Here is a 144,179-nt window from a genome sequence, read left to right as displayed (position 1 = left end):
GGGGTATTCAAAGTACAGTCGACTCTACATTTAGCTTAATTAAATATTTATTTGTTGTGTTAGAAATAATAGTTGAAATTAAATGACCACATTATTAATTAATTGAACTTTCAAATTTGACGGCCTCTTTGGGGTTGCACGGCACAAATATTTGTATTTATGAGTATAATTCGGTCCATCTTAGCCGACTGACATTATTACCTATAAGTTTGTAATTTGTGTATCTATTTATATAATAATGTAATAAAAATCTATGCCACTGAAATAATGTATAATGTATCTTGCAAATAGTGAAAGAATTTCGCAAATCGGTGCAGTGGTTGCGGAGTTTACTCATAATAAAATTCCCTCTCCATCTCTCTTTCTCTCTTTTTAATATCAGTATAGATAAAAATATTGTAAATATATTATTGTAACATTCAAAACTAAAAAACTACGTCACATTATTTCAATGAAAATTCATTGAGAACTATATTTAGTTTGTTATAAATTTCTATAGTTTGTTATTTGAAAATACGAGTTTATATACTTCGTGAAACTACATAAGTAAACCAAACTGTGCATATTACAGTTAGTATAATTAATTCTAATAGTTGATATTAATGTGTCTGACTGTACAACCAAAACTTTGGGGTAGCGGCGAATAAATTTCTATTAGATGTTTCTTGCGCTATTTCCGAATAGGTAAGTAACACCTTTGTTTACGGTTTTCTGCTTTGGGTTATAATAAAAAAGGATCGATTAGGTCCCGAGGAACTACGGGTTCGAGTGTACTTTCCATCAAATTTATGGAGGCAAAAGGACTAACATCTAACGCTGGGAGCTTTCAAAAAAAAGAAATGGCTGTTGTGTACACACATATCGGATTTAGTGGGCAGTTGTATTTGCTGATTTCGTTTGGCACGGAACATATCGAGTTCCAATACAAATGGATTTGGATATGTACCTACATACTTTTTGAACCCCAACAATAAAAGAGGGGTAGTATAAGTTTAACGTATCTAACAGTTTATGTTTGTATCATAATTGTCAAAAATGAGAGTAGAGAGATACTTGGATGATGTTGGTTATAGCAAAGAGGTGTGACAGATGTGGTTATAAAACAATATCTAATAATAAAATATTGTATATTATTATTAAATATTGATAATTGTTTTAGAGTAGTAGACAATGTGAATGGAATTTACTTATAATTCGTATAAACTCCCTAAAATTAAAAATCTTGAAATTCAAACAAACATCTTGTGTTTAAGATATTCATCACAGCTTGATTAATGGCTTAAACACTATGACTGGAGTAACACCGAACGTCAATGTAGATAGGTGCCGGCAATTTGTTCAACTTCGCTAGTGAAACTTAGTCGAAACGAGAAGTAAATACCTTTATTTGCCATAAAATTATTCGTGTCAAAACCCGCTTAACTATATTATTACTAGCTGTACCCGCGGCTTCGCTCGCATGTTTTTTTAATTAATAAAAAGTATCCTAATTTTATCTAATATCTCTAAGAACATGTGTACAAAATTTCTTGATGATCGGTTCAGTAGTTTTCGCATGAAAACGTAACAAACATCCCTACTTTCACATTAATAATATGAGTAAGAATATGTACTAAACGCGAAAGTTTAAAAATAAGTATAGGTACCTAATTCAATTGTGATTTACATTATTTTTCTGTTTATCGACATGTTTTATCCGGTCGATTAACTTACTCTTGGCTACCGTACTTACATAATATTTTATCGTCTGTACAGCCAACCCTCCAAATTGGTTGCCAGCCAAGTTTCAACCATATAATCCCAATATTTCACATAGAGATGTGTGTTATACAGTTTTCTATAACTATTTCTTTAAAAAAATTATAGGATTCAAAAGGTAACGACTTAAAAATGTACTTAATAAAATATTGTACCCATCGATTAAAGATTTTGCAGTCATCAAAGGCAAGACTACTAATTCGATGTGCTAAATCACTATAATAATAATGACTGGACAAATCACACAGCGCCATCTAGTTCTAAGCGAAGCAGAGCTTGTGTTATGGGTACTAGACAAATTATAGTACATATGGTCTAAATTATTTGGAGGATGTCACTTAAACTACTATTTATTATTTACAATTTCTAAAGGAAGTTGAAAATAAAGCTATTATTTCGGTAAAGTAATTTGTTTAATTTATTGGTAACATTTGTTTTGTAAATAATACCAATACAGACAATCATACTCATGAAAACAAATATTGGCACCGTGCGAAGAATGCAAACTCGCGTCCAACAAAAGTAAATCGCTGTGCTAAACTACTAAACCATCAAGGTCTACCGATATGTCAGCCTGTATATAAAATGTAATAAAATATTTATTTTATTATCATGAAAGCAGTCCATCGATCATAGTTATTAGCCCCGTCTCGATTCTAGCCACTCATTCATCTCAAACATCCAGATACACACCGTTGGATGCTGCAGCGATAAATTTCCAATTGGACAGTTTCACTGGCCGCCATATCTCCCCGAGACGATTGTACAATGTTTTCTGAAATAAAAATGTTAGCGAATTCACAAGGAGGTAGCATATTACTGTAGCCCTTTTATTCTTTAAAAATATCTGCGAAATCAAGAATATAAGTACAACCATAATGTAAAAATAAATAAATAACCCTGGACAATTAACACAGCGCCATCTAGTCCCACAGTAAGTAGAGCTTGTGTTATGGCTATTAGACAATGTATGTATCTGCAAAATATTTATGTATTTATATGATATAAATATATATCTATATATATGTACATAGAAAATACTCAGACCGATACAAAGAATCCTACTCATGAATACAAATATTAGCATCGTGCAAGAATCAAACCTGCGACCATTATCATCAAAATTAAACTGATTAGTATTTACTATTATAATACTGTTGACGGAGAAACTAGTTGTACTGCTAACTAAAATAGTTCGGCCATTATCCAAAATTTTGTATATATAATCAAAACAATGTTTATTACTTACCAAGTTCAGTTATTCGTAGAGTAAGTCAACTTGATCATTATTTTCAGTGTATAAGTGACGGTTCTTAATTTACAGTATCCAAGGTCTCTATCAATGATAGCACAGCATTTTTAATTATTTATACAAAGTTTGAATATCTATTCATATAGTAATACATATTTATTTTTAATTTATCAGCTAAACAAACAAACAGCCTAAGAAAATAAGTTTCAAGCAACTAGCTTTAAAAATGACAATACTTCTATACAACCTGTAGTGTCCGGGCCGTCCGTGACACCTTGTGAATAAAATACAATTTCAAAATCAAATAGCCTTTTATATTTCTAAAAAAAACACACCATTTTAACCGTTTTACAAAACTCGCCATTTACTGGTTCTTCCATAGATATCTTTTATTTTTACCATAGACAAATTACTTGTCTATTATAAAATAGACAAGTATACAATATTTTTAATATATATCAATACTCCCCCCTTATAAATTTAATCGCTGGGGTTGTTTAACCACTCTGTGTGACCTTCTGACTGTAACCCCATTACCTGTATTAACAAGAGGACTACTAAATATCAGACTGAAGAGCCTCAATCACAGTCTCATCAGTTTGAGGAAATTTAAGCTCTACCTGTCTGCGAATTGTTTCATGATCATAATAATTATCACTGCAACTAATTATATCATTACCACTTACAGTATTTTTAATTAAACTATCATCTTGATCCTGGGAAGAACAACTTATAATTTGATCTATATGTCTCCTCCAAACTAAATTTTCATTAATTACTTTGCAAAGATATGTTCTTCTTCCAAGGACTTCCTCAATTACAGCTTTTACAAATATTTTCTTATTTGGATGTCTATAATCTCGACAATAAACTCTGTCTCCCTCTTTAAACGTTATTTCTCTTTTTCCTCCACCATTTATATTACTAACTTTCCCTTTACAATTTTTATTACTTAACAAATCAAATCTGGTTCTTAATTTCCTTTGAAACATTAATGTTGCTGGAGCACTGCCTGTAGTACTATGTATAGAGTTTCTATAGTGAAATAAATATCGATTCATTAATTTTTCAAAAGTTACATTATTTTTTTCTTTCAGTGTCTTTAGCAATCCTGACTTAAAACTTCTTACAGCGTTTTCGGCAAGACCATTTGTAGCAGGATGAAATGGAGGTGATGTTTGGTGTCTTACTCCATTTTTATATAAGAATTCTGAAAATTCCTTACTACAAAAGGTTGCTGCGTTATCAGTTACAACCATTTTTGGCAAACCATACCTACTAAAACATTCTCTGAATTTTTCCACTGTTAATCTAGCTTCTAAATTTTTCATTATAAATGTTTCTGGCCATTTTGTATAAGAATCAATAATAATTAATATTATTTTGCCATCAATAGGCCCAAGAAAATCTGCATGAACTCTTTCATAGGGATAGCTACAACTTGGCCATGAAATGACATTTGACTTTGGTGGTTCTGGTCGAGCTGACAAACAAATATCACATGTTTTAACACATTTTCAATACAACTATCTAGTCCCGGCCACCAAAAGTAAGATCTGGCATTGGTTTTCATTTTAACTATTCCTTCATGAGTTGAATGTAACTCCTTAAGTAAACTTGATCTTAATTTATCAGGGACAACTACCCTATAACCCCACATAATTATATTTTGATCTAGGTATAATTCATCCTTTCTTTGGAAATATGGTTTAATATATTCATTTATTACTTTCTTTGGGAATCCGTATCTTATCATATTAAAAACAGAACTTAATATTGGATCTTTTCTGGTCTCTGCTCTAACCATATTTAAGTCAATAACATTTTGTTGTTCTACAAAATTAATGTAATCACACTCTTTTAAATTTATTTCATTTTCACTAAAAGAACTAACAGGCAATCTGGACATACAATCAGCCATTACATTTTCAGAGCCTTTAATATGTTTAAAAATATAATCAAAATTAGCTAAGTATAGAGACCATCGTTGTAGTCTGCCAAGCCATTTGAGGCAAACTTTTGTTTTCCCCAAACAGTGCTAACAAAGGTTTGTGATCTGATTGTAGTTCAAATTGTGTACCTACCAGATATTGATAAAATGTTTTTACTGCCCAATAAATGGCTAAAGCCTCCTTGTGAATCATTGAATAATTATTTTCTGCTGGCTTATAAACCCTAGAAATGAAACTTATTGGCCTATTAGAACCATCTGGCATGACATGGCTAAGCACCGCTCCTATGCCATTTTGTGAAGCATCACAAGACAATTTCAAAGGTAATTTTCTATTAAAATGAACTAAAATATTTTCTGAAACAATTTCCTTTTTAATTAATTTAAAACTGTCATCACAATCTTTATGACCATATAAATTTGGCATCTTTTTGCAAAAGCTTATACAGTGGTTTCAATTTAACTGACAAATGCGGAATAAATTTTGAATAATAATTGACCATACCAATCCAAGCACGTACTTCTGTGACAGTACTTGGTGGTGGTGCATAAATTATGCCATTTAATTTAGAATTATCCTTCCTTAAACCCTCTTTTGAAATTATGTTGCCAAATACTTCACCATATTTCTCAAAAAATAGGCATTTTGATTTGTTTAATCGAATACCACTTTTTCGTCTTAAAACTTCTTCTAAATTTTGCAAATGTTCCTCATCATTTGCCCCTGTAAATAGTATCATCAATAAAATTTATAACTCCTTTTGCGCCTAACAAAACTTTTTCCAATTTTGCCTGAAAAATCGCACTGGCAGGCTTGGTACCATATGGTAGCCTATTCAATCTGTAAATAATAATGGGTGTAGACCATGCCAGACAGGTTTCCATCTCATTATCACATATCAAATGATTGAATGCATTGTGTAAATCTAACTTAGAGAAATTATCACCCCCCTGTAAAGCTGCAAAAATGTCCTCAATTATTTAGAGGATGGTTAACATCTTTTAAATATTTATTTATTGTTATTTTATAATTTCTACAAAGTCTTAATTGACCATTTTCTTTCATAAAGTAATTTGTTTAATTTATCTGGAATTTTCAATTTTTGTAATAACATACTTTTCTAATTTCAATAATCCTCATCTATTTTGTCCTTGTAAACATATGGAATGGGCCTAGGTTTGTGAAATACTGGTTTAACCTTTTCATCTAATAATTCTAATTTAATTATTTCTCCTTCAATTTTACCTAAGCCTAAAACCTCATAATATTTTTGCAATACATAATCTGTTACTCAACTTTATATTTTCAACAATATTTAATGGAATACAATTTTTAATATTTAATTTAAATTTTTCAATTAAATCCCTTCCAAATAAACATTTACTACCATTTTTAACAACTAGTAATTCACAATTCAATGTTTTGTTATTATATTTTAATGGCACAAAAATCTTACCTATAGGTTTAACCACTTCACCATTATATGTCTTCAACTCACAGTTGACAGCTTGACATTGAAAGTTTGTAAAGCACCTGTTGTAAACACTATCCGGAATACAAGATGACAGCCGCACCGGTGTCCAGTTCCATCTTAACTGCTTTTGAGCCGATTATACACTCAATGCTGTATGGAGAATATAATTTAATTGTGGCACCATGTCCATCTCCATATAAAAATGCTAACCGAACCATTAACACAGCGCCTTTATCTTGCATTTCCACTGTGTGCAGCAGCTTGTGAGTAGTCTTGCTTTTACATATTGCTGCTAAATGCCCTATCTTCCCACAAATTTACATTTATAGGTCTTATATTTGCATCTTGCAAATATATATTTATATATAGTGAATGCATTTTAAAATAGTTTCCTTAGATGAGTCCTTAGCTTTATCTGGATCATATTTTGAAATTTTAGAATATTGAGGTTTCTTGACTACTTGAACCTTGTTTACAAAACTCTTTTCCTCTCTTGTAACACTGACTCTTTGGCTAAAGCAATTAAACTTCTAATAATTCTGACACATTCCGTGTCGATTCGGACATAATCTTTCAAAAATTGGACCAAATCTAATACCTGTAACAAATTTGTCCTTGACTCTGTCTTCAAATGTTTTGTATATATAATCAGCTGCCATTTCTCTTACCCTTGTGTACCACGTCGAAATGTTTTCGTTGTCGTTTTTTGATATTTTGTCGAATAGTGTTCTAGTTCTATAGTAAGAAACTCTTTGTCTAAAGCGTTTTGAGAGCTATCGCATAGCTCTTTATAGGCTTTTTCTTTTGGTAGCGTAGGGTGAAATATACTTTTTAACGTTTTGTATGTCTTTTCATCCAAAGACATGAGCAATATTGAAACTTTTCGTTTGTTCCACTGCATATGCCACCATGTATTGGTCCATACGTTCTAAAAAATAAGTCAATATCATCTCCTTCTTCAAAATACTTGATTTGCGAGGTATTTGTTCTCGTCGCCATTTTTGTAGTGTCCGGGCCGTCCGTGACACCTTGCGAATAAAATACAATTTCAAAATCAAATAGCTTTTTATATTTCTAAAAAAAAACACACCATTTTAACCGTTTTACAAAATTCCTATTTACTTTCTTCCATAAATATCTTTTATTTTTACCATAAAAATTACTTGTCTATTATAAAATAGACAAGTATACAATATTTTTAATATATATCACAACCTCTCTTTCAGCCCCATACAAGCCTATTTTTCTATTAAAAAGTAGCATTATGAATTGTTTTTTATTACACTAGGGTAAGCCAACCTTTATGTATCAACGTGCCAATTTTTCCAAAAAATGTTTAAGGGGGTCATTGACGTGCCATCAAATAATTTTGACTTTCATTAAAAACTATTTAAAACATCTCCGAAAATAATGACTCGCAGGTATAGGTAGGTTAAAATATTGTTAAAATAGCATGAGCTAGCTTCTTCAAACAGTTTAATGATCGACGACGTGCCCGAAATATTGTGTCGCGTGCCGTCAATGGTACCGTGCCATTGGTTCGCCTACCCTGGTCTAGATCATCTGTGTACCAAATTTTATTTAAATCGGTTCAGTAGTTTTGGTGTGAAAGTGCGACAGACTGACAGAGTTACTTCCACATTATAATATTAGTAGATAGATCTAAATAATAAATCTAAAGAACTAATCTTAATATCACATATGAATATCCCATTTATATAATGTATACAATTATAAACAGCCCTGAAAAAAAGTTTAAAACAGTGTTCAAATAATTCTGTTTTCAACTAAAATGCTCTAACTGCGTAGGTACTTTCACTCTGTTTCCTATATTTTAAACCAGCAACTAAACTTTAGTTGCTTAACTGTAGATTGTGTGGGTGGATTCTAATTATCTCTAAATAGTACAAAACAAAGCCGTTCTCCCTGTCTTTTTGCTTTTCCATCTATTTCTGAACTACGCAGCTGATTTTGATATCGCTTTCATTGAAACATTCTCGATGGTCTAGCGGTTAACACACCTCCTTACCTCCGGTGGTCGCGGGTTTAATTCGGTACGGTACAAACATTTATATTCAAGATGTCAAGTATGTGTTTTCATATTTTTTCTGAGTGTTTTCTATGTATATTATGAATGCATTTAGAGATAAAAATATATTTAAGTATTAGTATCAGTTGTCTAACACCCATAACACAAGCTTTAGCTAGCTTAACTTGGGTCTAGATGGCGCTGTGTTAATTGTCCTGAGATTATTATTATTATTAATAATACAAAATTAAAAGTAATATAAATTCAGAATAAGTGTGATACTTGTATCAGTTCGGACTTAATTTTCTTTTGTTTAATTTAACATTTTATAGCCGCCATTTTGTTTTTTTATATTGCGTAATAGACTATAGAACTATAGAGTAGTTGCTCAATGGTTCAAATTCTACCATAATTAATTCAACACTCAGTAATATCTACTATAGACAAATAATATTAAAGACAAACGAAATTGTTATATCTTCAATATGACCACAGATTTTAACAAAAAACAAAAGAGTATAAGGTTTGCGTTTTTGTCAAATACATGTAGTAAATGGAATATTTTTTTATTGATTTAATGTATTTTTTATATATTATTAAAATCAAAAGTTATCATTTTGGACTCCTCTATATAAACTATAATTTCACATTCCTCCATCCGCGCAAATTTTCGTAAAAAGGGGTACAAAGTTTTTGCTTGATATTAATATATAGATATATAGCCACTTTAAAAACAAAGGTATTACATAGGGAGAGAGAGGGATGCTGAAATTTTGTATCTACAAGTGAAATATATCCACGAATTTCACGTAAAAGGACTTTTCTCTCGGGTTTTGTGCCTTTTTGTTGAAACAACGTTAAAATTATCCATTCAGGCTCTGAATACACAGCGGCGGATTTAAGACAATCTTGTAAGGTAAAGAATAGGCTTAGTGTACATGTAAAATTACGATGAACGTGTGACAGGATATTTTTTTATTTTTGGATAAGTTTTTCAGTGTGTTGAAAATATTGAAGTACATTTTTTATGTTAGTATTTAAAAATATTTTTTACTAGCTGTACTCGCGATTACGTCTGTGTAAAATATATATATAAGAGTCTGTAATAGAGCTACATGAATAAAGATATTTTGAATTTGAATTTATAAGAAAATAACCCAAAAAAAGCCCAAGAAATGAGTTCTAGCTTCATAAATGACGAATTTCCATAAAAACTTTCATCCCATATTTTATTTCACCCCATTAAGAATAAAAATTTTACAAACTGTATATGTCATAATAATTTGTATTTAATCAACAGCTTAAAAAAATAGTTTTAAGCTTCTAGCATTAAAATTGACGATTTTTCCATACAACCTTGCATTTCCCTTTTCAACCCCTTACAATCCTATTTCGCATTAAAAAGTAGCCTATGTCCTTTCTCTTGACTATCTGTGTACCAAGTTTCATTTCAATCGGTTCAGTAGTTTCGTGAAAGCGAGACAGACAGAGAGTCACTTTTGCATTTATAATATTTAGTAAGAACTAGTCAGGATAAGGATATGTTCTATTTTCTATATTTCCAGTCATAATCATATATTGATGTCCAGTTCGGCTAGTTTCAGTTGGGAAGACTATGGTATATCTTTTTAGTTACTATTTTTTGTCAGTTTCAATCTTAAAGATTACATACCATTTAAGTAGTGTACATGTCTAACATATTAAAATATAAACTCCCTTGTTTGAATAACTAACGCCATACAAGGTCGTCTCCCAAATATTGGTTTACAGAGTAATAAAACTTTATTGAAAAAGTATTTCTCAAAAAACTCTTAGACGGGGGAAGGTCTTTCAAAGATATCCACACATTAAAAAAATGTCCTCTGAAATAGAAATTCAGGAGTGATTTTCGTTGCGTTTTTCATGTTGCCACTTACCGTACTGAAACTTAAAGAAATTAATAAAAAATATTTTAATTTAATTCTAAATTCAAATCGTGTATCTGATGTGTTGATTTTTATAGTTATAGGCTGTTTGATAGCTAGTTCGTTGTTACATTTTATAACTTCTGTTTAAAAAGAACAATGGCCGACTTTCGACGCCATTCTTCTCGGTTGAATCTGTTTCCCGAATATAACTGAATGGAGATGCTTAAATTATTTGCTTAAGTAGAAGTAATCATTATTAATTATAATGATTACTTCTACTTCTATTAGATGTAAAGGGAGAGTGATAATAACGCCAAATGAATTTTCGCCAAATGTTCCTTGTTGGATGTACTAATTGCGCGCCATTTTCTATTTACTGTTGTGGTCTGGCGGCAAAGCAATGACAGCAAGCACTGATTGGCTATAAATTCACTCGGGTCGCGTTGATTGGTCAACGGAATGTATTCCTTTGTTGTGTTCGTGGTTTTTTTATGTAACTAGAATAGGAAACAAGATGATGGTAAATGTGACATACATGTAGCAGATCTACATGTATATAAATACCTCTACGGCAGTCTTGTACTACATTTGCGTTATATCACAGATAAGATAATATTACATGTTAGATACTTTTCTAAATTTGATGCGGTCATTATTAATACGTAATATTAGGAAACATTGCGATATCTCACCACGTTTAGTAGGAATAGGAGATAAATATTTAATTATATGTAATTTTACTGCCAAATCTAACTGTTGCCTACAGACTGAAATAGGCGAGACAGAGGAATCCACACAGATGACTTTATAAAAGTCTATATCATACGTAAGTATGTGTGCCGCAGTTACATAAACTGGCCTTACCTTTATAGGCGTGCCATCTATAGATACGGCATTTATAACCTGTACTTTAGCATAGATCAGAGGATCAACAATGGTCCCCGTTGTGCATACAAGCCCAAACTGACTCCTCCCAAGTAAATTTTCCATAATGAATAGTCGATGACTCGGCGATTTCAATTTAACACTGCCTCAAATTTACTCGCGTAGAAAATCCTATTTAGGCCATGTCAAACCCAAAGCTCTGCCGAACTATTTAAGTGTAGCCTGTCCATTTCGTGTTTCGAATTATGTTGTTGAGCAATCTGTTATTCATGAGCAGGATTGTTCGGTGTAGCAATGTAATTATCGGTTTTCTGACAATCCGTGTGGTCGTATGTAGTTTGGGGGTCTACCATGAAATAACAGGTTCGTAGTTTCAAGCTAAAGTTTCGACGTTTTCAATTATGACATTAGGCGCCAAGGTGTTTTTATACGTTACAAACTAATTAGCTTAATATTTATGTTTAAGAAACTTGAACAATGAAGTAAGTTTGTAATATTTCGAAATGTTTACATAAAAATTATCTTTGTGGAGAACTAAACGTCAATTGTAAAACACATATATAGCTGATAAATCTACTTCTAAGAATTTTCAAGTACAACGAAATTCTGTGTTTTAATGTCTTTTAGTTCACAACAGAAGTAATTTGTATGTAATCCATTCCTAATATATTTTATGTCCACAAAATCACAAACTAGAGCGCAGTAATATAAATTTAGTTATGTGTATCATTTATAAAGTTTTGTTTCAACTAATCCACAATTTCTTCCAGTCTTAAAAGTTAACAGGTAAACATTGGGTGTTTGAAATAAAATTGCCATTCTACACGTTTTTTTGCATAACATGGGCACTGGTCTGTTCGGATTGCGACCACTGATTACACTATTTGCTTTTGACAACATTGCAATAGCATATACTGGTTGTTGAGGTTCTGTGATAAATTCTTTTTTCTATGTCATTTTTTGAAAATAGAGAATCTCATTTTGTAGTCATATATTTAGTAAATGTTTAATGTTTTTGCTTCTTGCTGTCTTCAGCGAATATAACATATTCGTTTTTATTTTCTTTAAACAAGGCGTTCACACTGATGAACACTTTATTCTACAAACTTTGAATTTAAAAATAAATATGTATTATTGTAAACAATATTTGAAAAGAATACGAGCTGAGTAACTTGTCAGTTCTTCTCATCTCGAAATCACTCCAACCTGACGTTAAATTTGACATATCATAAGAGTCTGTAATAGATTTACATGAATAAAGATGTTTTAATTTGATTTGATAAATTTATAAACAAAGTCTGTAACAGAAAACGTACAAACTATGTTCTAAAATTCAGATATGTCATTTTATAGTAGACGTAGGTCTACTATAAAATGACATATCTGAATGCTGATTTGGTTCGCATGTGATTTAAATATAGCGTGAGTCCGGCCAATGGGTTAATAATTATGGATTTATGTTGAGTGAATTAAAGTTGGTTTAACGATGCCTTTCATTGCTCGTTATTGATAGGAGTTTTGAATGAAGCCGACGAAAGTTAGCCAAGTTAATAATGAATTCTCAGGAATTACTAGATTAAAAATAGATACTGATAAAACTATATGGGTTCTAGAAATTGTTTTTAACTTTATTACTGATCTTCCAAGTTTTTTTTAATAGATGACAATGAAATGGGCCTACGACATTAAAACATAGATATTATTTTACATATATACATAATATGCATAGAACACCGAAACATAGTACTCATGAACACAAATGTTTGTACTGTGTGAGGCGTGGAATCCGCGATTATCCGAAGTAAACCGGCTTGCTAAACCACTAAACCAGCAAAGTCGTCAATAAAAAATACACACTGACATCAAACTTGTACGATCTTGGTTCCCGGAAACCTTAGATGCAGAAATATCACAATAGACTGGCGTTCTTGAATTCTTTACAAGACAAGGTTTTTCGTAACGTACTACAGAATTGATGTTTGTTAGTCTCTCACGCAAAAACTACTTACTACATTTTAGTGAAATTACAATAATATAGCTTATACATCAAAATAACACTATAAATTTCATGCGGATGAAACCGCGGGCCCATCTAGTTCTACCTACTCTACTACCCTTCTTACTATGTTCTACTTGTATAGATAATATCTGACTAGTGTGGAACGTTAACATTAGTTGCCTGTACCTGTTGATAAAATTACATTAAGTTTAATTAGTTACGACAGAATTTTTATAGTAACACGTTATGTATGAAGAGAGGTTTGAGATATGCAACCTTAATACAACTTGGCCATAGAGTCGGGCGCGCTTTTAGTTCTAGACGAGGTATTCATATTGAAAGTTACTTGGGTTATTTACATAGTAATATTTACTGTCTGTGTACTGACACGAGTTATTTTAAAGTTTTAATGAAACATGGATACTTTGAGAGCGTCTTGGCCTAGTGATGTGCTACCCTACTTAGTTGCAATGCTAAATTCAAATCTGGTAATGTTCTTTCAATTGGTTTTTCTAACTGGGTAAGGAGATTGTTAGAAATGTGCACTAATAACACCATAGCAATGTACCATGTCAGGTTGACCTCCAAGTTTCCCCTGGAAACTATCTTATTAAATTCCTGATGAATTTGCCACGATGGGCTACATAATCTCTTGGTCATCTCATCATCCTCCGCTGGTGTTGCGTTAGCGGATACGGGTGCACCGTTCCATCATCATACTAACTAACTCTAAAAAACTAACTAACTCTCGGTAATGGAAACACGGATAACAAACGAAATTAATACAGTTTATAATCCATTTGACAACTCGACCATATCCGGAATAATATTTGTGAAGGATTATTATTGCATTTTGATATTAAAAATTCTTTCAATTAATGTGATTTTACATTATTAACGAGTCATATGCACGCGATGATGTGAAGTACAACTATTTAGAGCTTTTTGTGAGCTTAAATAGATTTTAATTTTTACAAAAATGGGGTTGAAAAACTTACAATAATTAAAATAAATAATGGCTACTATGAAATTTTTCTACAATAACCAATTAAATTCGATGATATTTTGTTATCTGTCTGTCAATCGTCATGTCATATAGGCATCTAATCAACCTTTCATAATAGACAGACAGACTTTAAACAAATATGTTTTAGAATTACGCGTAACTGAAAAACTCGGAATTATCGATGTCGAATAATTTCCATACAGATTCTAGAAGTTTCGGCTTCATAAGAATTCATATAAAAGTATATACAGCACATGTAACAAAAATTCTGTCGGTCTGTTTGATCTTACTAATCTCTAAAATCTTTGGACCGATTTTGACAGGGCTGTCACTCGCATGTAGCGAATGTTATAAGGAGTAATTTAGGCTAATTTTATTTAAAAACATGTTACTTATTTTTATAAAAAAAGTTAAATCCACGCGGATATCTGGGTAATAGCTAGCTATAATTATGTGTGTTTGTTTAGCTGAAGCAACGACGGCGACGGCTTGAAGGATTTCATTTGATGAATGAGGATTATGTAATACGCGTTCTATCTTGGTCCTCTATAGTCTATTACGCAATATAAAAAACAAAATGGCGGCTACAAAATGTTAAATTAAACAAAAGAAAATTAAGTCCGAACTGATTCAAGTATCACACTTATTCTTAATTTATATTACTTCTAATTTTATATTAATAATAATAATAATCTCAGGACAATTCACACAGTGCCATCTAGACCCAAGTTAAGCTAGCTAAAGCTTGTGTTATGGGTACTATACAACTGATACAAATACATAGATATTTTTTGTTTGTTTTGTAAATACATACATACCTATTATACATAGAAAACACACAGACCGACACAAACAATCATACTCACGAAATCCAAATATTTGTGCCGTGCGAGGAATCGAACCCGCGACCATCGGACGTAAAGCGGTGTGCAAGACCGCTAGACCACTAAGGTCGCCAATATTAATACCGGCTATTAGTCATCAAATTGGCCGTATGCTTGTTTGGTACCTACGTGGTATAAACTAAGGCAGACCTTATACGATATCGTCTGCGTGAGCACCTCAGTTGCCGCCAAGACTTGTTTTGTAAAATTTGTTTTATTTTAGATGTAAACTTTTGTACGCTACTTTATTTTAAGGCCTACTACTAAAGTAAACAATGTCCAATCAAATATTTTTTATATCTATACAATAACATAAAAAACACGAATAAGGCTGTCTGAATATATATAGACATTTACGGACGTGTGGACTTCAGAATACAAAACAGTCTACTATTAGGTAAACTTCTCTCATTTTATTCCTCTGGTCCGTAATTCAAATATAAAGTCCCATAATAACTAAGTATCTTCAATTTACATGCAAATCAAATTGCATACAAACAGTATTCAACAATAACTTCGTTCACAATGATGTCTTGTTGCAACGAGATAAGGTCCATTTTAAACTATCATGTGGCACAGTGCATAACAGGATATTAACCGTCAGTTCGTGACGTCATATCCGGGCGTCTGACTACTTCCGGGAGCCGACAGATGGAAGCGACCCGGTGGAAATGATTTATAGCTTTTTCAGGAGTATTGTATGGGGACTGTCGTTATTAAAGTGACATAGGTGAAGTTCGCACCATTGTGTCAACTTTATTTTATTGATATCTATCAAGTGGACGCTTCAAAAAACAAATCAGTTCTTTTTAAAGCTTCTATGTTGACTCAAAAATAAATCTGCCAGTCATACGTAGATACCCAAATAGTAAATCTATAAATAAGTGTTTGTTTTTATTTTATGTAGAATTAGAAATATAAAAATATTTTAAAATAAAATTAACTTTCTATCAGCACTTTTAATAGTCATATTTTTTTATTTTACCACTCATTCGGAATACAGATTCACCACCAGAAGAATGAGCAAGAAACTTACGTGTGGGTCTTTTATATAATGTTGTTCAGCATTACATTTTTATGATTTTATGTGAATATAAACTGCACACACACAACACATAGCAAAATTGGCATAAGTAAATAAATAGTTGATAACAAAATAAATCACTCATAATTATTAGAGCAGACCAGACCCTACAATAATAGATCTCTCATCTGATAGGATCAAGTTGTCCACGATATCACGTCGTTACGTGACGTCCATGTTGCCCTTTATGCGTTACCATTTCGGAGTACTAAGGTATCATCCTTCTGTACCTTGTAATTTCAATGCCTTTCTTTCTTAAACCTAAAAACCTGTGTCGGCCAGATTTGAGTCGTAGACCATTAGGCCACAATGCTTTTAGTTTCAGTCGGAATTCGAGAGTAAATTCATGTAATACAAACAGAAAGGAATATAAATGTATTTATAATAAAATACTGTAGCCATCAGTAGCCGACGCCATATGTTACCATCAAAAATACCCATCGATTTGGCAAGCGTACCGCACCAAGCGGTAGATATGGAAGCCGCAAAATGGTTAAATAACGTTGGCATTCGGTCAACGTTATTACAACCATATTTTGGTAATTTAATATTAATAATATTATAATTCATCTCCGTATTAATAAAACTTCCCAAACGTTTATTGATATATGAACATAATGGAGTTGCTAGTATGCCACCTTTTTTTAAATGAAAAAAATAACAAAAGAGTTAAATCTTTAAAAATATTTGACGTTTCTATGGATAAGTGTTTGTGTTATAAGAAAAACCTAGCTGGCTATAGGGAGCTGTTATATTTTATGGGCAATGACAAGCAACACGGTTTCATGTTCTATGGTGCGTTGTAAGAAGCTGCAATGAGTAAAAAAGAAAGCTGAAAGGGAGCACGAAATCTCCCTTTGCTGATCTGACCCCCATCGGAGACGAGGCGGGGAAGGACGGGTTTGAGTTAAGATGGAATCTCGCCCCAGGGGCAGGAGATGTTGTAACGGGGGTGGTTCCAGCCTCGTTGAGGTACACGGGAAGTTCACGCGTGTTCCGACGTCCCTCTCATTGCAGCAATACATACAATGCAAAATTAAGAGGGGTCTGCATAGGCAGACCGTCGTGGTTACAGAAGACTGTAAAGAAGCTTTTGGATTTCTGTAACCTTGGCAAAAGGTGTAGAGAAAGATCACCTTGGTATTCTTAGTAAAAATCCGGCAGTACCCGTCTACCAACCCCGGGGCAGATTACTTGGAGAAAATCCTCATGGAGGGTCTTCTCCAATTAATAAAATGGTAGCTATTAGACAACAGGTAACCTAAGTCCGTCTTTGTGACACATTCTATCTTCACGTCAATACGTATGAGTATTAATAATAAAATTGTTTATTTCCAGGTCAGAGCAAAACCCTACGGAATATTGTTGGTAAGTTTAGAGGCTTAGAGCATGTTAATTTGTTTGCGATCATTGTTACATCACATTGATCCAGGTACAGTTTGACTTTGTTTACTGGTAAAGAATGTAACATGATAGGTACATCATATAAAGTAGAGGAAAAGAATAACTAAAGGAAAACTTAAGAACCTATGTGCAGGTAGAGCAAAAAATATACTTTCAGATTCACAAAAACTCTGTATTATTTTATGCTGTATTATTTTTTGTTCAGACAAACCTCGACAGGAGTTTTGAAACACTGAGATTGTAAATATTGTATGAATTGGGAAAATAGAAGCCTTTTATCTATCTACGAGTATCTATCTAACATGTAATTTTGAGTGCGCGAGGTCTATAATATTTCTTTCTCTTACTATATACACTTTTTTAATGGATGATTATGGAATAATGTACTATGTTTATGCTAGCGGGGCAGTGGAGGATGACAAGATGAGCATGAAATCAAGTTAGTTAGCCCATCGTGATAAATTAACCAGGATTTTATAACGATGGTTTCCAGAGGGAACCGCGTGGACGTCAAATTGACATGGTACATTGCAATAGGGTTATCAGTCCACATTACAACAGGTCAACAATCCCCTTCCCCCTGCTATACTAGGTTAGGTATCAAATAAACACGCAAACCACTAGATTTATTTGCGTGAATTTAGGTATGAAATTATTATACCTACAGGTGTGACGCGAACTCTAAATGCCAAGCCCGCATCGCTACCCTTGAAATAAACATTTGTAGCAATATTATTCTTTGTGATGAATAATTTAAACCCTCAACCCTTAGTAGTGAGACGGTTATACCATGAATAATTTTAGTGTAATAGTTACTACAATTGCTCAGATGAGACGAGATAATGCTACGTCTCTTTTGACACTTGGTACATACATTATGAAGTTGTTTCATTATTATAATTGCGTGTAACCGACTTTAGTAGAAGAAGCTGTCTCAATATACTTTTAGATATACTTATTTCTTTATTTATTTAGTAGTATGTATATCTATATGTATGAATTAGTAATTTAGTATTTATTCGTAGGTATCTTTTTATATTACAGTCTCTGTGTTATTCTGATATGTTACTGTAAAGTTTCGTAAAAATCCGTTCAGTAGTTTTTGCGTGAAAGAGTCAGAAACATTCATACTCATAAACTTTCACGTTTTTAATATTAGTAAAAATAAGATAGACTACATGGACTTTTTTTTTCGTTATGGACGATAATGAAATTATCATTTATATTATTAACGATTTACGGTGGCGGGGCACCAGTGGAGGATGATAAGATGAGCTGAGGTCAGGTCAGTTAGTCTTTCCTGGTAAAATTACAATGAATTTAACGTGATGGTATCCAGAACAACCTGACATCGTACATTGCTAGCTATGTGGTTTATTACCCCCCACATCATCACTGGGCGATGATAGGATGCATGAGGTCACGTCAGTTAGCCCATCGCGGGAAATTCACCAGGAATTTATCATGATGGTTTCCAGAGCCAGGTGTAGGTCAACCAGACTAGCAATGTGGTTATTAGTCCCCATTACTAACAATCCCCCTCCCCCCATCGACATAATTTTGTTTGTAGGTACTCAGCATATAGACGTTTGCATATCGGTGCGTTCACCTCGGGCTCGTGTTACAACCCCATTCACAGGGCTGACGATTTATTGATTTCTTTGCAATTCCTCTTTACTTGGTTATTCACTTTTGAGAGTGTCGTTACGTTGTGAATAACCCCGCCTTAAACCAAAAAGGTCGTAAGATCAATTCTGGATACAAGACTGACGCTCGACTGAAGGAAATATCCATAACAATTTAAAATCAAATCTGAGAAATGGCGTTAAACTCGCCTCTTGCCAAATTAGTTTCAAATATACCTTACAGTACCTGTACCCGAGACTTTGTCCGCTTCTAAACTAACTTTTTATATATAAAAACAAAATGTTAGGGTGGATCATACGAAAAGAAATTTCTAAAATAGAAGTAACGCCTAAGTTTAACTTCTTATGGCAATAACTATCTGCGATTGAAGGTCCAGCCAGATAGTTTAGTTCTATTTTATAAAATTGTATAAAATAAAACTAAACTTCGTCAAATTTTACCTTTTAAAGTACAATATCTATACATATAAATAAAATTGGAGTGTCTGTTTGTAATATAGAAATAACCGTTTTTTACTACATGCATATGAATACACCAAAATAACATTTTTACAATTTTTGTCTGTTCGTTATGGCTAATCTCTGAAATGGGTGGACCGAGACCTGCCAATTTTGACGGGACTTTTATTACATCAGCTAACTTAGGCTACTTTTATTTTAGAAAAATAAAGTTAAATTCCACGCGGACGAAGTCGCGTGTCGTGTACAGCTACAGCAGTATATAATAATATTTGTCGAATAATATTTTTTTAAATTTTTATCGTAGTTGTACCTACCATTTAGGTGTACCTACTCATACATCACAGCCCTGCAATCGTTAGAGTTCTAGTACGAGCTCGGCGCCGAAGTGGCGCGTTGTGATATATTGTTTTACTGGCTGCCCCGTGCAACTTTGTCTGCATCGCACTTACTTAACATTTATCATTATATTTCGCCCAATTTACATAATATCTTTTTAAATTATAGCCTATGTGTTATTCTGAAGTGTAACCTATATTACTGAAAAATTTCATTAAAATCCGATCAGTAGTTTTTGCGTGAAAGAGTAACAAATATCCATCCAAACTCACAAACTTTCGCGTTTATAATAATACTAGCTACTCGCCCCGGCTCCGCACGGGTGTACATGTATTATACATATAAACCTTCCTCTAGAATCACTCTATCTATAAAAAAAACCGCTTCAAAATCCGTTGCGTAGTTTTAAGGATTTAAGCATACATAGGGACGGACAGAGGACTTTGTTTTATAATATGTAATGATTAAGACTAGCAACTCGCCCCGACATCACGCGAGTGCCATTATTACACAGATTTCCTTTTTGTTCTGGTCAATCGTGGCTGCAATATCTGTAATATTACAGCGTACGTTATTCTTTTGTAGTTTGTTAGGAATAATACCGAAATTAATCGAAAAATCTAGAACATTGTAGCGTGGTGGTTATCACCTCACCACTGTAGCGTTATATATGATGTGTTGAGGTGGCACTACATAATTTATTTGTTTATTGTAGTACGTAGGTAGTGAGTATACAGGTGGAATGATTGTACTGTTAATTATACATTAGTAAGGTTATTTGGTAGTGTGTACATGGCTTATTAGTGACGCGTACATTCGACGCGGAGTCGTAATGTGGACTGACTTTACAGTGAACTTAAATCTTTGTTATCTAGAGAGATAATGGAAGGGTCTCCAGTGTTGATAGAAATATTACAAGTGTGGCCACAACATAACAGAATGGTGCATTTCTATTTGAACTTTTTTAAAATATTTTCTATTACTTAGAACAAATTTTCTAATGTTCTAACTAAATTTTTTAATTACACTAGTGTATATGTTTGTAATATTGAAATAACCGTTTTTTACTACATGCATATGAACATAAATCCGGTACACACACCAAAATAACATTTTTTACAATTTTTGTCTGTCTGTCTGTTTGTTCCGGCTAATCTCTGAAATGGCTGGACCGATTTTGACGATACTTTTTTTGGTAGGTTGCTGATGTAATAAGGAGTAACTTAGGCTACTTTTATTTTAGAAAAATACAGTTAAATAACCACGCGGACGAAGTCGCGGGAACAGCTAGTTTGCAATATAATAAAGTGCAATAATAAAGATTTTTTAGTAATATATGATTAACTAATACTTCATTCGAACATAGTTTATTAAAAAATCTTTGTGACAATAAAAAGCAAATCAAATCAAAACAAAGAGGCGTGTCAGGGACATAAACAAACATTTGCTTAACCATAAAAAATACAGTTAAAACATCTACATTCTCTACGAAATAGGTCGAAGACAAATAAACCGTCACATCTATACCAATTGATATAACTAACAACAAGAATAGATGAGTATATTCCAACATTATCCCAATCAAATAGAGATTAGATCAAACAGCACACTCAAACTCATAACACTCGTTTGCATAATCGGGCAAACAAGCCAGGATTATCCCGAAACTTCCAATGACAAAGCAACACATGTCCCGCTTGCTTCAAACCCCGGCTTTGCTCAGGACGTGCTCGAAATGGAAATGCATTTGAAGGTCTTTAAGATTATATGGGTATCCTAGTGGGATTACTACTTTCTTGTGGTTTTCTTTCCGTCCTGGATAGTTGGGGCTTAGTCTTGTTTCTGAAGAATAGTTGTCAGTTGTTGACCACAATTGTACTCTTACAATTGCGGACAACAACTGACTAATGCGTCTCTACGCGTTCCCTAAAAAAGGATTTATTTAAATATTCTAAATATATATTGTAATAATTATTGAAATTTCAATATTGTGAGATTGGTATTTTTTGAACAATTTTGAGTATATTTTGTGTTTGCGATCGCAAATAGCCAAATAATACATTTAAAAATAAAATTATAAAATTCAATTATGGAACGTCACGCATAGAATATTGATATTGTTTTGTTTTCCTTTTATACGTACTTACATTTTTCACTTCTGGAACATTCCGCGGCATCACTATTAAATTCAGTATACAATTAATTCTACCCAATTTTATTTCAGTATTATAATAATATAAACATATAAATATTCCACCAGCAAACATTTTGAGTTGAATAATAATTTCGTAGGTCATTGACATTCGATATTTGAATTTGGCGCGCATTCGCCGTTGTCTCAAACGGCAGAATAACATACATCATTTATTATGAAAGTTTCTTGGAAAATAAGGTTACAGATTTACTAAAATACAACTTATTTAAAATTGCTTTTAATTTCAGAAATAATATCGCAAAAGAATAGAATAGAAAATCATTTATTCAAATAACTTAATTAAAGTACATTTTAATAGTCATAGTTATCATTCTTTTAATGTACCGCTCATTTGGAAAGCTACGAGAAGACTAAGAAAGAACGAGCAAAAAACTTGCGTGTTGCCCTTTTAAATAATCATTGTAACTTTACATTTCTAATTGGAAATGTGCGAATACAAACCACCAACTTGCACTGATTTATTAGGGTCAGATATTAAATACACAATTGTATTAAAACAGTCGTAGTGATTAGAGCAGACCAGTCCCTACAAGCAGCACTCGTTCACGAGTATGACGTATGACCAGCCATCACTGCGCTGGACCATATTTTGGGGAGCCCAATGACCCGGCCCATCACGCCGCCTTATGTTTGGACATTTTAGTGAGCATGACTACTTAATCCACTCGACTACGTCATAACTACTAAAAGTTACCATATGGTAGTTATAGTATTCGCACTTCAAAAATGTTACTATACCATATAACGACCTTGGTGGTTTAGCGGTTTATCACATTGCCTTACTTTCGATGGTCACGGATTCGATTCCTCGCTCGGGACATGGTTCTATGTATATATTTACAAAAGATAATATCTAAGTATTTATATCAGTTATCTAGTAACCATAACATAAGCTCGGCTTAACTTGTAACTAGATGGCGCTGTGTGAATTGTCTTTAGATTTTATTATTATGTAATATATTATTTCACACGACAAAGTGTTTGTAAAATCAAATAACACAATATATATATGAATTAATTAAAACTACTTACGTCGTCTGACTCCATCCAATGTCAGTCTTTAGTTTTCTCTAACTTGTGCAAACTCGCTCCAGTAAGATTTGCTCTGTCAATTAACAAATTGTTTGCATTTGAAATTCAGCTTTTGCAAAAGTATATTGACTTTGAAAGTACTGAGTGAATTGAGATCTTCATGAGAACTGTGTAATACACGTGTAGTTTTAATCATAGTCTCATAGGTATACACAATTTAAACATTGCTTTAAAGAATTGTATTACAATTGTAAAGTGGCAACTCAACTGGTACACAGTTGAGTTGCCACTTTACTATTGAAGATCGTTTAGCAATTTATCACACCGCCTTTCTTACAATGTTCGCGGGTTCGACTCCTCAGACGATATAAATATTTATTCATGAAAATTGTTGCTTGTATTTGTCTGGGTGTTTACTATGTATGTTATGTATGTATTTACAAAAACAATACATATTTAGGTTCTATCTATAAAACAAACTCCTTAGCTTGGGACTAGACGGCACTGTGTGATTATCTAAATTAAAATTCTTATACAGTGCACTATAGAGTCTAATTTAGAGTAAAAAAATGTCAAGAAAAGTTCTAATACTTATATCTATGTAAGAGGTGATAACTTATACCTAAACTAGTAAATTAGACACTACAGTCTAATTTAGAGTTTAAAATTGACAAGCAAAGTTTTTATAACTGTGTCGTATATGTACTAGTACATAAATTGGGATAACTTATGCCTACTGTAGTAAATTAGGACCTACAGTGTCTAATTTAAAGTAAAAAATTAACTAGCAAAGTGCTTGTAGTAGTGTCGTCTACGTACTAAGTATATAAACGAGAAGGTATACTAAGTTATACGTTCTTGCTCGCTTGTACCCAAGTTACGTTCTACTGTCGCGTCGTAATACTGTAGTTACTAGTTGTTTTCGAATCAAATTCGACAAATCTCACTGGAGCGAGTTTGCATAAGTTAGTGAGGCACCTATTATACCAAGTTACTAAGCTAGCGTCTACTAAGTTATACGTAGTTTGTAATACGTTTGACTGTCGAGTTTTAATGCAACTATTGCTTTTCGAATCATATTCGATACATAATAATAGAGCAACTACTTCATATGTATACATATATGTTTTTATTGACAATTCACACAGCGTTATCTAGACCCAAGTAATGCTAGCTAAAGCTTGTGTTACGTGTACTACATAACTGATACAAATACATACATATATATATATATTTCGTAAATATTTACATAATATACATAGAAAACACCCAGATCCATACAAACAATCATACTTATGAATACAAACGGTGCAAACAGCATCGTGCGAGGAATCAAACCCGCGACCATCGGAAGTATGGCGGTGTGCTAAACCGCTAAACCACCGAGGCCGTCAAATATGTACTGTATTAAAGACAGTCGCCGTGGCCGAAATCCGCCGGGATTACATCATCATCATCATCATCACTATATTTATGGAAATATTTACAGGACTTTACTTAAAAAATTATTAAATTGCTTGAAGTTGATTGTTTTTTCTTAAAGTAGTTAATAGAATATCAGGCACTACGTAGTTTTATGTCGGCTTTTTATTCACCGGTGCGACACAAAATAACACCCCATTTCAGTTATTTGTATATTTTTTATATATTGCTATGCTTTTATTTGGTAATATTTTTGTTGTATACAAATATTAATTAGTGTATAAAGAATTTCTATATTCATCTATCTGCCAACTTTTATTATATACTAGATACCCGCCCCGGCATTGCACGGGTGTACATGTACTATACAAGTCTTACTCTTGAATTACTCTACATTCTTTTTCTTAATGTACCTATATATAAACTTTAGCACGTAAGATCTAGTGGGGAGACCTGGTGACTCGTGACACAGGTTCTTCGTACAGGCACCAGTTCTTCACAAATCTATATTTTTGTATGGAATTTTACATGCCTCAAAGACTCTACACCACTTTATATTATGTATGTCTTTGTGGAGAAATAAATATTTATTTATTTATTTACGTCACACTAAGCGAGCTTTACAGTTTCCTAATATGCGCACTTAGGAAAAATATATATATATAAACATATTATTATTATTATTATTCTATTGCTTAAACTGCATTAAAATTCGTTACGTAGTTTAAAAGATCTAAGCGAACAGCGGAAGTGACTTTATTTTATATGTAAAAAATATTTTACTGTGTTTAACTAGAACCCATATTTTTGTCATCTGATCGTCTATTTAATTAGTTAACCTAATTATCGTGTGTAATCATTTGGTAGTGGACTTTGTGTTCTTGACAAGTTGCCAACTTAAGTCCACTGCTAAGGACAATTCATTTACCACCCTTTTATCGAGATTAATAGTGTCAATTGAATTGATCAAATGTAAAACTCAATTATTGTATATTTTACTAGCTACTCGCCTCAGCTTCGCCAGGGTGTACATGTATTGTACATATAAACCTTCCTCTAGAATCACTCTATCTATTTAAAAAAATCGCTTCAAAATCTGTTGCGTAGTTTTAAAGATTTAAGCATACATAGGGACAGACAGACAGCGACTTTATTTTATACTATGTAATGATGATGAATAAGATAATTGAATTTTACATTTTGTATCGGTCTGTGTATATTATGTATGTATTTATAAAATATATATCTAAATATCAGTTGTCTAGTATCCATAACATAAGCTCTGCTTACCGTGGGACTAGATGGCGCTGTTTAATTTGTCCAGGGTTATTTATTTATTTATCCTTACCTTACATTAGGTATGTATTGCTATTGTTATTAGTAAGATAATTACTTTAATTTCGAACTCCACTAAGGTCTAAGGGCCGCTGGAATATAATTTTACAAACACGCTTGTACAGTAGACTCGTCTGAATGTAGGATAAGTGTTACCCTTCTCACACTGTCAGCGGTTCTCACCTAATGGCAAACGGAGCTAAAAGGCTCTGGGTGTCCTTTATTTATTATCGACTACGTGTGCCCGCGGTTTCACCCGAATGAAATTTATAGCCTATGTATTATTCTGATGTATAAACTATATCATTGTAAAGTTTCATCAAAATCTGTTCAGTAGTTTTTGCGTGAAAGAGTAACAAATTATCGCGTTTATTATATATAGTATGATTAGTTAAAAATAGAAGATTATCTCTACTACTTTATTAACATGTTTCTCATTTCAAACTCGAATGAAATAGTGCATTCGTTTAATTATTTTTAAATGTTTCAAATTTGAAATGGCAAAGGAAAGAACTAATTATTTTCATTGCGAACAATACATTCATAGGGGCTGTGGCCTACTTTTAATATGTTTCTTTTTCATATTCATTTGAAAGTTGAATAAATTAGTGCTTCCTTTTAGTTATTTTTAAATGTTTCAAATTTGGAATGGCAAAGGAAAGAACTAATTATTTTCATTGCGAACAATACATTCATAGGGGCTGTGGCCTAATTTTAATATGTTTCTTTTTCATATTCATTTGAAAGTTGAATGAAATAGTGCTTCCTTTTAGTTATTTTTAAACGTTTCAAATTTGGAATAGCAAAGGAAGGAACTCATTATGTTCATTGCGAACAATACATCATAGCGGCTGTGGCCTACAATTTCCGTGCATTTAAACATAATCCCGGTTTGTTTAATTACAAGCTATAATCGCTAACATCAACCGAACGATAATGGGCTGCATTAATCTTGGTAACAGGATAGTAAATCAACTTCTTACACTGGTCCGGTATTTGGCTATTGTGAAAGAATTTCTATAGTTGTACCTACTTTAGATTCAATACAAAGGTTTTCTTTGAATTAATATTGCTGTAGAATACGTATAATAATAATAATCTCAGGACAATTCGCACAGCGCCATCTAGACCTAAGTTAAGCTAGCTAAAGATAGTGTTATGGGTAGTAGTTAACTGATACAAATACATAGATATACTTTTTTCGTAAATACATACATATTGTACATAGAAAACACCCAGACCGATACAAAAAAACACACTCGTGAATGCAAATCTTTATACCGTGCGAGGAATCGAACCCCCAACCATCGGAAGTAACGCAGTATTCTAAACCGCTAGTCCACCGAGGCTGTCAATAATACTTCTTATACATACATATATATATATAATATTTTTGTATGGTATTTTTTTCTCTACTTTTACGTATCCATACCTTCTGAATATTTTTCATTACGTTTCCTGCTATTTTATTGATAAAACAATAGATGATGTACACAGAAAATATCCAGACTATTACAAAGGCTTTTAATTTTATTTTACATACTAGAAAACAAGGTCGCCGCCACTGTCTGTCCGCTTATATCTTTTAAATTACGCAACAGATTTTAATGCAGTTTTCAGCAATAGATAGAGTGATTCGAGAGGAAGGTATATATGTTTGTTAAAAGATTTGTAAACCACCCTTGGGAAGCCGGGGCGGGTCGCTAGTTTAGGTATTATAATTAGAACAATCTGGCATTCAAATCTACGCCTTGTTTGATTGTAAACCAGTGTTTACCAACGCGGGGCCCATGTAGTTTGGTTGTTAAGGGAGGCAATTCGAAAATTAAAATTTACTTTAACAACTTTATATTCAACAACTCAAACAATATTCTAGTGATTTCTTCCTGAAACCAATTTCATTTTTTTAAGTTCCTTCAGTGAATTTCATTTTGCCAAAGAATTTTAGAAAGGCTAAGGTAACATTTGGCACTTAAAAGGTTGGGAAACACTGTCGTAAACGGTTATCTTGACACCATAGTATTGTAGGTGCCTGTGAACTATAAACAATAAGAAATAGAGATGAATATTCCTTGAAAGATTTAAGATGGACGTTTCAATATTTATTGAATCGTACATAAAATCGATAGCATCTGTTCCCGGAAGGGCGGGTCAGTTAGCGAAATTCACAGTCGAAGACTTCCAGCGTGGAATCACTCATCCGTATGACTGTAAAATAACGAGATAAGATGATCATCACTTGTTTATTGTTGTGAAACAATTTGGCTGTGAAAACTTCGATCCGACTTCTGAATAGGAAATGTTGATAACAAAATGGCGAAAACCTATTATAAAATTAATACTTTATTTACTACTGGCTGTACAATGTTGTTTTGCCATTAAATTTATATCGCATTAGAAAATAGCGGTTGATGTTAGAAGTTAATTAGAAGAAATGAGGAGTGTACGTATTTATTTATTACAATTAAATAAATATATATGTACTACTGACTGTACAACGTTGATTTGCCATTAAATTTATATAGCTATTAGAAAATAGCGGTTGAGGTATGTATTTAATTATTTATCGCGATCTTGATGCCGTATGGCATTACTAGTAGCCATCTCCTTATTTACTCTCTTTCTTACCATATCATCTTTGACACAGTCCATTCATATATTTTTCGGCCTTCCTCTACCCTTATAACCATCCACATTGATATGTAACACCTTCCTTAAAATATTATCATTCCTACGCATTACAAGCCCATACTACGACAGACGATTACTCATCAACCTCTCCGACACCGGCGCCACTTTCATACTTCCTCTAATGTACACTTCAATACTAATGTATTATACACTTTTTATGATTAAATTTTATATTTAAGTATTAAATCTATTATATATTTTAATATATATATATATTTTAATATTGAGGAAAGTATGTATAATATAATATATATCCCTACAGGGAATTAAAGACTTCGCAGCGGGAGCCTAAGATTTAAAATGTCAAAATATATATATTTTGATTCATTTTAAAAAAAAAAAAAAAACGAATCACTGTTGACACCATTGTACCATGGCACGTTGACCTCCACGCGGTTCCCCTTGGAAGCCGTCATGATAAATTCTTGGTGAATTTGTCACGATAGGCTAACTGACCTAAGCTCATAGTCACATGCCGTGCCCCGCCACCATATACCTTTAAATAAATCCTATAAAAAAAATCTTTATCTTATCCATTCTGATTGTTATTTGAGCAGTCCGACAATATTATTTGTCTATAGTCTTACTGAATGTTACATTAATTATGGCCGAATTTCGTTTCGTATTACATATATTGCTATGATTAAACCCTAATCAGAACAGGTATGCGAGTACATCGTAGTACTTGTTAATATTCAAGTTTCCGCCTGCATTTGACTGGTGAGGGCCCTCCAACGTCGGTCTTTGCGTTAGATGCCACTTCACATGTTCGTGCGTAGGGTTGTCGATATTTTTTAATTTTGCAAACAATAGAGGTGGATATAGTCGTATGTGGCGTGCGGAGTTTTTGATCGATTTTGAAATTGATGTTTCCTATTGCGTTGTTTCTAGATACATAGAATAGGCTTTATTTGCATTGTAGCGCGATGGTTATCACCTCACCACTGTACTGTTGTGTATGATGTAACGACATGTTGCTACTTAATATATTTGTTTATAAGATTAACAAAGTTGATAAGGACTAATCCTTACTAGTTCTTATTAATATTATAAATGCGAAAGTAACTCGGTCGGTATGTCTGTCTCGCTTTCACGCCAAAATTACTGAACCGATTTAAATGAAATTTGGTACACATATACTCAAAACCCTGAGAAATGACAGGCTACTTTTTAACGCGAAAAAAGGATTGTAAGAGATTGAAAGGGGAAATGAAAGTTTGTAAGGAAGTATTGTAATTTTTAAAACTAGAAACTTGATACTTATTTTTTATGCTATTAATGGAATATAAATAAAGAAAAAGGGATGTAAGGGGAGATAAAGGGTCGTATGGAAATACCGACATTTTAAACTTTTTTTTCAGGTTGTTGATTAAATATAAATAAATATGTCATTCAAAGTTTGTGAAAATGTTATCCTTAAGCAGTAAAAAAATAGGGGATGAAAGTTTTTATGGAAATTCGTCATGTTTGATGCTAGAACAATGAAACTTTTTTCATTGACTTTTTTAGCTTAGATTATTGATAATTATTTCTTTATTTGGTCGAGGTCACTATAACACGCAGAAAAAGTTGTGGGCACAGGTAGTTGTAGTATGTAGGTAGTGAGTATACAGGTGTAATAATTTAACTACATCAGTAAGTTTCTTTGATAGTGTGCTACATGACTTATTAGGAACGCGTATTTGTAACGCTGACTGACTTTACGCTGAACTTAAAATGTGAGTGGGGACGTAAACTAATGGAAGGGTGTTGAGTGTTGACAGAAATATTACAAGTGTAGGCACATCATTATAGAATGATAAAAGATACAGATAAGTAGTAAACTAAAAATATGTGTATAAATACAAGAAAGTTTTTGTGAATTGAATTTAATATTTTTTTAACAGAACTATTTATTTAAACGTTATTGAATTGTACAATAGGCGGGCTTGATGCTATTAGCATTCTCTGCCTAAAGATTGACTATCTTAGGGATTACAGATATGCCTGTTCAGGCATACAAGGCAGGCAAACGTCGCTGGGGTCACAGTTGATTGCGAACTCGATTTCGAGACCCCGGCACTATGGCAGCGAGGAGGAATATCGTGGGGTTTTTGGTCAGTAGGAGTCTCACAGTACCAACTCCTGAGACCAGAGGGTCTCCATGAGGAATTTTCCCCACGTAAAAGAAAGGGATTGCAGATATACTCTAAGCTGGTTTAGTTTTAACGAAATATAGTTCTAAAATAGCAAATAATGTATCATTAATCTAACATTTCATATATGGCTGCTTAAAAAATATTTACCTATAAATTGTTATGTTTATACCATTCTTATCGTCGCCTAATCAAACCCGTGACCTTCAGAAATAAGGCGATGTTGTAAACCACTAGACCGAACCCGTTATATACACTGTTTCCTTTTAGTTGAATATCATATTCATCATTTTTAGAAAACTAATAATTACGTACATAATTTAATTTCTTGACATTACCTATTAATGCGCAAAATTCTTTGGTTTGTGATTTCCTATATATTTATTGTGTATTATTTAAATTTAGCTTTGCGTTGAAAGCTTTAAAGCCTGTGAAGCTTCAATATAAGGCGTAAGGTTATTGTGGATTGAAGATTTATGATGTCGTTACCGACCTACCCTATACTATCCATCCTTTCGATCCGATCGACCTTTCCACCAATTTTCATGAAGTATAGTGGTGCTATAGGATATATGGTATGTATTCTTTATGTTCTATTTGTTTCGTACTTTTTTGTATTTATTAATGCGTGTGTTTGGATTTATAGATTCTTAAACTACTACAGTGATTTAATACAGCGGTAGTTTTTATTAGAATCTGGCCATACATGTTATATTATTAATATACCTAGTTAAACGGGTTGTAACGTGAATAATATTATAATACACTAGCTGTGCCCTCGATGTCACCCACGTGATATTTATAGCCTATGTGTTATTCTGATGTATAAACAATATTACTGTAAAGTTTTATTATTTATTATTTTCCGTTTAGTAGTTTTTGCGTGAAATAGTAACAAACATCCATCCATATTTACAAACTTTCGTGTTTATAATAGTAAGACAAATAGCGAGCTGTTTTAAAGCGGATGATATGCTCTCATTTCACTACATAGACTCTACATTCGCTCTTGATTTTTTTTGAGGTTATGGTCATTAACCATGACCGTTCTATCAAGAGCGAATTGAATAATAATAAGAAAGGTATCCACTGTTCTTGACGTTCCAAGTTAGGTAAAAATAATACATATTATAGTTATATACATTATTAATAAAATCCCGAAATAAAATAATTAAACAAACTTAATATAACAAAACAACAACTACACGAATATCACTTCATAACGCCTTTGGTAACCGTCATTTGTTCTCATTCTGGAAGTCTTAAATGAGCCCTCTAATATCACCGAGAAATAGTTTTTTAGAAATGGTGCCCGTACATTTTAAATAGTATATTCCATTTTGCAGTCATAACTTGAAATCTATGTTTTGCTCCTTGATTGATTCTGCACACTGAGCTATGGGCCATTTTGTATTGCTGTGGCACACATGCAGGTTTACCCATACTAAATTATATTGTAATAAATATTCGGTGATGTATCTTATATATAAAATTCTCGTGTCACAATGTTAGTTATCATACTCCTCCGAAACGGCTTGACCGATTTTTATGCAATTTTATATGCATATTTAGTAGGTCTAAGAATCCGCTACTATATATTTTTCAAACCCTTAAGTGATAAGGGATGTCCACCCCTAACATTTTATTTTAATTTTTTTGGACAACTTTTTTATATTGTGGCATTAAAAATACATACAACCCCAAATTTTTCACCTTACCATCAACTTCTATTTTTTAATAGCGATTCTAATATATAAACCAACGTCTACGGGGTTAGCTCGTACAGCTTGAATGTAGGTATATGTGTGCTAAGATACAAATAAAAAAAAAATATCTATCGCTGTCTTCTATGTTAGGTGTATTCCATAATACTAATAATAAGATAAAACCTGTAATTGTTTTTAAAGTAATAAAAATCAGTTCCCGACTTTAACATGGTGAAAAATTACCTTATTTTGGTGGTTTATTTTACGGCTGTGACAACCCTACGCTCACGTCTCGTTAGTAGCGTTTGTGTCTGCTTCAATCCGATATTTGAATGTACAGACTTCTGAACTTTTGTTCTTTGACAGGACTAGATAATCTACCATATACTATAGACGAGTTTTATACAAAATTGTTTGCATCTGCCGCCATGCTGCTCGCTTGCATGCATGGCTCGAATTCATAACTATTCTAACTTATGTATACTATGTATATACTACTGTATCTATATTATATATTACTATATCTATACAACATAGTTTATATATAGTAACTTTTTAAAATTGACTAAAAAATTTAAAATAACAATGAAATTTTGATATGTAATTTGTGAGAGGGACTAGTTTATGTTGTGTTTTAATTTAAATTGATTTGAGTATCTGAATTAAGATATGTGCATTTAAGTGCAAATTGTTGCAACTCTCCTCGATCTCCCCTGTAATCTATATTGCTTAATACCGACTACAGCTCAAACGAAAAGTAATATTAATTAATAAAGTAGTGTTTATTGTATAAATTTGTAGGTATTTATAATTTAAGAGCCACGCTCTTGTTGGTGGAGCTCTTGCTACTTTCCACGATCTTCCATCATGCTCTTTAAATCTTGACACGACATTGCTCCAAATTTGTCTTTAATTTGCTTGATGTAGCTGTACCGTGGTATTCCTCTCTTCCTCTTTCCTTCTATTTTACCCTCAATAGAATAAGACATACATAATTACTATCACAAATTCATCGTGCCCAATCAAGTGTTTTAACATTTTCCTCGTCTATTTTCTATAGTATTCAATTTCTGCCTTTTATCTTTTACCCTGTGCAGTATAAATTAGTAATGTAACATTGATTAGTGTTGTTCTTATAACTTTAACATCATTTATTAGAGGTAGTTCATCAAGCAAACATAATTAAGATTTTACAAACTCTTCTTAACTGCATATCAGATTCAAACCTAGTCTGGGAGTCAATTAGCTTTTGCAAATTGGAGTATTCAAGGCGCGTTCCGTGCGCCTCTATTTAATTATAAACAAACCCTTAAGTTGTCCTCCATTTAAGATTTAATGAAAGAACTTGGTTTTAATAGAACAAGTCGACGTGACAAGTCATTAAATTTTGCTGTAAAATTTATGAAGTATAACATCTGGTAACCTCGGGATCTCACGATTCCCACCTACACTCAGGCTGCCTGCACGATAATATGTAATGTTGTAGTGTACTCTGTAGGACCACTGTTGTATTTATGATCTTAATTAGTCTGTGCTAGAGTAAGTGTGAGAGGTAGCATTGTAATGTGCATACATATTATACATATAAAACACCCAGACCAATACAATCAAAGATTTTTATGGATGGAGAATCGAACCTGTGGCCAACGGAAGAAACACGGTATGAAAACCTGATAAACCATCTAGGCCGTCTAAACAATCAAATCAAGACAAAACTGTTAACAATATTTTATTTAATTTAACTATTACACAATAGTTGGTCCAGAATAAGCACCAGCCAAAACACAACCATTGGTTTCCGATTCCAATATCATAAAAGCGAATGGTTTATTTGCAATGAATTCTCTCCCCACCACGGATACCGCGTCAGAGACGACATCAGTAGCTAAATTAAATAATCCACCAGTGAGTGATCTTGAGGTTTGTTCTATTGGTGCCTCTAATCCTTCATTCCCGACCTTCAGGTAGACGCGTTGATAATAACTGCCTGGTAACGCTGGTGGTCTTGAAATGTAGCTGCGAATTGTTTTTGTTTTAATAATAAAGAATAAATGGCAGTCCAAAAAAAATACAAGAAATTTCAATGTATTAAAGTTGATTTCAGTCCTTTTAAGTTTAGAACCCATATAAAATAAAGGATTTTTTTAAGGTTACATTTTTTTGAAATTTTTTTTCACCATTAAATTCTCTATTGATATTAATTATCCATAAAACAAATCTGAAATGACAAATAATGTTTCGTGTATGGAATATTATTATTGGTTTTTCATTTCGTAAAACTACAGATAAAACAAACTTCGATAGATACCTACTAAAGAAGGACACAATAATAAACTTACCTGGTAACAGCTGGATTATTCCACAATTCCCTAATGCCCATAGCTTCGAGAACACGCCGTGCATCGTATTCGTATTCTAGATCAAAACGAGGTATAGCAACATCTAATGGAATTGCGCTTTCCGTCAGAACTCCCAAGATATCGGACAGGTATTTACCAATATTGGCAAACAAAGTTCCAAGAAGACCTAAGCTGTTATTCATTACAATTATCATTTTGTAACGTCCGTTGTGTCCGATTGGCAATTCTACAACTTTAGCGTTCAAAAGCGGCATATTCGCCAATCTTACACGCCTCCTCATTTTCATCATATCCACTCTGCCAATCTCTTTGCCTGCGTCATTGTAAAACGGCGCGTTCCTCTGAATCTTGCTATCCGCGAATGCATACGTCCAGAGGAATTGAAAGTCAATAGAATTGAACAGACCGGAGTTTCCATACAAAGCTGGACTGGAACGGAATTTTAGAAGGTTTCGTAATTGCTCAGATGCGAAGTTAGGATTATCCTTGATAGGAACGAATGCCAGCTCAAGGAACCCGTCATTTGCAAATTTCGCCCAATTAGGCTCTACTTTTGTATATTCATCGAGCACAAATAGATTCTTGCTTGCAATGCTAACATCATTTTGTCTCTCCGTTAAATGCTTCAAACTCATCGCATAATATTGTTCGCGTAGGCATTTTTCTTCAGGTAGATTTAAAATAGAGAAGAGTTCTTTTTGATAGATCGGTTCACAACCTTCAGCGATTGTCATGATCGATAACCAGATAAACAACGGCGAAAATACGTAGTGGCCTTTACTATTTTCAGATATTAAAGAGTTAAGTTTCGTATAGAACTCGTATAGCGACTTTTGGAAGCCCTTGTAAGCGTCTTGGCTGCAAACATTACCTAATTTATCTTTATATGTTGCCAGCAACGAAGGCTCTGCATTTAAGACACGGTCAGGTGCATCTCCGAGGAGAACTTTTTGTGCTGAATCAACAGCTGTACCTGTTAATTGGTTTGCTAAGTTACCCAACAGTCCGAGTCCACTCCCGTTGACCAGCGTCGTGGCAACCACTAAACAAAGCACTGACACTTTCATTGTACCTGACGGACACTACAATTAGTATAATGACCGTAGGTGTGCGCTATTTATACTCGCATTTGTTTGTGGTAAGCGATATGTGTAGAACATTAATTTGGATTGCAATTAACTTAATCGTTTCAAAAGTTATGCTAGTAGACAGGTAAAATGGTACATAGATATTTAATTTAACTAGAATAGCAAACTAATCCACCAGGTTTATCTTATGGCAAGCGGTAAATGCCTATGTATGTACATAAAAATAACCCTAGACAATTGACATAACACCATCTAGTTCCAAACTAACATAAATAGGAAACACCTATATAAATGCAAAAATCATACTCATGAATACAAATATTTTTGGTATGCGAGGAATCGAACCCGCGATCATCGCAAGTACAGCAGTGTGCTACACCGCTATTTTCTTATGACGGAGTATCGATCGTATCCGAGATAAAAAAAAAGCTATATATGATAAGCAAATAAGGTATTGCAAATTAGACTAAATAGAGTATATCTTGATTTAAAAAAACCTCGCGTCCACTCATCAACATCAGAAATAACATATAACAAAATTTATTCATAATTATTTATTTAATTTAACAAATGCATTTATTATCAATTAATATCACAATTATACAGACTGGAGCAATTATTAATTCATTAATATTTATATATCTAACAGTTAAACAATAACCGTCGTGGTTAAATCACTTTATTTTGTGGGAAGGGGATTCTTGGTCAGGAATACTTATGACACGATTGCTAGCAATGTACCATGTCAGGTTGACCATGCGGTTCCCCTTGGAAACCTAGTGAATCTGCCATGATGTGCTAACTGATCTGACCACATGTTCATCCTGTTTTCTTCCACTGGTGTCCCGCCAGCGTAAACCGTTAGTGTGCACTATACCAATATTATCCACTAGGGGGATAGGGGATTGTTAATAATGTGGTCTAACAACCCCATTGCAAGCAATGTACCGTGTTAGGTTGGTTGGGGACCATAGGGATAAATTTCTAGTGAATTTGCCATGATGGGCTACCTACTACTACTGACCTGACTTCATGGTCATCCCATCATCCTCCACTGGTGTCCCGTCAAACCATTGCCATGCGTAAAACATGCTTAGATATAGATATATCTAAAACTATAACGGGAACAGTGTATATAAAATCACATCTGAAACAAACAAAACGTATTGATAAGTAGAGACGATAAGAAAAATAGTGGTCTCGGTGGTAGTGTTGCTAACTCGACTAATATAAAATATGCTAAACTTCTGTTAAAATTATGCTAAATGTTATAAAAAATAAGCTAACATTTTTCAATGTCAAATAAAACGTTGTTTAATTTTAAATCTTTAAAAATAAACAAAAATAAATTTATTTTCTGTTATAATCAATTATGTTACCGAAAAAAAATAATATCTTCGTCCTTAGCCGATCATTCATATAGTGTGGCTAAGGCAATTCGAGTTGGTGAGGTAATGAAATAATGAATTTTAGGGTATAATGGGACAAGCATGTACTTTTAGATTGTACAAAAGTCTCTCAATTAAAACAAAATCTTGGTCTTCATCCACAATTGATGCTGATCGACAAATTGCCAACATGACAAGTAATCTATAAGTGTTCGGAAATAGGGTAAAAATTACTCTGACAAGAGTCTGTTCCTTTCATACCAGCTTGCAAGTGTGATAAAGACAAACTTTTTTTAGTGGAATTATGTCATGCTTAAATTTTTATAAAATAAAATATGCTATATTCTAAACAACAAATAAATACGCAAAAATCTGCCAAATCTAGCATCTAATTTATGCATTATAATTTAAATTATGCCAAATTGGCAACACTGCTCGGTGGTCTAAAAATTACGGCATGAAAAGAGTATGTCTTAAGTTATTTTAATTCGTTAAAGGTTTTATTAATAATTATTTTATTGACATACCGTAAAGTCTGGTCGGGTCGGTAGTAAAATATACTGTATTTACAAGAAAATAAAAACTTCATTGATGTCAATAACCTTTGAAAATCGCGTGTGCCGCGGTACTGTGTACTCTAGACTTGTAAAGAAGATACATGCGAATATAAAGCTAATATAAATACAGCTGTTTCTTGTAGGGTTGCCACTACGTTGGTATAAATTTTCCCAAAATAAAGTTGGGTCTAAAAAAACTTATTAATATATATTTTAATGTTATCTAATTTGGATTTCTATTTATTTTAATGTAATTGGGTTATAATCATAATATAATAATCTAGGACAATACGCACAGTGCCATCTAGTCCCACGATAAGTAAAGCTTGTAAGCTTGTATTATGCACATAATATAAGCTCTGATTGATGTACTTAACGTACAATTATATTATTTTTGGAAACTATTGTAATAAATTCATTGTGAATTTAAACTAACTGACCTGACCTCATTATCTCATCAAGTTCATACCCCCCACTGGTTCCCCGCCAGCATACACCGTTAGCGCAGGCGGGTGCACCATTACATTATCATTTGTAACGATACTTCTCCGAAACAGCTTGACCGATCGAGACCATTATTTCATCGAAGGTGACTTTGGGCCTTCACCGTTTACCACTCCAAAAAAATTCAATAAACACGCTACGCTCAACATGAGACCTGGTGTGTAAACGCCACACCGATAATAAACCTAGATCTACATATGCTTCTAAACCTTGTAATTTTACTTCATATGTCACACTACAAGGCCAGCTGCTTGACGGCTGAAATCCGTGACAGATGTGAATCCACACAGACTATACAAAGTCTAACTTGGTAGAATATGGCAACCCTGAGTGCTAGCAAGTTATGCCTTTGAAATATAATAAAGTCGAGTACAAATACCCACTGTTTCATTACAATAGACTATTACCATATTAATATTATACCATTTAAATGAGAGAGTTATTGATTTATTTGACTTTCATAGTTCAATAGCGCGTCCTGTAATCCTTTCACAGACAGTCTCGGTTGTTTAGCAGCACACAGCTTTATTTCCGATGGTCGCGGGTTTGATTCCTCGCACAGTATAAACATTTGTACTCATAAGTAAGACTGTATGTATTGGTCTGGGTGTTTTTTTTTTTTTTTTATTTACAAAAAAAAATCTATGTATTTCTATTAGTTGACTAGTACCCATAGCATAAAATCTGCTCAGCTTGGGACTAGATGGCGCTGAGTGAATTGTCCTGAGCTATTATTATATTATTTATTGTACAGAGCAATATATACTAAGGTTATAATATAATAACTTCAATAATGTTCAAACTTTATTAATTTGAACTTAATTTATTTAAATTGATTATGGTCGTAATATTATGGTAATTCTGGTATTAGGGTCGCCAACGCGCACGTGACATCTCTAGTGTTTGACGCTATGGTAAACTTTTATCTAAGATGAGTCATACGCTTGTTTGCCACCTACGTGGTATAAAAAAATGGTCGAATTTCGACCAGTAGGCAATCACTAGTTTATATAAATAGATAAAAAATCATATATAGTGCTCCTATTTTAGTATAATTTTGTTGGTCTGTCTATATTTACCTTCAGGTGGTACATCGACATCTATGGTATCATTCAAAGTGATATTCCTTAAGTAATCTTCCGTGAACACGTCCTAAAAAATAACAGATTAAAATTAAAATTATACTTGTACTTAAATTAATATTATACTATAAAAAACGACATAAAAAAATTATATGACGCATAAAATCTTAAGTATTTTTTTACGTTATTGGAATGGCAAGCTGACGGTCCTGATGGTAAATGATCAACGTCGCCTATATACTTGAGCAGCAGCACCAACACAATAGTCGTACAGTGCAAAAATTGTTCTTGAGTCTCTTAATAGTTCTTGAAGAGAGCGCGTGACTTGCCCCCCACCATGGCAGACCCAAAGATTCTCTCGGACAGAAGACCTTGCCGTATAGATCCCCGTCACATCGGAACACACCCCAAACGTCAAAACTTCCCATAACGAGCCCCCCAACTCGAAAACCCCCTTGAAATCCACCATAGCGAAGAACCGCGCTGTGCCCGGTAAATATCACTCTTTTTCTTCTTTTTTTTTCTTTCTATTTATTCTTTAACGAAAAGGCAAAGGAAACTCCGCCCATACAGCCATTTTTCTTCTGTAACACGTAGGTCGCATTGAAAAATCTTTTTTCTCACATAGGGACCGGCATTTTTTATTGTTAATTACGTATATTATTTTTTAAATATGTTTTTAGTGTACAATAATTTGAGGTAGACATTATTTAACCCCTAGATTTATTTCAATTAAAGTGCCCACAGGTGATCACTCGGTCCCAAAGCGTTTTACTTTCGTTGCGGAGTGACCCACCGGTGGACATGCCGTCTTTAACGTGTTAATATTGTATTGACAGAAATTACAGACGTTGCGAGACCTCGAGACGCAACGTTGCCGCTCTAGTCATGAGCATTCTTAATTTGAACGGAACTCACCATAATCGTGTAACCGTCTGTCGAGTTGAGTCCATACAATCTCGGCGCGAAAGAGACGGCGCGAGCCTGATTGTGAACGTTGACGAGAGCGAAAGAGAAGGTATGATACGCGTCACCCTTCATCGGCAGATGGTGCTTCACCCATAAAGTTACGGAGTCCGCCAACTGTGAAATAAATTTGCGGTGTTTTTTACAACTGTTTTTACAAGGATGGATACTATAAATTTATATCACGACAATTCTCCCTGAAAAGGTAGACAGAATAATTATCAAGTGGTGTAATTGTCAATGCAATGCTAGGTATATTAGAATCCAACGTAATGCATTGGGCAAGTCTTCCACTATCACTCGATAAATTTTGTTATGGGTGTTTACATCACTTTCAAAATTTATCCTAGTGACTTTCAAAATGTATCCTAGTGACGCTAGGATAAATTTTATGTTATCGGTGTTTATATCAGCGGAGAGATAGTCAGAGATATAAATTAACACATTTTTTTATATCAGTTAAATTTGAACTCACGACCTTTTATTCTAAGGCGGGGTAAGTAATAGGTCATGATGCTCTCTAAAACTAAACTTTCTAACTCTATTCTCTAAGCTAATTCTGTTAAATGGAAGTGTCAAATTACCTTATATGGCTTGGCCATCGCCCCTAAAGGGTCTTTAGCAATTGCCATTAACTCCAAATTCTGCAGTAATTGCCTTTCGTACGGTCTAATTCTAGCCATATTGCAGCTCAGTAATAGAGGTACAGACCACATCGCGTACACAGCTAAGTGCACTCTGCTTTGGCTATCTGACAGTGTACCAGTGCCGAATATCAACTGCAAATAAAAAAAAATACTGAACTCCATTGAAATAAAAAAAAATCGGATACTAGCAGCTCGCCCCGGTTTCCTCATTATTTCTAATCCGAATTGTAACGAAATTTGAACGCCTGTAACTTTTTAACGCCTTATTTTTTTATAAGCATGGCGTCGTAGACATCGTTGTTTATTTTTTATCTATGTTTTTTTTATAAATTTATTTATTATCTAGCAACAAGCCCAATATTTGAGGCTCTTATTAAAACTAAGATATCTCCAAAAGTGTTCGCTGAACTCAAATGTTGTAAAAGACAATTTTGCTCAAAATGAAATACTTATAATAAATAAAATAAAATATTTTTTTGGATAAGGATTAATATTGAATTAATAAAAACACTTTTGTAAATAATACATTTTTTAGATGAAATTTGATTATCATTAAAAGGTTCTAGTGAGTTAACCTTAAAAGATAGATGTAAATAACGTATCTACATAAGTTATTTTATTAGAATAGAAAATTTGTGACACATGTCAATAGATATTTCACATATATAAAAATTACTACGAACGAACTAGCGACTAGTGGCCAGTATATTACAATAGACATATGTTGTCGCTGGGTTTTTTTTAGAACTTTTAAAGCATAACAATTCCGTGAAAATGAAATTTCATGTACATTTTTCATTGCTGCTCCGCTCCTTGGTCGTAGCGTGATGTTATATATGACAGACAATATTTTGAGATTATTCTCTATTTTAACGTTAAACTATATTTATAAATATTTGTTAATTAATATTGTAAATATAAAATTGCTGAATGGACTTGTAGGCAAAGTTCCATTCAGCAATTTTATATTTATTTAGTTATTGTTTAATTATTCATAAAGGCGCTTATAAATAAAGGGTAGACAAATTATTACTTTGAAATTGAAGAGCAATGTCACTCAAACACTTTCTACTAGACAGCCATTACATTCACATCCATCCATACAGTTATGCGAATTTTTATATTACATTCTTTAAGTTAACTAAATTGTACATAAATCTATAAATCTTGTATTCAACAAAAAAAAAAGAGATTCTCTATATAACCATGAGAAGCTCCAGATGTCATCCTAGACAAATATAAAACATCCAAGCAGACGACTTATATAGTCTTTTCGTTCAATATTATAAGATCGGTCTCTATTTTAACATTAAAATACATTTAGAAATATTTGTTTGTTTTATTAATCAAGTAAGTTAAATTACTTTTCTGTCAGTTAACCCCTAACCGCTAAATTTCGGTTTGTCTGTGATTTTGTATCCCCTGGCATTACTTTCATTTTCGTGTTTGTAATAATATTAATTTCCTTGGCAGCAAACTTGTTTAGGCCACTTTTTGTCCTAAGGGAACGTGTAAGCTGAAACACGTGTTACCTTTTCAACCTACTATAAAAAGAGGCTTTCAATTCGGTTATTTATATACTAATACTATAAAGAGGTAAAGTTTGTATGTCTGTTTTTCGGGGTAACATCCGGATCTGGTGATCCGTTTTTAAATTTTCACTGTTAGGAACGATTTTTTTAACCCTGGACAATTAACACAGCTCCATCTAGTCCCACGGTAAGCAGCGCTTATGTTATGGGTACTAGACAACTCATATAAATTCTTAGATTTTTTTGTAAATACACGTACACACGTAATATACATAGATTACACCCAGACCGATACAAACAATCATATTCATGACACAAATGTTTGCACCGTGCGAGGAATCGAAATTGCGACCATCTGAAAGACGGTGTACTAAACCGCATGACCACCGCGAGGCCGTTAATAGTTATCCATACCATATCAAGGTCATTCCAGTATATATGTCCGTGATATCAGTCCACATATATTATACTGCCTTTCATAATACACGTAAAAAACAGATCAATAAAAATCATACTGATAAAATCTTTGTACCATGCAAGGAATCGAACTTGCGACTCGGAAAGTAAGACAATATGCTTAACCGCTAGACCACCGGAGTTATAGTGATACATACCATATCAGGATCATTCCAATGTCCAGGTCCGTGATACCGCTCCAATATATAATATTCTCTTTCATAATGATCCATTATGGCTTTGATGGCGGACCATGATAGTACCACGTCGTGATAGTTCCGCCACAAATTGCAATATGTTGCAATCGATGAATAGTCTGCCTGCAAAATATATATATATTATTTACTAGCTGCACCCGCGAAGAGTAAGCTCAGATATGACGGCTGATAGGGATCCGTGGAAGAAGAGCAAAGATAAAAGCAAGGCGATAGATATAACATAAGTACAACATGAATAAATTATAAAAACGTTTGTTTTAATGAAATAATTAATGTACAAACAGAATTCATTTATGATTTTATTATGTGTGGTTTTTATTGAGTTTGGAGTAACAGTTTCATGCGTAGGCTTCATGAAAAATGAATTACACACAGTATATTTTATGAATGGTTGTAAAAACCACTTTATGCGTACAATATTACGATTCATTTCGTATAGACATTCAACATAGTGTAATAGGTATTTAGAAAGGTATATTCAACGTTCAAATACAGTTACATCGATATATTTTATATGACGAGAATAATTTTATGATCCTACCAATACCTCTCTATAAAAATTTGTACCTGATAATAATAATAAAATATTTTCAAGACTTGTTTTGATGACTGTACATTGCACCTGTGCTAACAGTTTACGCTGGCGGGGCACCAGTGGAGAATAAGATGAAGATGAAGCCACGTCAGTTAGGCCATCTCGGCAACTTTACGAGGAATTAACCATAATCGTTGGTAGAAAGGAGATTAGGAGTAGTAAGTGATATGGACTAATAGCCCCATTTCTAGCAATGAATCATGTCAGGTTTATCTTCCCCTTGGAAAGCATCGTGGTAAATTGCCATTTGCCAAGATCTACTTACTGACCTGACTTTATGCTCATTTTATCATCCACCACTGGTACGCCACCAGCGTAAGCCGTTAGCGCATGGGAGTGTATCATTTCATTACCACCAATAAAAAAACATAATTAAAACAGCAATTGTTTCCAGGATCTCGTGAGGTTGACCTGAGAATTATTAACAATCTTAGCTTCCTTCACTACTAGATTGTAGCCTAGATCCTAGATACAAGTAGTCAGAGGAAATCATTTAAAAACAACGTGACCGAGATGAGCCTACCAACGTTTATCGCATTCATTTGCTAACGGTGTTTCCATCACATTTTTTGTCAACTACATTTTAAATTACAATCGTCATATGATAACGTGATGATCTAGTGATAGTCAGGACTATAGGCGATAGCTACCATTTATCATCAGATGAGGCTTAAGCTTGTTTGCCATATCGATTCATAATAGAATAGACGAAAAAGGTTTTTGACACTGAATTAAGCTTTAAATAATTTTAATTTGCATACTTAATGAGGCAAAACATTATGAGACATTATAATTATATTTTACAATCACTCAACTAACAAATTTTATTTGATCTAGATAAAACAACGAGCTTTCAGTCTAAGTCATAGTAAATCATAAGCTGTCCGGAAAGTCTCAAAAAATAAAGCATATTTCTTTATAAAAATTGTATCCATTAAAAATATTATATTACCTTCTGTTTATGTATGTACTCTATGTAGTACGGCCAACTGCAGGAATACACCATCGGTCTTCCAGTTTCGTTCAAATAATGACCCAATTTTATGTATGCTGTAATTAGAAATAAAAATAAAAAAATAAAGTAAAAAGCCTTTATGGCTATACTTATATTTTTACATATGGTTAATATTATTATCGATAAATGGTACAGCTTGTCTTCCGACATAGGCCTCCTCTAAAGATTTCCATTCTGTCCTGTCATCTTCCAATTCTTCTTTCTTATTTTCTTCTTTCTGCATTTCTTTTACCGTCTCGTGGATACCATTCTGTTATTATTCTTGTCCATTCCTCTTCCTTTTCACTTATCATGTGACCTGTCCATCTTCACTTTAGCCGTTTATAAGTTTTATATGCATTTTTGAAATTTGTTTTATGTTTAATTGTTTTTAGTTTTACGCGGTCTTTTCTTTTTAATTATACATTTACAGAATTAGACTGTGTACGAAGTTGCCTGAAAGAGCATTTCTGCCTGATCTATTTAAAAAGAAAGAGCCTGTTTTCTAAGATATATATCGGATAAAGGGTCAAATTATAGGGTAGGCATGACACTTTAGTCCTCTAGAATGATATACATATGGGCGTTTAATAATAAAATACAGTGCTGCCTGCAAATATCACTGTGGCTTTAAAGTCTGTGTATATATCTGTCTGTAATGCAAATAAATGACATACTTATCATCATAAATTAACACTAGAGAAGTTACAGGAAAATGGGCTGTAACATAGACGACCTCCGTGGTCTAGCGGTTTAGCACACCGCTTTAATTCCGATGGTCGCGGGTGCGATTCCTCGCACGATTTAAACATTTGTATAAGTATGATTGTTTGGATCGGTCTGGATATTTTCTTTATATTATGTATTTACAAAAAAATCTATGTATTTATATCAGTTGTCTATTACCCAATATACGAGATCTGCTTAGCTTTAGACGGCGCTATATCAATTGTCCTTAGATTTAAAAAGAGCTATAACAGTGTCTGTCTTACCTGTATTAAGATAGGCCTCTTCAACAAAACATCCATCAACTTTAATATAGTCGACGCCCCACTCCGCAAATGTCTTGGCATCAGTGCTGAAGTGGCCCCTCGAGCCTGGGTACCTCATACAGGTAGTGGTAGCTATATTGGTGTACATACCAAACTTTAAACCTCGTGCATTGATCTGTATGAACAATAATAGTCATTGGGGTAAGGGGATTGTTAGTAATGGGGACTTGGACCCCATTGCTAGTAATGTACCATGTCAGGTCGACCATCAGGCGCTTCCTCCTGTAAATCATTGTACAAAATTGCCATTTGCTAACTGACCTAACTACATGGTCATTCTATCATCCTCCACTGATGTCCCGCTAGCGTAAACCGTTAGCTCTGGTGGGTGCATCATTCCATTATCATCCATAATAAAAAAAATCTGGACTAAAACAACCATTACTAGTAAGGTATCAGTTTGAGCTCCACATGGATCCCGCTAGAAATCGTTGTGATAAATTCCTAATGAATTTACCACGATGGGCTAACTAACCTGGCCTCAGGCTTATCTTATCATCCCTTACTGGTGCCCCGCCCTCGTAAATCTATAATGGTGGACAGGTGCACCATTCCATTCATAAAAAAAATAGTCCTTATATTATTCAAGGTAAAATTTGTACAAAGTAGACTATGTGAGTACCTCTGTCACATTTACAAAATAAAATTAATGAATGGTATAAAATTGATATCCTCATCTGTCATCCTTAACTATAAGCAGGTGAAACTAATTTTGATGACAATAATCTACAACATAGAAATGGAAAAAATATAAATAAAATACTAAAGAATTAATATTGTCTAATGTAGACAGATGACTAATACTGACTAAACTGTATTAATAAATATTGTCACAACAAACAGATGCTCTATCAAAGGATTGCTAATGTAAAAATTAAAGTTAAAACCTTATGGTTTCTTTCCCATAATTTGTAATATTTGTAGTGTTGTTTCAGTGTAGTTTATTGTTATGTCCACACTATGTAAAGAATATAGAATTAAATAATTAATATTGAAACAACATGATAGAGGAAGAAATTGAGAAAACCACAATTAATTTTCTCTAGAAATGTACTGTTGATTAATGTATTGGATTGTAAGCTGTTGTTTTTTTAACAAATAAATAAAAATATAAAAAAGAACTAACATAATCTGCTAAGTATTTCATGCCCCTTGGAAATCTCTTCGTGTCTGGAAACAGTCTTCCGTACTCGTCACGTTTCTTTTCTGACCAGCAATCATCAATGATGATGTATTCAAACCCTGCTTCTTGATATCCTTCCTCATAAAATGTGTCAGCCACCGACATTATAAGCTGCTCACTAGAAATACAATTACATTTTTATCTTAATTTCTCATATAATTTGTTCATTGCATCTCTGTACATTTTGTACAACATGTATTATGGCAAGTGTTCTGAGGAATTGTTCGGATTAATACTAGCTGCATTTCACCATTGGACTGCCTAACAGAAAATATATTATGATCCTGATTATCTGGATGAATCAGTCCCCACTTAATATGTTATTGTTTTTCCAGAAACTTTTTTACACAAACATATTGTTTAATCAAAAAAACCCATTCCAATAATTATGTATAAAGTCTATCATTGTAAAAAAATTAACTTTTTTTTAACAATGACAGACTTTAATATTTTAAAAATCATATGTTCATATATAACATTTTTAGACCTCCTAGTACTAGTGATGTGGTCCTTATATATATTTATAAGACGAAAATTGCATAATGTTCATTATGCCATGAAGGTGTAAAAGCTTAAAAAAATTATTTACTATTATATTTATAATATTAAGTATGTGGCATATGCCATGGTGCTTCCCAAGTGAATATTAGAAAACAGCATTGTATTAGGCAACCTAGGACTTGTTATAGCTGTGTATTAATTAATCATTTGAATCCATCAACTAAGTTTTTGTTTTATGCAATAAACAACATATCATTATAGAATTGTCTATTGTTTATAAATACTTTTTTAGTATTAGTTGATGCTTTTGCTTATTGCAAATATAAAAAAACATTATTTAATAGATGATTTAATAGATTTTTAATTTTCTTTTATTTATTACTCTTTATTGCACCTTAAAAAAATACAAAATAAAGTAGAATATACATAGTATGCAGGTACAAAAGGCGGTCTTATCGCTTAAGCTTCTGATTCGCTAGACAAAATATTATTGTAATAGTTCAATTTTAATTGATTTTATGATTAAATAAAAATTATTTTATTGATTTTGAAATGAATAACATTTATTTCAGTATGATTATGAGTGTATTTATCATGGCAAAAAAAATAATTACATCACCCACCAGGTACATCAAGTAACTACAACATAAATGTTATGTTTGTAAACAAAAATATGTGAGGTTATAAACATACTCCAGACATTTCTCCGGATTGTCGTCACATTTATCGCCGCACATGTAGTAACCCCACGACATCCACCCCATGGGAGGTGTTCGAGCTAAACCATTGTCTAGTAACCGCACATACTCGGGGAAAAATGGGAAAAACAACGCTATGAAACGGACACGTAACCCGAACATGTTCACAATGAAACTCCATTAAAGTTTTAACAACAAATCACGAACATAATAATATTTAATACGGTACATGTAATTCAAATCTATAATGCAGTGTAATTTTAATTAAATATTTCTCCTTTAATTAAATATGAAACACAATATTTACAAATTTGATATTGTCTTTTTTGACATTGACATTTACAAAAACACGACAAATAACTTTTCTTTTTTATATTACAGCAACGATATCATACCCACGCAGCCATATCAATTTCCAATACTTACTATTAACTTACTAATTTCTAAAAATAGTTCTCCATTAAAGTCTGTGTCTTAATGAGATCCGTTTTTATAAAATAAATCATTATTAATTTATAATCAACCAATTAATAATTATATTGTTCTAAATAGATCACTATGTAATCATAAAATTAATTGAACATCATGTAGGGATAATCGAATAGTATCATATAAATCAAAAACATCTATCGATCAAGATATTGCAATATCTCCGAATATTTTTCTGAATTTTCCAAATAAAATCCTCGTGTAAAAATCATTTAGGAAGCAATGTCACATCAAACGCAAGACGTCACGTAGGGACGGGCAATCGGTGAGCGAAATAAAAAGTAACTGTACCTACCCGATCCAGACGATTTAAGTAAAGGGTCAGAGGAGCCCTGCGTGTTATAGCTTCCATGGCTACATTTTTGTTAGAGATTCAACTGAAAAGGTTGAAGACATAAAAATGTAGGGTGACATGAAATAGCCTCACTTGTAATGTATTTATAGCATAGGCTTTCTAAAAACTTTATACAAATACTCGTTTTAATAGCGAGGTAGGCAAGGTAGTCTCTGGAAGACGTCTTTTAATTAACAATTAATGAATGTTTGTTTCTTATGAATGTATACCGATAAATGCAACGTTGTCAACTTTTAAAACGTGAGACAAATTTCGTCCTCTTTGAAAAAAAAATTCTAAATGGTAAATAATAAAATCCTCATTAAAATTCGTATCATATAAGAAAAATAAGATGAAGAATAGACAAAGGTAAAGCTACTTAATACTATTTTATAACTTACTTTAGACATAAAAAATACAACTATACTCATTCCAATAGAACCTACATAAAAGGTAAACATTTTATGGTAAATATCACAGAAGCACTCAGTAAATGGAAATAGTAAAACATTTATCCGACTCTTAAGGATTTTAATTGTATACTTAGTACCTATATAGTTTTATCGAGGCACACTTAGCACAAAGTCATTTATGTGGGTATCTCTATCTCAACTGTGATAACTGCTAAGCAATTTTTTTAATGGATGACAATGGAATAGTGAACAACTTTTGCTCTCTGGGGCTCTCAATATCGGAAATAAAAATAAATAGAATTTCTATAAAAAAAAGTAGCCTAAGTTACATCTTATAATATTAGCTGTTTGAATGTGAAAATCTAGTCAAAATCGGTTTAGCATTCCAGAGATTAGCAGGTACAAACAGACAGACAAATTTATTTTTAATGAAACGTTTAATGTAATGTTCATATGCATTTAGTGAAAAGCTGTCAATATGAAATTACAAACAAACACTAAATATTTATTTTTCGATATATTTATTAATTGCATACATGGCGGATTTAATGCCTTATGGCATTCTCCATCAGTCAACCATCGCGTTGATCAAAGATAATAAGGCGCTGCTATTAAATAAATAGTATTGAAATAAAAATGTTGTAGGTGTATTGTTTGTCTGCCTAATTATAGGTTCTCAGACACCTTGTTCTCATTCACCGTTCACAGCGTAATGCCCGCAAGACGCCAGCAGTGTGCGCTAGAGACGACACAATACTTCCATCTCTTTCCCACATACACTACATACAGTGGTATTAATTGTTTCTTTTTGTTTGACAGAACCAGCGTGTGCCACCTCGAGTATGGCCGGAGATGGCATGTCGTAGTGTTGAGATGGGTGCGCCGCGAGTCGCGCCGCTCGCCGCGCTGCTCGCCGCGCTGCTCGCTGCCGCCACCTCACACCCGCCCACGCAGGAACCGGTCAAATTTGAAGCCGCGTTTCAAGGTAATTATTTTTTTTTATATTACGACGTTAGCAAACAAGCATATGGCCATCTATGGTACAGCTATCTGATGATAAAGGGTTATTTTTATTGATTTATAGCAATTGACAATACACACATGGACTCTGCTTAAAGAGTTTAGCAATTTCGTAAATGACTCATTCTAGTTGGCGACGTTTAAAAAACCCTTTTGGAAAACTCTTGTTAAGTCTCTCGAGAAAACTTCGGCAGCCAGTTCATTCTACAATTTAAGTGTACACGGGAGCAAGCTCCTCTGAAACCGCACTGTCCGAGACCACTTAGGTTCCAGCGTGTGGGGATGAATACCCTGTCGATGCCGAGCGGTGCGCTGGTAAAAGGTAACCGTAGAGCACAGTTCGTTGTGTATCAGGTAGAACACACAAAGCGATGCGATGTCACGCCTAAAACTAAGTGGTTCTTCTGCTCTCTTTCTCATTCTTAATCTTATTACAAGTAGGTACTGATTACGTGTATAATGTTAAAGGGTCCTTAATAGCGTCACAAAATAACAATATTTAATTGTATACACATGAATTACTTAACTTATTACTAACTGTTTGGTTAATCAGAAATAATTTATAATAACTTTGGACAATTTACACAATGCCATCTAGTCCTAAGCGAAGCAGAGCTTGTGTTACTACACAATTAATACAAATACATAGATATTTTTATTTAAATACATGGAAAACACAGATGCAAGCAATCATACTTATGAATACAAATGTGTACCATGTGAAGAATCGAATTCAAACCATTGGTAATAAAACAGTGTGCTAAACTGCTAGACCACCGAGGTCCTCGAACTCTCATACATGTAATATAATGAGTTTAATCTGCCTCAGTTGGTCGATTTAATCTACATATAATTACGTTCCAAGTCCTCAAGCGCGGGATGCTTAAACAAAAAGTTAGAGAACAAACATTGAACATTTTTAATCAGCCGCCAATCCGGAGAGCTATTCTCAAATCACGATACCTTTTTCTTCTACGGGTATTATTATATTAGCTGTGCCTAGCGGTTTCATTAGTTACTGCTGCGGCCAGTTAGCTATATTACTTGGTTTGAAATACTCAATCCATTTTTGTAGAGTTGTTTTATTCTTAAAATACGCAATTAAATGTTTTTGAATAGCTGTTTCATTCATGATTTAAAAGCGACGCTCTTATCGGTGTAGCTCATGCCACTTTCCACGATCTTCCATCAGGCTCTTTAAACGTTGATACGTTATAATAATACTGTTACAATAAAAAAAGACTGTACAGATCTTCATAAATTGTAACTCGATCCACAATCTCGATCAGGTGAACTTACGAAGAAACATATCACACCATAATTCGTTTGCCTTGGGAGAAGCCTATGTCCAGCAGTGGACTGCAGTGGGCTGATTATGATGAATTCGTTTAGCAGCTACGAGCTTGCTACGAATTTCTACGATTCTACAGACAAACGCAAACATCCCTCCTTTTGCATTGAGGGTTAAATAATATCAAATTTAGAAAATCGACCTTATACTAAAAGGTTAAAGTAAATTTTGCAATAATTATAATATTCGTGTTAATGCTGTTTTTGATTAAGCGTCGGACATGTCTTACTCGCAATTTTAAAGTAACTAAAGCGCTCCGATTTTGCAGACAAATAGAATTTTTGATTAGAATCAACTGAAAAAGGTTTTTAATTGCTTTCATGAAATTGCCTGCGAGACAGATTTCTTTGTAGTTTTAAATATTCGTTAATAATTTATTAAGCTTAACGTTGCTACGCGAAAAGTTTTGACGTAAAGTTTGATGGTTTTGGCAGATTTAGTAGCAGAATATTTGTAGAGTGTTTAAAAAATACTTGCTTTTTATTTCTTAACTTGGGCTATTATCGATATTGTACAATATAATAATAATATACATTTACAAGACCACAAATAATTTTAATTTTATTGCTTTCTTGATTTATTTAATTGAGCATAATGAAAGCGTGGTGGTTTTTCTATTGATTGCCGCATGCATTCTTATCTAAAACGTAGATACTAAGTAGCGCATGGTCGTGTGGCGTGGCGTGGTCGTGAGTCTTGCTCACTAAAATGTCTAAATTTGTGGCGGCACCTTATGTATGTCTCTGATTGTTTGGTTTATTACCGTTGTTTTTATCACCAGATGTTTAGTCATAAAAATAAATTGTCACAATGATTTTTTCCGTTAAATACATATCCAAACTTGTAACCTTTGGGAATTAAATCGTATAATAAACTAGTAGGTCATGACCCTCTCAAAACATATAAATATCTACAAATTAGATTACACTTTTGTCGTATACCTACTAGCCACAAGTCTGTAGTTAAAATATTATATATGAATTATCTATTGACATGTGCCACAAGTTTTCCATTCTTTTAATATAAATTATATACCTAGATATATTTTCAAGTGAAATAACTTTAACAACATATATATACATATAATCTTCTAAGTTCTCAAAGTTACTGTTCCAAATAATGTGAATATATAGTGTCACGGGTGTGTTTTACCACCGAAGTTAAATAAAATACTTTATTATCGAAACATTGCATTATAAATCCGATCAATTTTAACGCCGCAATGAAAACTCCATAATCGATTCTTTCTAGAAATTACGCGTCATTCGAGGAGGCGCGGAACGGAATAAACCCGGTGTTTCCTTAGCCTCATTGCCAATAAAAGTAAGATATGATGGGCGGGACGTCGCTAAACATTTATGAGCCACCGACGAGTGTTGTTATCTTGAAAATGAATTCTTTTCCAACGAATTATGACCCACGAAAGGTCATTAGGGAGTATATTTGTGATTATTTTTGATGTATCCCTAGATAATATTTTTCTTGAGAGATGTTTCCACAATTCTGTAATAGTATATAATATTATGTTAACTGTGGTAATAGTAATTGTTTATGTCCATTTCTATTACAGCTTTGATTGTCTATTCCTAATGAATACATCATTATTGTTTTGAAAGCACATATAGATATTATACTTAGTATGTCTATTATAATTATGTATTTAATATTTGTGACTAATTCTCCGCTGATGGAAATACCGGCAACAAACGAATTTTTCCAAAAGGCGGCAGGCGGTCGGAGCGCTCGGCAAGGGTCTACAATGTTTAATGAATTTACATACCTAAATAAATTTGATACACAAATAGTTTATTAATTTATATTTCCAATGAAAAGACTTGAAAATAAATGTAAGTTGTATAAATGTATGTCCTTTTTACAAATAATTGTAACAAAATCAAATATGTTTTATATAATAAAAATACCGTAATAAATAGCTTCTATCAACGTTGCCCCTTGCCCAAAATGACCCAAATCTGTAAATCCGGCCAAGTAATGTGGCGACATTTTTACGTGTAATTTGGCGGGAAAAAATATTTTTCCTACATTAACCGTGAAACAAGTGGTCAAGGAAACATCTGGGAATGCCAAAATATTAAGCTTTCGTCCGATAAATAGGACGGCAGTCGAGTATGGATAGAGTCGAGTGCCTTTCACGCTCGACTTACGTTTGTAAATCGAGTGCGTGCAGTTTATCGATTACGATCCAATTGAGTCGAATAAATTTATAAGGAAGTGGATTTTACGGATGTATTGGATTGTAAGCTTTACTATTATATTATGCAAGTACATATTCATATATCTGTCATATATTTATGCAATTTGACAGAATGTACGAAGGGATTGTAAGTAACAAAGACCATGTCAGGTCGACCTCAACACGATTACGTCTATATTTTTTATGTTGTTAGTATATTTTTTTTAAAGAACCGTATTTAGTATCCCATTAGGATTGTGAGATTTAGTTGTATAAAATTATACCATAAATGTTCTGATATATATTTTTAGACGGGAACCCTAAAAACAAAGAATCCAGTACTGACCAACTTTAGCCTGTTAAGTCAAAGTTATTAATTAAGTTAATTTAAAAAGTTTGATATAATTTGTCGCTGTAAACAAAACAGGGAACGGGAAAAATACGAAAACAGTTATTTCCCTTCATTATGTACTTAGGTAAGTACTTATTAATTTAACTCTGAAAGCGAACAGAAAAATGCCAAAGTAAACACTGTTATTACAAAATGTTATAAAAAGCGGCCGCAATAAAGAATGTTTTATAGGACGAACCGGTCGTTGGTTTTATGTTTAACCAAAATTTTTATTGGATGATAATAGAATGGTTCACCCGCCTGCGCTAACAGTTTTAGCTGGCGGGGCACCAGAGGACGATGATAATGTTGTTTACATTAGGGTCAGGTCAGGTCAGTTAGCCCATGGCAAATTCTACAGGGTTTATCATCCACGAAGAACCGCTTGAAGGTCAACCTGATATAGTCTATAGCACGGAAATCATATATCCGAGACTTTTGCACCACTTATGCGTTGTCACTCTAGAGGATTAAGATGTTAGGCATCATGCTTTATCCTGTACTTTCTATAGAGATTGTGCAAAAGTGCCAAAATGTTACCTACTTTTTTTTATTGGGGATTTTGGGCTATTGTCTGGTACCTGCAGCACTGCAACCTACGTAGATCTATTGTACTCACCCTTTTTGGAAGTCCGCTACCTAGATCCGTTTGGGACCAGAACTGTAGGATATTCTTAGGAGTGATGGTTTTTAACTCCTTAGGATAGAGTGTATACTTTTCAAAGGATACATTTCGTTTATGCATGAGTGGGTTACAACCACATTGGATGTGTAGTGGCATTTCCTCTTCAGCTTGGTAAAATCTGCGGATACAAAGTTATCTAGACGAATAATAGTAATAGACCACTAAGGCCGTAAATTATTATGATTGCTTTTAACTTTAACAAGGGTTATACTATTACTGTAACAAAACTGGTAAAATTGGAATGTAGAGATGCATTTTTGATAGCATCTATGTAAGTGGGGACTACCATTACCTCGATCTATAATTCTATAAATGTTTCACACTGCAAGTTCTAGTCTAGCCTTTATCGTGTACAGTCACTAGAAAAGACCGTTTAATTTTAATAATTAAAGTGCTAGACAAACTGCCTTCAGATTTTGTATTGTTTTCAGGGACGATCGTGGATAGGTCAAGCTACTTGGTAGGTTACTAGCGTGGGCTCACTCATCCTCTAGCAGCCCTAATATAATTGTTTAAGACTAGGTCAGAAATTCCCATAGACCACATTCAGCGACCGTGAGGTTTTGATATGTTACATTGTTAGCAATGGGTTTATGAGTCTCACACATAGATTCAATTCATCTTATACAAAGCGGTTTCATGCACACACACACTCACACACTCACCACTATCACATACTCCGTACTTATCTAGATATTATATAACTTCACCTTACAAATATATTTATGAATATTCTTAAAGACGTATTACGTACAGAAAGGTCCCGGAGATTTTGCCAAATTGAAGAGGAAATGCCACTACACGTCCTATGTGGTTATAGCCCACTCATGCATCTGAGGAGATAAAAACCATCGCTCCTAAGAATATCCTCCAATTCTTGTCCTGATGGGTCTTGGTAGCGAACTCTGAAAAAGAGCAAGCACAATAGATCTATATAAGTAGGTCGTAGTGCTACAGGTCCAAGCACCTGACAATAGCCCAAACTACCGAATAAAAAAAGGGCTCTAAGAGAGCCTGGACATCTGCAGTATATATTCCAACCTAGTTCAGACTCCAGACTCTCACAAGGAAGTTTAAATATAATTTATTTAAATTGTGAAATTCCTTGTAATAGTAAAATAAAGATTATTATTATTATTACATTAATAGTAATCCTAATAATTATTGATATTCATAGTTACGTACGTACTTAGATTTAAGTTTAGCCAGAGATAGGAAACAAAATACGATCCAATAGTCTTCTTTTATACTGAAATAGCTTTATTTTGTGAACCGTACCTCGTATTCAATGGAGAGCTATCTACTAGCAAGTACTTTGAACATTATTTTTATCTCGTTGGCTTCTAAAAGGCTTCTCTCCGATGTCTAGTGACCAAATTGGTTTTAAAACGAGCATTTTAGATGTATTGGTTTACTTGTAAGTGCTGATAGTGGCCAGTAATGTACATTTTATTGTATGTTATAATAATAATGAGAAATGAAGTAATAATAATAATAACCCTGGACTATTCACACAGCATCTACTAGACAACTAAAGTGTTTTGTAAATACATACTTAAAATACTTAGAAAACACCCAGACCGATACAAACATTCATATTAATGAATACGAATGTTTGTGCCGTGCGAGGAATCGAACCCGCGACCATCGGAAGTAAAGCGGCGTGCTAAACCGATAGACCATCGAGGCTGTCATGGCCGAAATGGCAAACAAGGAATGGTAATAGCAATTGTCGTTTAGATACGGATACATGTAGACTGACATCATGATGATGCTATTACAGAGAAGTCGTCCTTATAACCTTACCTTTTAATTTAGTGAAATGAAAAAATAGTAACCTTATCTCACCTTTCAACCAAAAATTAAAAGCAAGTTTATTGGCCGCTGAAATGCGTGAGACTCAGTCAGGCATCTGATAGACTATTTGAAGTACCCAAGCAAGTAGTAAGTACTTAGATATATACTAAGTCTGTTAATGAACCAACTATTTAATTACCTACTTAATGTAAAAGTGGTGTATTGAAATATTTTTAAAAAACTATAGTGTGCGCGAGGTGCGGAGGCATCGAGGTCGTCGCAGTGTCCGGTCGGCGATCACACTTCAATGCCATCACGAGCGCCACACTTCAATGACACACGTCATCACTCTCTTTATTTGATTAATTTATAAATTCATATTAACCCATTATATTTAAACTTACAGTCCGCTTTTATTGACGATCCCTTAGAGCCTTGACAGTGGTCCTTCGAGCTGGATTAGCGTATAATTTACTTTATAAGCTATGTTTAGCTTGAAAGTGAGACAAGATAGTGAAATACAGGATATTTTTTTTGGATTACTCTAATTCTGTTGGCTGCAGCTGCCCTTTATAGCTTCACCTTACGATAGGGAGCGAGTGCAAATGGCACTCCGAGCCCGCGGAAGGAGTTATGGAGCGGCTGCCTGACAGATACGATTTTAGTCTAGGGCGCCGTTAGGGGTTCGTAGAAGCAGCAAGCGTAGCGTAGTAAGCACAAGGTTTAACTTCGATCCCCGTTTGTTTTTGATCTGCGATCGATCGGAGAGGACAAATTACAATTATTATGTATAGAAAAATTACATCATGAGTGTCACATGACAACATAATCATAGTGCTGGTCGTGTATATAGAGGACGGTTACCACTTACCATCAAGCAAGATATTAGTTTCATTGCTATTTAAATTACACAAATAATACACCAGTATTATTTGTGTAGTAGTTACAATTGATTTATTTGATGGTTTTACATAAACAAAGGGTTAATACAACCTTACACATTCACTTTACCTGACCCACTTTCTGAGTTCGGCATTGTTACCAGAAATGCAGATCCCTGTATTTCCTGGTTATTAATATTCTGGGCTATTTCTGTTCTATATTCCGCTCCTTATAAATAGGCGAGTGTTCGTGCGTTTCAACGCAAACGCTTTTATACATCTTGAGAGGATTCCCAGTGATTTATGTATGGGAAGATATACTTGAATAATTTATTGTTGTTCTGATCTTAATGTACGCTTATCACAATACATTTTAGTTCCGTACGTAGCAAGATGATTAGGCAACTTTAAGTCTATTCTAAGGTCAGTTACCGTAAGGTTCGAATAGACCTATTAAATTCTATGGCTTTCTCATTTTTGAGTAATCAAAATAACAAAAAATGAAGACCTGACTGATGGAAAATTTATACCATCATCCATTCAACTGGAACGTGAGCTATAACAGTGAAATTACAGAGTATGGATGTATTACTCATTATAAGCGACAGTTACCACTTACCATCATTTCGGCCGTCAAGTTGTTTTCCATTCTAATTCAATTAGCACGGGCGCGGATTACTAGTTAATAACAAATTAATTTAAAAATTACATAAAATAGAATTGACGACGCTATGCTAAAAAAAATAAGGCCTTAAAAATTTCAGGCGTAAATTCTGATTTGAAATAATGAGCATTAAAAACTAAAGGTTTTTAAGGACCATTTTATACTACAATACAAATTTAGAGAACTTATAGTAGACTGAACTAAACATTACTAATTTTATCTGAAATAATGACTACTTGAAGACTACAAACAAAGGGTAGACGCTTCATCATCATCATCATCTCAGCCCGAAAGACATGCACTGCTGAAAAAGGTAGACGCTTATAACTAACTAATACAAATTATACAAAACTTCATGATCAAGTACTTTATTTCTTAGTAAATATTCTCATTGAAATTTCTCCATTGTAACTATACAGTATACACTGAAGTTTCGCCGCGGAGTTTTGTGAGCTCCGCAAATCTTGACGGATAAAAATTTAAATCTTGCTGCCTACGCTATATTCAAAGTATGAGCGGCGAACAGGGCGGGGGCAAGGGGCTATAAGTAGGATTGCCAACTTTTTAAATATTATAGGGATCTCCCGACATCAGATATGTATAATTATTGATATTTCTATTATTGTTTTATGTAATTTATTAATGCCAATATTTACTACCTTTAATTAACACGTGAACCAGAAAAAATTACAAATTTAATTATTAGAATAGCGGTATCTGTATGTAATATTATCTTATCTGTGGCAGAACCCACAGAACAGACTTCTCTGTTCTGTGGGTTATTCACATGGAGCATTACAATTATTTGAATTTGAATATAACCTTGTTTCGGGAGCAAATGGACTGGCGGCACGCCAATTGTTCTGATTTTTTATATTTATAAAATGTATGTATCAAAGCTACATAGCAAGTTTGTACATGATAATAATGTTGTTGTAGAAAAAACTAAGGGAATGTAGTGCTGACAATATTATCTGATTGCACAATTGATTGTCGTATGCCTCATCCTTGTTAATGTGCATTTACTTAAAATAATACACAAACGACTAACACGGAAGTTCAACATGAAACGTGAATTCAACATGGTAGATACGATTCTACAATAATTTATATAATACACATATGTGTATTACATTAATATTAATGTAATGATAAAATTGTATTACGAAGCAAAAACCCATTTCTACGAAAATTAAGCGGCCCGAGGAGGATGTTTCGGACGCTTATAGTTTATATAGAGAAGGAGAAGAGCATAATGTTAATTTTTTCTTCAAATTATTAATATATAATACATGAAATCAATAAAAAAAACATTACAAACACTACTGTGTATTTGACACACACGCGTAGAAGTAGGTATAGTCTTTAACAATAGAACCTAATGTTTTACCTTATAATTTTAATTAATTATTGTTGAAAGTGACCACTGAGCGATTACTAGTAATCATAAAACAACGAACTTGTTCTCCTCTCTTCTTCTTACAACAGGGTCCATAATTGATTTGCTGAATATGAACTTAACTTGTACGTATAGGTACTATAAATTTTTTCAGTGCAATGCAATCTAAATATATATTACTCAAAGGTGACTGACGTAGTGATCTATCAACGCACAGCCCAAACCTCTGGACGGATCGGGCTGAAATTTGGCATGCAGATATATGAGATGATAGATAGATGTTATGACTACGTCATAACATCTATCTATCATCCGCTAAGATAGGATTTTGATTAATTCTACCTCCAAAGGGATAAAATAGGGGATGAAAGTTTATATGAAATTTTGTCAATTTTAAACCGATCGGGCTGAGACGTTGCATGCATAAAGCTAGTATGACGTCGGTATCCCCCTAAGAAATGATTTTGATAAATTCCATCCCTAAGGGGATAAATTAACGTGAGCGAAGCCGCGGGCAAAAGCTAGTATATAAATAAGCCACTAATTTAAGGGTATGAAAAGATTTTTCATGTATAAAATCCTGAAAAGTTCATATTCAAAGTTGGGCAGCCTTTCTATAACCCCCCTAAGCCGGGACAGGGTTAACCCCATGGCCATACTATTTGAGGGAACAATGGGGCTATTATCTTACCAAATTGAATGAATAATTAAATCATTGCGTGCCTGACGCGTACAATGTACAATTTGTTCTCTAATTATATTTGATGTTTTACTAATTGCATGGTGCGTAAGTTTTTATTCATTTATCAACAGACAAACATAGGTACATACGATCACGGCTGTAATTCCAGATGGGGTAGTCAGAGGCATTTTTTTATGGATGATAATTGGATGGTGCACCCGCCTGCGCTTACGGTTTACCAGTGGTGGATGATAAGATGAGCATGAGGTCAGGTCAATTAACCCATCATGAATTTATCACGATGATTTCCAGAGGAACCGTGTGGAGGTCAACCCGATATGGTACATTACTAGTTATTGCTAGTAATGTACCACATCGGGATCCTCAGTCCACATTACCGGCAATCTCCTACCCCCAGTCAGAAGCATAGTCAATTGTCGATGTTGTGGTAACTGCAACACTTGTCTTATCCACATTTCTCGTATACCTGACTGCCTCGGTAATTTAGCGGTTAAGAACAACGCTTGACGTCCGAAGGGTTCGATTCCTCGCACGGTACAAACATTTGTATTCATGAGTATGATTGTTTGTATCGGGTATTTTCTATGTATATTGTATATGTATTTACAACCAAAATGTATCTAAGCATATCTATCAGAATCTAGTACCCACATTAGATTACGCATACCATAGGTTTCCGCTTTGAATATTTGTGGCCTAACACACGCTAATAGTAGCAGAATCAAACAAAACAATATATAATAAGGGAATGGACTTCAGCAGAATAACACCTGAAACGATAAAAAAATATACAAAACATTAACAACCAGTAAATTCTAACTTTAAGGTTACCGTTACAGAGCTATATAAATTAGAACAGAAGACAAGCAATGTCAAAGGAACAAGAACTTCAAGTGTGTATCCACAAGTTTGTTCCTGAAAACAAAATTAGATTTGTTCCAACACTAATGAGTGCTAGTGTTGTGTTACGAGTTGTCAAACCTTGTCTTGGTATGGGCATGTAATTCGTAGGAATGAAGAGAAAGTTTAAAGAAAATGTGATATGCAATATATATGTGAATGTAGATGGTTATAAAGGCAGTTGCGAGCCTCAGAACACCATCAATTAGTAGTGTATGAAGGAAAAGGAGAAAACCTACACTACACACACATACGTAATATAAAATTTTGAAAAGAAGGAGAAGGTGAAAGAAAGATAAAAAACAAGATTCTAAAACTAAACGCTAAAGGGCATGTACTTCATAGACCAAGCAAGAGCGTAATATAAAAAAAGGACAGTTGAAGGCTTTTAAAAAGAGATGGATGAACTGTGTGAAAGATACAAAATTATAATATTGTGAGGCCCTAAAAGGGCATAGCAATTTCAGGGCGTCAAAAAATAATTGTTATAACATAAACGCACTCTGCATATTTGTGCTTATTTTTTTTCTGATACTGCAATAAATAAATAGAGATATAGTTTTTGATTTAATGCTTATAAGGTATTGCCTAGGCCAGTTAAAGCATTCAAAAAGTTTTTTTATTGAGGGTTGTAGGCTATTGTCAGGTGCTAAGGCCAGTAGCATTGCGACCTGCGTAGATACTGCACGATACACGACCTACTATTGTTCTCGCCCTTTTTTTCAAAGGCGCTACCTAGACCCATCAGGGACAAGTATTGAAGGATATTCTTAGAAGTGATGTTTTTGTCTCCTCAGTGTATACTTTCGAAAGTAGATATTTCGTTTATGCATGATTGGGCTACAACAGCATAGGATGTGTAGTGGCGTAGTTAGATACATCACAATACTGTAAAGCAGATGCGGAGAAAATTTATTATTACACTCGAGAGTGCAATGCAACAGCCGGTAACAACAGCAATTTATCTAAAACCCCCACTGGACCGCATCTGCTATGTTATTCAATTACCTGGTCTCTTTATAACCACTACATCATTTTGGTTTATTTCATTTCCATAGGGGAAAAAAGTTGTATTCTGTCACAGATTAAGGATTTAACCCTCGAAAATGGGGAGGGGTTTGTTAGTAATGGCAATTAGTGACCCCATTGCCAGCAATGTCATGTCAGGTTGTTGAGAAACTCTTCTAATAGTATTTTAATATTTACATTTTATTTTCTTTTGTCTAAACGAAATACTTTATATATACTTACGTCACCTTAATGCCTACTATTCTGTTCTACTGTTACCAGTAAATATTTAACCAACAAATTAATTATTTTACCACATATTTTTTTTTTTATTAATTTATATAATTCAGACTACTAATGGCCCATATTATAAATACTTTACAGTCTAACATATATATGAATGATATTAAAAATAATAAAAAAAGTCAATGTAAATTGTTTGTGTGGTTAAAGTACCATATTACGACATATTACAACACAGAGGGACCTTCACGCGAGGACTATCTGGATACGATTGTGATGAATGTTGAGAACGATGTCCTGGTGAATTTGCCACGATGAGCTTTCTGATCTGACTCATTCCGCGCGCATTCCATTACCCGAAAAAAAACCCTCAAGAACGACTTATTGTTCTGGAACTTTCAATGAATATTTTAAATAATTGTTTACAAACAACAGCTCACTTAGTCGTTTAGTTAGTGCAGACAAAGTCGCAGGTTTTCGTAATGTTATCTATTCTCATGTCAAATTTCATTAACATCCATTTTGCCGTAAGAAGTAACATAAAAATATTATATGACTTTTAAAAAGTACTCTTTCTATTTCCATTCCTAAAGGTAACAAACAAGGATTAAAAGTTTCTTCAAAAACATGATTAATGGGCGACCGCTTAGGACTTAAAATCGTGTACAATGTATGTCAACATAGATGCAGGTAATGTCAACATTTCACGAGTAATTGGCATATTAACACAAATGCGCCGACGAAACACGTCGCATCTGTACTCAAAGTGAAGCCGTATCCATTATTATAATTACCTCTGCCGACTCCCCAAGGAAGGAAGCGTGATTCCGGTGCGGAAACAAAGAGAATTGCATAAGGTGGCCATCAGCAGGAACAAGGAATTAAGTGTTGCCACTTATCATGGAAGTAAAAGGTTTTGTTATTATTTTTATGACGTTATAATTTTGGATTTTCGAAAAACTTTGTTTGTTTGTTTGTAATATTTTTTTTTTGTGCAATAAAATTATAAATAAAAGGACACAGTTAACTTAAAAAATAAATGCGTATAATGGCGGACTTGTCCCAGAAGAGGGATTTTTATTTATTAAAGTATTATAGTATAGTGATTCTCCTTGAGACCGGGTGTTACAGTAGATCTAAATTAAGTTAAAAATAAAGTAGGACTTTGTGTTTATGTTTAGTGTGTGTAATGTTTTTTTTCGTTGATAAAATGTATATTTTATTCATAATTTTAAAGATATTTTTTTTGTACTCCGTCTCTATATAAACTATAAGTGTGCGAAAGCTCATACACCACCGTCCGCGCAAATTTCGTAAATTTTGGGGCACAAAGTTTTTGCTTCACGTATTAATATAATGATACTAGTTGACCCCGCAAACGGTGTTTTGCTATATAAATTAAAATTACTATTAAAAAATAGGGACTAGTGAAAATTTAGGGTTGTATGTATTTTTAATGCCATATTGTAAAAAAAACAAAAAAGAATATTAGGGGTGAACAATCCTTATCACTTAGGGGTATGAAAATAGATAGTAGTCGATTCTCAGATCTAATGAATATGCATATGAAATTTCATAAAAATCGGACAAGTCCTTTCGGAGGAGTATGGTAACTACCATTGTGACACGAGAATTTTATTTATAAGACTATAACGGTAAATATTACTGTAGATTTTTTTTAACTCAATGTTTATATTGACTTACCCGGCACAAACAGCTATGTTCAGATTTCCCGCCAAAATTCCCATGGGAACTGTGGATAATTCGTGTGGTCTGCGGTAAAGCAGTTTAATTACAATCAGATAAGGGACATATGATGCTATTTCATTTATCTCAAAGAGGTGTGACTGGGACGTAATTCTCGTATATCAAAGTTGAAGATTATAATATAATGGGATACGACTGATACAAGATTACAGTTTCCGAGTAATTGATTATCAGACGAACACATTTCTCATCCTGTTGCGAGATGACAACTATAAATGTTAGAATAATGAAACTTACTAATGTTATAAACACGATTTGTGTGTATGCATGGATAGATGGATGGATGGATGTTTGTTACTATTTCTCGCAAAAACTACTGAACTGATTCTTATGAAATTTTTCAGTACTATAGTCTAGAATAAGACAGGCTATAAATTCCATACAGATGAAACCGCGGGCACAGTTAGTCTTGCATGTTATTATCATACACACACATAAGCGTCGTGATCATCTACATAAGATATTCACGACGCTTATCCCAGATAAGGTAGACAGAGAAGGCATGGATTTTTATTGATGATTAGTTAGCCCATCCTGACAAATTCACCAAGAGTTTATCACGATGGTTTCCAAGGGGAACCGCGTGGAGGTCAACCTGACATGGTACATTGCTAGCAATAAGATCATCAGTCCACATTACTAACATTTATTTCCCCCCCAATATCTATTTAGTGAACTGTATTTGGATAGGTCGTGATATCTGGCATGGGAATTTTTAGTAAAATGGTTTGTTAATTGCACATCGTGTATTTCAGAAGAGCACTTTTACAGTAATAAAAGGAAATCACTTGACTTTTTTTATTAATGTTTTACGGCTCTGGAAACAGATCTAATTGACATATGTTGGACATAGACATTAATTTTTTAATTTATATTGTAAAACTTCGAGTTAGTGTACTTGCTAAGTTGGCCTAAAAATGATTTAATAAGACAGTGTTACCAGCAATACAAAAGTGTTGCCAACAATGATTATTTAATTTACCTAACTTACAATATTGTAAATATTTAATATGTTTGGCAGTACATATTCACACAAAAGTCTTAAAGGTATATTTAGAATATTTACATAATTTACGTACTGCCAAATGTGAATACAATCTGAAGAATTTACTTTTATAGTTACAACATAAATTTTAACATGCCATACCTACTGATTTTGTTAAAAATTTATATGTTTAACAATAGGTATAAAAAATTGTCACCATTATGGGGAGTACTTTTGACACGTTCAGTTTTCGCTATCAATATTCGAATCCAACGTGACCAGGGGATGAGCCTACAGTCCACACCCGGCTTAGTTAATATTCTATCGTTTTTTCCATCATCGGCGAGCTAGTCACAAATTCAAATTGACAGGCTGACTTTTTTGGTGTCTGTCTGAGTCGAACTTTTTCTGTTTGGTTTTTGATGTTTTGTAAACGGGAGTAATATTGTAAAAATTATTATTCATTTATTTGTTACAATATTGTAAGTACAATGGTTGTAGTTATATAAAATAGGTTTCATCATATTCTACTGTTACCATAGTACAAATATTGATTAAGTAATACAAGTATTCAAAAAAGTATATTAAATATTATAAATATAAATCAATACGTATGTAATTCTGTAATAAAGTAATAATTTCTTACGTATATTAATAACTTTCTAATTTAATTATTACGAAATTTATAAAATTAAAATATAAATAGTCATTTTTTATTTAGGGTTTTCGGTTATTGTCAGGTGTTTAGACTAGTAGATACTCTTAACGGCTAATTCTTAATTTACTCTATTAAAGTCATCTTCGCTGCAGATATTCATATCTGTATCTGTATATTTTAGTCGCTAAATTAATATTGCAGTGGAATCACAACAGTTATATTTTTTTTTATTATAATAAAAAGATGAAGATTCTTGTAACAGTAGCTGTCGCACGAGTGAAAGTCCGTCAAAATCATTGTTTTAGAGATTAGCAAGAACAAACAGATAATTTTTTTTTTGTTTTGAGGTAAGTAATATATGTATTTTCACATACTTTTCATGGTAACCTGTTAATATGAAATTATAAACAGACACCTCAATTTTAATTATATGTATAGAGATACCTGTTTATACATATATTGTATATAATTTAGGTTGTGGGTAAGGGTATTAGAAAACAGGAACAATCCAATTGATGGTGGCATGGTTTGTTCAGGATTCGTGCTTACCTCCATTAGTGTAGTAACGTTTTTTGTTCAGAACGAGCCAAGTTTTTGGTAACCCATAGGTTATGGGCCCACTATTAACGGATACATGAGCTGGTTCGAAGAACGAAAATTTATGTATATACGAAATAAATTCGTCAAATTTATTCACAGGTACACATTTCAAATTATTACTCCTTATAATATATTTAATCCTTAATATAATATAATTAAAAAAAAAAACAATATATATATATATGCAAATATAAGGAAAACTATTATTCGGTAGATGTATATGTATATATTATGTAAGTAAACAAATAAATGAAATAAATATTAGAATATTTTTCTATTATTTTTTCATAATACACACTGAAATGCTTTTTCTTTTTTAAACTTTGACGACCTCGCATGTTCGATTCCTCGCTCGGTACAAACATTTATATTCATGAGTATGATTGTTTATATCGGTCCAGGTGTTTTTTTATGTATTTACGAAAAAAATATATCTATGTATTTATATCCGTTATTTAGTGCCTACAACACAAGCTTTAGCTAGCTTAACTTGGGTCTAGATGGCGCTATGTGAATTGTCCTGAGGTTATAGTAATAAAAAAAAAGTTTTTTTTTTTAAATATACTTTCAAGTCAATATTTATAATGGTATTGGTTACTAATAGTATTCTTTATTGCACTTAAATATATTTGTAAGTATATTAATTACAACTAATGTTAACACTAATGTAAATTTCAAATAATTTATAGAATAAAATATTTTAGAAAAATAAAAAAATAAATAAACATTTCATTAATTTTAATCGCTATCACTGGGACCACACCGGCTAACATTGATTTATACCGCCGCGACCCCTCTACATTACCTTATATTGTACACAATTAGTTCTTGTCGACCAAGTTTCTTTATAAGTTCATAATTGAATCAAAAACGTTGTAATACTTTTAACCGCTGACACTGGGGACACGCCTAGTGTTTAGTCTTCATTTCGGCGGCTCCTGCATATTATATTGTATACAATTAGTCATTGTCAGCTACATTAGATGTGCCCACCCAATGTTGGAAGAGATCTTTGTTACAACAACTGAATATAGATATACTATATTCAGTTGTTTTTTTTTCTAATAGATGGCGCTCTATAGTTTTTTTATGACTGATATAGATGAAATCCTTGCTAATATTATGAATGCGAAAGTAACTCTTCTGTCTGTCTCACTTTTACGCCAAAACTACTGAACCGATTTAAATGAAATTTGGTATAAATATAGTCTAGAATATGAGAAAGGACATAGGCTACTTTTTAATCCGAAAAAGAGTTGTAAGGGGTTGAAAAGGTAGATCAAAGGTTATATGGAAATATCGACAATTTACGCGGACGAAGTCGCGGGCACATCTAGTATGTCATATTTATCATTAATTTTGATGTTCGTATTATCTACATGCAATTTTATGTTTTCGTTTAATCAATTATTTGTCGAATATAAACATTCTATAAGAAGAAATATAATTTCTCTTTGGTTTGCTAAACAGCTGAGCGAACTTTTAATGCAAGTTAGACATAAAGATTGTATTACAAGGATGGATATGGCTATTATTGAGATGGAAAAGTAAACCAATTCATATTTATCAGTTTTTATTTACTATTCAAATGTTGTCCACTGCAGTTAGCCTTTGCAACCTCACCGAACGATAGCGAGTGCAAAAGGCACTCTAACTCGCGGAAAAACTTACGGAGCGGCTGAAGGCAAACTCCTGTCTGTGTCTGAGCTAGAAAAATTAAAAAAATATCGTGACTAAATAATCTCAATACATGTATATAGAAATTTCACTTGAACGTCGAAATTTCTCAACTTCCCGAACGCTACACATATTTCGCGCTCGCCAAAAGTGAAGACTCGAATTTCCTTGGTGTGTTAGCGAAGTTATTTATTGTTGTACGCCAGTACTGTACGTTGTTTTATTTAGGGACCCGTGATCAATATATGAAGGCAGCCGAGTGCAAAGGGATCAAAGCCAGTATATATTAAATCGAATGTTCACACGTTGTGATGTGGTTTGGTCCGATTTATAAGCTTTTTTAGATAATTCCTCAAAATGTAGATGTTTTGGTTTGAATTGATTCCTTTAAAATAATAATAATAATAATCTCAGGACAATTCCATCTAGACCCAAGTTAAGCTAGTTAAAACTTGTGTTATGGGTACTAGATAACTGATACATATACATAGTTTTTTTTTGTAAATACATACATATTATACATAGAAAACACCCAGACCGATACAAGCAATCATACTCATGAATACAAATGTTTGTGCCGTGCGAGGAATCGAACCCGCGACCATCGGTCGTAAGGCGGTGTGCTAGACCGCTAGACCACCGAGGTCGTCAAAAAACTTGAAATACTATCTGTCGTTCTCGACCCTTAAGAAACTTTAATATTATTTCATTATATTATATAATTATTAAAAAACCCCTTAGTGTAGTATCATGAGAAATTTTCATTATTATTTATTTATTTAGTCACTTTCATTCACAAATACGTAAATGAAGGTAAACATAGCGGACTTTATACCTTGAGGCATTGCCAGTCAACAATAGGGCAAACAGAGATTCGTTTATTATAATGGATTATTTATGTATATTCATATACATATATATTTGTACAGTAGTTTGTTTCTGTATTGTAGTACTTATGTTTTTTAATTTTGATTATTTTTTATACTTATTTCTGCACTAATTATAACTCACTCAAGCCACTATACCACTGTTGTGGGTTGACTGGAAGAAATCTCGTCTAGGTATAAGTCCATCTTGACTCGCATTGTCTCTAAATTATTTTATTACTGTATATTATCAGTGCAATAAAAATGTATAAGTTTTCCATTACATAGTGAAATAATATCACTATTAAAAAAATATATATATTAAAACATAATTCGCGGACAGTTTTACACTTGCGCCGCTCCGTTGCTTTGTAATGAAATCAACGCGCTCGATGAAACGGTGAGCTCCAGTGAATAAGCACCTTTACACGGTGCTGTAAAAACAATATTTATGTAATACATAAGTAATGAGTACTAGGAAAACCTGCAGCTTTGTTTGTGTGTAGTGCAGATTGTTTTAAATATATTTATCTGTTATTTCACGTTGTAAAAATAACATGTAAAATGTTTAATTCAACTTACTGTTACATAGCGACCTTACCTAATTTCAATATACAGGCTGTCCCAAAAGTCGACGATAAATCATTAATTTAAAAGTGTACAAATAATTAATAATTTGTATACTATAATCAACCTGGATAATTAACATACCGCCATATAGTCCTACGGTAAGCAGAGCTTGTGTTATGAGTACTAGCTAGACAACTGCTATAATTACTGAGATTTTTTTTGTAAATATATACATAACATTATAGAAAATACCTAGACCGATACAAACAGTGATACTCATGAAACAAAAATGTTCGCACTGAGCTAGGAATAAAACCCGCGAAAGTAAGTCGGCGTGCTAAACTAATAGCCCATCCAGGCCGTCAATAAATATATATATATGTGTGGAAATATACTGTGTTCGTACAAGTTCGTGTTTGTAGAATTTTAGTCTAAATGTAACATGTCAATTTATATATAATTATAATGTCTTGTGTGTGCCATCTGCCTCTTCTATGTACGTTAGTCCTATTGCTTGTTAGCAGGTTGTCTGTAAGAAATTGCTTATAGGGATAAACCGCCTTATTTTTTATTTACTGATTTTCTTATTGTATTCTATGTGCATTGTGCACATAGAGATTATTGCACATAGAGATTGTGCACAAGTTTGTAGAGCGATAGAGCTATTTTCATTGATGTCGTAGCTAACGCTACGGTTCTACGACCGTAGCAAACAGTTTCTCGTAGCATTGTAGTACACTGTACTGGAATCTATACATATGATAAAAATACATGTAATTGATTACTGTTTATACATGGTATATTTATATTTATAATGTAATGTATATGTATATAAATAATATATATTTATATTATTTATATTTATACGTTACCTCTATATCGAGAACTTTAAATAGTTCATGCCAGGATGTCGACAAGACTTAAATAACTTGGAACACTAATGAAAGCAATAATGAGATTGTAATAAATAATTATACATAAGAACTGGCCTTTGGCGTCATTACCTGTAAAAATATTATGAAATTTAAAAGTAGACTGGGCTGTATGGTCTAAGGTTCTTTGCCCGTTCCATCATTGAACAGAAGATGAACAAATGTGGGAAAAAAATGTCTATACATGGAAGATATATGAGAAAAACTATTGCCTATTGGCCTGTTGATCTATTCGTCTGTTTTCGCGTTCTTCTCAGAAATATCATAACCCAATAATGTAAACCGCTACGAAATTGTGGCCACCACACAAGCTTCACTTAAAACTTTGTTTTATTTCAATCGTTATACTACAAAAATATTATACGGCCTCAGCTAGTATTAGTATATAATTCAACTGTAACTATATAAGTTTTATATTTTATATTATATATACTTTAAATATATTTGATTACATTTCTAGTCATCACACATCAGTCTGTAGATTTAATTTGCCTGAACATACTTTTTAATTACAGAGAGAGAAAAAGGAAAAAAGAGTATGACTTTCTCATTCTCATATCAATTTAGAGGTTTGAGTTTTAGAGGTTTTAGTTGAGACCTCTAAAACGAGATGATATATCTAAAAATCTATCCACTTTGTCGCCAGGTCTACCAAATATGGCGCCGTAATTTACGTGGGCACTTCTGGCCCATTTTTTATACAATTTTAGGTCGAGTTTCCGTCCGGTTTTTTATCGAATATTTACCTAAATCTTTTTCCCTGAGGTTTGCGACGTGAATTATTGAGTATAGACATTTATTTTCTGACACGTTATAATATAGCAGTATTGGATTTTTCACTATTTTTTGCCTTCTGAATAGCTGTGGATATTTTTTAGTTTATCCTGGTAATTTCCTATACATTTCGGTTTTGTAAGGTTGCTTTATATAGGAGGAATAAAATAGTTATTTATACTTGATTACAAAAGAATTTGAAGAGAAAGTCTTTCATCTTATATTAAGTTATTTCATGCACCAACAGAAATTAATATAGGTACCTAATAAAAAGACCACGCAATAAAATAATTAAAATTTAGTAACCATTAACACTAGTAACCTCACTGATAACAATGTACCATACCAAGTTGACCTCCACGATGTTCCTTTAGGAAACCATCATGATAAGTTACTGATGTATTTACCACAAGATGGGCTGACGTACCTGACCTCATGTTTATCCTCCACTGCTGCCCCGCCAGTGTGAATCGTTAGCGCAGGCGGGTGTACCATTCCATTATACTCCATAAAATATATACTTATTAATTTTTCATTATAACAATAGAACATCTGTTGTTACAGGAAGGTGCGGTGAAGGCAGCCCATGCGAGCAACTCTGTCGCGAACTACATGACGGCACGTACGAGTGCGGCTGCGGGCCCGGATATGTATTACACGTGGACGGATACGGGTGTCTTGGTATGTACATTTATTAAATTTTTCTGCAATATAAATGGCAAGCAAGCTGACGGCCCTGATGGTAAGCGATAACCATCGTCTGTATACTTGAACAACAAAATGGCAATTACATTATTACATATAATATTTTAATATTTTTTTTAATAATTTTGGTACAGTAGTTTACTACAGTACCAAAATTATTAAAAAAAAAATATGAAAAAAACATAATGGTTGTATCATTGTCAACAGAACTGAATGCAACTAGACCGACCGACATAACAGATATAGAAGAAGATGTTCTCTATCAGAAAGACGTATCGTTCTCTGCTGAATTAGAAATAGCCCCGTCCAATAGTATTAAGGCTAATGTAAGTGATAAACATATCGATATAAAACAAAGACTTACAACCACACTGCCATCAAAAAAGGAGAATTATACAAACACCGGCGAGAGGTATAAAGAAGCAGATGGTTTGAAAAGCCTCAGAGAAGATGGAGTCAGTAATATAGATCTCAATATAATTGCTGACGATAAGAGAAATGTTTTGCTGGAAGCGAATGAACTGAAGGTGACGACGTTAGGACCCAGTTTAGAACAAAAAGTAAGTACAGATACAGACAATATTAGCTACACTTTCAATTAAAATTTACATAAGGGAGAAAATATTTTAAAAAGCATTTTACATAAAAGAATTTATCTACGAGACATTTTAAGTCTTCATAATGTACTAACTATCACTGAAAGTAGTTTGAGCTGAGAAGAACATAGGAGAAAGTCAAAGTTTGCTCTTTTCAAAGTTTACGATAGTCAAGTTACAGAACTGACATTGTTAATTGATGACACTAGTCTTTACTAAAATGTCTTTCCACTTTGCTATAATCCAGAGAAGATTTATGATATATAGATGAATCGAAAAAGATCAAAAATGTTGAATTACAAAATTGTTTCGAGTGATCAACAAATAAAAATAATCATAGATATGGACGAAGTTTATAAACATCAAGTATATATTTTAAGATACCGGTACGAAATAATTTCGATAGTGCATCTATATAACAAGAATCTTCTCTGAATTATAGCAATGCTTTAAAAAAAAATTATGACATGAATAGAAGACATATTTCTGCTTACTGCTATGTATAATTCTCATCTATCATTTTTATTTCCTTTACCATTATTGTTATGTCTTACAATCTAGTACACTTTTTTTATTAATATTACATCATTAACTTAAATTATTTTACCCTTATTATATACTACTAATCTCCTTATCGTCTCTTAGAAAATCAGACGTTATTTCTACGTGCATTTACAGTATATTCCCCTTTGTCATATATTCCCTTTGTCTCTTTCTACTCCTTGTTATTTCAATCTTCTTTCCCTCTTATATAATATCAGTATTCGATTGATCCCATCTGTCAATTTATTCTTTCGTTTTGATTTCATAAACAAGTTCTAAGCTTTCTTTTATACGACACGGGAAATTGTGTGCCAACTCTGCACAAACAAAGTAATAATAAGACAACATTTCCTGATATGTGACAAATTGTCTGCCTCTATAATGAAATATAGTAATGAGGTCGATCTGTCTCAGATTACTCCGAGCAAAGTAACTTGACAGTTTTATTCTCTTGATAGTTGGAGCAAAGTTTCTGTAGAGCCAAGTTCTGACGCTATCTCTTAATCATTTCATAAGTTTGTTTTAGTTCTACGAATAACCTTAGCTCTACTTTTTAACGTGACACTATTATTCTTGTATTTGATAATATTATATATTAATAATCATATTTTAGGTCTTCTCTAAAGTTGATATTTTTGACTATATATTTTATCGAATTAGGTTTGGTTAGTCCATTTCATTTCTTAATGGATTTAAATTATTTTGTTTAATTCCGTTAAAATAAGCATGTGTGAGATTACAAATATTCAGTGCGGAAATTTGACTACCGTTACGAACTTCTCTAATGGCGATCTATCTTAAATATTTTGACTATGTTTAAACATAACAAATTAAAATATGTATAATATTACCAGGTGCCAGGTGCGACAGTTTCGCCACCGTGGACGGCAGCAGTAGAGAACTGTGACTGCGACTGCGATGGTCGGTGTGCTTGTCCACTAGCGGCAAATAAGTGTAAATCAGGTAAGTCATAAGTTACATAAATAAAGGGCCACCCATACGTTATGTAACAGATTAAGGTATCATCAATATGTGATATATATAATAAGGACTTAAAATAGTCACAAAGCTCGTGTCAAAAATCTATGACCAGTTAAAATCTCTCCTCTTCTACTGTAGTATCGAAAAGCCCCCGTTTTAGATTTTGTGACGTCACATTTACCGTACCGTACGTCGTATAAAATCCACATATTCGTGTGTCGTCCTTTATAATACGCACTGCCAAAGCGTGGAACACACTTCCAGCTTTTGTGTTCCCGGAGAAATACAACCCCGGATTCTTCAAGTCTGTGGTGAATAGATTTGTTCTGGGTAAGCGCGCTATATCCTAGGTCTTACTATCATTTACCATCAGATGAGGTAAGACCAACCGCAAACCCATTCATAATAAAAAAAATAAGATTAAACTTGAAATAAAGAATGTAACAAACTGTGAATGGGGATGGGGGACGTTATGGTCTGCTGAAAATTGTCTAAGATAATTTAGGGATAGGTCCGTGTGTCAACAATGTAAAATGAGTATTAAATTTAATAAAATTAGTATTAGGATCAACTATGAGAATACCTTGCTTAACAAAAAAAAATATCTGTCTAGAATTCACGACAGGGTCGATATACATACATAGTGATGGAACATAGAACCTCCTTGTTTTTTGAAGTCGGTTAAACCACAGATTACATAGTTAAACCAAGCTGACGAAGTAACCGTTAGTTTTCTTAAAACGTAATAACAATAACTCTGGACAATTCACACATCCCCATCTAACCACAAGCTTATGATATAAGTACTACTCAATATGGATACAGATAAAAATACTGAAATATATTTTTTATAAATACATCTGTAATATACTTGGAAAATACCTAATAGTACTCAGGAATCGAACCCCCAACCATCAAAAGTAAAGCGACGTGCTAAACCACGAGGTCAGTGACCTAACAATTGATTCAAAGCTTACGGAATTACTCTCCGCTCGTCCTGCCTTTGTGCCCGGCAAAAATTTAGAAGCGATTGGCCGATCGCTTTTATCTGTAAGAGATTTAAAGTTAATTGTTCCAAGTTACTGAGACCCAACGATACTTTGAGAAGTTGGAGGTTCATGAAATATCGAGATCTTGGTAAAAGGGTATTAACTCGAACAATGACACCTTATTGTTTAGTTTCTACGAAGTTTCTTTTTACAATATCTGAAAGAAGTTCTTTTTTTAAATCCGTTCTTTTGGTTTTAATTATAAAGTCATTTATGTAGTTGCCAGTGGTATTCGGGCCTTCCCCTCCCTCTCCTTCCTGGGGTTAACCTTCTAATTATATAATAACATAATAAGAAAATTAACAGCATTTTCTATTTTAATTATTAATAAAAAAATAGTATACCTCAGATAAATTGGCTTAATCATATACATTAAATTTCGTACTATATACAACCCTTCAACCGAAACACAGCTTACATAGCAAGCTGCTTGGCGGCTGAAATAACCCACCTATTCTCGAATCCCCACGCAGATGACTTTTTACAATATCTACTTTGTTCAATGTAGTGGTCCATTAATTCGAGTACCCGAATTAATGGACCACAGCATATTTATCACAGATTGTCTGTGTTGTTAGTACTTGTTCTGCTAGATTTGAACTCAGGATTTTTACACTAAGACTTCACCCTTACGTGGAAAGCGTTTACACCAAGCGTCTCGCATTGTAATTTTTAATGCCTACGCACTGCCAAAGAGTGGAACACACTTCCAGCGTGTTCCCGGATACTTCAAGTCTATGACGATTACTTTTGAGTAAACACACTACATACTAGGTCTCGCCATTATTACCCATCAGATTAGGTAAAACGAAGTGCGAACCCATTCCTAATAAATAAAGTAAAATCACTAATCCATGACGGTATCCTGTTAATTTAATACGTGTTACTAAAAATCTTACTCTTAACTTAGATTGAAGTCACTTACTTAATTTTCGTTAAATAAAGCGAATAGGATTTAATCTAATGAATACGATATTGGATAGGTCCATTATCCAACATTACCAATAACCGGAAGTGGCGAGGCCGCCATTAGGGCTCGTTTCCCGGGGCCAAACTTCCGGCAACTTTTCCACAATTTGTTAGCAAGTTGGTCGAATTATTGATAGAAATATATTGGATTTTGCTTAGAAGAACATAGGAAATTTAATTAAAATATGTTATTTGTTCACGATTACAACAACTTAACTAAATGGAGACTTTTTTAATTAAAATAAGATAATATACTCGTAAATTTACAGTATATAAATTTTATCTTTATTTCTTCTTCAGAACAGACTGTTATACTATGTAATGTGTGTAACTGTGGTTATACTTTTGAAATTTAACAAAAATCCCTGTAAACTTGAAATAACAATTATGAAACTTTGTTTAATGTGTGGATATTTGTTGTTCAATCGCTTTAAAATGGCCGGACGAATTTAAATGCAATCTGCAGAACGATATCGAAGATTAACAAGGGATATTTTTACTTGAATTCACGCAGGCAGCGCCATTTGACAAAGTCTCTATTGTATTAGACTATACAGTCGTGAAGGTACAAACAAAAACAACGCTGTTATTCCAGAAGGGTAGTTACTGACTTCCCTTCTGGGATATTGTCCACTGTCGATGTTATGTAAACACAAATCTTATCAAGCTGTGTAGTGGACACAGTGAGGCGGTTTGAAGTTTGAACTCACGAGATCATATAATTATTTCATTTATGCATGCTAGAGCCTTGATATTCATATATACGACGATTGGCAATTAGATTTTTCTTATACTAAAATAGCAATCAATCATCGGCGCATCTGATGGTAAACAGTTGTCGTAGCCTATGGTCGCCTGAAACACTAAGGAGGTCATGTGCGCGTTGCTGACCGTAAATTTCAGTTAAAAAAAGCAATTATATGTAAGCTATCGATAGCAAATCACCCAGCTGGACTCTGTAACTGTGCAACTTAAATCAGGATTAGCAATTACAATTTCTCAGCGAGAGGCATCGTGCAAAAACGCAGGGAGCCCTCGATTATGGTCCCCCAAGGCGCTCTCTGTAATCGACGTCCTCTCAAAGAATGCGGGGTTCCGTGAATTATATTAAGTGATATCGAGGGTCGTGATCTATCGAGCGCTGTATAGGTAAGGGTGCTTCAGTTGCTGTACAATTCTTTGGGGTTAGCGATGGGAACAATATATCTTTACAGGCCTTATGTAGTATGAAAGCCTCGCTTGTAATGATAGAATATAAGTAATTTCAGAATTTCTTTTACGTAAACTCCTATTATTATTATTTTATTGAAGAGTTTGGGCTATTATTCGATGCTAATGCGACTGCATAAATCCATTATATTCGCCCTTTTTAGATATGGATAACGATGGGTTAACTGAGTTGTATTGTTGTATGTTGAACTCTGTTTTCCGCATTAAGCCTCCTATTTGAGCCGTTATACGTGTAGAGCCAGCCGAGCTCCTCCCAGAAGGGCAGAATCTCTTCCTGTCTTCAGAAGCTTCACAGAGCGACCTTACCGTTCCGAGGATTTGTGTGCGTTGTGTGGCCACTGCTGCGCACTCCAGGATTACCGAGTGACCGCTTCTTCAGCTTCAAAGCAGCCCCGACAAAGAGGACTGTCTGTAGCCACTATTGTGTGTCAACAGGTGTTTGTTTATGAAACAGCGGATCGTTATTGTCCTTATAATTATTTAAAGTAGGATCGTAAATATAATATATAGATTCTTAAAATCAAATTAAAACCATCATTAACATATTTGGCTTTTTGATACTGCACTCACAATAATAGTCAAATCCATAAACCAAATAAACGCAACTCTATTTGGATTTACTATCGTGATTGTGGAATAGGTATTGAATTGGATAGTGGAGGCTATATCATCGGATAGGCGATTTCCATCGGACCAAATTACGGGCCAATGATAGCCTGTGATCTCGCCGGGGTCGGCGGGGCCTCGCAAATATTTGCCCCATGCATATAGATTGTTTGTCCCACTGCCGGCCGTATTTGAAATTGACGAGAACATTGACAGAATTCTTACATACCAGCCCAGCCCACGACTTCGCATCCGTATAGCATTTTATTGGTGAAACTATAAGAATAGTTAAAATACTAAAATTGTAAGTGAACCTTATACCACAGGAAATATCAAATTATTTAAGCTGTATCTGATAGCTAGAATATACACGTATAACATTACATTAGTAAATAGAAAACATTATATTATTTATAGTTTATAGCTCTTCTAAATATATAACTCAAAGGTGACTGACTGACATAGTGATCTATCAACGCACAGCCCAAACCACTGGACGAATCGGGCTGAAATTTGGCATGCAGGTAGATGTTATGACGTAGGCATCTGCTAAGATAGGATTTTGATTAATTCTACCCCCAAAGGGATAAAATAGGGGATGAAAGATTGTATGAAACTTTGTCAATTTTAAACCAATCGGGCTGAGACTTTGCATGCATAAAGCTTATATGACGTAGGCATCCCCTAAGAATTTTGATAAATTCCACCCTTAAGGGGATAAAATAGGGGATGAAAGTTTGTATAAATCTTCTTAGATTTTCGAATGATTGAACTGAAATTAAAGATTGGAGCTACTATGATAAAGACGTCCGCTTAAATAGGATTTTGATAAATTCAACCCCCATGGGGATAAAATAAGGAATGATGCAGGATGTAAATGTATTAGTTTGAACCTATCAGTACCTAATGGAACTAATAAATTAAGACGAAATTAATAATTTTTAATTCTGTAGACTACTTTTATTTTAGAAAAATAAAGTTAAATTCCACGCGGACGAAGTCGCGGGAATAGCTAGTCAAAATATATAAGTAATAACTAAACGATATATTAGACTTAGTACAAAGTCTGTATTCGAAAAGTTTAAAAAAATTATATCGTTTACATCTCAGATTTACCCGCTACAAACTTACCGGCCACATATTTGTTATATTAGAGTTTATGTACGAATCTGAAGAAAAAAGTTGTCAAACAGTGACAAAACAGCAAACATGCAAATATAGGCCTTACGTACTACAAAACAAGCGGATGTGGATGTGACCTAAATTATATGCTTTAGTGTCTGAATGCGTCTCTCATTTGGAGGCTGGTTTGTACCAGTATGTAGTAAAGACATGTCATGGTAATAGATCTTCACTTTATTCCAACATTACGCTTACGAATAATAATAAAATCTCAGGACAATTCACACAGCTCCATCTAGCCCTATACTTCAGTTTTATTTACTTGTATAGATAATACATAAACTAAATATATATATTTTTTTATATAATATAATGGCAAACAAGATGGCGGTCTATCAGTTAGTAAGAGGTAACCTATATACGTGAACAGCACTAAGATCATCACATTGTTATGTGACAACAGTGATACCACTCATGCATTGTCATTCCAGAGGACCATGATGTTATGCTTTGCTTTTGTCCTGTAATTTCTGTAGAGATTTTGACGTGCAAAAGTAGCAAATAATTACCTACACAAATAATAATAAGCTTGGACAATCACACGGTGCCATTTAGTCCTAAGCTAAGGCGGGAGCCTGTGTTATAATCACTAGACAACTGATATGATTACATGGATAAATACATACATAATGTACATAAAAATTACCCAGACCGACAAACAATCGTACTCATGAATGTTTGTACCGTGCGAGGCTTGAACTTGTGACTACCACAATTAAGGCGGTACGCTAAACCGCTAGATTATCGGGTTAGGCGATGTACCGTTCATTACGATCAGGTGAGCCTTCAGCTTGTTTGCCATTCCATAAATATAGCATTCCATGGATTAACCGTGCCTGTGCTGGGTCCATCGTGTGGTAGAGAGGGAAACTACGAGCATTTCCCTGGGCTTGGGACCCGGGTGTAGGTTTAAGAAGCCCCTTGCCGACGTACATCAACACTCACCTTCACCGCTCGTGTTTATTTCCCTACTCAGCCATATTAATTTTAATTTGTCTAAAAAATTATACATTATTTCTTATCATACGTAGTCATATTTGAAAAGATTCAACCAAAATAAACAATTACCGTTGTGATCCAGTTACACAATTAAACCTTAATTTCAACAGACGATCATGCAGTAGCTCCTAAATATAATAACTGTCACTGTAAACCTTATGACAACATTCGTCGCAATTTAAACTTTATGTTCACCTGCACAAAAGCGGAAATCAAGCGCCGTGACACAATACGGCTTCTAAGTGGTAATACGCTGAAGTGGGTACACGAAATCGAGTAATATTCAGGACAGCTGTATAGAGGAACAGGGCTAGATTTAGGGTCACCATACGGGGCAGGACTTTTTTTATGTAAATGGAATGACTATCAAGCTTTTGATGGTAAATGATGATGATGAACTAATGGTAAATGAAAACCGTCACCTATATATATACACATCAGCACAGAAATCTCGCCACCATGTGATGCCCGTGGATATGTCGTTCGTGAGGATTGAACATATCATAAAACTTTAATAATGTTCAAACTTATAATTTAAATTAATTATGATCGAACCTCAACCACTGGGCTACCATTAGTAAATAGAAAACACCCAGACCGATATTTAGTGAGCATGACTAATTAAGACACTTGACCATGTCATAGCTACTTAAAATTGCCATGTGATAGTTATAAAGCAGCGTGACTGCAGAACTAGCTAAGACTTAGACGATTTCGTACAAAGACTACATTCTTTTACAGGAACTTAAAAAGTAATTGCGAAGTTCCGATAGCAAGTTTTACGGCCATCGTCAGGTGTGATCTCACGATCTGCAGTTACGATCCCATCAAGAGACTGCTTCGGATCGCTTCGCTGGCACTACGTTCGATACTGTTTAAATACTTTGTTGAAAGTATTTGCAACGTATCAACAGAAGATAAAAGAAGCTAGCACTTTTATATTGCTTGATGCTTCAAGTCATGCGAACGAAGTCATTAAAATAGTACATAGTTAAAAGAGCCCAATAGAACAGAAATCATGTAACAGAATAAATTTAAAAAGGAAACAATGGACAAAGTTGAAAATGAATTTGAACACGTGTCAATTTGATCTCGTGACCACGCAGTTTGAAGGTTACCCAAATAAGGAAATGAAGTGCATCTTTTTTATTCTTACATTTAAAGTTTAATATTTTCACTGGCAACCTCAATGGTCTAGCAGTTAAGCGTAATTACTACCCGATAGTGGTAGATTCGTTTAGACAAATATTTCTATTATGCAGGGTTTAAATTTAGTTACACAAAAATATATTTAAATATATTTGTCAGTCCACTAGTAACACTGTGTAACCTCTGCTCAATTTCAGACTAATTTGCGTTATATAATGTTATTCCTCTAAGATACTATAAATTAATTTCAAAATTAACTATAATGACTGGTAATAACACCAAGAGTAAACCCAAAGAAAAAAAAAAGAAAATTTTGCGAGATCCGAAAAGATATCATCCATAATAAATTTATTAATTAAGAATAACACACAAGTAGCTTTTATGTGAAGTTAATTACGAGAAACATGCGAAGAAATATATGAAATAGTTATTAAATCATAATAATTATGTCTCGAAGTTGTATGAATCCAATTAGTCAGAGTCCAGGGACCTTAATCCGCCCCTGGAGATGAGTCCTCTTAATTATAACAAAGACGCGGCGTCAGGGATGTCAACCGTATGAAAATCCTCGTTTTTCCACGAGAATTTTGATTTTTGATACAAGAGTATTTTCAACATATATAAAAGTTTGTATGAAATTTTTACATACGGAAATCCATCTAAATATAACTGTACATGATTTAAGGGTCAATTGGAGCCAACACAGGAGATTTTTATTTTGTTTGTAAAATCAGGTAATTTAAAAACATCTGTAAGAAAATGTATTAGAGTTTATTATTGAAACGTATTAGTATCTATTACCTATTATATATGTTATGTAGGTGTGTATCTATGTTTGTAAATACATGAACTATGATATGATATATGTATAAATATCAAAATTATATTTATAAATCAATCTGACAAATACTGTAAAATTACGTTAATACAGAATAAACTAATATAATTTCTAAATATTTAATGTTTATATTAATATTGGTAACCCTACACGGCGTTTACAATGAAAGTACTCGAAACAAGCGTTTGTCACGACCCGAGCCTCTTGAAAGCTTCAGATGTTATACTGGTATGGATGGCTATTTTTATAATTTTATATACCACAAAACATTTTAAACCTAATCCGGTTAAGTATAGAATCTATTTTCATGTCTATTTAGTTAGGCACTTATAATAAAAGCGTAAAATATTATAAGATTTTTTTAGAAAATTCAATTTAATAGGGTAATCCTAAAGTACACGTTAGGATTTCTTAAAAATATAACTGTCAGTATATATATCTAATATTATAAACGCGAAAGTTTGTGAGTATGGATGGATGTTTGTTACCCTTTCACGCAAAAACTACCGAACGGATTTAGATGAAACTTCACAGTAATATAGATTATAATCAGACTAACACATAGGATATCAATTTCATGCGTATAAAACCACGGGCACAGTTAGTGGAAAATATAAACGAATTTTTTTTGGGTAAATTATTCATCTGAAATAATATTAAAAATTTGAGTTATATTTGTGATAAAGACAAGAAAATCATTATCCTTATCGACCTCATAGAAACTTCAATCAAAACAATGATTTTTTTTTCTATTTATTTGTGCCTTTATGCGCGCTGGTCTTAAAAACAGTTGAACCGATTTCCATGCTGCTTTTTTTAATGTATTGTGGTAAGCTTTACTTAAAATGATGTATTAGTTTATTTTTTCAACCCGTAGAAATAGAACACCTCAGTCTCACCTACTTCAGCCGCCAAGCATCTTGCTTTGTAAGATATGTTTTGGGCATGGCGTGCAGATTGGGCAGTCAAATTACAGTATAAGATAATAACTCAGAACAATTGTGAATTGTGACATCTATTCCCAAGTTAAGCAGACCTTGTGTTATAGGTACTGGACTGATATAATAATAATTAATAATAATCTCACAACAATTCACACAGCGCCATCTATTCCTAAACTAAGCAGAGCTTGTGTTATGGGTACTAGACAAGTGATACAAATAGATAGATTACTACTTTTTTTGTAAACACAGACATATAAAACACCCAGACAAACAAGATAATTGTTATTATGAATACAAATGTTTGCACTGTGCGAGGAATTGAACCCGCGACCATCTGAAGCGGTGTTAAACCGCTAGACTATTGACATCGTTAAGTCTAAGTACTATATGTATTTTGATGTCACAAAACCACTCCGCATTCTCGTGTCAGCGGCATGTCTTTTAACAAAAGCAACAGCTTTCGAGATGTATAAGGTATTTATTTGATATATCCTCTTCAATGGGTGCTTCGTAACCGAAACTTTTATTGTAATGTTCTTTTATAAAGAGCCGTTCACATCTGCATAGTATAACGTCATCCTAGATTATAAATAATAAAGTTTGACAATTAACACCGCGCCATCTAGTCCCACAGAAAGCACAGCTTGTGTTATGAGTATGGATAACTGATATAAATGCTTAGATATTTTTTTGTAAATACATGTATAATGTACATAGAAAACGCCCCGATTGATGCAAACAAACATATTCATGAATACATATGTTTGCAACGTGCGACGAATCGAACCCACAACCATCGGAAGCAAAGCGGTGTGCTAAACCACTAGACCACCAAGGCTGTCATATAATGATTTTTTTTTTATATCTCATTGATATACCGACTCCGTTCATTTACTATGTTGTTATATTAATGAAATCAAAACTTTTTTTCTATATAATAACACCAAAACCTACGTTAGGAATTATTCTGTTAATAGACGAAAGCCATATGTAAATCTGTTCAGTAGTTTTTGAGATAATCGCAAACATACAAGTTATGACGCGGGTGTACCGGTTGATAATTATAAATATAGCGTTACCTTCGCTTTGCTTCCAGTAATGCTTACAAAAATTCCCTCACGATTTCGATCGTGTTGGCAAATTGAATGATGAAGGTAGTTTTATAACTGACCTACTTATCAGAAGTTGAAGATGAAAATATATCGCGATGTAGGTATTCTATGAACGCCATCTGTATGCAAATGAAATGCATTACTTGACTAAACTATGCTTTACTATGCATCTTGCGTGGAACGCATTTGTTTGTGTTTATGGATAGCATTTTACGTTTATAATTTAAGTTGTATTGTGTTTTTTTATAACTTTCTTCTACGTATTTGTTTGTAGCATGAAATATGTCCGAGTTGTCTATACAAATAAATAAAATTGAAGTGTCTGTTGGTAATACCAAATTAACAGCTTTTCACTAACTGCATGTGAAACACAAACACATATTTTTCTATATAATTTTTGCTCAAAAATAATATAGATAAATGTTTGTCTGTTTGTTCCTGATAATCTCTGAAAATACTGCATCGATTTTGATGGGACTTTTACTGGCGGATAGATAATGTTATGAGGAGTAACTTAGATTATTTTAATTAAGATAACATTAAATTCCGTACGAACTAAGTCGCAGGTGTGTATAATGATACTAACGGCTTGTTATGAATATTGATTTTATATATCTAACTTAGTTATAATAGGTAATATGACAGATAACATAATACTATATAGTTAATATCTTATATTATCTATGGTTAATTGCGAAGAAAAGACATATGTATGTCGATTAAAAAATATCTGTAGCTAATTCATATTTTATTTATATTGCATGCTGTACTAATAATAATAATACTTTTTAATTCGAATTATTGTCCAGAATATTTAGTTTATTAATTTTATTTTGGTTAAAATGTAATTATGTTTAGATAAGATATTAAATTCAGTAAATTGCCTATTTACGTGCAATTTAAAATTAAAAACGTCATAAAATATTACACATTAAAATTGTGTGTTAAAGTTGATAACAAAATATTATCTATTTCAAACAATATAAATTGTCTAGGATAAACACACAATGTATGAAATGTAATAGTGACTTGTACTCGATTTGATATCTGCTGACTCGTGAAATGCAATCCAACACAAGCAACCCATTCTTGTGTAAGATTATAGTAATTTAGTGTCTAATATGAACTGTTATCATCATTACTGCACTACCTAGTATAAAACTAAGTCGCTGTCGCTGTCTGTCTCTATGCATGCTTAAATCTTTAAAACTACGCGACGGATTTAGAAGCTTTTTTTTTAATATATAGAGTGATTCAAGAGGAAGATTTATATGTATATATAATACATGTACACCCGTGCTAAGCCGGGCCGAGTAGCTAGTTTTAATAAATATTTTTGTAATCGATAACTATGAAAGTAATCGAGTATCTAATATGATATATATTATATGGGTTTGGTTTTTGCAATAAAAAATGTTGTGATATATCTACTTCTAATATATTTGTAGAAACTATTATATATTTTGTATGAATAGTAATATTATATTTTCATATTTATTTTGTATTAAAATTAATTAATAGATTAAAATTAATGTAGATATTTATAAAATTTTATAAGTATTGTAAATTAATTTTAGTTGTTAAACGAAATAAATGTCTCAATGAATGTCTATAAAAGGAATGCCACTTTTGCCTTTCCCTAAAAAGGAAAAAACCGAACCAAAAAAAAAAGGAACGCCAGAAAGGGGGTTGATTTTGAAATGTGAACGAAGTGGGCAGCCGTAGTTTCATTTTGAAGGTAATTTTAACTCTAACACTTGATTCCTTCATCATAAAATTCGTGGTCCTGCGTATAGATGGCGCTGAGTGAAATGTAAACGGCGATATAATTTGTAAAACAACCGATCATAAATATTTCTGTTATATAAGTCACAATATATGACAAACTCATTAAACATAAAATATTTTTACAGCCGTTACCTTGTTTTAAAGAACGGTTATATTATGAAGGTATTATAATTTATTTGTACTACGATATTAGCAATTAGCGTACGGCTTACCTGATGGTAAACAGTTACTGTAACGTATGGACGCCTGAAACAAGAGTTGTAACGTACGCGTTGCCTAAGAAACCTTAATATACCCTTCTTGACAGACCCCATGCTGTGTAGTCTCGTGAGAAAACCTCGGCAGGTAGTTCATTCTACATTCTAAATGTACATGTGTGGTAGTATAGAAACTCTTTATAATACTATGATTTGTTTTTTTATTGTCTTGTCATATTGTAACATTTCAACATGTATATCTTACTAGCATTTTACTTGAATTAAACCAATATTTCCTTATGGTCTATATCGTTTTGTATCAATTAATTCAACTAATAAAATACAATTAACAATGTCAAGAAAAAGTCGCAGTAAAAAGATTGAAGCAGATATAATGTCGATGCCAGGGCCGGCTTCTACAAGTTTAGCACGATATCTACGTCCGGAAAGATTTGAGTTAGACCCGAGTTCTACTGATGCCGATATTGAATGGACGCATTGGCTATATACATTTAACAATTTCCTATCAGAAAATAATGGTGAGTTTACTGATGAACATAAACTAAAAATTTTAATTAATCACTTATCTCCCAGTGTGTATGTAAACATAAAAGAATGTATTGATTATGAATCGGCTATTTTAATTTTGAATGGAATCTATATTAAACAGAAAAATGAAATACATGCACGTCATATTCTTGGCACTCGAAAGCAACGTAGTGATGAATCTATAGATCAATACTTACGTCAACTTAAATTACTTGCTCAAAAATGCTCTTTCAAGGATGTCAAAGCAGAACAATATCGATCAGAATATATCAGGGACGCATTTATTGCTGGTATTTCTTCACACAAAATACGCCAACGTTTGCTAGAAAATCTGGAACTGTCACTTGATCAAGCATTTAACCAAGCACTTTCACTAGAAATGGCAGAAACAAATTCTCGATCTTTCAATGATAACATACCGCTTAACGCAGTTGATTCCATATCTACCTTATCTGATTCACAAAATAAAAAAACCAAAACTTTGTCTTCTTACGATAATGAAGCGTCTACATCCATATCAGGAGATAATATAGCAGAAACCGTTATAGCTGCCACAACAAATAAAAGAAGATGTTTCTTTTGTGGTAGTAATGTAATTCATCAGCGGATAAGATGTCCAGCTTTAAATAGCACTTGTCAAATTTGTTTTAAAAAGGGACATTTTGCTAATGTTTGTCGAAGCAAACAAACTATGAATGCTGTCATAGTAAATGAGACTAATAATAGTAACTCTGCAGAAGTTGCAGCTATATCTGCAGCTTCTTTACCTAGTTTACATAAAGCAACTGTACCTATCACCATTAATAAGTATTATGCTGAAGCCCTTATCGATACTGGAAGCTCATTAAACTTTGTAAATGAAGAATTAGCGCACTTATTGAAACTTAAACAGAAACCTTGTCAACAAATTATAACTTTAGCTTCACTTAATCATACATCACCAGTCAACTGTTACTGCAATGCAACTTTACAATTGAATAATCATTCGTACGACAATGTCAAATTATTAGTTGTACGTAATTTATGCGCTGATATTATACTAGGTCATGACTTACTTAAAGCTCATCACTCCTTAGAACTGAAGTTTGGTGGTCCCCGAGATCCTTTGAAGATATGTAATGTCATGGCTGCTAACTTACCTCATGCTACATTATTTTCAAATTTATCTCCTAATGTCAAACCCGTAGCAATAAAATCAAGACGTTACAGCGAGGGTGATCAACAATTTATTAAAGAAGAAGTTGAAAAACTATTAAAAGATGGAATCATTGAGCCAAGTATATCACCTTGGCGGGCACAAGTTCTAGTAACTGGCGGTGGTATCCATCGTAAACGTCTCGTTATTGATTATTCTCAAACTATAAATAAATTTACAGAACTTGATGCATATCCTTTACCTAATATTGAAGTACTTATATCAAAAATTGCGCGGAATAAATATTTTAGCCAAATTGATCTCAAAAGTGCCTACCATCAAGTACCAATTCAACAGAGAGAACGACCTTATACAGCATTTGAAGCATGCGGTAATCTATTTCAATTTACACGTATACCGTTTGGAGTAACAAATGGAGTATCAGCATTTCAAAGAACGATGCAATTTATCATATCTAACGAAAATCTTACTGACACTTATGCATATTTAGATGACGTTACTGTTTGTGGTAAGGATAAGCTTACTCATGATGCTAATCTAGCAAAATTTATGGCAACTGTAGCAAAGTATAAAATTACTCTAAACAAAGAAATGTAATTTTGGTTCTGAGACTATTAATATATTAGGTTATACTATAGAGAACAATGTTGTAAGACCTGATAAAGAGCGTCTTAAACCTTTACTCTCCATGCCTGCACCTACAGATATAAATTCTCTAAAGAGAGTATTAGGTATGTTTGCACATTATTCTAAATGGATAAATAACTATTCAGAGAAAATAAGCAATTTAGCGACTAATAATTCATTTCCATTATCACGTGATGCAGAAATATCCTTTGAGAGTCTTAAGAAAGATATTGCAAACGCTGCTTTAATTGCTATTGACGACACACAAATGTTTACTGTAGAGACTGATGCTTCTGAACATGCCTTAGCAGCAACACTTTCACAAAATAGTCGCCCGGTAGCATTTTTCTCTCGCTCATTGACAGAGTCCGAAAGAAACCATTCTTCAATAGAGAAAGAAGCGTCGGCAATTGTTGAAAGCCTACGTAGATGGCGTCACTATTTAATTGGAAAACATTTTCTTTTAATAACGGATCAACAATCGGTTTCCTTCATGTTCAATCAAAAACATTCAAGTAAAATTAAGAACGAGAAAATAGAGAGATGGAGGCTTGAATTATCTTGTTTCAAGTTTGATATTATATATCGACCGGGTAAACAAAATATTGTATCTGATACATTGTCAAGAGTTTGTGCTAATATGTTTTCACGCAAAAATTTATATGAGCTTCATAATACATTAAGCCATCCAGGAATCACAAGAATGGCTCATTGGGTGCGGTCTAAGAATTTACCGTATTCGATTACTGAAATTAAGAATATGACTGCAAGTTGTCCTATTTGTTCAGAGATAAAGCCAAGATTTGCAAACAGTAAAGGACGACTTATTAAAGCGACGTCCCCATTTGAAAGACTTAGTTTAGACTTCAAAGGGCCGTTGCCTTCAAATTCCGAAAATAAATACATTTTAACTATTGTTGATGAATTTTCTCGATTTCCCTTTGCCTACCCCTGCAAAGATGTATCATCCGCTACTATAATAGCAAGTTTAAAGCATCTTTTCTTTACTTTTGGAACTCCTCTCTATGTACATTCAGACCGTGGAACTGGATTTATGTCACAAGAATTTAAAGATTTCCTAATAAGGAATGATATTGCATGCAGCAGGACTACGCCTTATAATCCAGAAGGAAATGGCCAGGTCGAAAGACTGAATGGGACTCTGTGGAGAACTATACAATTATCCTTACGATCCAAAAACCTAGATATTCGGTATTGGGAAGATGTCTTGCCTTTAGCGCTGCACTCAATTCGATCGTTATTATGCACAGCTACTAATGCTACACCACATGAGAAGATGTTCTGTTTCCCGAGACGATCTGGTAATGGAGTTTCTTTACCTTCTTGGTTAATGATTCCGGGCCCAGTACTATTCAAAAAAAAATGTAAGAAAAAGTAAATATGATCCTTTAGTGGAAGAAGTGGAACTGCTGGAATCAAACCCAAACTATTCTATAATACGCTTTGCTGATGGGAGAGAGGATACAGTATCAAACCGACATCTAGCGCCAATTAATAGGCAAATTGAAGAAGTAGTCACTGAAGATGAAACGTATAACTCCATTCATAACCCTTCTGATACAGATGCCGAGATCTACCAGACAGCATCTGAGAATGAAAATTTAAATGCTGATAATTCCGGTTCAGAATTAGTTCATTCGCCCCAACGGCCTGTTCGTGAAAGAAGGCCCCCTGCTTACTTAAATGATTATGAATCATAAGGATGGGTGAATGTGGTAGTATAGAAACTCTTTATAATACTATGATTTGTTTTTTTATTGTCTTGTCATATTGTAACATTTCAACATGTATATCTTACTAGCATTTTACTTGAATTAAACCAATATTTCCTTATGGTCTATATCGTTTTGTATCAACATGTAAATGTTTACTCATTATTTCCTGTCTGAAAGACAGGTTGTGAAAGAACCTAATCTATAGGACTGCGGTTACGTGAAAGAACATGTAAAGGCAGCTAATACTATAGATCAGGCGTGACCAACCTTATTAATAAACGGGCCCATTTAAATTTTATAATGTTTGGCTGGCTAAACCGAAATATTTTTTATGACTCACTTGTCGGCGTATTGTTCATACAGATACAAATACAATACGAATGTTTGCATTAAAATTTGTAAAGGAAATTATAATATTTTTTTATTGTAACGTTAAAAATAAAGTTTTGTATATTATTAATAGGTATCACTTTATAACATATGTAAATGTAAAGAATTTATATACAAATTTTAATGCAAGTGTTCATATTACATGTTTGAACAAGACGCCGCGGCGCCGAGTCGACAAGTGACAAAAACTCACACAAAAAAATTTTCTAATTTAGTATGTACTGCCATTTTATTATACTTAATTAATTTTATAACAATATATTGATGAAGAAAGTCGGAAAAAAAACATTTTCTGAAACACTTGACGGGCCGCAATCGGTCCGCGGACCGCGTGTTGCTCATCCCTGTCATAGATTATTAACAGAGACATTTTTTTTCAGATCTGAAAGTGGTTACGCCCCGTTTCTCTGGTGGGTCTTGGCTAGCATTACGTGCACTGCGCGGCGCGTACAAGCGCGTTCGACTGAGGATTAGGGTACGGCCGGAACGGGCGCGCGGCGTCCTACTCCTCACTGGGGAACACGACGACCTATCAGGGGATTACCTGGCATTAATCCTGAGAAATGGACACGTGGAGTTGAGGTGAGTTGAGATTTTAAACCATTCAAATCAATTTCAACTCCAAAACTGGCTTTAAAAATACATTCTTGTCAGTTCTTCTCAATTAGATCTGTATACTGATCTGGACGGCAGGGAAAACTTATCTTAAAAACTTGACGTTCATAAGCAGTTAAATTTCCTATATGAATAAATGATTCAGGAAAGATCGTCCAGTTCAGTATACAGTATCAATTGAGAAGAACTGGTAAGAAACTAAACTGAATTTCTTTTTTTAAGACTTCATAAAGTGTTTTGACGCTATCAGAAATAAACATTCATTAAAGATTTTTATAAGGTTGTTACATATGCAATGCGCAGCCCTATAGAAAAGTGCTTGATTATTATATTGTGATTATTATGTAGTTTAATACAAAGACAGACACAAAGACAGAAAGGAAATATTGTACGTACATAAATTTAAAAAATACATGTTCTGAAAACTAAGTGCCCTAGTTAGTTTAGCTTTAAAACTTATCTTCAAAAATAAAAAAAATATGATTCAACACATCGGTAGGTACAGCACTGTCACGGTACAGCTACTAACATTATTTAAAAATGATATATTTACACTTATGATGATATTTACACTTATGTATTTAGTCTTCGAGATTAAAAAACAGATCATAAATATGCAGATCTTTAGTACATACATAATAGCAACAGAAAATTCTTCTATCGTAATACCTACCTAATTTTAATTTCCTATTCCCCAATCCTTTGGAAACATATGAAAACATTTAAATGGACTCATATTGAACAATTTATTCCGTTAATAGCCCATAAAATTCGCTTTCTATTGCCGTTCAAAGCAGTCACTACATAAAACAAATCCAATTATGCGAGGACGTGGAAAGGGCTATAAAAAGTCAGTCTACATAATGTCCTACGTACGGGATTAAAAACTGTTAACACCGCCATCTATCGAACGTGGTGTGTAACTGAATAAAGCAAATAAAGTGTTTGAAGTTTGATTTAATTAAAACTAACTACGCGCCTCGGTTTCGCACGGGTGTACATGTTGTTGTGAAACCTCTATCATTTAATTTTCTATATTTAAAAGTAATATGTTTATAAATTGTTGATAGTTCGTTCCTAATATTATTGTAAAAAGTGACATTATATTTTCTTTCTTGATTTACTAAAGTAGTTTTATTTCTGTATATAATAGAATATATGTAATTATAATTAGTATATCGATTGGAAGGTGTCATTCATGTATTAATCCACTCATTCTATGTACCCGCTGTCCCGGAACCTAGTATATCTTTATCCACAACATCATCGATTTATCTGATCAATCACATATGTATTATACATACCTATAAACCTTGAATGACCTACTCGGTGGTCTAGCGGTTTAGCACGCCCCCTTATTTCCGATGGTCGCGGGTTCAATTCCTCGCACGGTACAAACACTTGTATTCATAAGTATAGTTGCTTGTATCGGTCTGGGTATTTTAGATATATAGTACATGATGTATTTCCAAATTTTTATATAGGTTGTTTAATACCAAGAACACAAGTTCTGGTAAACTAGACCAACGAAGTCGTCTATTATTTATTTATTCATTTATTATTATTATTATATAGATTCGACTGTGGCAGCGGAGCTGGTATCCTCCGATCACCAGAGCCGGTCCGACTCGGTCGGTGGAACACCATCTCTGTATACCGACATCGTTGGGACGCCTGGCTGCGCTTGAACAACGGGAAGAGGGTCAGAGGACGCTCTAAGGTAAGCACCTATAATATTTTGTTTATCTAGGTTGTCAGATAGAGATAGTTTTTAGCGATAGGGTCGCTTTTATGTTTATCACATTTTTTTAGGTTGTTGTTTAAATATAAATAAATATAATATTACATTGTGCCTGCACATGTAACATTTCTGTGTACACTAGGAACCCTTCGATTAATTTAAGCCTCCACTAATATAGATTTAAGCTAAATGTAAAGTCAGTCTACGTCCCGACTCCGCTATATAATAATCTTACTAATGTACAATAGTACAATTATTACACCGGTGTACTCACTACCCAGATACTAGAATAACACTCTAATAAATAATATATTATATAGCGATACCTCATCACATCATACATAACTCTACTATAGTGAGGTTACAACCACAGCGCTAGAACGTCTTATATATAAAATTCTCGTGTCACAGTTTTCGTTCCCATACTCCTCAGAAACGGCTTGACCAATTCTCATGAAATTTTGTGAGCATATTCAGTAGGTCTGAGAATCGGCCAACATCTATTTTTCATCCCCCTAAATGTTAGGAGTACCCCTAAATTTTTTTTTTTAAGGCAAAACAACGTTTCTCGGGACAGCTTGTATTACTATATTTTAATTTACCCCCTTAAGGATAACATTTTTACAGACTTTGTTAAAATGTTGACTTTTCACAAACTTTGTAGAAATGGTGACTGTAGTAGAAATGTTTGTAGAAATGGTGGTGCCGAAGGCAACCTTTTTGATAGCTTTTTTTATATATTTTTGTTGGTTGATTCTTATGCGATAGTGATTCTTTTCATTTTGCTAGCTATCTGAAAATACATATTTTACCTCATCTAGGAACGTGTCTCATTTTAAGCCACCCTTTAATACAATCCTTCCATCACAATGACCTTATACTTAAACTTATCGAACGATTAGGAGATTTCTACCACGATTGGTAAGAGTCGTAGTAGAAATGTACTAATCGCGGCTACACGTCTTGGACACACTAATCCTAGGATGACCTTAAAAAATATTTACCCGAGTAACTTAAAGTCACATTTACAACTGGCGACGATAATTCACCGGCTACACAATAACCCAATTGGACCAACGGAATGTTCTAAGTCGTTACCGATTTGGACAAGTTCTCCAAGTTTTATAGAAAAGCGAAGTTAAATTGAAGCGATATTTTAAGTGGAATTGAATTTAGCATCGAATTCAGTGTTGCCCACAAAGTTTTTATCAGTCCACTGAATATCTAAAAACAAAAATAATTTGATGAATTTTTTAACGTGGAACCTATAGAACAATCACTAAATTATTGTTAGGTAAAGATAAATTACTCATTTTTATTTAAAAAATTGTAATTTTATTTGTTTTTGCTTTACAAAATAATTATTTATTTATTATAGTTTAAGTTGTTCTTAAACTAAAATAATAACTAAATTATTATTTGTATATAGAATTACAAATAATAATAATGAACTTTTAACAGAAATGTTTAGTAATTAAGGTAAATTTAATTTGTACAATAAGTAATTTTGAAAAAATAAAAAGGTGTAATTATTTATATTCATAAATTACCCTTTTTTAATTTAATGTGATATGACTTTTATACATAAAGTGATATATTTTTAATTCGTAGTAATTTTCCCTTATATTCTAAGTCCATTAAAAATTCAAGAACCAGAAACAAATTTCTCCCACCAAATGGATATAAATTCATCAATTCATTGGTAAAATCACTAAAATTGCAACACTGGTCGTCAATATTCTCGTAATACGAAATGTATAAGAATTCGAATATTTGTTTTCATTAGTCATCGCCGCCAGCTGTATGTTTCTTTGATTACAGCTGCGTCATTTGAAGGCAATATCTATAACTTTTGTATACAAAGGGCAGAGGGAGGGTGGAGGGATTAACTACCTATGTTTGATTGAAGACATACGCAACGCACGCTTTATTGTATAGTAATTCTACGAAATCTCTTTGGTGTTTGGGTTGACGGTTATTTCTTGACGTGGAAAAAATCCCTCATGGAGGCTCTCCCGCCCCGGGGAGAGGGGGAGAGGGGGCTAGCATGTACTGTGAGACTCTTACTCACTAAAAACTCCAAGATGTCTCTCACTCGTCGTCATAAGCCGGAGGCCCGCGATTGAGTGTCAGTCCACCGCGAATCCGACGGCGGTGGCCCACTTTAGCTATGGGACCCGTTACTGCGGGTTTTTTTTATGTATGATAAAGAAATGGTGCACTCGCCTGCGCTAACGGTTTACGCGGGCACCAGTGCAGGATGAGGTGCACAGGAGGTTAGGTCAGTTAGTACATCGTGACAAATTCACCAAGAATTTATCACGATGGTTTTCAGGAAAAACCACGTGGTAAATTCAACCTGATATAGTAAATTGCTAGTAATGGGTTCATGAGTCCACATTACTAACATCCTAATCCTAACATCCCCCATCCCTGCAGGTTCCCTAGAGAAACTCACTGCTTCACCCTTACTAGATATAAACCTAAGTCTTTCATAACTCAAACTCAAACTCATACACACTCATAACTTATAGATAGACAGACAAAATTATAAAATCTTATTAATATTATAAACGCGAAAGTTTGTGAGTATGATGTTTGTTAATCTTTTTTTTCTTCTTCTTCTTCTTCATATAGGCTATAAATTTAACACGGATGAAACTGCGGGTACAGCTAGTATAATATAACAATACAAGCTAGATAATGAGAGAACGATAATTAAAATGCGAACAAAATCCGGAAATGGTTAGTCAAATAAGTCAATTGGGTTACAGCCTGTAGGGCTGTACCCTGTCCATTGCTCCGCCGAATTTTCCTTTAATTTAAATTAATTATGAGCGTAATATCTAATTCATTTCGGCCCTGTAAAAGTGAAATGAAAACTGAAAACCTCATGCCGGAATTACTTTACCAAGCGCCATTGTCGAGAATACTGTCCGAGAGATAGAATCTCTGGATTATACAAATCTAGTGGTCGTACAACAGTTGAAAATCGACCGTAATTACTTAAAATTATTTTTATATTTCACATTCAGTAAGACTTTATACCATACTAGCTGTGACCCACGGTTTCACCCGCGTTAAATTTCAATATAATATATAGCCTATGTATTATTCTGATGCATACGCTATATTACTATAAAGTTTCATCGAAGTCCGTTCAGTAGGTTTTGCGTAAAAGAGTAACAAACAAACTTTTGCGTTTATAACATTGTTAAGATTAATCTATTCTCAATTTGACATTGCTTGTGTCTATCAAATACGGTATACCTACCTATATACGGTAGTGTGTGTAATGTTTGTTTTATTGATTTAATGTATATTAAAATTAAAAATTACAATTAAAAAAATATATTAGCGTTCTGCACTCGGTCTATATATAAATTAAAAGTGTGCGAAATTTCATACTTCTGCATACGGGTAATTTTCGTAAAGAAAGCTTCACGTATTAATATATTAATATACTTTCTCTGTATTTGTATAATTATTATAACTAGCTCTTAACACGAGAATACTAAATATTTCATCTTCAAATAAACAAAAATCCATATTAATATATTGTTAATGACAAGGTTCCCCTAACATTTTTGGTGTTTAAAGTAAATATACACCTTTTATTAATAGTTATATACTAATTGATCGTCTTTACTAGAAAAGTTTCCAACAAAAATATAATTTTTCCATGATTTAAATATAGGTATAAAACATAATCACTTCCACCTTTGTTTTAACTCCGGAATTTGTGGTAAATTATGCAGAATCTGCAATCTAAGAGCCGCTTCCGGTTCCGAGGTTAATATCCTAAGCAAACCCTTCCTTAAGATTAGGGTTGAAAACGAGTTCAACCTATAATTGAAGGATATTCGGAATATATAGGTATATTTCACAAGTAATAAAGTAAGAAAAAATATATATTAAGTGCTTACAATTGTAACGAAAACAAACTAAAAAATGATACATCTTACTAATATTATAAACGCGAAAGTTTGTGTGAATGGATACGAGTATATAGATGGATGGATGTTTGTTATTCTATCACGCAAAAACTATTGAATGGATTTTGATGAAACTTTAAAGTAACATAGCTTAGATCAGAATAACACAAAAACTATAAACTTTATACGGAGAAATAATGGACACAGCTTGTATTTGAAATTAAAGATACTCATACATGAAGTAAAAAAGTATAGGAGATTTTTAAACAATTTCATTACATTAGTAAGTCAAATTAAAAATCATTACGAAGTATTTTAAGACTTACATATGGCGGTTGAAACATAGAATCTGGCCGTCATAATCTTGGCCTTTACAGTTTCACCGAACCATACGTAGCGAGGATAGATTATACCAAAACCGCGGAAGAACTTATGGAGCGGCTGAAGGCGAACTCCTGCCTGACGGATACGAACTCCTGCCTGACGGATTCAGTCTGAAGACACCGCTAGGAGTTCGAGCCTCGCCACATACGGACATCACATTATAATATGCTATGTGATAGCACTCATGCGTTGCCATTCTAGAGTATTAAGATATCATGCCTCTTATCCTTTAATTTCACTAACTAATCGCACCTTACAGCGAAACTATAATTTGCAATACAAGCTGCTTGGTGGCTGAAATAACTGATACTGAGGTACACAGACGACCTTTTACAAAATTAGTCATAAAAAAGTATATTTCAATTTGTTTCATATCAGAATTAAAATGGCGAGTCTCCATGCCCAATAGTTTCACTGTTACATCTATAATAAAACTATGACTGAAACAATTCTACATACAATGCCAGCTGCTTGGCGTTAGCTGAAATAGGCATCCGCAGACGACTTTGCGTTATCTATGGTGTTATAATATCGTTTTAAATTGCTTCACAATATAAAGTTATTTTTAACTCGAATAGCTGACCCGCGCATCTTCATTTGCATCACACTTACTTGACATTATATTTCTCCCAATTTACACAATATCTTTTTATTCTGATCTTTGTCCATCCCATGTTCCCAGTTTATCTGGGGTCGGGTCTCCCTGTACATCTGCGCCAGAGAACTCTGTTCTGGGTTGTCTGTATATTAAGGTAGTCCTGGTCCATCTGCTTCTTAATATTATTCCACCAATATAAGCTATATTACTGAAAAGTTTCATCAAAATCTGTTCAGTAGTTTTTGCGTGAAAGGGTAACGAACACACATATTAGTAAGATAAAACTATTTCTCAACATTTGGACTAGGTTGCACTAGACGTGGTCGCAGGCTGACCGGAGTATGGAGTTCATTTACCATAAAATTATTCGTGTTAAAACCCGTTTAATTATATGTATGTATTATGTAAACGCGTAAGTATAAAAATAAATGATACAAAGTTAGTTACATTTTCAACAGCGGTGGATTGTAATCAAAATGTTCATTTTCGTTTCTAATTTACACCGTCATGAAAGTCATTAGCAGCCTAAAGATTTTTCCGAATTAGATTCTTAATTTGTTCATTTAAATTTCTCATTTAATAAATCTTTAATTGTGTTATTTTGAAATCCGAAAATAGAAATGATTGTAGGCAGTAATGTGACGCTGGAGTGATTCCATTAATTATAATTAATTAACAATAATTATTGTTTGATATTTTCACAGTCAGGGCATTATGGCTTAATGGTTTACCACTCCGACTTTATACCTCGAAGGTCGTTAGTTCATATCTTCTTAACAATTAAAAATTTTGTATGTCATTACAGTATATATGTATGTGAATGGAAGAGAAAAACATATTACGCCAACCCTAAATAAATGGGATAAGGAAGAAGCAGATGATGATGGAGATACACTGTATACATTGACATGCAAATTCACCAACCTTTGAATAGTAGATATGTACTACTACTACTACTACTTTGTAGATGTGTATACAGACAAATTCACCAACCTTTGAATAGTAGATATGACTTTAGTGTGAGGGCACCGCTGGGGGTTCGAACCTCGGCTGAGGCCGTCGTAATTTCGATCCCCGTTTGAATTGGACGGCAAACGATCGGAGGGAGTGCTATCACTGGCTTGCGTTTTCCTTTACTATTTATTGTGCTTAACTATATTTTTGATAGATTTGATAGATTTCTGTACTGCTAACTCAAATTTCATGCTTCAAGTATGTAGAACAACTATTAGTTGATTGCGTTCAGGAGGTCGGATCGATGGAACGTTCGCGGGTCAGTGAATGATCAAATTCAATTGTACGTGTGTATACTATCCCTCCACCCTTCAATCCCTCCCTTGATACGCTAAATACACTAAAACTATTTTTTTGTAATAGAAGATAATAAGTCGATATTAGAAAAAAGTCAGATGTGTCAACTAGTATTACATATATGTATATAACCATAATTATTACATATTAAGTAAATAACGAATTATATTTGTTATGTCGTAACATTACAATATGACTGGCAAACATTTTGCAATATAAATTAAAGTAATATCGCTATAAAAAATAGAGGTTGCTGGTATATTTGTGGTGGTAAGGTGTATATGTTTTTCATTATTTTTACCATGTGTAAAAATACATATACCTACTCCTTGAATATTTATTTTTACACATGATAAAAATAAAAAAAATATGTTACAAGTTTTCATAAATATATTATAGTATAAGCTATGTGTGTTGCAATTCAGTCAGCTGTCAGTTTTTTTGAAGTGCGTTTTTTTGAAAGCGTAATGTCAATGTTCTAATGTCGTCGTAATACACAAGTACTAAACACATTCCCGTATTTTAATTTGAAAAATAACCATAAAAAGTGTGTCCTGAAAATAACAATGTGTATAAAAAATAGATATAGCTTATTCTCAGACCTACCGAACATACATATAAAATTAGATCAAAATCGATCAAGTTGTTTTGCTCACCCAAAACACATTTCTTTATGTAGGATAACGGAATAATGCTCCCGCTTGCGTTAACGGTATACCTACACTGGCGGGGCACCAGTGGAGAATAATATGAGTATGAAGTTAGGTCAGGTAGCCCATCATGGCATATTCACTAGGAGTTTAACATAATGGTTTCCAGAGGGAGCCGTGTGGAGGTCAGCCTTACATGATACATAGCTATTAATGGGGTTTATTAATCCACATTACTAACAATCTCCCCACATGAGAATTTTATGTATGAGATATGAAAGAATATATATATAGGTATATAGATATAAGCACAACGTAAGAGTTTCTACTTGCCTTCTGCTCTTTAGATTGGGATAAATGAGAATGAAAAACTACGCAGAGAATTTCTCATCATATTTTTCTCTCCTTATTCGTGTATCTATTTTAAGAAGAAATTTCTAAAGAACTAGAATCGTGATAATGTTGGATTTGCGGAGTAAGAGCAAGATAAATTTGAAGCGAAATGTATTTTAATTTCGAATAAGATCTTGACTTGATATTACCCGCGACTATATCTGCTTTTTTTTAAATAAACGATAACTTGCTTTTGATATCATCTGTCTTTACGTCACTTCATTGACCAACGTGGTAGATAGAAAGTCGCCTTTTGGTTTCATGCCCAAGTCGTAAGTTAAAATTTGGATGCAACAAAAAAACTTTGAGTGTCAATTTCAACACTGATATGAAACTTTTTTTCAAGAGTTTTCTAATTCTAATATTTATTTACTAAAGCTTGGCATTCTGTAATTTTACAGTAAGCAGTTGGTAGGTATAATTCAAAGTAGATCAATCATAGACCGTGTTGATCACAGCAACATCTAATTCGCGTAATCTATAAATATAAATGAAATTGAAGTGTCTGTTTGTCATATTGAAATAACCAATTTTTGCTACATGCATATGGATATAAATACGGTATATATGTACATCAATAACATTTTTTACAATTTTTGTCTATCTGTCTGTTTTGTTGTTGAAAAGACTGGACCGATTTTGACGTTACTTTTTTTGGCAGGTAGCTGATGTAATAAGAAGTAACTTAGACTACTATTTATTATATTATAAAAAAATCTTTTATTTTAGAAAAATAAAGTCAAATTGCACGCGGACGAAGTCGTGGGCGCAGCTAGTTATTAATAAATTTAAACTACTATTTAATGAATAAGATTGTACAATATTTAATTCTGTATGTCATTAGTAGGTAGTCAACTACTAAGCCATAATGCTCACTTGATTTATCAATGGGCAATAATGTGTTGAACAGGAAAAAGTACACCTACAGTCGAAAATTAGAACTCATTAGGAACACTCGTGTCTTCGAAGGGTTAGGTAGAAAATGGGCAACGATAGAGGTGGAGTCCAATTGACAAGCATATAGCGGAAATGATAATGAAACTCGAATTAGTTCACCGTTCTATAATTAGTTCTATAATAAGTTGTTCCGGATTCGTATATATTTTTTTGGACGGCCTCGGTGGACAAGCGGTTTAGCAAATTGCTTTACTTCCAATGATCGCGGGTTCGATTCCTCGCACGGTGCATATTTGTATTTATGAGTACAATTGTTTGTACGGTACAAACAATTATACTCATAAATAATAATCATCTGGGTGTTTTCTATGTATATTATGTGTGTATTTATAAAAAACATATCGAAGTTGTCTACACAAGCTCTGCTTACCGTGGTACAAGTAAGAATGTTTATATATTTGTATTGTATTTTGCTTTATTAAATTGTATCCACAACTTGACATGGTACACGGAAAAGAGCGACAGCTGCTACATTCATTCATAACTGGTAAAATAACTTCGTCTTGCCTTAAAAACTTGGGAACTCTGTAAATAGCTTTTTCGTATTTCCAACGAGATAAGCATTACGATATGAAAGTTCACTAAGCTTTCAGGCTCTCTAATATATAGTAGACGTAACGAGAAAGATTCAATAATAAATTCTGAAGATTAATCTTTGATATGTAGTTACTTAGTAGTTACTTTTATGTATAAAATTCTCGTGTCATAATGTCTCCGAAACGGCTTGATCGATTTTTACGAAACTTTATATGCATATTCAAAAGCCTGAGAATCTTAGGGGTGGGTTGTCGAACGTTTATTTTTTATTTTTTGGACAAAAATTAAGTACAAGTATATAAGTTTTTTTTATATTGTGGCATTAAAAATACATACAACCCAAAGATTTTACCCTTCAATCACTAACCCCTATTTTTAATTGCGAGTTTAATTTAGATATATAGATATTAATATAGACTAGTGGACGCTCATTGGTCGAAATTTGACCATAGTAAAAAAGTACAAAAAAAAGAACGTAGTCCTGGTAATGGCAACATTTTAGTGATATCATGATATGAGTAATGCTGTTCAGAACCCGTATATACATAAACAACGGTCATTATTTAGCAAATAGTATTTCTGAACCGATACGATATTGAAGCCTTCGAGAAAAGAGCTTACTCCTTCTTAAAAGGCCGACAACGTACTGGCAAGTCCCCCGGTGTTGTGGGTGCTCATGGGTGGCGATAAACACTTACCATCAAGTCAGTCACTCGTTTGTCACCTAGGCTGTAAAAAAAAGTTGACTGTCAGTTTGTTTGTCATTACAATTACTTACAAAAAAATATAGCAACTGAAGATATGACTTTGATGTCAGGAAGTCAAAGGAAGATCGTTGACAATACCGTTAAATGTCATGAATGATGGATAGAAAATAACAATCAACTTTAGTCATTTAATTAATGTAATAGCTTGTCTTTGTCTAAAATGAGGTTTATACTGTGCAACATCTGCTCTCGAGTAATGATAGCTGATAGACAAACCCCTGAAATTAATCTTATTTTATTAATATTATAAATAGATCGTTGGATATTTGCTTCTCTTTCACGCAAAAACTACTGAAAGGATTTATATAAAACTATACAGTATTAAAGTAGAATAATACAGAACGCAGTGCTTGTGTTATGGGTACTAAAAAAACTGATATATATATATATATATAGTACTACTATTTTATATAATATATATTAATACTACATTTTTGTTTTGTAAATTGATACGTAATATATATTGAAAACACACAGACCGATATACAATCATGAATACAAATGTCTGCGCCCTACGAGAAATCGAACCCGCGATCATCGGAAGTAAAACTGTATGGTAAGCGCACAACGGTCCAGATGAGAGGTTAAATGCAAGGAATATAGACCATATTACATTACAACGGTGTGCTAAATCACTACACCACCGAGGCCGGCAATTATAATCCCTTGTAGTGCAGTGGTTATCACTTCACCACTGTAGCGTTATCTATGATGTGATGAGGTTGCGCTACATAATATATTGTTTATTGTAGTTTGTACTATTTATTGTACATTAGTAAGTATATTTGGTAGTACTACATGGCTTATTGTAACGCGTACATTCGACGCAGAGTCGTAACGTGGACTGTTTTTACACTGAACTTAAATCTATGTCAGTGGAGACGTAAACTAATGGAAGGGTCTCAAGTGTTGACAGAAATATTACAAGTGTAGGTACTGTTGCATAAAGCCTTCTTAAGTAGCGACTTTTTAGTCAAATTCAATTAATACCTATATATCTCATGACTTGGACCACAGTTATAGCCTTCGGCGTCCAATTTCAGTTTTGCATAATTGGTCCAACACTGAGGGTAATGTTTTAGAAAAATCACCGGAATTCCGCGGAATTTTCCTGTCCAATTCAAATTGTGGGCTCTCACTTATAATAACTGCACAATCATGGGGTCTTTATATGTTGGGGCCTAGTGATTGACTACTTTTAATTATATAGCTCAAAGGACCTGTGTTCAAATTTACCATACACCATACACCATAGAAAACATCCAGACCGATACAATCATACTCATGACTACAAATGTTTGTACTCTCTTTTTTTAATGACTAATGATCAATAGAAAATAGCAGACATCTAGCTATGGAGCAAAAACATAATTATCGAGATATTAGTAATTTATAAATGACAGTGAAATAAAAAATAATATTTTAATAGAAGGTGAAATGATCACCTTCTATTATTCCTTCCATTATAAGCGCAAGTTAAATGCAAGCCCTCACAATTTTTTTTAATACTCTAATGCTGTTGGCCGCAGCTGGCCTTTACAGCTTCACCTGACGATAGGGGGCAAGTGCAGATGGCACTCCAAACCAAAGGAAGGACATATGGAGTGGCTGAAGGACAACTCCCGCCTGACAGATATGACTTTACAGGGCACCGTTAGAGGTTTGAACCTCGGCTCAGGCCGTCGTAATTTCGATCCCCGTTTGAATTGGTCGGGATCGATCGGAGGGGGGTTCACAATTATGTGCGCTGGTTTCCCGCACCAAATCACGCGAGGTCCTGATCACGCTTGAAAGACTGTGTCGTGTAAAGGCAGCAATTAGCATTTCCTCTAAATGATACTTACAAACAAATTTGATCCTTATAATTCGTCCACAGGGTTTGTTCTCCCGGATGACGTTCCGGGAACCAGTCTGGGTTGGAGGCGCTGGTAATACGACAGGGTTACAGATCAAACTGGGCCTATCTGATGGACTTCTTGGGTGTGTGGACTTCCTAAGAATCAACGGGGACACGTACAGACTGGTGAAAGATGCGGTCGCCACGTTGGATATTGGTAAGTTGTATTTAATTGTCATAAAAAATTATATGGACGGTAAATTTTAAAGACAGCAAAAAAAGTACTTCTGATTCTTTCTTATCTGATTTTACATAATCTACTTTAGGATATAGAAATAATATTTATTTAAATAAACGTCTTTATGAAAAACATTCACGAACAAACAGATAAACAAACCACCTCGCCACGATTTTGTTCTATGTAAAGAAATAAAAGATAAACTATTTTCTTTTGCAAACCTAAAAACAAATTAGTAATAAACAAAACAAATATAAGTATAGAATTATAAATTAACAACACCAACAGACTTAAAAGTGGATTTGAAAGTGAAACCAAAACACCTTTGTATATCTAAGAACCATCAGTAAAAATTGGATAAAATTTATTAAGGTTCAGGCGAACGTAAAATTACATTAGCTGTGAAATGTGAAATTTCGCTAATTTTAATATTCTCCAAAAATCCTTTGAGAGGGCGTTCTTTGATTACTTACGTCAAATCTCTTTTAATCTTTGAAGGTCAACCTGCTGCTACATTGGATCAGGTATAATATATAAAGCTATATATTAATATATAAAAAAAATTGTAACCAATATCTATATGGCCTTCGCAACGAAGTTACTAAACAAAGACATGCAATGAAAATAACGTTTAATTGTAAATAATGATCAAAATATAAAAATTTAAACACCAACTGTAATAAAATTTGTATTAAGTTTTAAGTATATTTCGCAAACAAGCTGTTTATGAATTTAATTTTGATCAATAATAATATTAAATGTATAAATTTAACAATTATTAATAATTCGGATTCCTTATAATAAAATGAAAAATATGAAAATATATGTTCCAATATTGAATAACAATTTGTAATCGTAAAATAATTAAATTAAATTAACTTATTGCACAAGAATAGGTTTAGGAATGAAGCCGTTCTTGACGCCAAGCTTCTAGAATGATGCTGAGGATATGTCGTAGACTATACTATAACTACCTGTATAATGTAAAACCATTTATCCAATAACTATTTCCTAATATTACGTATTATTTAAAAACACAGATATATTTTCAACAGCAGCTAAAGATAAAGTTATCGCTTCGCTTCTATAAGTTGAAGTGGTTTTTTTTGTAATAATCTATCTCTTTGGAAACTTGATCTCTGGTAATCCATCCTGAGCCCACTGGCTCACTTTTATCCGTTACATTTATAATTAAGACTTGAGATTAAACATCATTTTGCTTGTCGAGAATAATATTATAATTAATATATTATTATGGACCTTTTGCTTTTGTTTCAGCTTTAAATCGGTTGATTTATTAATTTCTTTTTATGTTTCAATTTCTCACCGTTCAATTCGGAACACTGTTAGCAATACAAAATTATTTTTACTTCCATAATTTGTACATGATATTTAATTATCAGATTATTATATATGTATATATGTATGGGTATGTATATGTAGCTATTTATTAATATATATTTATATGTGTATTGTCCATCATATCGTTTATTTATATTTGCACCGCCAACAATTATTCTCTGCACCGCCCATGGTTAACTGGTAGATAATGCCACATGGCGTTAAGTCCGTATGCACTTTGAAATTATATGCAAGTTATATAGATAAATAAACAAGTAAACATAAAGCCAGCAGCAGACGTATTCTGACGCCTATAGAACAGAGACCAGTGTCTTCCGACGTACCTCTCACATATCGTAGTAATTTCATATACAAATAAATTATTCTTTGTAATAACTTCAAGTATTTTTTAAGTTGATACTGTTTGTTTTAGCATAACTAAATTACACTTTGTTCCTTCCTCAAATCTTTTTTTACAATACTTCTAAGTTTCGCAATGACTTCACTACGTATCTGTCAATTTTCAAAATCAATTAAACAATGTTCATGATTTTCAACTTTGTAATTGACAAAATATATAACGAAACCCCTATAGAATCTTATGAATTTTAAATATTAAAAAAAATTGTAATAATAACTTAAAAGTACTGTTGTAGCAAATGCAATATATAATAGAATTCTAGAGAACTACTATTAAAACTATAAATCAAATAAGATGATATTAAAAAAGGTATTTGAAATACTTTAAAAGAAAATATTCTTTAGACATTTATTTTTATATGCGTGACATTACAAATTAATGTTAGAAATACCGAACAATTCTCAAGTAATTTTCTGAAAAATGAATCCACAATGATGGATAAAGACACGGTGTAGTATCGTAATGAAAAATCCAAAACTTTATGATTAAAAAAAAAGTTCGTTGAATATCCAGCACGCTACGATGAAAACTGTAAAAAACAGAATCAAACAAATTTACGTCAATTTAAACTCGGAGAAGTCGGTTATGAAACGAAACTTGATTACAATAGTATACGCTATGAATTCAGATGTTTATTCGAATCACGTCCTACGCAGTGGGGATTCGAATCAAAACTCAATTTTGTTGCGGACCGTTCACTGTTCATAGTCGGCAAAACTATATTTTACACTCAAATGTTTTTAAATTCTAAATTTAAAATGTATTAAAAAATTAATTATCCTAGACTAGACCCAGTACTTTTTTTATAATAACGGTTACCCTATATACGTGAACAGCACTACAGACATCACGTTATCATGTAACACTCATACTCATAAGTTGCCATTCCGGTGGACTAAGATGTCATGCCTCTTATCCTGTTATTTCACTACCTAATCGCTCTTCTACAACTGAATCTAAAGCCAATTGATTGGCGTCTTAAATAAGTAAGAATGAACTACCCAAAAAGCAGAAGTCTTTTCACAATGTCTACCCAGAATAAATAAAAACGAAAATTTTCCAAACAAAATGTTTATCAAAGATTTGTTTGTTTTACAAAACAAGGTTACAGTCTACTTTAAAATATTTCTTGATAGAAAATAAATTAATTTCAATTTCAGTGAAACGGAACGTGTTCTCATAACTGAACGATCAGGGTCATTAAAATTTTCCGTTAAATTTGCGTTGACTAGCTATATCCTACAACGCTGTCCACTTGAAATACAGCCTATGACCCTTGCTAATAATATAATGGATCGAATCGGTATAAAAAAATTGTGTTTATCATTCACAACAAACTAGAAATATGCTTAACATCTTTGTAATGTTTTCATAGATAACAATGAAATAGTGACGAAGTCTATCTTTTATTTTAAAAAGTATACGAGACTCGTGTAACACCAAGTCATTGATTTTTTTAAATACAACATAAATTTTACAACTTCTACTTAAATGTAATTGTACTTATTTATTCAATTTTAAAGCATCCGTAAACTTGTATTTGCTCGTTTAAACAATTTAGCAGTATATCCGCAAGCGTCTGTGCCTCGATTGGATTTAAAACGTTCCATTTGACACGACAAACAGAATCACTTGGGCGCCATGTTTGCGCGGGAAACGTATTGTGAGCTAACATTTTGAAGATCGAACGCTTAGTAGACGATGTTATTTTATTTTTGTTTTGCATTGACTGACTGTGCTGATTTTGTTGTCTTCGTGCATTGTTTTCGCAGATACATACGATTTTCTAGTAAGATACATTTTATTAAGTATCTAGTGATGAAATTTTGCTATACATACTGTGTAGCTACTAAAGTACTTAATAAAGTGAAATTTAATACATGTTTTCAAATGTTTTTTGGTTTTCTTCCGGTTTATCCTTTAGCAAAAGCAAAGGGAATTATGCCCATACAGCCTGTCAAATGATTAATTTATATTCTAATGTTCAGAACAATAATTAGATAAATTATCCAGATATACTTTACTTAATATAATCCTATCCAGTTATTATTAGTATTGTAAAAAATAATTCTTTTATATTAATATTTATAATTTTATCAGACCTTGAATATTTTTTATACACATGGTGTTTTTGTATAATATAATTAAGTATTTTCGTATATTTATTCAACTAGATGCCATCTAGTCCCAAACTACGCATACGCTATCTAAATTGTTCTAGGTTATTATTATTTTATTCAATAATTTTACTCAAATATGAGGTACATATAATAATATAAATTTCAATTCACTACCAAAGTACTAATTAAGTAATCATTCATAATTATAAAATGTACTTAGTTTAATTCTTCGGTTAAAACTTCGGGAGTGAAAGCTCTTAAATCTTCCTAAGCTGTAACTATGATGAATTGAACTTCACAAAAGTCTCCCGGTTATCCATAATATAATAATAATAATATCCCCGGACAGTTCACACAGCGTCATCTATTAACAAGCTAAGCAGAGCTTGTGTTATGGATACTAGACAACAATCATATTCGTGAATACTAATTGAACCGTACGAGGAATCGAACCCGTGAACATCGGAAAGTAAAGCGGTATGCTAAACTACTAAACCACTGAGGCCGTCGAAATAGATAGTCTGTAATTATTAGTATTAGCGCATATAAAAGGTATTACGAAGCATAGTAATTATTATTTGAAGCATGTTCTGTATGTTGTATAACTTACAATTTTTTTTATGTTAAGATGCTAAGACCTGTCCGACCTGTAGATTTTTTTTTTGTGGATGATAATGAAACGGTACACCCGCCTGCGCTAACGGTTTCCGCTGGCGGGGACCAGTGGATGACAAGATGAGCATGTGGTCAGGTCAGTTAGCCCATCATGACAAATTCACTAGGAATTTATCACGATGGTTTCCAGGAGGAACCGCATGGAGGTTGATCTAATATGGTACATGGATAGCAATGGGGATTACTAGTTCCCATTACTAACAATGCCCTTCCTCCCGGTATAGATCTATTGTACTCGCCCTTATTCAAAGTTCGCTACCTATACTAGTGACGGACAAGAATTGAAGGATCGTACTGACAACTTGCAAACATGTTAAAACAATTTTGTCAATACATAAAAAATGGCCACTCCAATAACAAACTCGTGAATACAATATTTGTATTGCCCGGGGATTCCGGGGATCGAACCCGCAACCACCGGAAGGTCGTGGATTTATTGAATACCATTTTAGAAAACGTTAGCAGTCATATTTTAACACGACCCATATCGAATTTAAATATATTTAGGCAGTTTTACAACATCTGCCGCTTTGGTAAAAGGCCGCACATTGAGTGGAAATAAATCTCACGCACTTTGGTCTACTAGTCTTGTCCTCAAACGAACTAGATCCGACGAGCATGCCCTAAGATGAACATACAGAAAATGAAGCTACAGAATAAGAGGCATCGCATCTCTTATGAACGTAATTTTTTTTAATATATAGATTCAATGGAGAAGAACTGGCAAGAAACTCAATTGAATTAATTTTTTTTTAAAAGCCATTTTATAGACAAATTAAATAATTATTAAAATATTTAATTAAAAATTACATATTCGTATAAGACATTTTAGCCGCCTATGAATGACAAGTTTTAGTATAAATTTTTTTTCCCTATTAAGAACTGGTAAGAAACTTAACTGGATTTCTTTTTTTTTAAAGCCAGTTTATTTACATTGTATTCTTATATAGGTGTCTAGGTCTAACATTAAATGAAAATCCCGTGCATGAACAATTATTGTCATACACGTTTGTCATTTACGTAATCATTTAGAATTGCAACGCATGAGTGTATCCCGGGTGGACAGATCATAACGTTATGTCTGTAGTATTTTTCATGCATATAGGCTACGTTTACATCTTACCATCAAGGGGACCGTTTGATTTCTTGCTTTCCAATGATCGTTCGTTGAATAAAATATTTTAGAGATCTCTCACTCCAAGACACTTATTTGCCCTATTTACAAACTATTTTTAATGTACATAAGTGCAAATAAGCAAACAACATCACGGCTATATACATGAACATGAACACATACTACACTAAAAAATTAGGAACTTTGCAGAAAACAAGAACAATCTAAAGCACTTATAGGTTGTGAACGATTGAACTAAAAGAGTAAACTAGTTCGCAGCAGGTTTTTATTAGTTAGCTGTGAACTAAATCGGGCGCTCCGAGTCGCGAACTTTTATGCACAACACTACGATCTACAAAGGTTGTGTGAGTTAACAAGTTTTAATATCCCACAAGGCAAAAGGCCTTATTTATGTGCCTCGCCGAGCCGACAGCGTTGATTTATGTATTGCATTTTTCAATAATTGACGAGGCTAATGTGTTATATGAGTCCCAATAAAATAAAATAATTATCGAGATATGTTTTTCATCTCCGACGATTTAAAAATACTTCTAATTTTCCTTATTATATAGTAAGATCTAACTAATCTCTGTCTATACATTGAAGATATATATTATATACACGTACTAACTGTGCGCGCGATTTCATCCGCGAGTAATTTATAGCCTATATATGTCATTCTGATGTATAAGCTATATTACTGTAAAGATTCTTCAAAATCCATTCAGTAATTTTAGCGTGAAAGAGTAACAAACATCCATCCATACTCACAAACTTTCGCATTTATAATATTAGTAAGATATACATGAATGATAAACAAAAAAATCGAATCTTTCTTTTAAACATTAGTATATGTATATAATATACGTAATAATACACGTAGAAGCGCAAACAAAATCGTAGAAATACAATACTCATTCATTCATAATTTAAGAGTCGCGCTCTTGTCGGTGGAGCTTTTGCCATTATCCACGATCTTCCATCGATTTGTTTGGTTGTTGATACGACACGACTCCAAAGGTTTCCTTAATCTGCTTATGGTCTTCTCCTATCCCTCTTTCCTTCTATTTTTCCTTCAATAATATTATTCATAACTTCAAGTCGTATCAAGTGCTTCAACCTGTTTCCCTGCTTATTCTCAGTAATATTTATGATCTGTCCCTGTTCTTTAACCCTTTGCCTATTGTACTTCTTCATTTCTTATTTTATCTTTCCAGCCAATTATTTCCATTCTTCTCCAACAACACATTTCAAAGGATTCCAGTTTGCCTCTTTCCTTTTGAGTCAATGTCCACGTCTCACAGGCATACAAGGTTATACTCCAGATGTAAGTCTTGGCAATACTCATGAATACAAATGTATATCGTGCGGGCATTGAACCTATCTCTACATGATTGACTACTAGTTTACGAAAAATTTGACGAAATCTCCTATCACTTGCACCTTTCCCTATATATTGTCTTCACTTGCCTCCTAAGGGGTATTTACATGTGACAATTTTGACCGTACGACTAATTGGCTCACAAAGCCTCACTATTTGCACAGTTCATCGAACATGCGGTGAGGGATTGCTTGGGAATTGAACATTTTCACAACCCGTCCTATTTAGGGTCTGTTGATTTAATTCTGCATTCGGATGGTGGCTTTGCGACTGTGATCACCGTCGATTTAGTCGATTTGCTACTTTACTGTGTGATAATTCGTTCTGCGAGTGGTCAAGTTACGAGATTTTCTCTAAAAACTAGGTTTTTGACGAAAGGTCTATTTCTACTATAGCTCCTGCTCTGATAAGTGATAATGTTATACTCTTGTCATTTAATCCCTTGTGGTAGATTGTATTGACGTAAAATGTTAAAAACAATAAATATGAAATTTAACAACACCTGTTTAAAAGTTTTTCTTTTACTATCTTTTGCTGTTGTCGCAGCTGGCCTTTACAGTTTCACCGAACGATATGAGGCGAATGTAGATGGCAATCCAAACCTGTGGAAAGACTTCCGGAGCGGCTGAAGGCCAACTCCTGTCTAACAGATACGACACTAATCTGGAGCACTGCTAGAAGCTCAAACTCAGTCTGTCGTAATTTCGTTCCAGTTTGAATTGTACAGGGGATTCACGGCAGGGTGTTTAAAGGAACAACATAGAAGATTCTGGCTCATTCTTCTTGTGTTGACTCTGCAATCCTAATGTATAATAGAAAGATTACTAGTCAAATGCGTTCATTTAAAGGGGACCTTTTTTTTCAAAGTTACCTAGACCCGTTAGGGACAAGAATTGAAGGATATTCTTAGGAGGGATGGTTTAAATCTCCTCAGGGTATAGTGTACAAAGATATTTCGCTCATGCATGAGTGGGCTACAATCACATAGGAGTTACGTACATAATACGATAAAATATTGTATAAAAATCGAGCTGTGTACACACGGCTTTATATATCGAAATTTTCTCCCGTTATTAGTACAGTACGTGCGTAGAATTCACCAATGAGTGATGTGAAATAATGGAGTTGTTTCGTGGCCTTGAATTAGAATCAATCGAGCTATGTATTAGAATTGAACGGAAATTCTTGCCTTATATTGTCGATTGCTAACTACTATTATTATGTATATGAAAGCATTATATAATCAAGCCCCTGACGTATTCTTTTTATGTAATTGGAATTGAAAATAAGCTAACATCTAATCTCCGATCGATCCCCCGTTCAATTACCCCCGAGCTAAGGTTTGAACCCCTTGCGGTGCCCTCAGACTGAGTCGGCCTTCAGCCGCTCCATAAGTCCTTCCCCGAGTCTGGTGTGCCATCTGCTCTAGTCCCTTATGGTCCGGTGAATTTGTAAAAGTCAGATGCAGCCAACAGCAATAGAGTCGTTAGTAGTATTTTTGAGATTGTTAGTTAAATATAAATAAATATCACATTCAAAGTTTATAACGCTTTAAGAAGGTAAAATAACATAGGGAATTAAAGTTTGTATGGAAATTCCACATTGTTGTGCCTGTAACGATAAAACTTTATTCATTTGCTTTTTATAATTAGCCTTAACAATTAAAAATGCTATTCACGATCACTATTCCACGCGGAAGATCTCGCAGGCACAGGTTACTGTATACAACTGAAAGAATTTTTAAATTAAAAAAAAAATATATTCTCTGGTATTAAATCTTTCCTCTACATTAATTTAAATATATAAAACTGAAAAATGTATTATGAATTTGGCTATGTAGGTAATCTGACATGAACTTGACAAGCATTAACGCCAATGTTAATATTCTTAAAGAAAAGTTAACACCCGGAAAAGTGGCCGAACGAGACGCAGTAAGAGTAGTACTTATGTTGGGGTTTGTTGTGTAGAAAGGTAGTAAATTATATTGATGTAGCATTGCTATCTAGAATAGTGTAAAACAATTAAATATGAAGAGCACAACAAATTAATATAATATGTCTACACACAGTATTTTTGTTTCGGTCAGATTTGAATTCAGATTCTTTGTAAAGCTGGTTGAAAGCCAAATGCACTGTAGCAAAATGAATAGAAATTACCTTTATTAAGATAAATTAAATTTCAAGCATATTTTAGAAAGAAAGAAAGTAATGATATTTATTCAGTGCTTTTCAACAATGTTACAATATAAAAAACAAACAAACGAAAATTTTAATTTCTTTAAATACTATTGCCATAATATGAGCAAGGAACAGTCGAATGACTGATGTAAATATAATATAAGATAATCTATAACGTAATATTAAAATCAAATTCAAACCCGTAACAAAACTAAATCATACTCATATATAAACAGCCATAGGATATTCCCATAACTGAAGTTTCTTTGTATGAATGTAGTAGTTAACATCTATACCAGTATTTCCCAATCTTTTTAGAGCCATGGCCCACCTTAGCCTTACTATGCCCTCGAAGACGAGACGAGCAAAGAAAAAGGAACCGGTATAGTCACAAAAAACATATTGACTTTCATTACATATGTAAAACGAATATAGTTATATATTATAAAACATATATAAAAGAGTTTCTAACCCGATATAACAAACATAATTTACAAAATTAAAAATTGAATTGTTCAGTTAAGAAACTTAAATACTTGGTTTTAGGAAGAAATCACTAGGCAATTGTTAATGAAACGGTAAGTTCATATAATTTTAATAAAGAGTTTATTTTTTAATTGCCCCCTGTGGAAATAGAAATAGAAATAATCTTTATTCAAATAAACTCAATACAAGCACTTTTGAATAGTCACATTTTTGTATTCTATCGGATTTTCTACTCATTCGGAACGCAGTCTCATCCCAAGAAGAAAGAGCAAGAGACTTGTGTGTTGTTCTTTTGAATTGAATAGAATAATTACACAATAACAAGTATGAGGCATGCGATAATCAATATAGAAACTGCTATGCATTCATTCCTGGTGCAATCAGATAATATTGTCAGCGCTATGATTTTTAAGTATCTTCTACAAAACATTATTGTTTACAAACTCTTAAATTTTATAATAAGCTTTTTTTTACAAAGGAAGTGTTTTATACGATATTTGAATCTTATTTCAGACAGATTTAGAATGTGGGGCATGGACCTCACGTTGGGAAATACTGATCTATACGAAACTCCATTAACAATTAGTTATAGGTACTCATATACTCTAAACTTTGTGCGTCTCCAATTAAATCAATTTCTTACATTTGAATCTATTTTCAGGCAGATTTAGAATGTGGTGCATGGGCCCTATGTTGAGAAACACTGATCTAACGAAACTCTATTAACAATCAGTTAAACTCATATGCTGTAAACTTTGTGCGACCCCAATTAAATCAATTTCTATGGAGAATTCAGTGGAAATGGAGCGGACTTCTAAACTATGTTTTAACCCGTTTACAGTTAACTTACTTGAGATGAGATTATTTATATGCGGGTATATTCATCTCTGTGTGTAATGGTAATACATACACCCAGGTTTCACCGATCCCAAGATTTATCAAATATTGTATTGTAAAACAATTAATAATTAGATAAAAGTTTTAAGTTTTGGAATGTTGTGGAACGTGTTACGGAAATTCGTCATTTTAAAGCTGGAACAATGGAACTTTTTTTCGGATTTTTCGATATAAATATTATTTCATGTACCTAAATTTTTACTAATATTTCTTCTTCTACTACAATGATACATATTTCTAAGTTCTTATCAAAAATTGTAAATATATATCATAAACGTATAGTACTAAATTGAAGCATTTCTGAATTTAATTTTAGACTCCACTGTGTTAATGAAGACCAGTATATCTTATCCAGTTTATATCAGTTGTCTAGTATAACTATATAAGCTCTGCTTAGTTTAAAACTAGATGGCGCTGTGTGATTTGTCCAGAGTTATTATTACTATACTTTTGAAAGTTCTAAATTGGACACAATTATCTCGAATACAGATGAATCCAAATTCGTATAAAGTCTATATCTCACCTACTTCATATTCCAGCCACCAAACTTCATGCTTGTCAGTGCTATTTTGATTCTAGTGTGAAACGTAGAATTGCAGAATTTGTATTATAACGGGACATATAACGAGTACCGCGAGTGTCAGTTGATGATGTTATTGTCCGGTGATGTTCATATAACCAACAGTTACAACTTACCATTTACCGTCAACTAGTTTGCCATTCCAGTCACATAAAGAATTGAGCTACTGTTCATCATCTACATATATATAACTCAAAGGTGACTGACGTAGTGATCTATCAACGCACAGCACAAACCACTGGACGGATCGGGATGAAATTTGGCATGCAGGTAGATGTAACGACATAGGCATCCGCTACGAAAGGATTTTGATTAATTCTACCTCCAAAGGGATAAAATTGAAGATGATATTTTATATGAAACTTTGTCAATTTTAAACCGATCGGGCTGAGACTTTGCATGCATATAGCTACTATGACGGAGGCATTTCCTAAGAATGGATTTTGATAAATTCCACCCCTAAGGGGATAAATTAAAGCGAGCGAAGCCGCGAGCAAAAGCTAGTGGTCAATAAAACGCGAAAGTACGTCACCTTGTTTGCCATTCTAGTAAAAATTAAACTGCTATTCATCACGGTCAAACGAGATCAAAGCCGCCAGTGTTAGAGGGTAGTTTTCTAATACTGCAGTCTACCCTAAACCAATATCAACAAACCAGCTACCGAAAACTTTAAAGATTAAGTATTACATTGATAAATGGCATTTCTTTCGAGCCGAAGGAAAAGTTCCCAGCTGTTGGTACAACCTACACTCTAGGGACAGAGGCGTGTGCAAGATAAATTGTGGGTTTGTTTGAAATTATCCCAACTTTAGATTATTGTACAGTAATTTTGATGAAACTTAGTTCTTAATTATCTTCAAGTTAAAATTAGAAGTGGATTAGTTTAACGGCTATCCACTGAGCGATGATTTATATATTGTTGATATTATCTGCGACATAATAATTTTAAATATAGAATGGTATACATATATTAATACGTGAGGAAAAGCTATGTACCCCTTTTTACGAAAATTGCGCGGACGTAGGAGTATCAAAATTTCCCACAATTATCCTTACTAATATTATAAATGGGAAAATAACTCTGTCTGTCTGTCTGTCTCGCTTTCAAGCCAAAACTATTGTATGTAATTTCATTTAAAAAACCGATTTAAATGAAATTTCTTACATACAGATTGTCTAGACCCTAAGAAAAGACATAGGCTACTTTTTAATGAGAAAAAAGGGTAGTAAGGGGTTAAAAGGGGAGATGAAAGTTTGTTTGTATGAATAGGTACTCTTATAACTCGCGTACGAAGTCGCGGACACAGCTAGTAGTTTATATAGAGAAGAAGCGCAGAATGCAAATATTTTTTTACTAGCATGTGCATAGAAAATACATTAATTAACAAAAAAAATTACAGACACTACTATATATTGGACACACTTACGCATATATACTCTTTTATGTACTGCCTGTGAGACTGACTATTATTATACAGAGATATATAGTGCGTGTGATTTTAAAGGTATACTTATATAATTAAGTATAATCAAATATGATGATGATGGTGAAGTATAAGTAGTGGACTGCAGTGGTCTGATGATGATAATGAAGAGGTGTAACCAGAAATAGAAAAAAAGTTGTTAATACATTCCGAACTTTGATGTTTCCTGCGGTTGGTTACTTGAGAATTAAGGGACAAAATGTTACTAATATTATAAACGCGTAATTTTGTGATTATGGATAGATAAATAGATGATGATGATGTTTGTTATTCTTTCACACAAAAACTTAATGAAACTTTCAATAATATAGCTTATATAGCAGAATAATACAAAGAGTAACAGAATATAAATTTCACGCGGCTGAAAGCGCTGGCACAGCTAAGTGTTGCTGTGCCAGCGCCAGCGTTGCTAAATTTAATAAATTTAATAATATATCTTATATTACTAAATTTCAATTAAATGCTTATTCTCTTTAAACCCCATTGGTTCACAAACATCGCAAGAAATGTCCTTACAAACTTTCACATTAGCAATTTCATTCGGATACAGGAAATTGTCTGTACTAATATATACGTGTGCATTATTCTCGTCCCTTACTTCTCGTAAAGTTAAGCCTTAAAGCCTTCTTGTGTCTCCTTTTAACTGCAATGTCGATAGGACAGGCTATTTCCCTTTCATCCGGGATTATTTACAATGTCTTCATTCTCTTTTGAAGTGTGTGCTTCAAGCCTGACCTTAAGTGTACTATGTGATTTATTATAGTTGATGCATAGTATACCAGATAAACTGACATTGTTTATCTTTATCAATACTTTCAATTCACCGTCTACATTCTTATTTAACTTTCTATTCGTCACTTCATTTGGTTGGAATTTCATTTTTATTAATCAAAATAAATAAAAAAAATTAAAATACAAGTATCCTAAGTAACTCCTTATAACTTTAGCTATCTGCGACTGAAAAAATAGGTCCAACCGTTTCAGAGCTTAGCAACACTTGACAGACAGACAGACAAAAATGTATGAATTTAATTTTTCGATAAATGTTTCGATCATTTCACTAAATTCATATATACTCTAATATAAATTTAGTGAAAAGCCATTAATTTAAAAATACAAACAGACACTTCAATTTTATTTATGGCATCGCAGCTTTAGATTTTTTATTTACTGTTGTTGATTGATTTGATTGTCAAACAAAAGATCGATGGTACAATGATTTTTAAAATATTATATATACTTTCATATTGTAAGGTATCTTGTACCTATCCTTCTAAGAGAAATTCCAACATCTATATGGAACAAGTTCGTAAACATGCAAATCTGATAATAATTTTGTAATACAATTGTCTTCACCCAAAATCGTAATAGCTTGTTTGAAGTAATTTAGATTTTAAAGTTCCAGGTGCAAAGTTGGATAACAAACGTTGTTATAATTGCTTTTGGACTAAAACAATTTGTAATCTCTTAAAGTAGGATGTAACTTTTTAAAGATATCGCAGTTTGGAAGTTTTAAAGCAATTAGCAATTTAAAAGAGCAACTCGATGCTATCGTAGTAGATTTTTTTTTAAAACAACCCTGAATAGTCCCTAAAGGTTCATAATCTGGTCAATACCAAACGAAAATTTTGTGTTTCAATTTGGATTTTCGACGAGTCTCTGTAGGAAAGGGAAGGAAGCATTATGTCGTCTCTAGCGCACACTGCTGTCGTCTTGCGGGCATTAAGCTGTGGACGGCCAGTGAAAACAGTAGTGTGTGTTTGTAGCCGATAATTTGGAAGTCACGCAGTACACTTTCCTATTGTATTCACTCACTATTATGCTAGTTAGTTGTTCATTGACCATTAAGACCAAAATATACTCTCGAATGTATCTCTCCGCTAGTTGCTTTTGTTACATCACCTATCGATGATGTGGCGTGAGGCACCATAAACTAACCACAGACATTATTCATTCTAGAAAGGTAGTGCGGAAAATATGGCGCTGGTATCTCCACGGCAGAACTTAGTGGCGCCCTCTATCAAATTTCTTACGATAGTGTCAACAACCCCTTTTTTACTTCATTTATAAAACAATATTTATTGAAAATCATGAAGCTTCTATGATGGAACTAAATTCTGAGAGAATCGTTGTGGTAGCTCTCTGTCGTATTTAATTCAAGTATACCGAAATTAATGTGGTTTTCATCACCACTTCTAGTTGAGAACACCCCTGATAACTGTATTTGGAATAACAAGCGTAAAAAGAAAAGTATATTTACTGTATTTATCAAAATTTTCTCATTCTTTAATTGACTTTACCTACCTAATTTAGTTTAAATCAAGTTAATATAGAGATTGTTGTTGTTGATTAGCTGGGATTCAAGTACAACTAGGAATATAGCTCATATTTACATTACCAGCTAGCAATTAAAAAAACTTGAGACGGAAAACTCACAGTAATTTTGCGAGTATAATTATTTCAGTCTTTATACCAACTAACATTGCAAACCGGCATTCAAACTAATTAGTGAATGCCTTAATGAGCGAGATAAAGTCACATGTGCAGACGACTTTGTATATTTAATTAGATTAGATTTTTTTTTTTCAATATTTAAATTGAACATATAGTTGAACCAACTAAAAAACATGTACCAAGTGAAAGTCTTGCCAGTTCTTCTCAAATTAAGTAGCTAGCCGAACTGGACGGTTGGAATAGCGATAGAAAATATGAAATACCCAAGAAGCCGAAATGTCCTATGTGAAGAAATTACTTTGAGTTTAATATTTCATATAATAATATTAATAATCTCAGGACAATTCACACAGCGCCCTCTAGATGCAAGTTAAGCTATCTAAAACTTGTGTTATGGCTACTAGATAACTGATACAAATATATAGATACTTTTTTTTTCGTAAATACATACATATTATACATAGAAGCACCCAGACCGATACAAAAAATCATACTCATAAATACAAATGTTTGTGACGTGCGAGGAATCGAACCCGCGGCTATCGGAAGTAAGGCGGTGTGCTAAACCGCTAGACCACCGAGGCCGACATAATATCTCAACTTTTCTTCTATAGTTACTAATTACTCGTACCTACTGATTAAAATGATTAGAGTGTAATGCTAGTACGCAGAATGTGTGTTATTTCTGTGGATTATGGATTGGTTTCCCCAATCCGCTCTTGTTTTAATACCGGCGTTGCACGAATGATGATGAAATTCGGTAATATTTGCGAGGAAAGCAATGAATACGTAATAGGTTCACATACACGCTCCCGGAGTTCAATTGTGATTTTGTCTTACATGACTCCCTAATTGAGATGTTGAATCTTATTATGTATTAGATAAATGTAATTGTGTTTACAATTTGATTTTGTAATCTTCACTTCATTCATGCGAAATAATATTATCTATAAATTATCTATCAAAAACCTTATACAAATTTTATATATATACTTATACAAAAACTTTTCGAAATTTGCGCAAACGGAGAAGTATGATTTCACACACTTATCTACGAGTATACTAATATTATAAAGCTTAAGAGTTTGTTTGTTTGAACGCGCTAATCTCAGGAACTACTCATTCGAATTGAATAGTTATTTTTGTGTTAGATAGTTCATTTGTCGAGGAAGGCTTTAAGCTACATAACATTACGCTACGACCAATAGGAACGGAGCTGCAATGAAAAATATTGCAAAAGGTGCGGAAATGAACACGCAGACGAAGTTGCGCGGGCCAGCTAGTAGTTTATATAAAGAAGGAGTTTTGTTCCAAATTTCTTTCTATTCTTTCCAATTTTACTTACGATGGTCGCAGGTTGGATTCCTCGCACGGTATAAAAATATGTTTTCATGAGTATGATTGTTTATATTAGTCTGGGTATTTTATAGGTGTATTATGTATGTATTTACAAAAAAAATGTATCTACGTATTTATATCCCTTGTCTAGTACTCATAACAAGCTCTTAGTATGGTACTAGATGGCGCTATGTGAATTGTCCAGGAATATTATTTATTATTATTATTATATTAATAATTGTCTAAGAGTGATTAAGAAATAAATAATAATATTAAACAGACATTTTATAATATTGGATAGGTGTAAGTATCATTATCGATTTTAACATAATCTCTCTTGTTATAGCCGAGTGTGCACCAGCTCTAGCACCATGGAAACCACCAAATGAAGTCACTACTAGTGAATCCAATCACAACAACGACGCACATGGCATATACGATATAAACGATATTGTACACTTCGAAGACAATGATATAGTCATGCGAGACGCTAAAACACAGGAACAAAACAATTTAGATAACTCGGTTGAACAGTTCAAAAACTACAGAATGGCAAAAGACGTTACAAAAATAAAAAGTGAAAAAGATACTAAAATTAATGATATTAATAATGATGTGAGCAATGATTTAAATAGTGATAACGATAAAGCGATGAGAACGGCTAAAGTTGATGATAAATGCGAATGTCATCATGGCGGCGGTTGTGTTGGCGGTGTGTGTTTGTGTCCGTTGGGATATGCTGGAGAGAAGTGCGAAATTACTTTGGACCTAAAGGTAATAATAATAAAATTGATTTTAATTTAAATTTTTACTTTATATTTTTTTGACAGAATAACTTACAATAATACAGGGAGCATATTCCAAACGATCAGGGTGAACAGCTTGGTTCCTTGTCTACAAATTCTGAAAGCCAAAAAGCTTAGAAAGTGACATTTTCAAACATTAAATCGAAGTTATTCTACATACATGACCTACATATTCTTCACTCTTGAGTAATATTGCTACAGTATGAAATTAAAAATTTAATTTCAGATATGTTTTTCTATAATTTTTTTCTTCAAAGACCACGTCACATATGATATGGAAATATATAAAAAACATATGCATATCTTTCGTAATACTTAATATAATTATCATAATCTTGAATTTCAATAAGCATAATTATATTTCATAAAAACTAAAGATAATTATCATAATAATTTTAATTTCAGGTTCCACGTTTTAACGGGTCTTCATACCTCCGTCTACCAGGTCTCGGCAACTCCGCGCAGTCGTGGCTGGATATACAAGTAAGTGCATATTTTATATTACTTAAATATATTACAAATTACCCCGGTAGACCTTGTAAAAAGTCGTTGCGTATTACCTTAGTTTCACCTATTTCATCCGCTTAGCAGTTTGCTTTGTAAGATGTGTTCTAGTTAAAGGGTGTCATGAAGCAGTGAAATTGCTTGAATAAGATAACATTCAAGTCCATAGTGTTGTCCATGTACATAGGCGAAGATTACCACTTAGGATCAGCTAACTAGCAATAAACTATAATGTTAATATATGCATAACTCGAAAGTTAGGAGCTTGGGCAAAGCCAAGAATAGCCACTAATGTATGTAGATCTTTAAATAGTATAAAATTAAGTCACTTCCGCTGTCTGTTCGCTTAGATCTTTTAAACTACGCAATGGATTTTGAGGCAGTTTTTAGCAATACATAGAAAGTTTCAAGAGAAACAATACAATTACACCCGTGCAAAGCTGGAGCGGGTAGCTGGTAATTTTATAAAGCAAATTCAGTAACAATTTGTAATAAAGTAATCACTAATCTGGATTATTAATAAGCAAAATACAGTTTGAATATTGTCTCGTTAACGTCTTAGTAGAATAATCTGAATCTATAATGGTTCTGTTTATTATATCAATTAGATCAATACATAAAGTTGAAGAGTTCATTTGCTTGTTTGGTCGAACTTATCTTAGGGACTACAGATTCCAATCGTACTTCCAGATTATTTGTATTGGTTTAGATATTCTCTATGTATATTATACCTATATATTTGTAAATTGTGTTTAAATATTTCTATCAGTTATTATTATTTCTATCATTTAGTAGTCATACCTTAGTTTAGGACGAGATTGCACTGGGTATGTGAATTTTCCTAGGTTTTATATTATTACTAGCTGTTCCCGCGGTTTCATCCGCCTGAAATTTATAGCCTATATGTTATTCTGATGTATAAGCTATATTACTGTAAAGTTTCATTAAAATTAATTCAGTTGGTTTTGGTAAAGAGTAACAAACATCTATTCATACTCACAAACTTTCGCGTTTATAATATTAATAAGATTTTGCTAAAAAATGTTTATAAACATCCAACTTAAATATTAAATCCTTTACTAACTAAATATTTTCATAATAAACATGCCCGAATATTTTTTGTAACTTTTTCGTTTTTATAAACAAAACGGGCCCCTTAACCACATCACAGTTCTCATAAATAAACTCGGTAAGTGCTAGTAAAACAAAGTAATAAGCCGACTTTACACATATATTTTTAAACAAGCAAAAGTTTCCCGTGGTCGTTTAAAAGCTTTCGCGAAAAAATAATTTGTTTAAGGGGAAAAAATGTTGGCGAAACCTGACTAACGCCACGCGACAGCTTGCCGAGTTATGAAATAAATTGGTCCTGGCTTAACGTCTGTCACGAATGTTCGTCTACGCATTTTTTGATGTAAATATACATTAGAATACTTAACGCAAATGCAGCTTTTTAATTTACTGCTTCCTTTTGATGTATTAGTTAATATTTTGCTGGCGAAATAATGCTGGTTTTATTAATTCTCCAGGTGTCGTCAAGATTATTTAAATTTATAGTCATGGTTTTTGAGTATTTTTTTTAAATATATTAAATACTTTTACTTTTTGTATATATAAATGGTATTTAACTGTGTCATTTATCTTAATAATATGTATTATTAGATTTCACCGCCTTATTAGGTATCTCTGATCAGCTACGGTTGACTTGTAGGGAATACCATCAGGTATTAAGTCCACCACGTATACAATTTTCTGTACCAAAGAATAAATAAATAAAATTATTTATCTGTCTTTCCCAGATAACTCTCAAACCGACTGACGGCGATGGCTTGGTGCTGTACAACTCCGAACATGCGAGCGGAGACGGAGATTTCTTCTCCCTCCACCTCAGAGATTACTTCGTGGAGTTCGCTTTCGATCTTGGCTCTGGTATTGCATTGGTCAGGTTAGTGAAATACCATATGATATTGACAAATAATATAAAATGTTGAATGGAATGCGAGATAGGGTAGACAGGGTGTGATGTTTTTATTTAATATTTTATTTTTGTATATAAACCTTTAGAAACTGTAGTATATATTTCTCTTTCTCTTCTCTCTTTCAGCATAAAGTAATCCACTACTGGACGTATGCCTCTAGCATAGTTTTCCACTAATTCTATCTGTGGCGCACCTTGTCCAGGTCTGCCCTGCCGGGTTCCTGATGTCATCAGACCATCTGGCGGTTGGCGTGCCTACGCTTCTGCTTCCGATCCTAGGTCGCCACATTAGGGATCTGTATGTCGTTATTACTTGGACATACATACATCCAAAGAATCGCGCAACTACACTTTAGTTGCGCGATTCTTTGGATGATGTCGCTAACTCCAGTGCGCCTTCTGATCTCAGTATTTCGCAGTCTGTCTCATAGGGAGATACCGAGCATAGATCGCTCCATTGCTCTTTGGGTGACTTGTAGCTTGTTGACCCTTTCGGCGGTTAGTGTCCACGTTTTGCAAGCGTATGTTATCACTGGTAGGACGCATTGCTTGTATAATCTTGTTTTCAATATTTGCGTGATCTTAGATTTGAAAACATCTTTGAGTTTACTAAAAGCACCCCATCCTAACTGAATTCGCCTATCCAACTCTGCATCCAAGGACTCTGCATCTAGTCGGATTTTTTGGCCTATATAGATGTATAGATGTACACGTGTAAGACCACGTGTTCCCTGGTGGTTCCCTGAATTGAAACCGATATCGTGTTTGAGGGACCCAACCACTCAGTCTTCTGCAGATTCATCTTCAGGCCTATTCTATCAGATACTTGACTCAGTATGTATTTAGTATTCATATATTATCTATTTCTATTGCTATACTGTGCTACCTACCTTTCCTTTACTCACAGCTTCCAAATCCCAGGTTGTCTGTAAGAGATTGCTTTGAGCGATAAGGCCGCCATTTGTTAGCATATTTTCAACAAGTATATTTTTTTGTAGTTTTTTTACTGTGCATAATAAAGAGTTACCTATTTATTATTATACTTTGATACTTTGCTGATTTTGCTTTGATCACACCAATACTAATATAAATGAAAAAAAACCATCTTTCAGATCTGCGTACCCTCTAAAACCGAATACCTGGCACCGAGTATCAGTGAGCCGTTCTGGTAAACATGCTTCTCTGCGTGTGCGCGCTTCATCAACCAATGACGTCCGCGTGACGTCACCTCGAGATGACGCGACTCGCTCGGTGACGTCACGCGGCGCCGCCCGCCGGCTCACTCTTAGGCAGCCGATGCTATTGGGAGGAGCGCCTCACCCCTTACCACCTAGACTGGCCTTAAGGACGTCTTTCAGTGGATGCGTAGGCCAAGTAAGTTTATAAACTTATTCTCTTTGATTTCATTTATTTATTTACTAGTTGTGCTCACGTGTTATAATGACCATATATAGAATAAATATTCAGTAATCTAACCCAAATGCCAAAAATAAATATCATCGTTGTAGCTTGAAGAATGATGATATTTCCATACAAACATTCATATCGCCTTTCAACCCTTATTTCGCATTATAAAGAAGCCTACAGGTATGTCCTTTCTCAGGGTCTAGATTATATGTGTATCAAATTTCGTTTAAATCGGTTTTGTAGTTTTAGCGTGAAAGTTAGACAGACAGACGGACAGAGTTACTTTCGAATTTATAATTTTTTTTTTACGGCCTCGGTGGTCTAGCCGTTTAGCACACCGCTTCACTTCCGAGGGTCGCGGGTTCGATTCCTCGTAAACAAACATTTTCTTTCATGAGTATGATTGTTTGTATCGATCGATTTGTTTACGTGTGTAAGTTTTTTTTATTATTTTCCGGCCTACTTCTAAGCTATTGGTCGCAGATGGCCATTACAGTTTCACCGGACGATTTGTGTGTCATTGTGCTTGTGAGTTTGATGTTACATGAAGAACTGTATGCTTTTTCCAGTTGGTAATAAATGATGAAGAGTTGGCTGTAGTGGCATCAGCGTTGGGTGGTTTGAATGTAGATAACTGCGACGAACCTAATAATACAACGTGTCTGTAAGTATTCTTTCTTTTATCTTTCTTGAAATAAAAATACTGCCATAGACATATTTATTTATCTTTCTTGATTTAACACGTTGAAGACCGTATTAAAAAATTCTTATTTCTCACATAGGCACCGGCATTTTTTATTGTTAATTAGGTATATTATTTTTTAAATGTCTTTGGTGTACAATCATTTGAGGTAGACATTATTTAACCCCTAGATTTATTTCAATTAAAGTGCCCACTGTTGATCTCTCGGTCCCATTGTGTAAATTTACTTTCGTTGCGGAGTGACCCACCGGTGGGCATGTATTTAACGAGTTAAATAACATAAACACACTGTTATAACGATTATCAAAAATGGGAGAAGTTTATCGTTATCATTTAAATCTATTACAGACACTTATGGTAAATCAGATCTGTTAGTTCAGAATGTGGTTTGATTCAAGAACAACAGACGCGAAATTCTGCTGTAATGTTTTCAAATGAGATTTTACATAATTATAACAATTTTCACCCGCGCGAGATCGTTGCGTAACATATTCCCCGTTTTCGCAACAATTTTCATTGCAGCTCCGCTCCTATTGGTCGTGGCGTGATGTTATATAGCCTTTAGCCTTCCTCGATAAATGACCTACCCAATACTAAAAGAATTCTCAAAATCAAATCTGTTTCTGAGAGATTATACCGAATTTCCAAACTAACAAACTTTACCTCTTTGTAATATAGATTTATTGTGTATACTGCACCGTATAGTGACCGCCAGGACATACATTCTATTGTATAATATTATAATACAATATAATTAGTAACCATAATCCAAAAGACCAGTCCATAAACAACACGTTCACGAATATGACGCTTTAATAAAGATTATATTTACCTTTCCAGCAACAGCGATTTATGTAGAGAAATACTTCAACCCATGTTACAATATCGACATAATATATCTGATAACAACATACACCATTCAATTGTACCCAAGAAAGGGTTCAGACCCAAATACCATAAAGTCAAATCGAAGAAACACAACCAACATTTGCATACAGAGAAGTACAAAAAGAAGAAGTATTTTGCAAGTAAGAAGCATGACTACTTGCAAGACACGAGAAGTAACGATGTGGTAACGGAGAAGCCTGTTTACGATGGACAAACATACATGCAAGTTAAATATTTAAATTCAAATGAGATAAATTGGGGTGATACTAATACATATCCAAGCTTCACTGGCACTGATAGTTTTATACATATTGATGATGAAGAAACTATGAAAAGGTAGGAAGAATTTGTAGTATTTGATTTTTAAATAGTTTAAGACTTTTAAATTACGGTATCGGTGGTAAGTTAGAATCTATAGGGATGGTACTAACTAAATTTTGAAAATATGTTGAGAAAACTTCGTAGAAACTTTAAAACGCATAGTCTAAAATGAAAAATTACGATTCAAGAAATCGATATCACAGGTCAGAACTACCCCGCTACAGTTGCTTCCATTATTTGAAAATTTGACATTTACACTTGTCTATTTAGTCTCTGATTAAAAAACAGACTATAAGTACTATAACCATATTTGTATACATATATATACTAATGACTACGTGAAATACGTATAAATAAATATTATTCGTCGTAAGGCAAATCGTCGTTGCCACAAGAACATAGCGTTTCACAGATTTAATAAGGAATTAACAATATTCAACAATCAATTATATTAAACTGTCCATATTATATTGAAATTATGACATGGCCTCATTCCGTCTTTGGCATGTGTAAGTTCTGCTTTTCAGTACTTTTCTACAATACTACGCACAGCATATATAACAAGCTGTGTGTAATGTTATTGTATTTTTATAGAACTTTAAACCCGACCGAAAACATTATAAGGGAAAATTGTATAATATAACAAAACTTGTTCTTTGCTATAGGTAATTTCATATAAGGATATGAAATTACCTATAAGTAGGCTATATGGCTATATGGTTAGGCTAGTATAAGGCTATATGGCTTTTACCAGGCAAGTAGGCCCTTGCCTGCTTGCCTGGTAAAAGCCATATAGCCTTTCTGACTAAATATGTATACAAGACACATAAAGTATATGTAAATATTAGGTGAGACTGAGGTATCCGTGTTTTAGAGTGGAAATCGCGAATTGGCAAACGTAGTGTAGGACGCCCTGCAACTAGGTGGAGCGACAACATACGTAGGGTTGCGGGTTGTAACGGTAAGAGAATGGAAGATCGTGCCCAGGCGTGCTCTGGGAGAAGCCTATGTACAGCAGAGGCTGATGATGATGATAATGAGGTATCTGTGCAGAGGATAATTTCTAGTGCAAGTGTGGTAAATGTGATGGTGTTTCAGGCTGGTGAGCTACTCGCTGGACATCAACATCCGGTTCCGCAGCTCTCGCGCGCGCGGCCTGCTGGTGTGGTCGGGCGGCCGCGGCCCGCCGCACGACTTCCTCTCGCTGGCCGTCGAGGATTCCGTGCTCGTGTTCAGGTGAGTACTCTCTGGATATCAACATCCCGGCGAAATTAGGAATTGGCTTACATCAGTCTGCAGATTTTGCCAAGCAGAAGGGAAAACGCCACTAAACATCCTATGTGGTAGTAGCCCACTCATGCATAAACGAAATATCTCCTTTGAAAAGTATACATTCTATCCTGAGGATATGAAAACCATCGCTCCTAAGAATATCCTCCACACAATAAATATGTACAGGTCACAGTGTATGTATGTTTGTCTGTATAAATAATGTGTGTAACAATGAAATATTATTTCCAGATATGATTTGGGTAGTGGCGAAGTGGTGATCATAGCGAATCACACGAAAGTGGACGACGGCTTGTGGCACAGAGCACGGGCGACCAGGTCAGTATTTTCTTTTATATATTTAATAATATAAACGCAAAAGTTTACAAGTATGGATGGATGGATGGATATTTCTTAGTCTTACATGCTATACTACTGAATGGATTTTAATGAAACTTTACAGTAATATAGCATATAAAACAGACACATAGGCTATAAATTTCATGCGAGTGGAACCGCGAGCACATTAATACAATCCCTGCATAATTCACAAAAACGCTATCTAATCAGTCCCAAGCTAATCAGACCTTGTGTTAAGGGTACAAGACAACTATCATACTCATTAACGCAATTGTTTGTACCGTGCGAGGATTCGAACCCGCGGCCATCAGAAGTAAAGTTGTTTAACCGCTAGACCAGCGAAGCCGTCAAAACTATGTTATTGTAATATGTACTTGTTCATGATTAAAGAAGTTATGTACAAAGGCAGGAGCTATACAGGAGTTGCCATGGCGCCTGCTAACTTTTGCAATGTGATATTTGCTGACAAAAAGTGAGCAGGCGTTGGAAGGGTGCTTGTGACACGATAAAGTTTATTACAATTTGTTACAAATGATATAAAATAAAATAAACAACAAATACTTTGCAGGAACAGACAAGCTGGTGTACTTGAAGTGGACGGCCTGGGGTCCGTAGGCAAGGTGTCGCCAGGAAAACTGAAACAGTTGAATACAGACAATGGACTCTACATAGGTAAATAACATTTTTTATTTACTGTACATACCTTTTTTTCTAACTATATCTTAGGCATACAGCACCTTCTCTTAGGCATAAGCGTTCACAGCTTAAAGCCCGCATGACGCCAGCAGTGTGCACTAGAGATGACATAATGCTTCCTTCTCTTTCTCACGTACTACACTATTGGTGGTATTAATACACATTACAATCTCCTTCCCCTTCTTGTACCTCGTTGCTAATAATCTCTGTCAGATAGACCACCACGCAATTCCTCCTGGGAGCTATGGTGGTAAAAATAAGCCACTATAGGCTAACTGACCTGACCTAATACTCATGTTATCATCCTCCACTGATGTCCTGCCAGCGTTACCGTTACCGTTACCATTAGCGTTATATTATATAAAGTTTGAGGCACAAGTTCTCATTACTAATAATCGCTTTCTCTTAATAAACCAGCTATAGTATAGTAGTAAATGTAGACGTGAAAAGTAACAAACAGACAGAAGGACACAGTATAGCATTTATAATACTAATATTATCGTAATTTATGTATATATTTTTTTATTTTCAGGTGGTCTACCATCAATAGAAATTAACAGCATGGGCAAATACAAGACCGGCTTAGTGGGATGCGTCTCGCAAATATCATTAAGTGGGGACTTCGATATACCACTGTCGTTATCAAAATTACCACACACAATCACGAACAATGTCGGCAGATGCACCCCATAAAACTGGGCAATTCATTTAAATGAATCGACCGGTTCATTTAAGTGAATCCACTTCATTTGTTACGAGCGCAGAATTCCTGGTTCATTTATTTTCATTATAAATGAACTGTTCCGCTTGTGTTGTCCAGGTTCATATATATTCATTCTAAATGAACCAGACAGTTATGCGCATATAATTATAATGTTAGGTGTGTTTTATTTACTAAGTTCATTTATTTTTTAACCAATTTATGGTTTGAAGTTTTTTTTTTTAATAAATGACCAATTGTTTTTTTAATAACTCCGTAACTACATATCAATGAATAAATTATCGGAGGCAATAAACTACAATATGATCGAGATAATATCAGCTGTCTTTACACGAGTTTACACAAAATAATAGTAATAATTGAATAATATACTCTTAGTCAATTTAGAAATAAGTGAACTGATGTCTTTTTGAATATATATTGTTTTTACTCCTTTATTTCTGATGAATCAATTAATAATTTAGACTTTATTCTTTCTTCCATTTCATTTCCATGGACAATGGAGTAACTTTTCAAAGTGCTTTACTATCTAGTAGATATGAAAAAAAAAACTATTTGTAATGTTAAAATAAATGAAATTCTAGTCGTACGAGTGGTTTGCACGCATTTTTGTTTCTTCATTTTGATTTTATATGAAATAGCGTGTCACAAACTTGTTACTATGTGAGTGTATTTTATAAAATAGTTCAATAAGTATACATACGAGTATATAGCGTTTGTATATCGAAATTTTCATATGGACGTGGTTTAGATTATTGTAAGTAGATTAATAACAATAGTGTTTGATAATTGAGCTTTTTATATTAAGTGTTAAGCGTGATCGAGGTTTAGTTTGGCAATTCATTTCGTTCGCTTTAATAATGACAAAAACATATAAATATTTTAGCACCGCTTTAGTATTAATAATCATAGAGTATATTTAACAGGTAGTGTAATTAAATGCGCTTTGTATGTATAAATTGAAAAAAGGGTTTAGGGAAAATGATGCAATGCTCTGGCGTAAAGTGTAATAGATTATACAGAATGTTTAGACTAAATAGAAATTATACCAAAACATATTGTGGTTACCACTTACCACCAAGTCGGCCGTCACTTTGTTACGGCATCATTAATTTTTTCAGCACATACATTTCATTAGGCAAACTATAAAATAAAACCTTTCGAAATAAACATAACACATTTCACATCAATATCTATATATCTATATCTCTTAAAACCGACTGAATGTTTAACGGTGATTGCAGTTTTTCTTTAAACCCTTTTAATTTGCAATTTGGATATTTAATGAATACGACTTTTCGGAAACCCTTTACGTAACCCTTATTTGTAAAAATTACATTAAATATAAAAATATATGAAACATTCGATTCATTAAATAGTCAAAGGGCGAAATGTATTTCCAAATGATATAATATGAACCCGTCGCTGGGAATTCATTTACACCAATAAGTTTGTCAATTACCTACATAAATATTTCACAGGGTGTGAAAGGAAATTATAGAAAAGCATATCTTGATTGTATTAATATTAATTATTACATGATCATGTTCGGTGTTTTATTGTCGGTATTAATTCATGTATATCGAAAAAAAAAATACAATTCGAATATCCATATAATTGGTTGATTTATTCTATTTATTTATATTATTGGGACTATTTTTTTAGTAGGAATGGTAGACTGTAAAAAGTATGGGTACCTCAGTATCATCTATTTGAACTAAGCAGCTTGCTTTGTAAGCAGTGTTTCGGTGGTGAAGTGCTGATTAGTCAGTGAACAGGATAAGAGGCATGACATCTTAGTTCTCTGGAATAATAACGCATGAGTGGGATTTCTTTATTTATTCTTTTACACACAAAAGTATATACATGGCGGTCTTAATGCCTAATGGCATTCTGTACCAGTCAAACGTCGCGCTGATCAGAGATAATAGAGCGGTGCACTCTAATAATTGATATAAAAAAAAAATTGATAAATACAGAGAAATAATATGGTATGGTATCACGAGTGTCACATGATATCGACGTTGCGACGGTTACCATGTAGGTATCTACCATTATACTAATTAGATTCTTAAAAAATAAACTTTAGTTATTACGGAAACTCTCATTTTTAAATTAATGGATATTGTACTTATTTTACGATATTTTGATAAATCTATATTTAAATTATAAAATATTTAAAGGGCTTAACTGAAAAGCAGCACCGATATTCATGGTAACAGTGTTATACTGGGTCGTGACCTGCATTAGCTCTTAACTTATTTTGATTTCTTTGTATTGTTATAACTTTTATTAACATCTTTAGTTTTTTTTTAATGAATAAAAATAGTAATTAATTAGATATCGCTCGTTAAATTTATTTGTTTACTTGTCTTTTATTTTGTAATAGTCAATAAAGTTAAATATATATACTGTTCTATTTTCAGTGCAGTTTCAAATTACTTATGTAATTTTTATGTAATTTTTTTATCAATATTTATCTCTAATATTATATAAATTTTCAGGATTTATATAATTGTTTTTTTTTATTAATTAATTAATACTTTTTATTAATTAATTAATATTTTTTATATTAGTATTTATTTATGTATTTTTTTTGATTAGTTAACGTATTCGCGTACGAACAAGCGTGCTCTTCAGTGTTGCCGCAATATTTAATTAATTACTGAATCTGCAATATATACCTATAGGTATGATACCTTTATAGACTGTTTTAGCTTAAATAGACGTTAATTACCAACTTATGAGCATTACATATACGCTTATTTGTCATATCTGAGGTACAAAAAAGAAATACAAAAAAAAATACGAATATTTATAAAGTTGTGCAATTTTATTCTTAATTAAAGGGATTATTACATTATCAAATAACAGATTTTAATATCAATGTAAGGTACAACAAAACAGTGGCGATACAAACTATATCTTAAAGGAAAATTACTTGCTTACAAACTCTAGTTACAACGAGAGAAATACACAAACATAATAATTCTAAATTTAATATTTAAATCAAAAAGAAAGAATACTTCAACAATTATTATAGATAATGTAATACTCCCAATAAAATTCTAAATTTTACAAAACAAATGACTAATGTAATTATATTATTATTTTAACAAAAACTTATTGTATTTATTTGACTAATGTACCTAATTTTATTTCATTATACATTCCATTACCAAAGACTTATAGTTTTTTATATGTGAATTGTTTACATATATATTACATTTGTTTGGAGTATATGTAGACCTACTTGTGACATATTAATAGCTTGACTAGTGTTAGTTTTGTATGTGAAACCTGTCCGATGTATAATATGCCGTTATTTGTACAAAATTATATCAATAAAATATAATTAAAATGTATAAAGGTGTTTATGTAATACTTTCTTTTTTTTTTTTTTTTTTTTTTTCTTTTTTTTTTTTTTTTTTTTTTTTTTTTTTTTTTTGTTTTTTTTTTCTCAATTGTGGGTAGGAAAGTAAACACACGTTTGTTTTTGCTCCTCTTTATTTTTATAGTTTTTAATTATTATTGCATTTAAATTAATTCAGTTTTTAGCTTACATGTATTAGATTTCTTTAGTCCACTCTGGCAGCTGTATTTTTCACCCACATTTTCTCTTAAACATTCCTACAAGTTACAATCACCGTGCATTATGGATCACCTATTACTTCTTCGCAAGAATATGGACGACCTTACTAAGTTGTTCTCAACCAAGCTGGCGACTTTTGAAGATAACTTAAATGCCCACAGTTCAACAAGCTCTTAGACTGATATCAATTCTTTGTCAAGTGAGTTTCACACATTTAAATCCTTCATTTGGAAAGCCGTGTCTAGTTTGAAAGCACAAATGGAACTTGTTATGATGACTCTAGACACTGCAGAAATGAGATCAAGGACTAATATTTTACTCCTTCATGGTGCAGCTGAGGTTAATGAGGAGAATGTCTCTGATTTCTTTCTGGCTTTAGCCCAGCATAAACTTCAACTGAACAACATATTTGCAACATTTGGTAGCTGTATGCGTCTTGGTAGGAAGATACAGAACAAACCTCGTCCAATTCTTGTACGCTTCAATAACATCTCCGAACGCTCTCAAGTCTGGTCTGCTAAGAAGTATCTCCGAGGCAGTGGTTTGACATTGTCAGAATTTCTGACCAGTACTAGACATGCTGTATTTGTGGAAGCGCGTAAGGCCTTCGGCGTCAAGGGTTGCTGGACTGCTAATGGTAAAATTATAGTGGTGTGTCCGGATGGTTCACGCAAGAGGATTACGACGATGGTTGAACTAAGCTCCATCAAAGCGCTCTTTGACGAAACGGAGACTGCGCCAGCGGGCCCCGGCGCGAAGACCTCGAATGTGAATGCCTCAACTGCTCGTGTGACTAACAAGCCGCCCCAAACTAGATCCCGAGCTCAAGCTAAGCCAATTCAAGGTGGTAAATAGCTCATTTTGGCCTTATCTCTCGCATTGTGTTTATCCCAGTCCATTTATCTATGGCATATACCTATTTGGATACGTTTATCGTTGCTCGTAGCACATATGTAGCGATATCTTCTATAAAGTATGTAATAGTACTGCACTTGCGGGTAATTGTATTATTTTTTGTTACTTAATTTTATTTTAGTAGTTTTAATCTTGTTTTTGCCAATTGCCATTGTAATTTCTGTCTTATTTTCCCGTACTGACGTTTCATTATATACATTTTTTTTTTTGTAATATTATTTTACGACCATGGAAGCGTAATCACTTTGAATTTTTTAAACAACCATTCACTTTTATTTTAACTGTCTTGTTACATTTACGCTTTCTTGTAGTACAAGTTTAGTTTAATAGCACAGCTATTTTGTATCTATAGGTATTTAGATAAATCTTTCCTTTTGTTTTAATTTTAGTTAGTTACACATTATAATAGCATTACGGTGTTGCCTTGTATTTAATATTCAGCTGCCGGCGAGTGGACTGATGTGGAAGTCATTACTTAATATTTATATTTATACGGATTTATATTTCTTAATTAGTCTTTGGGACATATATATATATATATATATATTTATCTATATACTTATATTATTATTTATTTTATTTGTTTTTAATGTCACATATTTTGAACAGCGAATCTGATAATGATTATTATTCTCTTTCTTCCTCCTCACTTAGTTTTTCCAGTGCAGAGGATGATTCCCTCACTGACATGCCCTCATTAGAAAATAACATCAACCTTAAATTCTCTACTCTTTGCAATAACTTTAACGTTGTGCATATTAATGCACAGAGCATTCCTGCTCACTACACGGACCTGTTGGCTACGTTTACCTCTAATCATATTCACGCTATTCTCATCTCTGAATCTTTCCTCAAACCATCCTTGCACTCTTCACTTTTTACCCTTCCTGGCTACAATCTCATTAGAAATGATCGAACTTGCGTCACGAATTGGGGAGATGGTTCTAGAGTGGTCGGTGGTGGTGGTGTAGCTATTTATTTGCGTGATGATATTGCCTTTGAAATAGTGTCACAGTCTCCGCCAGATCATAATGCACCTGAACATTTATTCCTCAAAATTATCCTGCATCACTCGAAAGTACTATTAGGGGTTTACTATAGTCCGTCCCTTCACGTCAATTATTTTCACTCCTTTGAAGGCATCATTACAGAGTTGAGGCCTCAATTCGATCATCTCATTATTATGGGTGATTTTAATACATGCCTAATAAAAAATGATCACCGCTCCAATACGCTACTCTCTTTACTTCATTCTCTTAATCTCAATGTCCTTCCCCTCCTTCCTACTCACTTTCCACATAACGGTCCGCCCTCTCTTCTTGATCTTGTTATTACCTCTTCTCCGAACCTAGTTGCATCTCATGGTCAGTTCTGTGCAGTGGCCTTCTCAAATCATAATCTTATTTTTTCCTCCTTTAAACTCCGTTATCCCAAGCGCAGGAATAGAGTAGTACTACGACGTAATTTTGGCAACGTGGATATTAATGCCTTGCAGGATGATCTACGTCATGCTGACTGGAGTCCCATCCTATCGGCCAACGATATTGACTCTAAAGTGGCTGCATTTCAACAATTACTCCTGAATGTTTATGATAAACATGCTCCTGTTCAGCAAGTGCGCCTAAAATACAATCCTGCTCCTTGGCTAACACCGGAGCTAAAAGCTCTTATGTGTAGGAGAGACAGAGCTAGGATCAGGATGCGTCGCAATTCCGATGATAGTTCTCGTGAAAGTTATATTGCTTTGAGGAATAGGTGCAATAGGTTGTGTCGTCAAGCTAGGCGTAGGCATATCCTCACCAATATTGAGGGTTGCCCTCCTGGTAAACTATGGAGTTACTTACGTAATTTAGGCGTCGGTAAACGTCATACCGGAGATTTTAACTTTACGAATCTTAATGAGATCAACCAAGCTTTTGCCGCTACCCCTGGGACTTTAAATCCTATTATTAAACAAGCAACTGTAACTTCCCTCGCTGATTCTCTTCTTATTGACGGCGACCCTTTCACGCTTGGGGAAATATCGGTCGATGAGCTTTTAAAAATTATAAATTCAATCAATTCTAGGGCCGTTGGTGATGATGGTATCGGACTAGATATCATTGAACCTAATAAGTCACTGCTTGCGCCTCTTATCGTAGATATCTTGAATTGCTCCCTATCCTCAGGTACCTTTCCTTCTGTTTGGAAATTTAGTCACGTCATTCCTCTTCCCAAGAAATCCAACCCGACTTCCATTTCCGACTTTCGTCCCATATCCATACTCCCATTTCTTTCCAAAATTTTAGAACATTTTATTCTTCGGCGATTGTCCGAGTTCGTTCTCAAAAACAACCTTCTGAGTCCGTACCAGTCAGGATTCCGTGCTGCACATAGCACTGTTACTGCGCTTGTTAAAATTACTGACGACATCAGGCAAAACATTGAAAATAAGAACCTATCTGTCTTAGTTCTTCTCGATTTCACTAATGCATTTAACTCGGTAGATTTTGACCTGTTGCTGTGTATCCTGCGTTCCATAAACTTTTCATTGTCTGCCCTTTCATGGTTTGGGTCTTATCTGTTTGGCCGGCGTCAATTGGTGAAGGTGGATGATAGTCGTTCCGATTGGGCTGAGGTACTGACGGGTGTCCCTCAGGGTGGGGTCTTGTCGCCCCTACTCTTTTCTCTTTTTATTAATGGTATTACTAAATCTCTCTCCTCCTCATTTCATTTATATGCTGATGACCTTCAATTGTATACTGCTGCCCCTATCGACAGCTTAGCTAATGCTATCAATAGTATTAATAATGACCTCTGCGCTATCGCCGAATGGTCAAAAAGCTTCGGCCTTTTAATCAATGCTAATAAATCCCAAGCTATTATTATTGGCAGTCATCACTACATCTGTAGTCTAAGATCTGTGTATATTCCTCATGTTGTCTACGATGGCAATCACATTCCTTTCTCTTCTACTGTGAAGAACCTGGGAATTATTATGGATCAGACTCTCTCATGGGGGCCACACATTGGTGAGATAAGTCGTAGACTTTTTCTTCACTCCACTCGCATAGACGCCTTCAGTTTTTTCTGCCTTTGCGTACTAAATTGCTGCTAGCCCACTCTCTTCTTCTTCCCTTCCTGGACTACGCCGACAGTGCTTTCCTAGATCCTTCAGTAGAGTTACTTGACAAACTGGAGCGCTTGCAAAACCTTTGCATAAGATTCATCTTCGGTTTACGTAAGTTTGATCATGTCTCTGTCTATCGTAAGCAACTTAATTGGCTTCCTATTCGTGACCGTCGTAACATCCATTTGCTTACCCTTTTATATCAGATCCTTTACAACTCTAGTTCGCCCATGTACCTGCAGGAAAGATTCCGGCTACGGACTGATGACCGTCTTCGTTCCAGTCATAATCTAGTTTTGGCAATACCGTGTCATACGAGTCATTGTTATACTAACTCCTTTACAATGCAGTCTGCTCGACTTTGGAATGCTTTGCCGACGGAGGTCAGATTGTCTTCATCGGTTTACTCTTTTAAGGCTCGCCTTAAAAAACTTTGGAGTCACACTGCAGATGCGCTGTTTTAGTATTCTTCATATATATTTTTTTTTTATAGTAATATTGTTTTTTATATATTTCTGCTGTTACTATTTATACATTTGTTATTTTATTATTATTATTTTATATATATGTAGGTATATGTATTTATATATTATACTTAAATATTTATTTAATATTCTAGTTGTTATATATTATAGTTGATGTCGATGTCGATGTCGGTTGGACTCCATTTTCCGCACTTAGCCTCTCATTCGGGCCGTTGTGCGTGTAGAGCCAGGCTACTAGCGTAGCCAGCCAAGCTCCTCCCAGAAGCGCAGAAGTCTCCTGGTGTCTTCGCAGGCTTCTCGGAGCGACCTCACCGTTCCGAGGATTTGATTTCGTTGTGTGGTCACTGCTTCGCACTCCAGGATTACGTGAGCGGCCGTTTCCTCGGCTACAAAGCAGCCCCGGCATAGGGGACTGTCTGTAGCACCTATTGTGTACAAATGTCTGTTTAAGGGACAGTGGCCCGTCATTGTCCCGATCATTGTTTTTATGTTATGCCTGTCCAGATTTATTAGGCGTTTTGTTATTCGTTGATTTGTTCTGGGAATTGCCACTTTTGATTGTTTACAATCGGTGGTTTGTTTCCATCTTTGGTTTTGTATCTCAGTGGATCTTTGGCGAATCCAGGATCGAAATTGTGAGAATGGTATTGGCAAGAGGGGGGAGGGGGGGATTGGGGGAAGGGGCCTGGTATCGTCATGCCTGATCCTCTTCTCGCCAATTCGTCCGCGGCATCATTTCCATATGATCCACTGTGCCCTTTTATCCACTGGATGGTTACACCGTTGTGCTCTGCCACTTTATCCATGATATTGTGACATTCGATTATTAATCTGTTGTTTGATTTCCTGTTCTGTAGTGCTTTTAGCACGGCTGCACTGTCCGATATAAATTTTAAGTTGAAGTTGTTGACACCTAACTTTAGCACTGTTCGTGCTGCCTCAGTCAGGGCAACGCATTCACATTGGAAAATCGAACTGTGTGGGCCGAGTGGTATGTATAAGTTCATGTTGAGGTCAAGGGAGTGGGCTCCTGCTCCTGAACCGTTATGTGTTTTGGAGCCATCTGTGTATATTCGCAGTTCATTTACAGCAGATTGGTCTTGTTCCTCCTGATTCATTTGTATTTGGTATTTTCTGTTAAATGAGTGATAAGTTTGAGTTCTGTCACACGGAGCTGCAATCAAAGGTTCGTGTTCGATTGCTTGGTTCAGGATGTGAGTGTGAGAACTATTATGGTTTTTGCCCCATAGACCAAGATGGTATAGCCTTATGGCAGCTATGGCTGCCTCCTGTTGTATGTACAAATCGAGGGGTGTTATATTGAGGGCTATTTCAATTGCTGTTGTTGGGGTAGTTTTCATACATCCCGTGATTGCAGAGCATGCAAGTCTTTGAAAGGACCTTAGTTTGTTGACTGTGGTCGTGAGTTTCGACCTTGTCCACCAAACCAAGGCCCCGTACACGAGCATTGGTCTTATCACAGCTGTGTATAGCCAGAGTGTTATTTTTGGTGTAATACCCCACTTATTTCCTAGCATCTTTCGACATTGATAAAATGCTATGGTACTTTTGTTAATTTTGTGGTCAAGATGTTTGTTCCATAGGAGCTTACTGTCCAGTATAACTCCCAGGTACTTGACTTCTTCTTTTAGATTAAGGTCTGTGTTAAAGAGTTTCGGTGTTCTGAAGGTACCAGGAGCTCTTTTGTTAGTAAACATGATTAGTTCTGTTTTGGAAGGATTTACCGAGAGTTCGTGGTTTTTACACCATCTCTCTACAGTTCTGAAGGCTTCTCTCATGCGGTCGCATAGAGTTCCCTCAAATTTTCCTGTTATCAGTATGGCAATATCGTCAGCATACCCTACCGTGTAGAGGTCGTTGTCGTTGAGCTCCTCAATGAGTTCGTTAACAACTAGATTCCAAAGAAGAGGTGATAGGACCCCTCCTTGTGGACATCCTCTGCTCACGATACCTCGTGTGTTAGTGTTAACGGTAAACTGAATTGCACGGTTCTTTAGCATGTTGCTTATCCATTCTATGATAGTTAAAGGTACTCCATGTATGGCAAGAGCCCGGCTTATGCTGGTAAAATTCGTTTTATCAAAGGCCCCTTCGATGTCTATAAAGGCACCTAGTGTTGGCTGCTTTGAGTGTAACGAGTTACCAATTCGGGTTACTACGCTGTGGAGTGCTGATTCCGTTGATTTACCTTCGCTGTAGGCATGTTGGTTAGGGTGGAGTGGTTTGTTTGTGGACACAAGGTCTCTGATTTCTTTGTCGCATAGTCTCTCCAAAGTTTTTAGTAAAAACGATGTGAGACTAATTGGTCGAAAGGATTTGGCCTGCGTATAATCACCTCTGCCTGGTTTTGGGATGAAGATTATTTTCACTTCGCGCCATTTCAAAGGTATGTACCGGTGTGCCAGACATGCTCGAAATAGCTGAACGAGTTGTTCAGCTATTATGTCTCCGCTCCATCTAAGGAGGGCCGGAAAGACACCATCTAGTCCCGCTGCTTTGAAAGGCAGGAATGTGTTGATTGCCCATATTAGTTTTTCTTTGTCTATTATTTTGCAAGCTACCTCCCAGTCCGAGCTGCTGGTTGTCCTGTCTTCCTGTGAATTCCATGAGTGGTTATTGTCCACTAGAAATCCTGGGAAGTGAGTTGACAGTAGTATTTCGCAAGTTTCTGTGTCATTTGTTGTGTAGCTGTTATCTGGTTTTTTTAAACAGCCTATTGTGTGGTCTTTCTCCTTGGAGAGACACGCTTTTACCTTGACTGCTTGGTTGTTGTTTTCTATATTAGTGCAGAATCGCCTCCAACATTCCTGTCGTCGTTGGCGAATTAGTTTTTTGTATTTTTTTCTCGAAGTAGTGTATTTGTCCCAATCACTTTGTGACCTACTATTCATGGCTACGTTGAAAGTTTTCCTTAACCTCCGTCGGTGTCTCTCTAGTTCGAGACACCACCAGTGTTGCCTACCTCTGCTTTTGGGTACGGTGAGAGGGCAAGACTGTTCGTAGCACGTGGTTAGTATGGACGTTATGTTGTCTGCGTGGTTGTCTATTTCCGTTTTGTCTAGTTTTATTGAGAGTACGGATTGTTTTGCTACGTACGTTTTGACCAATCCCAGGAATTTGAATTTGTCAGTGTTACGAGGAATCCGTCTCGGCTGTGGTTTAGGTAACTGCATGTCGATTGTAAAGCGGATCCATCTATGATCAGAGCATGATAGTTCGTTGGACACGTGCCAGTCACGAACATGCTCCGAGATGCCTGTCGATGTCAGTGTTATGTCTATGATGGTTTGTGAACGAGCGTTTATGAATGTAGGTTCGGAACCTTTATTGAGCAGTGTGAGGTTATTGCTAAAAATAAAAAGAGCTAAGTCCTCACCTCTGTTGTTGGTCTTACTGTTTCCCCATAGCGTGTGGTGCGCGTTGGAGTCAGCGGCGACGACCAGTTCCAGCTTCTCCCTCTCGCAGTACTCGACCAGCTGGCTGAGTTCTGGAGGTGGCACCTCCCCGTCGCTCGGCAGGTATGCTGAGGCGAGGACGATGTCCGGGAGATTTTGTTCTACAGTGGTTATTCTGACTGTTGTTAGATCCCTTGAACAGAATTCGTTTATTAATAATGTTGGAACATGTTTTGGTAGGAAAATACAAGTCCTAGGTTTACTTACGGAGGTATCCAGTAGCAGTTTTCCTCCGATGTTGCCGAGACCACAGATTTTGTTGTTTCTGATCCACGGCTCTTGGATCGGGGCTATGGTCTGGGTGTTATTTTCCAGCACTCTGCGTAGTGAGGCCGTCGCAGTTTGGCTGTGCTGGAGGTTTCCCTGCAGGAGTTTAGTCTTCCCGTAGGGGGGAGGAGTAGAGGAGGCTGTCGCTGGCCTCGCTCTCTCCTCCCCCTGCCGGAAAGCACTCTTCATCCGAGATAATTCTCGGTGAAGATGGTATCTGCACCTCCATTGCCGTCGGAGCCTCTACGTCCTCCGCCGCAGTCTCGACATCCATTGCCGACGTTGTCGGCTCGGGTTCCGTCTCCTGCTCGCCAAGGCTTGTGGCCTCCGTCTGTTTCGAGGCGGCTGCAGGTGTTTGATGGGAGACATCTGTGTCCAGGAAGCGAACATAGATGTTCCCCATCAGGTAGTAGACTCTTCTGTCCTGGGCCTTCAGCACTTCTACATCCTTTTCAGGAATACGAAAGAATAGGCAGGTTCCTGGTGGATCTTCTCTGATTCTTTCGTGTGTCAGGGTCCAGGAGTTGATGCTCATGTTGCTGTTTTGCCCCGCGAGAAGTTCACGTAGCTCTGCCAAGTCCTCGATTTCTCCAGGTACAAAGAGCAGGCACGGCACCTTCTTCGGTATGGCTGACTGTGGTCTAACGACTAGCCTCGAACCTTCTACTGGTGAGACGATGTCTGTGATGCTTTTCTCAAGCCAGGCTAAGGTGTAGGCATCCTCACACCATGTTTTGAGGACACCATCTGCGAAGTGAGCCTTGCCACGGAATTTGAGGTCTTTTCTTGTTGCTGCAGGGATCTTGAGGTCGGCTTTGACTTGGAGCCTAAGCTTCCCTTCGATCTGCCTTCTGAGATCCTCCGCTTGGTCTTGTATGAGGTCGGTAAATGGTTCTACCATGACTGCAACGCACAGTTCGTTTGCCAGGAAGCTGGCAGCTGCTTCAGCGTATGACGTCGGTCCCCTACCCATCACTCCTGCGGTTCTGGGTTTTTTGCCCTCCCCTTTGGGTGTGACCGTGTCCTCCGGACGAGTGCGTTTCTGCGGTCTTGGTGCGGTCTTATCGTCGTATGTCCTGGTCTTTTTCCGGCCTCTGGGCTTCATGCTGCGTTTATGAAGGCCAACCGTCAGTGCAGCACTTGTCGAGGCAGTTGCAGGTGCTTTGGTC

General features: G+C 34.0%; 3 protein-coding genes across 3 annotated transcripts in view; 1 reads left to right on the top strand and 2 right to left on the bottom strand.

The window, feature by feature from the left end:
• Positions 1-34,359: 34,359 nt before the first annotated feature.
• Positions 34,360-48,639, bottom strand: LOC131850182 (uncharacterized). The gene is made up of 10 exons (XM_059200354.1): positions 48,431-48,639; positions 47,180-47,354; positions 45,994-46,168; positions 44,960-45,057; positions 43,353-43,514; positions 41,144-41,338; positions 40,512-40,676; positions 39,591-39,663; positions 34,954-35,929; positions 34,360-34,630 (listed from the first exon to the last, which is right to left on the bottom strand). Exons 1-10 carry the CDS (start codon positions 48,595-48,597, stop codon positions 34,360-34,362), a joined length of 2,457 nt encoding a protein of 818 aa, XP_059056337.1. The 5' UTR covers positions 48,598-48,639.
• Positions 48,640-50,523: 1,884 nt separating this feature from the next.
• On the top strand, positions 50,524-131,213 carry LOC131850080 (pikachurin-like). The gene is made up of 17 exons (XM_059200232.1): positions 50,524-50,656; positions 72,301-72,417; positions 72,649-73,001; positions 74,435-74,543; positions 91,463-91,664; positions 93,273-93,417; positions 104,847-105,024; positions 121,860-122,287; positions 122,725-122,802; positions 124,623-124,768; positions 125,914-126,175; positions 126,778-126,872; positions 127,752-128,135; positions 129,219-129,356; positions 129,642-129,728; positions 130,318-130,421; positions 130,978-131,213. The coding sequence occupies exons 1-17, from the start codon at positions 50,524-50,526 to the stop codon at positions 131,136-131,138; spliced, it is 3,120 nt and encodes a 1,039-aa protein (XP_059056215.1). The 3' UTR covers positions 131,139-131,213.
• An 11,903-nt stretch (positions 131,214-143,116) lies between these two features.
• The window catches only part of LOC131850158 (uncharacterized), a 1,494-nt gene continuing 431 nt past the window's right edge, over positions 143,117-144,179 (bottom strand). The window contains exon 1 of the mRNA XM_059200331.1: positions 143,117-144,179. This exon is cut by the window's right edge and continues 431 nt beyond it. Coding sequence (XP_059056314.1) covers positions 143,117-144,179 — 1,063 coding nt within the window.

This window comes from Achroia grisella, unplaced genomic scaffold (genome assembly GCF_030625045.1).
Source record: "Achroia grisella isolate CSIRO2021 unplaced genomic scaffold, CSIRO_AGI_Agris_v1 utg702, whole genome shotgun sequence".
Classification (NCBI taxonomy): domain Eukaryota; kingdom Metazoa; phylum Arthropoda; class Insecta; order Lepidoptera; family Pyralidae; genus Achroia; species Achroia grisella.
The sequence above is the reverse complement of the archived record's forward strand: the minus strand, read 5'-3'. Positions and strand labels throughout refer to the sequence as shown.

Excerpts from the sequence above, each read along its gene's own strand:
- LOC131850182 (XM_059200354.1), bottom strand. The coding sequence starts at position 48,597 with ATGTTCGGGTTACGTGTCCGTTTCATAGCGTTGTTTTTCCCATTTTTC. Across the intron at positions 46,169-47,179 it reads TGAAATACTTAGCAGATTAT|ATCAATGCACGAGGTTTAAA; the intron begins GTTAGTTCTTTT and ends TTGTTCATACAG. Across the intron at positions 43,515-44,959 it reads AGTACATACATAAACAGAAG|GCAGACTATTCATCGATTGC; the intron begins GTAATATAATAT and ends TATATTTTGCAG.
- LOC131850080 (XM_059200232.1), top strand. The coding sequence starts at position 50,524 with ATGGCATGTCGTAGTGTTGAGATGGGTGCGCCGCGAGTCGCGCCGCTC. Across the intron at positions 122,288-122,724 it reads AAATTACTTTGGACCTAAAG|GTTCCACGTTTTAACGGGTC; the intron begins GTAATAATAATA and ends TTTTAATTTCAG. Across the intron at positions 129,357-129,641 it reads GATTCCGTGCTCGTGTTCAG|ATATGATTTGGGTAGTGGCG; the intron begins GTGAGTACTCTC and ends TATTATTTCCAG.